Raw genomic sequence first — 144,179 nt, 5'->3', positions numbered from 1 at the left:
GACTGTGTTGATTTGGGTATGTCTGATGTTTTGTGTGTCTGTCTTGGAACCTTTTTGCTAAGAGATGGTTTCAGTAAAGTCAGGTCCTGATGTCAGTATAGCAAGAAATTTGTGAACTTGGCCATGCAAATAAAATTGTAATTTAAACCAGGAGAACTAGTCTACTTCAGATGTCTCACTATTTTTGCACTTGGATTCAGGAATTATTTTGATGAGTCTTACCATGACTTTCTCTCATCGTAAATTCAAAATCTACCACCCATTTGTTTTACATTACCAAATCAAGTAAACCTAAAACATTCTGCTCTTTCTGTTCTACCCACATTGCAGACAATCACCAATCACAGGCCCATCATCTGCTCCTTTATCTCCCTGTCTGTGGCTTCTCACAAATATCCATTCACCACCATCAGCATCAAGACTCATTTTAGAAACCTGGGCTATTTTGCTGACTGATTAGGGGCTTCTTCCCCATGATTGCACTTTAGCCTCAAATAGAGTCACAGAAAACTTTTAAATATGTGTTAAATTACTAAAATGTAGAAGTCATGAATATCTCACCTTACTGGAGTTTAAGAGTAGATGGGTAATGGGGTGGTATAGTGTAACTAGCTCTACTTATACTTTCTACACGTAAAGTAAAAGCGAATTTGCTGCTTTAAATAAAGTGCCATAGGATGACACTTTTTTCTAGGCCAGCCCAGAAGTTAGCATCTTCCTGGTTTCCTCATCATACATTTTACAATGGGATTTTTCCATTAACATTTGGATAATTATGAAAAATAAACTCAATGATAAACAGAAGGTTTGGAAATTTGTGGACTTTGTGTTAACTACAGACCTTATTTCAGGCATTGAATCAAAGACACATTCAAATAACAATAACTTTGGAAAGAGGGTAACAGAAGTACAAAAATGCTAACTGATTTCCAAATTCTGGACTCATTCCTTGGTACTCCACAGGCTGACATTCTATGTGGCTTTTTTCTTGTTGGGGTATTGTTTATGTTGGGACCCTAATGTTTCTATTTATGCTGCTTGTGTTTCCCTGGTCTGCCATGCATAGCTGCAAGTATGTGTTTCATTTTGTTGTATTTTAAAAAGCACTATACAGAATGAACTGAAGAAATAAAATAACCCTTTTACAAGTGCACCGATTTTCTTATCAAAGAATAGTGTTGAGACCCTTTTTGATTAAAATACTGAAAGTGAAATTTTTACAGACACAACCGTCAAAAATGATTCGTCATCAGCCTCCCTTCAAAGAAGTCCCGTGCTTTAAGTGCAGGGTTGCAGAACAAAGTGGCCTTTTCTCTGCCACTCGGTCTGTGGCCTCACTCACTCAATGAGAACTTTCAGAAACTAATTACAGAGAAACCATCTTCATCACATTGCCATTATGGGGGGGTGGGGGTGGGGAGGGGGGGACAGGCCTGCTGACTCCCTGAGCTCCTGCAGAGAGCAAGGCTCTGATACACTTAGCCGCAGCCCTGCTTTAATTGTGCAGAAAATGTGATTTGTGCCCCAGCTTCACTTTCTAGGGAAAGTGGTGTTCGCAGTCGGGGGTGTTCCAGTCGCATGAATAGCTTTGCTATTCAACCACCCAGGGACCATTGCATGTATGTGTGTGGGTGTGTGCTTGCTTCCCTGCTTCCAGTGTGTGTGTTTGTGTGTGCGCTTCAAGTCATTTGCACATCTTCTGTTTGGCCTTCATCAGTAAACAAGATTTCCATCATGTGATTACCCATTAAATGCTGAAACAGGTTGTGGGAAGATACACAAAATCTTTGCATTTAGTTTTTTTTCTTTTTGAATCATGTTACTAACACATTTTTTTAAACTGATATATGACCAAAAGCACAATAAAAGACACCAAAAGATTACCAGCATTTGATAAGTTTAGCTGCTACAGATGCTTATTGGATGCCACGAGAGGACAAAGAACAAATGAAGACTTCAAATATAAAAGGATCAGCTCACACATATGCACACACAGTCAGGAATGAGAGAGTTTGGGAGAAAGAAACTGAATAAAAGGGAGATGGAGAGACTGAAAGGAGTGATAGGGGCTTTGAAACATCTTGAGGGAGACAGAAAGAGAATTGTAAAGTGCACGAAGGAGATGGGGAGAACGAGGGAGAGACATATTGGCAGAAGATGAGAGAAGCAGAGCGGCGGGGCCGGGATGAGGAAGAAGAGTGTAAGAGTGAAAGAGACTGATAGGGGAAAGGAAGAAATCCTTAACATACACCCCTCACCTGGATATGGTGCTTGTGAGCTTCGCTAAAAAACTGCTGATGTGACACGAAGAGCGAGAGCTAGCTTTTCAGCGCAGAGAAAAGTGCTTACTGGCTCTTCTTGTAAGGGAAAAAGGCTTGAGGTACACGCCTCACATATCCTCTTTGTTTGGAGACTTTGCAGTGGCCAGCACTTTCTATCTCCCCCCTATCTGTTCTCCTTTTTTTCATTTTCTTATTCATTCCGTTTGTTCTTCTTCTCCTCAACACTTTCCTAGGACACAGCTGCACCGCCTGGCAGGCTACCTTTGCATCGATTGGTTCCAGAATAATCTCTGCCAGTATAGCTTTGGCTAAAGTTTACAGTTGCTTTTCGTATTAACGTTTCACTCTGGGAATGTGACTATAGATGGGAAACAGTAAAAAGTTGCTGTTTAATTTTTTTAGAGGACTGTGTTGCATGTTCCACTTACAGACCCTACCACCATCTGAGCTTCATATTCACAGTACATCCACATCCATTAAACCCTTTCTTACTTTGGTTCAGAAAAACTATTTAGTTTTTTGATCTGGATTAAATTAGTTTTTAGAGAAAAATTCATCCCTTCTATTAAAACTATACACAATCACCTGAAATTTCTCTGTGTTGTAAATTGGTATCATAACAGAGGATCAATTTTTAAACCTCTGATGGGGGTATGTGGTATTATGACAGGTCAGACTTTCAACTTCATTCATCCATTTAGATTCAGTTCAACACAATGCAGAAGATGGGCAGAAGATGAGAAATAAAACTAAGGATTCTAGGCTCTTTATGTGATGCTTTAATTGAAATGATAACTTATCCATAATTGCAGTAGCAAGGCTAAGATGTTAATATTTAACTGGTAATGGGGATCCCTTAGTTTGTATGGTATTTTGTTATAAACTAAAGCATTACAGGATGGATGGGTTAAAAAACAGGACACTTGGTTGGGACTAGTTACATGACATGAGTCCAGTACGTTGTGACAAAGCAATGAAATTAGTGAAAAAAAACCATTACATTTTAATTCTAACCATGTTTAATTGGTGTGAAACCCAAACCACTAACCAGTAACCACTATATTTGACCAGTTGTAATCCAGGGATTAGAGCAAAAAATAGTCTAACACCAGGCGCAATTATAGCGTTTAATGCAAGTGACGGCATCCGCCATGCACGTAGCATTCTGGCACAACAAGGGGGCCAATTTCAACATATGCCTGCCTCCCTACATTGGGGTGCTATATAAACTAATCATTCTGTGGGTTGTATGAGAGAATGGGGATAAATGGCTTGTGCAGGTGTTGGAGTTGAAGAATTTTTATGGAACAGTTTCATAATATGGTACAATACACTTTGCACTGAAATTCAATTTTGCATCATAAGATACTTCCAGCCAAGAAATAGACCTACAGCTTTAACAGACAATTATAAATATTTCTCAAACATGAGTTACACTTAATATTTCCACCACTTAGTTGTTGCATGGCTAAACATCATTACAACTGTGGCAGTTAGTAAGTAAGTAACATCTCTTAAAATTCTCCTCTTTGGTAACTTTCCCACATGTTTGTAATGACTATGAATACTGCAAATGCAAATAAGTGTTGGTACCCACCATGACCAAGTAATTTATGTGCTTCTTTCCTTCTTAATGTCGTTAAATCCAGAGAATCAAAACAATTCAAAAGGCTTGAGTGTTTGTTTTAGTATGAGTCACATTAATAGCCAGGGTGTAAGATAAAATACAAGGGATTTATTCCATCTCAAGGTCTGTCTTTCCATTCCTAAACCCCTGTGGTTTTGTAATCAGTCTTTCTAAACCATCTTAATCTCTTAATTCACTTGTATCACTCAAATGGCTAGCTCTTTCTTTCCACCAGCGGCGCTTTGTAGCTTCTAATCCTCTAAACTGCGGGAGCTTTTCTGACCGGCACCAACCCTAGCACACATTAAGAGACATAACCAAAATATATGTTCATGAGGAGAGGATAACAGCTCTCACTCGAGGGGACACTAACTGGCTTTGGGTCTTGTGGTCACCAAATCTCCTGCAGTGATTCAGAGAGTATGTAATCCCATTCTTGTTGAGCCCACCCGCAATGTCTCTGCGGAGATAATGGGAGATATTTTATTAGCACCAGTATAGCTTGGTTATGATTATAATAAAATACATATTCTTCCATTTTTCAACCTTGAAAAAGGTCAAAAAACTTGGAAAAGTGTGAGGAACAGTATGAGAAAAGCCATGTCCACTTTCTCATGGACATAATTTCAGGAGTATTAGAGAGTTTCTGACCTTTCTTAACAAGGTTACTCTGTAGCCTTAAGGAAAATCAATGAGCTTTTTGTGAACCAATGAATTGGTGACCTTAACTTAGCACCACCATGAGGCTTGAATTTGTGGTTTTGAGTAATTGTCTCAACAATTACTCAATGGGTTAGATTTAAAGTTGGCCCAAACATTTATGATCTTCCTATCTGTAATGCTTTCTGAACAGGGACAGAGACAAAGCAGCAGCGCCAGGCAAACTCTTAGTCAATGTCCAGCGCATAAATGGTTACCAGCTTAGCCAATAAGGCAAAAACAGGCAGGGAAAAACACAATGACCAGGTCCATGTAAGCAAACAAAGTCCATATATTAGATAATAAATAAATCCGAAATGGAGCCATCAAATGCAGAGTCCAGGGGCCAATATAGGTAAGCAACGAGGCAGGCAGGTAACAAAAAAGTCACTTCAAGGGGTGTAAGTAAACAATCTGGCAACATGTAAGTGCTGGCTGCTGGTGTTTATGCTGGCTGGTCGATTGCACAGATGGGAAACTGTAATGTGCAGGCAGGGGGGTCTGGAATAGCTAACCCATCTTCCTTCATGTGGTTTCACTTTGTGATGCTTTGTCTATCTCTTTGGAACCAAGACCACAGAGTTTTCAAGACTGTCCCCATGTAAAATATGACCAGGTAGGTTATTTGTACAGTCGGGCAATAACATATATATCACTGTAGCTTCTATAGCAAACATAACACTGTCAACTAATATTTAAGCACGGAAACTTTTGCCAGAGGTAGTTTTGTGTGGAGGCAGGTTAGGGTTGTGGAAGGCTGGAGCCTATTCCAGGTGTCATTTGGGTGAGAGGCAGGGTACACCTTTGACATGTCCCCAGTCACGCTCACATTCATACCTACAGGCAATTCAGAACCACCAACTACCCTAACATGCATGTCTTCGGATAGTGGGAGTAAACCAGAGTGACTGGAGGAAACCCATGCGTTGTCCCAATTCAATCAATGACATTCATAACTTAACACGTGTTTTTGTGGCCAACAGTAACCAAACAACTAAGTTTTCACAGTTTTAATTCACGGTTTGTGACTTTTTAAGACAAAAACTAGTGTGAAACTAGTTTCCATTCTGGCGCCGACCACATGTGCCATTTTGGCCCCTGGTGTGCAAAGGGGTGCATTTTCAACATCACCTGCCGTCCTAGGTGGGGGTGCTATTTCAACAAACAGTTGTGTGGGTCATAGGGCCAGGGACAAATCACCTATGCATTTAGAAAGGAGGACTTGCTGACATTTTCAGTTGAATTCAGAGTTAAGCTATTCCTCAGCTACATGTATGTGTCTATGTGACGTTCTCACTGGGCAGAGGAGGTCTGATGCTGATTTTCTGCTCAAACAAGATGTTCAGCCTTTTTTGCAAAAATCGTCTTTGCAATGTTTTTATGTATTTTTTATCATTTATTGATTTTTTGTCATGGCCATCATTTTTAATTGTTTCAGCTTAATTTCTGAGAAACTGTCCATCAGTTATTGGTAACGGATCGCAGTAAGCTTATTGCCAACACCATTGCTCTGAGGATCAAGACCATGTTTTCAGATTCAAAGGTAATATGGACCCCCTGCCTTTTTCTTCAATATGTAATTTAAGGACAGTACATTATAAATACAAATGTAGTAGTAATTTTAAACTATGCCCCATAGCTACACAAAAAATAAACCTGGGATTTATTTCAAAGCCCTCAGTATCTCCACCTAATGCTAAAGATCTCCGTTTTCAAAGATCTACCAACATAAAAACCCCGACAGTCTTGTCTGTAATTCAGTGAACCAATGTGTTTATTTTCTGGTTATCAGTTTAATTATTTCATCTTTGTTTATGTGAAATCTGCACGACTCAAAGCAGGAGGATTTGGTTCCTGCTTTGAGGTGTGCAATGAGAAAGACTGATTATGAATGAATGACATGACAGATGGTGCCAGAGAATACTGACTAATTGTGACACCCATGAGCCACGGACATATTTTGTGTTTAATGCTAATTAGCAAAAGTAACATGCTAAGACACTAAACTAAGATGGTAACCATGGTGAACATCAGCTTATTAACAATGTCACTGCATGTTAGCAGATGCCATTCAGACCTAAACACCCAAGTTTACCCCTGCTGTCGCTGGCCTGACAGCAGACAGCTAATGAACAGTCTAACTTGTTTGACTTACTATTATCCCATAATCACACTTGGCTTTTACTAAAAGGTATAAAAAGTGCAATACCACATGTTTTCCCAATATTATAAAGTACATGTACTCTACATAGGCAGCTTTCGTTCTAATCATCAGCTGAACAGTTTAGAAATTTAGCTGTGATACTGAGTCATTGCTTTATCTTCTACTTTTTTCTCCCCAACAAGAAAATGGCCAATGATGTCTCACCTCTGTGGGACCTGCTCTTTCTCCCAAATAGCATCCTCCTTTTATCTAATGGAGAGGGGGGGAAAAAGAGAAAATGTTTCAATGCCTCTGTCTGACGGGCAAAATAAATTGCACTTACAAGATCCAAATTACATTGTTTAACCTCAAAATGATTGGCCCGGGCCTCTCTCCCAGGGCCTGATCAGCTGGGTGATGTATGGCTTTCGTTTACTCCAACACTGCAAATCCCACAAAACTCTGCAGGCCCTGAGGGCAGAGCTGTGAGGGGCGGGATGTGCACACCGCTATGGAGTCAGAGGACGTTTAATGTTTTATAAGCCCTTTTTCTTGCACTCCAGTGTAATTTGGAAATATGAAGCTGCAAGTGTCGAAAGAGGGGATTATTAGCTGGTGCTAATCTCTCTTTCTCTCTCCACCCTTGTTTACTTCAGCCCTCCTCCACAGCCCTCATCCTCAATCCCAAACAGAATGAAAGACGAAAGAAAATGACAGTGAGGGGGCAGAAGAGGGAGAGTGAGAGAGAGAGAAAACTAAAATTGGTCTTCATGTTTGTTGTGCCGTGTTGTGTTGTGAGCATGTAATAAGGCTCAAAATGTCACTGGTTCAAACAGTCACCCTCAGGCAGTGTGGGATTGTGGGGATTTGTGTTGTGGCACGTGTGTGCGTTGATGAGATGTGCACATAATTTTAGAGAAGTATAAAAGACTAATTATTGAGTTTGGTAGCTGGATGTCTTCTGTTTCATTGTTGAATGTAATATATTTGAATAAATACCACTTTAGTAAGTTAGTCGTCACATGATAGCTATATTTTGGGGCAGCAGTGAGATTTAATAAATAGCTAAATAAAGTGATGTTTGTGATGTAAAAGGAAGTGCCCAGCAGCTGTCCGTCTTGAGGAAAAAAATAATTTTTCTTTTTTCTATTTCTTTTCATTGGTCCTTCTCACCATACCAAGACCCCTCCCTGTCTCCTGGCCCAGTGGTGGTATCTTTTTGCATTGTAGGAGGCACCATCTGGAAGAGGGAAATATTAATGACAAACCCAGATCCCAGCATGTCTTGCTGTTCTAATCAGCCAGCTTTCAGTTCCACATTGCTCTGTGTTTCTGGGGAGCGGGGGGGGAAATGGGTTGGTGGGGTGTTGTGTGTGTATGGGTGGGGGTTGGTGGGCAGTGTGTGTGCTAAAGCACGATTGATGCTTTGTGTAGAGACTGAATACAAATGAAGGATTTGTCAAACTGCAATATTTGGGTCCCAATAGATTACCATACAGCACCGGGGTAATTATGCACACAGTTGATTGAATGGCGTCAAAACAGGGGGAATGTGTAAACTTGTGGCTGCTGCCGTGTTTGATTTCCATAGAAATGGGGGAGGTAAGTGCACAGACACATACAAATACACAGACAAATACATATGCGCAAACCTTACACACACACACTGAGGCTTGCGGAAATTAACACCTCTCTATACTGTACAAACACACACGGACACACCAACACACAAGTACAGGTTGAGTAATGTCACAATGAGATGCTGGGGCCCACATTTACATACAAATGTGGACAACTTTTCAGCTGCGTCTATAAGAACACACACACAAAGAAGCCCACAGTTTCAAAAACACACAGGTGTGACACAAATTGTAGTTGTAATTAGAAAATTACAATAGCTATTGCCAGTCGCAATTATGATCGTACTCATACTTAGTTTAAGAACTTTTACCTGTTCACCTGCAGTACACAGATAAGGCTCATTGTTTTCAGTTTGCTCCCATTTTTTTTCCCAAAAATGCACAATCTTTTAAATGGATTTTCCTGTGGATTGGGATGTCCTGACACAGCCAAAAGTTGTGTTTCCTGCTGCAAAAAGGTGCTGACCACCCTCATTTGCAGTAAACACAAGGGTTTTGTTGCAAAAATAGTACCAGAACAAAGTGGGAAGAAAATGCAAAAAAGCCTGTGATTATTGCTATTTACACCCCTCAAAGTAAAAACAAAAAGAAAGCAAATTGATTTTTTTTTTTTCATTTTGCTAGCTGACATTGTCATAGATTTGTTTGTTTCCTCTGATTTTTCTTTTATTACAAAAATGTATAATAACAACAGACCATGGGTGTGTGCGGGCCTCTCACGCACATGTGCAGAAATAACTGTGAGGCTGTTCAGAGGAGAAGCTGGTGGGTGTACTGGAGGTCATGAGGTACTGTAGATTGGAGTGTGATTTATTCAGCCACCCCCCAGTTAGGGCTCAGTCATTCCCTGTGGGGAGAGCAATAGCCCATTCCATCGCTCTGTTTATTGTGTTCGCACACGTTTTGATTGTTTCCTTTTATCATTATTCCTGCAGAATTAAACACAGCATGAAATAAATGCTGCTGGCAGTTCTATTATGTACTATTGTCACATTGAGGCGCACACTCACTACTTCCACAATCATCATAAAGACTTGTGTTGTATTTTAATTCAGTCATTATGCTATTTCCTCCGTGTTTTTAAATTCATCAATATACTCCAATTTATAGTTTCATTCCAACTAAATATGTCTTATATGGAAATAAAAACAGAGAAGTTATAAAAGAAAATTGCAGAAAAAAATCTTCTGGCTCATTTTAAATTATGTAAATTTCACTGACATTTGTTCTTTTTCAAATGTTTATTCTTCCAAACCCCTCCCGTTACATCTTGGCCTTTTACAGCATGTGCAATAATTTCAGGCTTCAGTGAAGTACAATATAAGTATTGATCATGTAAAGGTATGCTGCATGTAGAGGGGTTTAGGTCATGTCACATTTCCTTTATTCAAAGTTTGAGATAATTCAGAAGTTGTATAATGCATTCAATTCTTATTCAAATGTCATGCCACAGGTGATATTTTCCTCCTGAATGGCATTCCTTTCTGCCCATTCTCATTTCTCCCTAACAGATTCCCATTATGCACTTTCGACAAACTCAATTTTCAGCCTTGGCCATTTAAATGTCTGAAATGTTGAAAATGGCCTTCTTACCCTTTACACGAGACAGCCTCAAGACTGTCTTGTTTGAGAGATGTGGGAAGAAAAAAATTGTTGCCTGCTGTATTAGTATAAGCTACATTTACTGCAATGATCTATTTAGTCAATGTGTTGTTGAATCTCACACATTGCATTGAAATGTCATTTGAATGAACACACAAACAAGTTAGAAGATCAAATAGAATGGGATATTACACATTAACCACACTTGAAAACCAAAAAGAAAAGGAGTCCTTTTTTAGGTAACAGCACCGTGCTCAGGTGCACTGGATCTCCCTTATTCACCTCAGCTATCTAGGAGAAGTTGATGTTGTCAGACAGTGTCTCCGTCTTTCTGTGTCCTTGCTCTACAAAGGTTATCCTGTAGAATCAGATAGGGTGGTGGCAGTAAAGAATCACTTCTGTGGTGGCTGCGGCACCCATGTATGGTCTATGCCACCCGAGCCCAGAGGACTTTGCGTATGTCTGTGTGCGTGTGTGTGTGTGTGTGTGTGTGTGTGTGTGTGTGTGTGTGTTTGTGCACCCTTCAGTGCCAATGTCTGTCTGTACAACGTGTGCGTGTGTTGGTGTGTAAACGTGTCTCTGCGCATGCATGCACTTCTTGGTAAATATCTCTGAGCACGCGCGTGTGTGTGTGTAAATGGAGCAGGTGGTGGTCCTTGGGTAGGAAACGTCTACACCAATCAACAGACACCCCCTCAACCTTGGGATGCAGGGTCCCACCCAAGCCTCAGTCACGTTGTTTACAAAGTGAAAGAGACACACAGACAGAAGCTGTTATCCAGCCTTATTTACTCCCCCACTCAGCAACAAACTCCCTCCTCAAACCTTAAAAAAATGAAAAGCATGAGGGCCAAAAGGCAAAACTCTGTTTAAATTTAACCCATAGATAATAATACATTTTATTTATTTCTTACCTAAACAAATACATGTTAACTAATATTACAGTAAGAAAATGGCAATAATGATTCTATAACTGTATTGATTATAACTCAAGCACAGAAAAAACCTTATACCAGTAATTCAGTTTGTTTAGTTTTGTCTGTCAGGGTACATACACATTGTCTTAAGCCTCTATCTGTTAGGGCTTCTTAGACCCACTGGCATCCTAAGACAGTACTCAGGGCGGGTAGAACCCAGGACAACCCAGGAATTTGGACAGCAGGGTCTGAGAAGTTAATTAAATAAAAACAAATAATGTGTGTGCCTGTATTACTCATGCCAATTTGTCCACATGGAAGGTTTTAATACCCAAAAAAGTACAGCCCATGTTTAATGTAGGATGCATATAGACATACGTGTATTGTATATCAAGATGAGGATTACGAAACAGAAGATTGGGGCTTCAGGGTTTTTAGTTAATGTTAAGGTGAGATTTAGAAACTAAACTGTCTGGTTTTGCTACAGAATTGAATTTGGTATCATAATAACCATAAACATTTATTTTAAAGGTTACATTCACACTTGTCATCTGTAGTGATGTTTTTCTGCAGCTTTCCCTTATCAAACTCAGTTATATTCTTAGTTACAGAGCTCTCCCTGATTTGTGGTTGTACAGTAATGTTTTTAACTTATTTGGCTTCTTTTTCTCCCATCTGTGTGATAGCTTTAGTGACTCAGATATATCCTGTTGTTCCTGTCAGCTTGTTGCAAGCCACAGAAACAATCAGCACCTTTGCAGCCAGGAAGTCAGTGATGCTATCAGACAGTGTTGGACCCAGACAGACCAGGACTCCTGCTACATATTTAATGTCGAAAGATATATCCCTGATTAAAGAAGAAACAAAGCTTTCGATTTGTTGTGTTCATTTTGTATTAATAATGGTTTCAATCATGAAATTCAAACAATTCAAATTCTCTTTAATCAATTAAATACTTGTCATATAATGTAAATAACTAATAAGTAACCTCAATATAGTAAAAAAAATTGCATTTGTGGCATAAACGAGGTACGATTTCATTAATTCACCATTAAAGCACATCTTTGATAAAAACTTTGACAAGAAGGTCTAGTTCATTTTCAGATAAAACAATGACTGTGATACACCCTTTTGCATCTGAATTTGTCTTTAATTTTGGTCGCTGTACATCAAAGTATACTTTGAACAAAAAGTCCCAGCAGCTTTATGTTATCTACTGATTTAGATATTCTACTTTGAAGTGCAGCAGTCTTTGAGACTGCTTTCTAGCCTTGCAAATAAGTATTTGTGTATTAAATTATTAGACTCGAGGAAGATTAAGTCAAAGGATGCAATAGTTGTCATTTAAATAAAAACAAATCCACACTTCTGTTTTAAATAACTACACACATGTGTACTGTGTTTATTTAAGCACAATTGTATAAGAACTGAAAAATGCGACAACATTCGATGGAAAGAGAATTCAAGATGAAAAGACGGCAGATGTTCTTTGTGGTGAGCGTGTGGAGCTGAACATTGTTAAGTGCTGAACTAGTTTTAGCACTAGTCTGCTTTAACTGCGTCTGCTATAAGGCTGGAAAAAATCAAGGCTTTGTGGGTGGGTGCCTGAGGAAAGTGTAGGGCTGTAGGCAGTTTGCCTCTGCCACAGGCCAGCCCTGATGTGCTGTGGTGCCTTGCAGCATTACTTTCTGATTTTGATAAATACAGAAGCATTTGTCATGGTTTATAAAAAAAATTCAATTTCAAGGATTTTGTCTGTTTACTTTTCGAGCTGATTTTCCTTGCAGCTGCATATTCTATTTGGCTCTCTTTGGCTCAGCTCCCATTTGAGATGTTTATCAGACGCTTGCAGATGAGCATCTGTCTTCTCCACTATGTGTCTTGTCAAATCACTCAGTTTGCTCAAAACACTCTAAGGGGAAAATGTACCTGTGTTATGTTGAGCTCCTTCTTGGGTCGTTGGTGAGCACCACATCAAAAAGTTAGAGAATAAAGAAGCTCTGCCACAGCCTCAAAGAGAAGCCCTCTGTGTGGGATTTCAATTATGATCTTTTTTTTCCTCCACCTTTGTGTCTTTAATAGAGGTCCTCGATTAATTTCAGAAAGGTTTTCTCGCTTTTTTTCTCTCCGTTTCCTCATTTTCATTAAATGTCCCTGTTGGAGCTCTACACACTGTGTATTGCATTAAGCAGCCAAGAGAGCGTAGATATGTTGGTGGAAGTTTTATTAGAACCCATGTCTTTGAGATGCAGTGTAAATCAGCAGGTCAGGGGGTCAGCAGAACACATTAATTCAATGCTTTGGATAAAAAGATGAGAGGATGTGTTTCATTGCCCTCCTCATCACATGAAATAATATCTAACACTCAACAAGGACCTTTAAAAATATAGTTAACATGAGATTATTCTCAGTTTTGTTCTATATTTTTCAATCAGAACAAAATATTAGTAACACTCTACAGCACTAGAATCACATAATAATCGAAGGGTTATAATATATTAGATATTAATTATAATAACAATAGTAATAATATTATTTCTGTTAGTTTTGAGGCAACTAATTTACTATAAAACATAACACAATTTATATTTGATGGATCAATTCTACTGAAGGAATGTTCCTAAAGTGTGAAAAACAAAATATGTAAACTACTAATTCCCCCATAAGGGACTGTCAGTCTGGCTTTATGCTGTGATGCAGTGCTACAGAATGTACAACTGAATAGAAAAACTAGTTCCTAGTTGTTATTTTTTTATATCTATAATAATTCTTAAGTATTTAAAGTAAATCTCATCTAATAAAACCAGAATACCCTTAAAACACAGAGGAGCACAGAGGATCTGTTTAACAATTCATTATCTGTCTTTAGGTAGTGAGGAGTCATAGAACCTTTAGCTTCATGTTCGAAGTAAAGGTGAGTAACAGTGAAGTGATTCGAGAAATATTATGGAAGAAATAAGGTTTGATGTGTCTTTTCAGCAAAGAAATGGATGCATTGTACTAAGCATGTATAAGGATATAAGGAGCTGCAACAAGGAGTAGATACAACAATGAATCTGAAATGTATATTTTGAGGTAATGTTATAGTACACAGAGAATTAAAGATTAGATTTGTAAACTACCATTTATTCCAAATTACTCAGATGAATTCAAGCATATCCCCATCATTTTTGGAAACTTCACACACACACACACACTTGCAGCTGCTCAATGTTTTGGGTGCATATTTAGTTACGTGTTCTGGCAAACAGTTTTTTTCTTTTTCATCTTTAATTCTGCTCTTCAGCAATATCCATCAAGTTTCCCTTTCTTATTTATTTTCTCATTCAAAATATCTTGTGCTAGAGAGGCATAGCCAGAGTGAGAGAACATGCATGCATATTATACTGCATATTTTCATATTCATAAGTACAACACAGTGTAACACACATGTGAGCATAAAGAATGTATACAGGCGTGTGTGCTTGATTTGCACATTAACAGAAAAGAACAGAAAAAGCTGAAAGAGTGCACTCTGTGACTGTATATTTGCTCAATCGCATGCAGGTGCTGTGCATGTATCGCATGTGTCTCTGTGCAACTGCAGCGTGTATGAGTTTGTGTGTTGGCCATGCAGCCTAATCACTTACTGCTACAGTAAGTCCAGAACCCTCACAGCAGATGCCCCCTTTGGGCCGCCTCCACCAGCACCAGCACCAGTTCTCCTCTGAGTGCAAATTTTAATTAATAATCAAGTTAATTGGATTGAGGTCCCCCATTGTGCAGCCAGTGTGTGTGTGTGTGTGTGTGCATACTGTATGCATAACGTGAGCACATTTGGCTGCATTAGACAACATTTGTAAGTATGCGGTTTTTGTGTGTTTAAAAGGGAGATGCCCCCACTGTTTAGGTTCTGTGCAAGTTAAAGATGACAGTAAAACTTGATGGTGCTCAAGAGGCGGCTCCCATTTTATAGAAATGTCTTCCTTATAGGTTGTTAAACATGTACCTTTCACTACCCTCCACACTCCAGAGGTACAATAAAGTGATGAAGTAGCACATTTATTGCATAAACACCCAAAGAAAAAACTGGGTTTCACTGGAAAAGTTGATGTGATTTTAAATGCTGGATATTACAACTATTTGACAAGGTTGATAAATCTGTGTGTAAGTTAAAGCAAATCTACAAAACCAATTTATTAACTTATATTATTTGCACATGTTAAATGTGACATATTAAGGGAATTTGGTTTCATTATTCTTTCTTTCTGGTGATGCATTGTGGTTTTGTGGTTGGGTGGTGGCAGTTAGTTGTGATCAAAATGCCAATGGTTATATCCTTTTCTTTTGGTCTATGAAGGCTTTTACTGTATGGTTTGTGATTACTTTATGCTTTACTACTAAGAGACGACTATTGAGAATTTCACCTCACTCATTCTCATTCTCTCCCTCTTACTTCACATCCCCCTACTCCCTGTCCACTAGCCTCGTCTCCTCTTCATTTCTCTCCCTTCCCCATTCGTTCTTGCCCCACCAGTTTATCCCTGCCTGACCCTCCTCATTCTCCCCATTCCACCATGTGCCCCCCACCCCCACCCCCACCCCCACCCCCACCCCCACCAACAACCCACCCCCATTCTCAGTGTGGACGTTTGGCAGGGAAGGCAGTTGGCGCTGCAGGCCAGTTCTCTATATTAGATGTCAGGCCTCAGATAGAGACTCAGGCCTGTGGGTAAACACTTTGACAGCTTCTACAGAGGATATTTTGTCTGTGAAATGGAGTCTGCATTACTCCAGGTAAAAAGAGACAGGAAAAGAGACAGAGAGGCAGAGGAGCGAAGAGCCACACTCTTTCACAATAGCTTCATTCCTACAATGTAAGGGATAATATTTGTTTGAGATTGGAGGACAAAAGGTAAAAATCCAACCACAAGCCGATTTGGTTTTTCAGGTATTTGTATCATAATTTGTTCTGACAGTGCAGTGCCTCCACTCATTACACAAAACCATGCTTCCTGTTTAGTAGGACTAGAATTCACCTAATTAGTGGATTTACATAAATGCTAAAAGTTATTCTGTTCAGCAATTCAAATGAATTGATTTAAATTAAACAAGCAGTAACCAGAAATCTGTGTATATTACAGAATGTCATCAAATTCTGCAACAACAAGGTAGAGATTATATAACAACACAAGACCAAAGAATTATGACTCTAAAACACAGGGATTTCATGCAACAGCTTCTTTGTTTATGATGGTATTACATTTTTAAGCAAAGGACTTATAAAGGTGTGTGTGTGTGTGTGTGTGTGTGTGTGTGTGTGTGTGTGTGTGTGTGTGCATATATGTGCGACACAAGTGGGAGAACAAACAACAAAATATCTCAGGTGCACGAGTTTCGGTATGGCAAATTAAATTTGAATGCAAATGCAGCTGTATTTCTTGACAGTCAGTGATAAAAACCCTATTATGTTTAATGATATGCTTTGTGAATGTGGATGAGCAGAGAGTGGTCTGCAACTTAGGGGGACATCTTCAAAAGTCTGTCTTCCCTCTCTGGTGACTTTGAACAATGCACGTATTGTATGTGTTTGCACATTTTTATACGTGATTGTTTTTGAATCAGCAAAGTTTGCAGCGTAGCAACTTTTCTTATAATGGAGCGACACTAGAAAGCTTTAGATTCCCTTAAAAAAGGCTGTTGCATTTAGCCAAGTTCCTCCAAATGTCTGAAGTCTTATATGATGAAAGCCTTAAAATACTTTTTGATAACTCAGCTGACACCGTGTCCTTCACATGTTCTCATGTTTTTTGTTTTGATTTGTTTTTTGAGGTTTTTATGCTGCTCTCTGAGCTTTCCTGGAGAATGATCATTCACATGTTTCATGCTTGCAAAAATGTGGCACTGGAAGGTTTCCTTGAATTCATTTATAGAGGTATTTGTCATACCTACAGACACGACGGGAAATGAACAGTGGGTGTTTTATTTGAGACTACCGACGTAGCTTGTGTGGTTTTTCTCTGCCTCCTTTTGTACTGTAGTGTGTTTGCAGTGTGGGTGCGTGCCCATGTGTGCATCTAAAATATGAGCTGGTTGTCTTAATGAGGGAGTGAGTGTTTAGTGACCTGTCCATTCACAGCCTATTGATTTGGCTTGATGTCTGTGTAAACGGCCAAGCGCTTTGCGGAGATGCATAGCAGGCAGGATCATAAAAACAGATGCATCAGTCATCGCACAAACATACTCGTTATGTCACCACATGGCTGCACACAGGCACCCAATCCATTTCTTAAAAACACTCCAATGATTTCTAAAGTCCAACCAGAAGTATAGTTAAAAGTAATGGCAATTTCCAAAAGATTTATGTTGCTGGATTACTTGAAACTGCCCTGGTTTGGTCTTTTTTATTTATTTTTTTATAACACTGCCTTGTTGTAAGGGCAAAGGCAGTGTATCTGAATCTTTATAACCATTCCATTTTTAGCCTACTATTGGAAGTATTTGATGTAGAATACAGTATCTACATGAATTGTCGAGCCACTAAACAGAGAGAAAGAGAAAGGAGATCGATTGTCTAACGGAACAGTATCTCTGTGATGCCGTGCAGCGTGGCAACAAGCTTACAATCACAGTACTTATATACAATTTTACAGGTAACACTACCCTATACACTATCTTAGATTTGCAAGCATACTAACATTTACTAATTAGCATTAGCAGCAGTGACTGATGGGAATGTAATTGGTTTTGCAGATACTTGATTATTAATCAAAGTATTGGGCTGTATTAGATGCTAGACAATCTGTAAAGCACCATAAGAGCTGTGCATTATGATGAAAATATGAATGTGTGTGGCTGTTTTTATCACAGTCCATCACATAGCTGTTGTGATAATTCACTCAAATTCAATCAAAACCAATCATATCAACTTGCTTGTGGCGCTACAAGAAAAGTTAGGTCATAACCAAAGTCAGTCCGCTTTGATCTATGGGGACCCAGAATCAGTCTGTCAGATGCTTTGATGCCTATTGATGGTGCTACTAGAAAAGACGCAGGGTTGTTTTGTTTGGTTTGTTTGCAGATGGATGTCTGTCCAAAATGTATTTAGAATCCACTCAGGAGTTGTGGAGATATTTCTGTCTGGAGCAAAGCAATCGATTGATCCACCCACCAACAGGCTGACTTTGTCCAGAGCCATACCACCGCCTTCCTAAATAAAACAGCAGAATATGGCATGACTGTTGCTGCACTAATGCAAAATACATGTTAGAAATAAAGGTCTGCTAAAGGTCTTCATATTAAATAGTGAACACCACAGCTGGAATGCCGCTAGTAAAAGTTATAGTATTGTATCTTTCAATATTATAGCATTAAAATTAAGAATGGTTTATAAAGATGCATGTTTTTCTTCTTGCATGACAGCAGCTTTGTCCTGTGGTGAGGCTCAGGGGTTGACCGCAGCCAGGTGGAATGAGAACAAACAAGCTGTCAGAAGAAATCACATCTCCCAGACTCTGGACACCTGAATGCTCCAACATATCTCTCCATCAGTGCCCCAGAGTCAGTAGCCAGTGTCTGGGGCCCCCTAGGGCCACATCCCAGACAGACAGAGAGTTTGGCCCTGATGAGGGCTATTGTCTTTATGCCCTACAAGAGAGGATTTTATCTTGGAATTAATAGGCCAGCACATACACTCTTATGAGATATTTTTCTTCAAGTGTAGGGAAATAAACAAAAAAGAGACATGTATAGTAACATGGCTTTACGCCGTCGGTGTAGTTAGATAGAGAATAAAGCTGCAAATAATAAGTGGACAAATAGGTCTTCAAGTGAAAGGTTCTTCAGTTTAATACATAATAAAAGGTGATAAACACTGCAGCACTTATAAATGAATCTCTCAAATGCTTGTCCTCAGCATCATTTCATTTACTTATCCTTTCAATTCATTATTTTATGCTGTTATTGCTAGTTAATTTACTTTCAAACAAGGCAAAAAGTTTAAGAGGACTACAGGGAGAGAAGAAAATAATCAGAATGGAATAAATCTGCTTTTCTGCTAAATCCATGTGAAAACGTCCCTCCCTCAAAACCTGTTTACTAGCAAAAAACATGAGCGCTCTTTCTAGTTTTAATCCTCTCCTTTTGAATGACAGGATTACTTTTTGTGGCAAGAAAAACATTTGAGATAAGTATCACTATCTCTTCTTCCATCACTCCAACTGCAGGTTATTGAATATCCCAGTGGAGGGGAAAAACTAATTACGAAACGTGTCTGGCTAAGAGAGTTATCTGCGAGATAGCCCGCAGTGCAGCCATGTTTTAGCCCTTTTGTTTTTTTGTTGTGCAAACTAATTAGTTTTTTTTTAAATGGGAGAAATGCTCAGCTGCTCCCCAAACTAGTAATGACCTTCCATTGGAATTATGACACCGGCAGATGTAAAGCCTTTGATTAAGCCCATTTACATGAAGCCCGCACTAGTTGAGACGTTCAGCTCTGATGCTCAGGATTATAAGTCCCATTCTGTTGTGCCGTAGGTGGAGTGCCTTTCCCAATTGCTTTCATGATGAATACTAAATCTCTCCCTAAACTTTGATAAAACCTTGAGATGATAGATTTACTTAGTTTTACATTTTTCAGAGCAGTTACTTACAAACTTTGTGAAGAAGCTATCACTTGCCTGTGTAAATTTGTTTGCCAGTTATAAACTACTTCAAACATAAGCTCTCTATTTAAAAACTGAAATTGACTTGGCTCAAATAGTGTGGATGTACTGTATTAGTTCAGTATTTTGGTCCTTAACTTTGGGATAAAACAATACAATTAGCCGCTCTAGTGGATGGCTGCCCAAATCCCTGAAATGTGTCCCGCTAATGGACTCTGTTATTAATACAAGTCAAAAAGTCATGCTGGTCATTTTGACACCAAGTGATTTCTCATTGCATGCTTAGGTAACTTAAACGACAGTAATTAAAAGAAAAGTTGCACTGTCTCTGGTAAACTTGTTAAAAAAAAGTTTAAAACAGAGATGAGAAAGAGAAATGAATGCTAACCCCTGACACACAAACAGTACATGTGATCCCGCACAATCCTCCAACTGTAACAAATCAGCTATAAGTTTGTGACAAATAAAGTATCCAGACCTGAATAAAGGTTAAGGTTAAGTACTGTACTATGATGCAAACAAAACAAAAACCTTAACCAAACTGGCTGATCAATGCCTGCAAGGAAGAGTAGAGAAGGAGATAATGCCACTTAAATATGGCCACTTAGGGTTCAGTCTACTCAGGTGGATGCCATTTCATGATGGCCTTTCCTTGTTCTGGCCATAGGCTTCTTAGCCAGAAAGCGTTACTAGTCCTACCAGCAGCAGATTGGAGGAGGGGTGATCAGAGTCAGTAAACTGCACAATGTGAGACATTAAGAAACCTGTAGCAGTTCAGCGTGGAAAAAACACTAATGGATGGCATTGCAATCCAGCAGTATCCAGCATTGGAATGAATGGCTATAAATAAAAATTCACTGTTCTCATTTTCTGCGGTAGCTTAAAACATCCTGCACAACAGGCCACTGAGAGAATAGGGGCAGAAAAGGAAAGGATGGGAGATGTCAGTGAAAATGCAGGAGGAGTAAAAAGAGCATTCTCTCTTTAAGTGCAACAGGACATCACCCAGGGGACTTATCTCCTGTGCCCGTGTTGCCGATCCGTTAATGGCTGGCATCATAACTCTCTGCGAAGAGGCTGTTTGGCGCGGCTTCTGTCACAGGTTCATCATTACGCTGATAGCTTAACACTCAGCAAGGAAACAAAGTAGCTTCCCACTGGTGTAGATCAATCTTCTGAAGCCAGGAGAAACTCAGAGACTACATCCACAGCACTGTTACGACCCAGTGAGAAGGTACATGTACTGTAGATAAAGCTACTCAGTGTGCTACACTGCACCACTTAGAAAGTTCTCATGAGTAATTGATAACACAGAATACAGTTTTCCAAAAAACAAAATGATCCAATTGAACATCTGATGTGATTTGACTAAATACTGATCTTTTATTAGGATATGAACAGATAATCCACTCTACAGCATCCAGTTTGTAGCAGCAGTATTATTTGTTTCCTTGCTTTTGCTCCATTTGTTGTCAGCTGTGTGAAAGATCCTATGGACAAACCTTCACATGTTCACTGAACATTGTCAAACATCAGTTTTCCCAACTTTTAAATGACTTCCCTTGGGCTGCAGTAACGAATCAGAAAGTGAAACTTGGCTTTAAACTCACGTTTTAATATTTGATGGTGAAAAACAAGTTTCGCACGTACACATTTTAAGAGCCACAGCTCTGATCCATAGTTGAGAGTCGTGGTTGAAGCTGTGCACAGTAGCTGGCTCATGCTGTATATATGATCACAGGTCTTACAGTAGGTCACTACTCGCCAAACCAGCACTGATGCTTCTCACTTGGGGAGAATATTTTATAGAGAAAATGCATTTTAGCATGTGATGATTTTGGATGTGAACTTCTTGTAATACATAGAGGAATGGGCGCACATGTCAACCATCTTTCAACGTGACTGTGAACAGCCCAAGGGTGTTGGGACTCCCCACTGCTAAATAACATAGATAAAGCCTCTTTGATGAGTGACTGCATGTCCCCAGGACTACTACTTCTAAGTTCCTTCCTTTACAGTACACATACCAATAAACATGCAGCTACAATACATGTCCACAGTACACACAGTCTCTGGAGACACACTGGAGACAATGTGCAGGAGTTAGTTGCCTGTGCTCTTTGGGATGAGGCTTTTCAGCTGCTATCACATTTGGCTTAAAAGGTACTGCTATTAGTGCCCTGTTTTCAGCAGGGTCAGTCGCCTTACAATGGTTTCCCTCTGCACTTATAAAGATTGCCACGTTTGTGTGATCTGTTGTGGGCGTATAGGGAGACCTGGCCCCTCTCAGAGGACAAGACCCGGTATGAGATGGAGGTAACAAAATGCAATTAAACATGTGCTCTACCATCTGTAGGTCTGGAATAGAGCTCATATATAGAAAGTAAAAAGAGACTAGGCACTTCTGTACTGTTCTGGTCTGTAAATCACTGCTTAGAGAGCCTAGAGACTATTCATGTTGTCAATGAAGCTTTCAGGAGTGAAAGGCAGCAGAGAGAGACTTTCTGTCACAAATCTCATCCTCCTCTGACACCTGTCATCATTCACTTTTTTTACTGAAGAAGAGCAGTTTCATGCTGTGGAGCCGGGAAGAAAATAGTATTGAATAACCCCCTTGGTCAAATATTTTTTGAGGAACTTCAGGTGGTGTGATAAATTAGGTGGCTCTATAGATCAATAGCGCCTTCGTTCTTCACAGCTGGGATTTGTCAAATTCAGGGCAAGAGACAAGTCCATTAAGTTCATCACAATGACTGGCTGTAATTTGGAGATAAGGAAAAACAATATGAAGACTGGAGTGGGTATGTGCATGTGTGGGCACGTGGGTAATGCTGGGTATTGTTTATATTCTATCAATTCTAATTCTGCCTCAGATTTAGCTCATCAAATGTAGTTCTTATTTAATCCTACTTCAGATAATTTATTTCCAGGCCTTTTGCTACTAAGTTTTCTTTGTGTAAAAATTCAATTGCTGGAGATTTCAAAAGAAAGACCCTTAGGCTAACAAGCAATAAAATCCTAGTAAGTTAAGAGTATGAGTATTAACTTGTTATATAATACTGACTTTGAATAATTGCTGTGATAAAACTCACTGAATTTATTTAATCATATGGGAGAAAAACAAATATTTTTTCAAAAATAAAAATCACGTTTATTTATTTATTTTGACACTTAGGGAGCGTGCTACAAGCTGGTGAACTTGTAGGGAAAAGTTGTTTTTGTACACATCCAGCAGACATGCAGCAACATTTGGAGTAATGTTTAGTTTTATATTTTGTGAGTCCAAGATTCTTCTTGATGACAATATTAAATGACAATATTAACTCCTCTCCTGCAACATTCCCATTTAAGACTAAATGTACGTGCTCAGCCTATTCTGAACCGTCATGATTTTTATTAGGAAGTAATATTAACCCAACATTGTTGACCATTCAGACAGAAAGCCTGTGAACATGGAATAAACACAAGATACAGTCTCCCGTGATACAAACCATAACGTTTTTCTCCCATGCTGTGTAAGTAAAAATACACTAAATAAATACAGTAATGATTTAATGGTTGCCGTTGTTTGGTTCAGTATTACTGCACATTGCATCTCTGTTTTTAAGAAATTGTGCAGTCTGCAGAAACGTATTCCTGAATTCTTCCTGAATCATTGTGTTTGTTTGTAACTTGAGGAAGGACAATGTGGCAATCTTCCTATGCACCGATGCCTGGTGCAAGCTCTTTAGAATAGTAATATTAAGGGGGATTTTAAAATAAGTAAATTTGTTTATGATACACTTTATTTGCATACAATTTGTAATTACTAACAATAATTTTACCAACTACGCTGTACAACAGCAGAAACCTGCATTGTGAAGCTGCAGCTTACTGATGTTTTAAACTGTGTGTTCTCATCAAGTATTCATGAACTCAGTTCAGTTTAATACTAGAAGATTGAGGGAGAAACACCATAACAGTGATGCACAATTAAGGAGAAGAATCATAGTAGTATTAAATCCTTATATAAATGCAAGTTTCTCAATTATGCAACATATGCAGAAACAGGCTTTAATCACACTGTATACATAGTGTTGTTGGGTACCATCTGAAGAAGACCTTCTCTTGCAAATCCTTCAGTTCTCATATTTCCCTCGTGTTGTCTCATAAGTTCTTACGTGACACACAAAAACACACGGTACAGTGGCATCCTGTCACTTGGTTTTACATGGGCTCCATTGTAACAGTCCAACTCCTGGCATGCTAATGGCTGGGAGTCTTAATTAAAATGTCAAGGTAGCGTGATGTCCCATTAAGGCTCTCCTCCCCTCCCCATGCCTTTTCTGCTTCTGATCCTCCCCAGGGACCTATTAAGCCCAGGCCAAAATGATTGAAGTTCAAAGAGGTGAAACCGTAGGTTGGATGCTCACCGCTTTGCGCTTCTCTGACGTCCCAGCATCCTCCAACCCTGACCTTTATCAAGACAGCCGTCCCCACTAATGTGCTCGCATATCTAATGAGAGAGGGCTTTAGACTCAGAGCTCCCTGTCAGTCGTGGAGGCGATAATGCCACCAACAGTTACCCACCCTCCTCCTAAAACCCGCCTTCATCCACCTTCACACTGACTAAACAAAAAAAGGCAAAGTAATTTGTTAAACCCTCCTGTCCCTTTTTGTTGGACAATCTTTTGGCACATTGCTTCATTTTGATTCACCTTTTCTGCTTCTTCTCTTCTACTTCTCATGCTGTCCTTCTCCTTTCTTTGCCTGTTTTGTCTCTCCCTATCTGCCTCCTTCCAAAGAAAGGTTATTGGAAAGGACAGGGCAGTGTCTGCTTTTCATAACAGGCTCCTGTGGCTGTCACAGACTGGCTGGGACATTCTAATGAGCCTCGCTCACATACGAATGGTATGGCGTTTTAACCACATAAATCAGGTGTAAAACAGGGTCAGTAATATTTACATTATAACACTGAACACACCAAAGTAGGTGTCATTAAGGAATTTGGTCCGAAATGTGAGGCACTCAGTTCACTGCTCAGGTATATGGCCATCCAGCACGAGTCCAAAAAGCCAGTTGTCGGCCGTTCTGCTCGTGAAGATGAGAATTTTATCAAAGACCAATCTGAGCTTTACTCAAGATCTCTACATGTCCTTTGTGTTACAAATTACATAAGGAAACCCCCAGGTTTAAGGCAGCATTGGGATGCAGCTACTGGACTTGTGTCTGTGTGTGAGAAACGTTTTTTTTGTTCACAAGAAAAGTTTTAAAGTGGGCTGAGATCTTAGACACGTACTTTAACAGCGTGTCCATCACATTGCTTCTTGTACCTCCAACCCAAATCTTCACCACAATGATTATACTCAAATACATCCTTCACTTCTCTTGTTACACGTCTGAAACCTTTGAGATCTCCCGCAACCTTCTCTCTTGACCTCCCCAGAGACAATTATACCCCACCCAGCAGCCCCCTCCACCCCCAATTCTTAATGGCTCTGGGTGGGATGGGGTCAAGGCAATCACTGGTCCATGAATATTTGTACCCACTCACTTCATCAGTGTTAGATTACCAACAGGGAATCAATGAGCAGTTCCCTAATGAAGGATCTACACTTGTGCCCAATGGGCCTGTTAGTTTTTATCTTGTCTCCTAATATGGTATCAAGGAGGTCCCCAGATATTTTGGCATATGTATCATACACTATATGGCACTGGTGCATAGATGTGCATAGTCATGTAGTAATTCTCAAACTGTGCCAAATGTGCCAACTTCCATCATGTTAAGCTTTTTTCAAGTTCTACATTAGACTACACATCAAGCAGCAGGGTTACTTTCATTAGCAGTCAAGCTGAACAAGTTTCCACAGGCTGAGTGGGCTATGTTACAATCACACTATAAAATAACTATGTAGCGTGTCAATAAAAATAATACTTTTCACAATATCACAAAATAATATCAGTGTTTTATTGTAGTGAGAGTTGCATTTGTTAAAATGATCTCCGTAGAAATAACCCAATAAACAATGACTCTTTGCCACTGAGCACAGGCTCTTGTAGCCACCAGAAGATATGTAGGTTTTGCTGTATTGTCCATGATTAATATCTCATAAACAAAGATTGTAGAGAAATACAGCTACAGAAACCCCAGGGCAGGATCTGAGTCAGAATTGTGATGTATATTTTCTGTTGGTTTTACATTTTCTAAATTTGGGCAGAGGACATACACGTAACGCACACATACTGTATATGATGCACATATAAGCACATAGACACTGTGTGCGTATTAAAAAAAAGAAAAACAGAAATACACATTGAAGCACAGGCTCTCTCAGGTGCACCACGCTTTCACACACACGCCTACACACACACACACACACACACACACACACACACATTCAGATACATACGCAAACACACAGAACTGCTCGGCCGTCGGTCTGCCGCGCTCCAGCGACCCTATCTTATTAAAGCCTGTCAGCATAGCTAGCACTATCATAAGCTTTTTATTATTGACTCGGAAAATATGATAATTTGGAAATCACAGGCCGCCTCCTAAAGACTCCACCGTCACTTTCAATTTTAGCTGCTCTCCCTTCTTTTAATGGGAATGATGAGATAGCAGGAACTTCACAAGCTCCACGAGTTACACACATTCTCCCTTCTCCCCAGTATATTAAATTATTTATTTATGTTTTTTTAATTAGTACATTATAATTGAGGTCTGTCACCTATTGCACCTTCAAAGAAAGCTAAAACAAATTTAATTAAAAGTGATATCTCCTTTCATAGGAGAAATTGAATTATGTTTTAAGTAGGAGAGATTGCCAACTGACAATGTGTTTTCTTTATTAAATCAGCTTCTTTACCTTCTACTTTTCTTTTCATAGAAACAGGTAAAATAATCACAACGTGCTCTTGTTTCTGACACCCAGTGCAGTGCTGATACTTTTTGAGATGTGACTTTGCCATGTTAAATAAGTGTACTGTGTGCTATATTCAGTTTGTGCAATGCAAATTAATTTGAGCATCAGTTATTTGACACAGAACACACACATTATATGGCATTGTGTAAATTTAAACAGAGTTTCCAAAGAGGTGGTTAGTTTACAGATGGTAAGTTTATAGTTGAAAGTACATCAACCAAGATTCCTAACTCCCATATATCCAAAGATTTTTTTTCACTTCTTCTCCTATCGCCTCTTGTCTCCCTCCTCCCTCTTAGGACCCTCAGCATTATAGGATTACCTCCCTATCTATTCTTTGCATTCCCAGAAGCATGCTGTGTGATCCATAATTCAACAGTGCCCCTATTTCTGGCCAAACTAGAGTTTGAACTGTCCCATAATCTCCATCTGGCACTTGGTAGCTTAATCGGAGTAAACACTGTTCCTTCAATATTTTATTGACTCTCTCTGTCTTGATAAGACATAATTGGCATTTCTAATCTGAAGTGAAGAAATCTGTGTGAAGTGAAGAAATGAGTGGTGCACCACACAGGTGTTCAGTCCGAGGAGGTGAAAAGGGGAGTGGGTAGGGAGAGATGAACCAGTATTCAGCAAAGTAATCCTTCTTACAGAGAAACAAATTCTTGTGTTAACAGAGGCCCCATTCCCTCCTGGAAGGTGCAACGGGAAGTTAGTCCTGAGCTGAGGTCTAAGACAGCACTCTTAATAATCCTGTCTATTTGAAGAAGCAAGGTCCTACAAGAATAATGCTGAAGGGCGAGAAAAAACTCTGATAGGCAATAAATGGTGTACATTCACAGTTTTTAGTATGCTAAATCTGATTACTCCACATAAAGAGTGACTTGCAGACTTGTAATGCGTAATATTTTCTGATTATTTGAAGCTTTAATAAAATAAAACTTGTCATCTTAAAATTTATGCTCTGTGTTTTCCTCTTAACTGAGAAGAAATAAACTTAAATCAATATAGAGTCGTTTGAATTCAACATATGATATTTTTGGTCACTGTAACTGCATCCCCGTCTATTTTTTTCGTATGTGCACAAAGATATTAGAAATAGCACCTTAAGTGCTGCCACGCTCACTCAGCCAGTGATGCGATTTCGAAGGTGACTCGCCAGCATTTCACCCCTTACCCCCTTTGATCTTGCCTGTTATTCTCTTTTCACAAAGTTTTGAGGGGGTGGATTCTTGGCCTCTTGCCCATCTCCCAGTTTTTTTAAGGCGGATTCATTGCAGTTGCGTCTCCGAAAAACTTCTGAATTATCTTAAACTTTTCTTTTCCACTCCAGTTAAAAAACAAGCGGGCTGGTATTGTGTTAACAATCCACACACCTGCATACAATTTCACAGTGACATAAACAACAGAATGGGTTGGTGGGAAAAGGGAAAGCATCCGACAGATATGTATCCATGCACATTTTGAATTAAAAACAGATTCCATTAGGGCAAAGGGGCAGATTTTGTGAAAGTGAGGAAGAGGGAAAATTGGCCAAGGCGAGCAGCTGAGAGCTAATGGATCAAAATTACCCCGTCACAAAGTTTGGACGAGAGCTGACAAAATTGTATTTTTTCACTAAACCCCTTTCTCTCCAATCCCTCTCTTCCCCTCCTCCCATAGCCCGCATCTCAATATGAAACCCAGACAGAGAAATCCATCTGTAACGCAGGCATTGTCAGCGAGTCGCAATTTACACCCATCCTTCTCTGCAGCTGTTCCTGTGCTTGATGGCGTGATAAATTAATCTTTTTCCGTGCCACTGCGTCAATTCTTTTAAAAGAATACATTAAGACACGTTAGAGACATTTCTTTTCCTGAAGTAAACATTTTTTTCTATCTCCTCTTTCAGTCACCATGACAAATCATATTCTCAGATGAAGAGAGAGAAAGCCGGGAGAAAAGAAAGGGGGAAGGAGAAATGAGAAGCAGGAGCGACAGGGATGGGGAGAAAAGAGAGATTTGGGGAGCTGAAGTGCAGAGCATGCAGACTCAGTCAAAGCCTGTGATTTAAGTATTCGTCAACATTTCCTGAGGACGAATAGAGTGGTCATAGCTGATCAAGCATAATTTCTGGAATGCATTCTCATTGCCAGAGATGACAGAATGAGCAGTGCTAAGGCTGATTCCCTCGGCAGTCCAGCCAACAAAAATCAACAGGCAACTGCCATTTGTCTCCGTTTGCCTGCGGAGCACCACAAATTGTCCATCAACTACAGCTCGCGTTGCACTGAAATTTACATTGCACCTCATATCCTTATGCATTTTTATTCTCCTAAAGATCTAAATCCCCAAGCTGTCTCTTAAAAAATACCACCAACCAGCAGACTGTTGTTATAGATTACATCCTCTAATGACTCTTAGCTGAAATGTACCAACTCCCAATGCATTAGATTTTTTTATGATATGATTAATGCTGTCGTTATGGTTATACTCCCAGTATTTGCTGCGTTCACAATAAATGATGCAGTATGCACACATCCATACTGTATGCAGTACTTTACAAGGTCTATTACATACATTCTACACCTGTGATTACCAACCAGTGGTAATTGTGCTACAGCTGATAATTCTAGTTGCTGGGAGGCTTTGTTGCAGGACTGTACAGAAACAAACAATAACACAAACTTGGTTTAGCAATTGGCAGAGGCAGTGTGTAATAACCACTACGATACCCCGACAGATAAGCCAATAGCTTATTTCCCACAAACCTGTAAGTTTTAACATTATGTATATTGCGACCGCAAAGTACTGCACAATAACTTAAAATAGATATGAGACTAAAAATATCTAAAGTGACTAATGCATGTTTGAAAATGGAAGAGGTGGAAGTAAAGATCTAAAATTTAAACACTTTTTTGTTTTTGTATTAGCAATGGCCGAACATATTGTATGAAGCAATTGATAAATGGTTTCCACATAATAATGTTTACTTTTATATCATTTGAATGACACTTCAGATACTTAAAGGTACAGTACGTAACTTTTTTGAGTATTTATAGCATAAATATGATGCTGTCTATTTAATATTTTCAATGATTTCGGCCTAGGTGGTACGGTTTGCAGCAGTATCATTTCTTGTAATTTCAAAATAACTAATACCTTAGGATACTAGTCATTATGAAATTGCAGAGCATTGCGAAGCATAGCAAAGGGCAAAAGAGCATAGCCGAGCAGGGAGAGGGAGTGCTGACTGGAGCCCAGTGGATTGCTTTTAAACTTCATGCTAACACTAGTTGCATATTGTGGCTTTAAACATAATTTAAAAAATACATATTTTAGATCAAAACATTTTGAATCTACCGAATGTCAGTTTAATTAGTTCACATTTTGACAGAATCTCAAGGGTTCACTTACTAGTTCAGTTAGGTAACCCTTGAATCACTTTCTTTCAACACTATCAAATCTTTAGGCTTCACATGCCAAAAGCGTGCCCCAGAGTTGGACTAACCAGGATCCACTTGGCTTTCAGCACAGCCAGAGAAGGCTTTGAGTGAGAGAGCACACAGATGCACCTGGAGATAGATGAGAAGGGGATCAAGGTCCTCCAATGAGACACTGAGACCTCCAACTCCCCACAGAGCAGCAGCCCCTGCTGGGCAAATGGATCACTCAGCCTCAGGTTCTCTCTAAGCACTTTAGACCACTTAAAAAAGAAAAGTGCCACATAAAACTATAGTAAATCTACTTGAAGGACGATTTATATTTACACAGAGAAACACTGTGAAAGTATACGTTTCACTTAAAGAGCGGAAAGAAAATGCTCACACCCACACACACAGCAACACAGTACTAGAGTATCCAAATGCACAATGTAAATGTTGTAAGTCGTGTCGCATCAGACTAATGTAGATTACAGTTAATTAGTAAACCAAATTGTGTTTCAGGGCGAGGTGGCAGAATAAACTGCTAACAAATTGCACTAAAATAGCTAAACCCATGGGAACGGTTTAGTGTTTTGTATTTTATATGTAACATAATGTTGTATATGTCACATATTCATCTAAAAGGCCCTGGAATTCAATAATATATCAGTACGATTTATATTGTATTTATTAAATCACCTGCTATGTTATTTTCCTTTCCAGTGAAATTTTATATCAAGTCCCTCTAAAGAGTTATTTTCTTAAAAGTGTTAAGACTGTTTCAAACTCTGAGGATAAATATATAATTCATTATTTTGAAGTTTAAAATGACACATGCACAGCACATGTTTTATTATAGCATCACTGAGACCCCAGAGATTGTCAGTGCCTCCTGTATCACCCAGCACTATTTTGAGCTTTTTATCCAAGATCTTAAGCCCCTCTCACCTTAGGTGCTCTGGTTATGAGAAACAATCTCCTGTGTGCTGGTTCCCATGGAGACTTGTTGAAGACCACGATGCAGGTGTGAGTCTAGCAATGAGAAGAGGAGAGCAAGGTAAAATCTGCAATACTCAGATGGTTTGGTGAAAACATACTATAACTCATCGTGAACGACATAAGAAATACAGCATGTTTCCTGTTTTTGTGTCATATGTGACATTGTTATCAAATACGTGTTTACTACAAAATATTTATAGTCATGTTCATGAACTTTGTGGGGTCAGACAACTCATCTGGGACATTAGGGGAGCACAGATTTTTCCTGCCATAATTTCTGCATGTGGAGTATAGTGGAAGGCCCCTGTTGTGACCAAATTAAAGGATCTTCTTTTGTTTGACAAACTCCACGGGGGAGATCAAGCGTAGGCAGAAATCCTTTTTGCTGTTCTTTCTAAGATTTCTCTCTTTTTTTCCCATGGAAGAAAGGATGTGAGGCACTGTCAAGACGAGCCCCCTGCAAAGAAGCAATTAAAAGTCGGCCTTGTGAAGGTCTCTCTGCAGTACAGCCAGAAAAACAGCCTCATGGTCGGGTGAAATGGAAAATGAAAAGCTTCCATCAGTTGTTTGATAACAGTAGTTTGTTACAAGTTTACCAAAACAGCAGGCGTTTGAAATAAAGGAGACTCACACATGCTTGTCAATGATAAAATGCATAAGACCAAGCTGAAATGCATTCCTTTGGAAAAAGACATGCAAAAAGCAGACTTCAAAAAAAGCATAAAAAATAGCTTTGATACTTTAAGTATCAGACTATTTTTGCTCTTTGCAAAAAGGAAGAATAAAACAACAATGACAAGCAACCCTGATTTTTAATCCTTTTACACCTTCTAGCAATAATTTCGGTCAAAATGTCCCAAAATGTGTTCTACGTTGTTCTACGCCATCCAATGTTGATTATGCTGTGCCAAATTCGGTTACGAGCCCTGTTGCAGTTGATTCCCTACCACTGATGCAATCCATGGTAAGGTTTGCTTGCATTACATTTTGGTTTGTCAGCTTCTTTCTTTGTGTAATTGTGGTGCCAGTCACAACGGGCTCTGTTTGAGAACGCGTCGAACATTTATGGTAACGATGCTAAATTGTTGTCGTGGTGAATTAGCATTATCGAGCAGTCTGTGCATAGGGTGACATAAGAGAAACTTGTCTTCGCTTGCCGCTGCCAGTTGGCATCAAGAAATGGGGTTTTGAGACACAGAGGAGGAGTGTGGGATGGAAAGAGGATGAGAGAGATTTTCAGAGGAGAGAGGGCATGATTATTGCAGCACTGTGACTTAAGGTGGATGAAGACTCATAAAGGCAGACACAAAAGAGAGAGAGAGAGAGAGAGACAAGGCTGCTGTATACGCATTATGAACGTGTCAAAGAAAAGGTTGAGAGAAAATTCCGAACAAGAACTTAAAAATACATCATGATATGAAATAATGGAAACATTAATGCGTGGACTATAGTGTTTATGTATGTGTGTGCGCATGTGTGTCTACAGCAGGGTTTCCACACTTCCATTATGGTAATCCACCTTAAAGTACACCACCTAAGACAACAGCGTTGTCATGGGCTGTTGACACGCTTGCATTTAACTATGCAATCGCATCCACTTTGTGGCTGCCTCACGTGTTCTTTTTGGTTGAGCACACACTGAGAAATTAATGCTGCGTGTCTTGAGAGCGGAAGGATCAGAAACAGAATGTATTTTCAGCTGCAGGTTGAAATCACCACAACAAATGGCAGAAAGTTTTAAAAAGACATTTTGTAATAGAGTTTTCCATCTTATGTACTACTTATGATGTTGCTGCCATTTTCTCTTCTATGATTCTGGCCATATTATAATTTTCTCAAGTGCCACTATGTTTTTTGGTCAGGGATTATTAGGCACTAATCTTCCCTGTAGTTGATCTACGCTTTAATCCTCACAAACAAAATACACATCAGTTATGTGAACAGTGGTGCTGGCTTTGCAGCCATTTTATATGCATTAGTAAAAAGCAAGACCACAGACCTCAACTTAGACCACGTGGCCACAACTACAACAGAGAGAAACAGTGTGTCTAGATTTGGGGATCACATTTCATAATGCATTGTCAAATGTGCACTTGTACAGAAAGGTAAACTGCAAACCTCCCGTCAAACAGACTCAATAAACAGCTGTAGCAGTAACCAACCAATCACAGAAGAGGAATGATTTCTGCTTCATTAGTAAGTGTTGTGGAGTGTAAACAGTGAAGCAAAGTTGTATCCTCCGGTCACATGTCGAAGAGTCCTTGCGCAAGACACTGAACCCCAACTTAGTTGCTCCCGGTGAGTGTTGGCCAGCTGCATCACAGCAACACATACAGGGCTTTATATTGGTGAATGATCTGCACTTATACAGCACTTTTCTAGCTTCTGGTACCTAAAGCAGTTTACAAAGTTGCTTCTCATTCACCCATTCACACACATAGATTTAGGTGAAGAACAAAGAGTTTGGTAAAACTTAAACTGCACAGAGCTAGTTGTGGGTGGGAGGGCTTTCTGTGGGCTCCTAATGTCATGAAGTTTTCTTTGGTTGGCTAATAGTCATATTTCTTTCACAGTGATATTAAAAGTGGAGCTGAGCCTTGAGGACACAGACCTGAGGCTGCGGTGGTTGTGTGGATTTATTTATGTGGTTCTTATTTTGAAATATGTGAACGCATGAGCCAGAGGAACATTCTTATACTTTATGTGCTCCCTTAATTGCCACTATTTGTCTTGTTTTCAGCCAAGTTGCAAATAATTAGATTTTATTAGTATTTGTTAGTACTGTGTTTTTTGTATTTAATTTTTTTTTCTATTTTTATGATTCTTTAATAACACTACTAACTCCTCTCTGTGTAGAGTTTCTCAGTGGCAGCCTGCAGTTGCACTGGGGGCAGTTTCCGCTTTGGAGGTGAGTGATATGTTTAAGTTAGTAGCTGCAATATATTAGATCTTACTCAGTGTATCAAACTATGTTTCTGTATTCTCCTCCACTATTTCTTAGCAATACCAGCAGATAAATCATTTTTATCAAATAATTACATAGTGTAACTGAATGAGCAGTATAAATGCTTCAGTTTGGTTGCTGTGGTCATTTAAACGACGCCTTTACTGATTTTGAACTTGCTTCTTTTTTACATAAATGCCATTAAACTTCTCTGACTTAGTTCTAGCTGACAAAAATGCCTCCAGATGACATCACTTGGAGGAACCGTCAGTTCAGATTATTGTCATCTTGTTCCTAACATTACAGAGTTTGTAATCATGGTCAACCATCCCCAGATGACATCATGCTTTGCTGTTGCTGTGCCTATTACGTATCTCCCCAAACCAGGACTTTATAACACAGATCAGCCACACCTTTCAACACACACGAACTTTGGTGACAAGATCAAGATGCAGAGCAGTTTCTCACCTGAACAAGTTACAGACAGCAATGCAAATTTTCCAGATCTGTTTTATTCTCTTCTGAAAATGTCTGCCTGCACATGGCATCTACAGCCACGTTATTATGACTGCACCTATACTTTACTTCAAAATTAATACCTGACAGTTACACTACACACCTCTGCTCTGTGGCAGCTAAGTTGGCTGTTTTGAGGTGGCAGAGAGGACTGTTGTCTTTTAAAGGATGACTTTTGAAGCCAGAACAAGTCACCTCTGACTTTTACAGTGGCCGTAGCCACACTGAGCTTATCTATTGTTTACTCAATGCAGTTTATGAAATGCCTTTCTCCAGTTTGAAGTGAGGTGTCAAACTTTTCGACAACAAGAACTTTCACAAACAGTACTGACCAAAGCTGAAGTGTCAAGTAGTCATGGGATTGTAACACCCTAGAGTTTCACTTCCACTTCATTCAGCTTACATTCTCCAACTGCACACTCAAAGGATCTGCTTCTGTCAAGTGTTTTATTGGAGGAGCCAGCTGCTTGCCCACAAGTTGTTTGGTTCATGACAACCAAGGGTGCAACTGTCCCTGCATTGAACCAGGACTGGCTGTCACATCTCCTTGGCTTTGTTTAAATCTGTAAGGAGATCTTTGCTGTGTGACCACCTCCCTACATTTAAAACAGTGGGAATCTACAAACCCCAGCTGAAGTGCCCTTTACAATTCTGGCACAATAAGACCTGGTATCCTTGATATCAAGCTTCACTCCTTAGCATCGGCTTTGTCCCTAACCATTTTTCAGACTGTACGTTTGATAGATGCACCCCTCTTACCCTCAATGAATTAATCTGTGTTTCGCAACTTAAACGACGCCTTCACTGCTACTTAACTTGCTTCTTTTAGTTCTAGAATAGGTAAACATATACGTAACTTTCCACATACCTGCTTTTCCAGATGACATCCTCTGAACTTCTAATAATGAAAAACTTTTCAGCTAGAAGTAAAGCAAGATTTCAATATAGGGAAGTTAAACATCATTAATGTACATTTACACCCTAAAGTAAAACCATTGTCCTTCAAGAGCTCAAAAGGTGTGAGAGTCACAGTGGTCTTCTTTACTTGCCTGTTTATGGTTGAGAATGGTTTGCATACCAGGAGTTGCATTTTTCCCACATTCATTTCTTAGGTATGAACACACTTCCTGGCAAGCCTGACTTCTCATGCATATTCTCACTTCTTCCAATGCAGGACCATATAAATCACACTGTTCCTTTCTCGTCTGCTCTGAACACTGGAAAACACATTTAGTCTCTTTAGGTGTCCCCTCCACATCTTTACAAGTTTTTCCACTAAATGCTTGGATTTGGTGTTCTCTGAAATTGTATGTAGGACTATGTGAGAACACTGCTCTTTTGGCCATTGTTTCACCATTTAACCTTGTAATCTCATCTCTTCTAAGCTGTTGTACCAGACCACATTTCTTTAGTAGGATCTTTACCTGTACCCATTGTCCTATCTGGGATCTGGTTTGACTGGTCTTTATGATTAGTACCACTGCCTTCATCACTAGATCCATTATACATGATTTTGTGAATGCTAAATTTAACAATACTATAGAAACATCCTTTATTTTGGTGCCCCCACAAATGTACAGACCACTGTTTACCAAAGGGACCTTAGTCATGGTGTCTAACTTAATAAACACTATTCCTAACCACACTAACTGAAAACACATTAAACTAATCCCAACCCAACATAAGTGTAATGAAATTCACCACACAACTAATTAAACAACAGTCCCATAACTCCTTGCCCTTGTAGCGCAAATCACAAGGTCTAAGCAAGGTATTCTCAACCCTGGTTTCAATCTATTTCCCAGCTTCTGATTCACAACCTGATTCAGTCAGTCAGAAGTGGGTAGGGTAGGGATAGTTAAAAACAAGCTGAGCGGGGGTCCATGAGAATTCTTGGTCTAAGTGACCCTTTCCGTTGAGTAGCAACAATATTTTGGTCACATTTTGAAGATGTTTTGGTTACACAGGAGAATAGTCGGAAGAAAAAATAGACGCTGCGGTATCTCATTGTGCTGATTCAGCATCAAGAGTTAGTTACAACTTTGTTAAAGTTTTCTTTTGTAATCGTTGCCATTAAGTCTAAGTGTATCATTTTGTTGTTTTTTTTTATTTGGGTCATTGCTTTTACTGGGCTTAAACTTGTAATAAGCAGCTACTGCACACCCACAGTATGCACAGATAAAGTAACATCATTACTAGATATTGCTTAATGTGTGACATGATTACTGATGGGAAAAGGTGTGGGGTGGGTCAGGGGGTTGGGGTGGAGGTGTTCAGATGGTTGAAATTTGCAACCTAATGACTAAATGCTACTAAATTTTACCTTCTGCAGCTTTAGGATTTATGCACAAAGAATATTAACACTGTAATGAACCCACTTTGTTAAACTGCCTTTGAAGAAGAAAATCAAAAATATAAAAACAAAGGAAAATCCATTTACTGCCACAAATAATCTCCTAATGTGGATCAATGATTAGTCGTTTAGGCAACCATACAACTCATTCATACATCTTTCAGGCTGCTGATTGGTCGGATGACAGTGCTGCTGCCCCCCTCCACACACACACACTGAACACAATCGTTGCAAGAGGCAATGCTGCATGAAAGTAAGTTACTGAATAACCTTAAGTGTGCATGTGTATGAACTCTGTCAGAGAGAATAGAAAATTAAAAACAACAGTTAGTACTGGTCTATCGATGTTTCAGAAAATGCACTTATTGGAACAATGAAACCATGAAATTTCTACCCACGTTCCCTCTCAGGAGTGGTTAGCGCTGCCACCTCACAGTTAATAGGTTGTGGGTTTGCATCCTGGCTCAGATGGCTGCAGCCTTTCTGTGTGAAATTTGTCTGTTCTCTTTGTATGTGCTTGTGTGGACGTCCTCTGGGTGCTCGAGTGTTCTCCCACAGTCTAAAGACACGGTTAGGTTAATTGTTGACTGTAAACTATCTGTAAGTGTGAATGTAAGTGTGAATGGTTGTCTGTCTCTTTTTGCCCCTGAGATAGAATGGCAACCTGTCCAGGGTGTACCCCACCCCCCACCCCCCTCGCCTAATGACAGCTGGGATATGCTCCAGGATAACAGAATAAGTGTTTACAGATAAAGGATGGATGGACTGCCCTCTTGTGAAAGTCAGGTGAGACTCTGGCAGCTCACACAAATTATACTTTAATTCTTACATTGCAAAGCAATATGTTTATAGAAAACAATAGAAGAAAGAACAGATTCAATACCATATTAACACTGAAAACGTTTAAAATACTGAATTTTGCACCTGGCTAAGAGTACATGCAGACAGTTTTAAATGGGACAACTTAAATAAACTCAAGCATACAGCCTCCTATTTCGTAGCGTATTGCAGCATGCAGCCTATGCCTTTTTACTCAAACTACTTTCATCCCATTTTTCTCTGTTCTACACCATAATTTCCTATCAAATTCAGCTCAGTCCAAAATACTATATCATATGCCTCAAAGCAAATGCTACAGAAATGGGAACAAAATTCATTACTTTTTGCGTTCCACATGTCAAGTCATTAATGGATAGTGAGTAGAAGTGAAAAGCAAGAGTATTTTCATCTCTCCTTTTTCTGTCTTTTTTTTACACTCTGCAAGGAAGCACATGTAAATTTGCTAGGAAAGGAAAGGTAGAAAACAATTATGGGAGCGACGTGCCTGAGAGAAATGAGTCTATTGCTTGACCTGTAATGAAGTGGAAAGTTGACAAGCTGGCTTTGTGTGACTCACAGATTTGAATGCAAGGAAATGACTCTTCTGTACTGTCAACCAACAGGAAAAGATTGCCAATTATAAGTGCTGGCCTTCTACTGGTGCCTAGCAGGCATACTGATGGGTGAACGATGGACATGAATATTCAGTGGACATGAATATTAATGCTACCATTGTATAATAATGTTGCAAACAAGACCTTAACAAACTATTAGTTAATGATTAATTAATCATGAAAAAAGGCAATAATCATACTATAAATATATGAAAATGATTGTGTGTATTTTTAATGTGATGTGTTAAAATTTGTGCTTTAAACAAAAAACAGCAGTTTTCACTTGCAAATGTATCTATAAGCATGTGAATACATTTGATACAGACATGTAATCAATATACTCATGTAACAAATAAACCCTTTATTAAAATCATAGAACAATAATAAAATTAAACAGCATCACATGCACTGCCTCCAACTGACCATATTGTTGAATCAGCACGTAAAGCATAATCTTGCTTACCTTCATAAAAAAGATTATCTTTAAGGATTTATTGCAGAACTGTTGAACTGCACAATTATGTATTACTATGTTTAGCTAAATCTTTTAAAAAAAATAACAATTGAGTGTGTATGCCCAATAAAATCATAATAAAGCTATAAACAATTAAAGTCAGAGCTTTTATTAATTACCCAAGGAACAATCAGTGATGCAGTGTCTATTTCCACTAACAAACTGATTGCTCTATTAATTGAACATATTACTTGGCAAGCAGAAGATGACCATTCCTCCAGTGGTCACTAACGCTGATAATGGTCTAATGAAGTGATCCAGGTGGTTCAAATTTCTAGTTCGAGTACACTTCCGTGCCATATCTATCCTTGTTACCTGAGCTGCTGAATATCTTTGAGTCACGCACAGCTGGTGCTACTGGAGCTCTTGGGATGTAGAGCTTGCCAGATTCAACATGAGGTCCCTTTTATTTGCCAAAAAAATCTCCCCCTGGAACCCAGATTAAATATCAATTAATAAAACCCTGGTAGGTTCTTAAAGATTGTGTTTACATGTATTGATATATCATATATCATCATGTGAATTTTTTAGGGTGTGGGCAGCCTTAAAATTTCAGTTTATCTGGTTCTGTGTATCTTGATGGGATGTAGGTGTGACTGTATTTGTGTCTGTGTGAGTGTGTAGGTGTGTGTGTGTGTGTGTGTTGGAGGTGGGGAGCCTTTGTGCTGCGCTGCTGTGTGTATCCAATTCCAGTGTATTTAACGAGATATCTCACTTCTTCCTTTTTTATCTTGATTCCATTTCTTGCCAGAACTCAGGGGAGCAGAATTCATTCACACTCATTTTTTCCTTTTTCCCTTTTCTCTTTACTCTGCTGTGCACAATTTGTTACTCAGCCATTTCTGTACAGCGGGAACGTTCCGCAGCAAGTGATTGTCATTCAGTTTCAAATTAGTTTGGGCTGATCTACCATGCAAAAAAAAAAAATCTCAACATGCTGGACAGAATGACACGCTATTCAGCATGATTGTAATAGCCTGAAGTTGAACAGGGTGTGTTGTCATTGTCTTGCCATTTTGTACAGCACATCATGTGTCATCAGAAAAGTTACGGCAAGCTGCCTTACAAGCTGTCAGACGAGTTGTTTTTTCACCATAACATTTTAACATTTTCGCAAATATTTCTAATGAATATAAGTCTCTGCTTGGATACAAACACTTGCCCTTGTGTATATAGAGTATATACAATATGTGCCTGAGTGTTTCTGTATGGCTGTGCATGTGTCACAGACTGTGTTTACAGGCACTTAAGTAACCGAGTTACTCAGAGAAATCAGCTTTCCTGAGAAAGCCGACTATAACCCGGTTACTTAAGTCCATGTAAACGCGGTCACGGTCTGTCTCTCTGAGTGACTGACTGACAAAAGGCCCCTGGAGGATGGAGGCATGACAATCTCTCATACTTCCAGTGTCATTAAGCATAGTAAAGAAGCCATTAACTTTTAAAGCTAGGTCTCTTTAACAGCAGGCCCCCTGCCATTTAGCCTCCCCTCTGCAACACTTCAAATGCTTGTGATGGACAGGAGTCAGACCACAGTGTCTCGGCAAGGTTGTGAGGTGGAGCACTCTGCCACTGTCCCACAGTGTTGGCACTGTTGGCAGTGTTGGCACCTGGCTCTCACTGAGTGTGTATGCACATTTATGTGTGTGTGTGTGTGTGTAGTCTTTTGGACACTGAGGTTGAGAGAATGCATCTTGATTGACAAGTCTCATCAGGGATCACTTAATGGCACCACCACCTACCAATTAGAAGTCATCAAGGTCCCCAATTGAAAGTGGTTAATAAATAATGTATAGCCACAGTAATACCACATAATCTGGATATCAGAAAGTCAAAGGTGGATGCATTATTAATGGGGCCAAATTGGACTTTAATAACTGTTCCACTGAATCCCACACCGCAGCAGAATTCACTTATGTTAATATGCCTTTATTATTAATGGGCATCCATTTTGTAAAATGTTAACTGACTGGGGTGCTCCAGAGGCAGTTGCTAAGATTGACGAGCTTCGCGTCAGGGGACAAAGAGGTGGGGGTAGCGGGGGCTTGCTTATTTATTTATTCACCTACCTGTAGCACGTCAGCCCACATCATTTTGTCAATAATTCCCTGGTAAAGCCATTAGGCACGATCACAAAGGCCCAATTAACTATGCAATGTGTGAGATGACAATCGTACATCATTAGCCCTATAATGGCATGCAGTGCTACAGCCTCTTTAAAAACAAACATCAAGGCTATTACTGGGAATATATGCCATCGTCAGCGTTGGTGCTCCAACCATTCTGACTTGTGCTCAAATGCTCCATTGGAGATGTGCACGTCAAGTGTTATGGGACATTACACCAAATGTGTTTCAGTGAACTACTCTGGCTTTTTCAGATTGAATGCATCTTCATCAAGGCATGTATGCAGTTATCATGTATGTGGTATTTGCTTGTGACTGCTGCATGAAAAAAATTAGGAGATGCACATTGTTCTGAATAGGGCACCTACACATTTGGAAAGTTGGAAGAGCAACACAAAATGTCAGAAAGGCTGCGCTGTGACCCTGATTTAAATTCACCCATTCCTCGCCTCAGTGGGAGCTCACTGCGACTTCTGAGACAATTTGGTGGAGGCATCTCTGAGGGGAACCGATAGACTAGCTAATATGTTCTCTTATGGTATTTGCATAATGTCTATGGTGCATCGCCAGAGAGCTGTTCTGCTCCAGTTCCCCGTTGTAATATATCTGGCAGCACTTCCAAAATGCAGTTGTCGCTGGCACTGGCTTACAAATCAGACGGTGAAGCCCCATCCAGTATATCAAAGGAAACACGGTTTCAAAATATTTGTTTACCATCTGTTTTTGGAACATGTCCTGCACAAATCACCTTGATGAGACTGACTCTTGTTTTTTGTGGTATACAAGTCCAGGATATTTTCTATTCTGTCCTGTCAAAGGTATTAAAATTTGAAGAAAGACACCGCTGTAGTTGACAGGAGAGCATGCAACCCTTTACTTTTGTTGGCACGGCAAATCAGCATACTTGTAAAGGCTCTCCTGCCCTATAGTTATAGAAATGTCAGTCGTCTAAATTTGTGGCAGAGGTGGGATCCATCTGTGTCACTTCTGCATGAACAATGTTGTGAATGCTTGTCAGTCTGGAGTTTGTTGTAGTTAGCCTTTTTTAAGTTCCTCTGCACAGGTGCTATTGTGATAATTGATCTAGACCCTTTTGTGCACTTAATGTGTTACAGTTCCCCCATTGTGCTTCTACATACATTTCAATAAAGAGGCAGTATGTTTCTGTCCTAAGTTTGGCTCATCCTCTCAAGCTATTTTTTTTTATCCATATGTAAAGAGAAAGCTTTTATGCATGAATTGTATTCTCATGCTTGAGTGAGGGTGAAAATTCACCCCGAACTTTCTAATCTATACTCAGTTCAAATGGGCCAAAATATTCAGTATGAGTTTAAAAGAAAAACAGTTGAGGTCTCTCCTCATTAGTACCTGAGTATTTGGGGCTTTCAGTGGTAAAAATTTTCTTCTTTTTTGCTGTTTGTTTGTTTTGTTTCAGTTGCAGTTTTCTGTTCCAAAGTCAAAATGCTATCATCAAAAAAAGACTGTATTTCTCTTGGGGACAGAACAACACTGTGATCTATATATAGATATACTGTAATAGGATGGTTTAGAAATAGACATACTCTCTTAAAAGCCTCAAAATATTTTATATACAGATTGTGACATTAATTTTGCTTGAAGAAGAAGGGTCACAAAGGAGAGCAAAAAGAGTCTGATTAGGGGCACTGCTCTCCTATCACAGCCAATTTGTTGTTTTTCTAAATTCTGCCCGGTCGCACTTGTAAAATCTAAAAATGTGTCTAGTAACAACAAATGTTTGTTCGGGCTGATGAACTGCCACTATCGATGAAATAATTGACGTAATGCTCAGTCTCCTCCTCTGTCACTCCCTCCTCATTAGTCATCTTGCCTCGGTGCTCAGTCGACTTTGCTCTTCCTGTCAGTGGAGGCATCTAATCGACTAAAGCGGGTGTTTTCTGCCTCAGTAAATTTGCAAGGGTATGTAGAGAGTGGGGGAAGCGGCAAAATTAAATGTACTGTACAGGGATTGCATGAAATGCTGGGTTTTGTAAGAAAATCCTGTTTTCCAACTTTCTGACATTCAGTCAATATATTGACAGCATTTGTCACTACAGCACAGCATTTGGCGGCAGCAGTGAGATGCCATCCAACCCAGGCTGACCTGTCATGCTTCGATTCGCTGTCGCGCTGGTTCTTTGCAGGTGAAAATGGATGGATGCTTGCGGATGAATAATGTGCAAAGGTGTCACTATGTGACATTTATAAGAGAGATGAGGACATAATAACTGCTTTTTAGTCCAATTAAAGGTAAAGTTTATTCATATTCATCAGGGATTTCTTTAACCTGCACAACAGCGACCACAAAAATTAGAGTGATTTGCGACAAATGTATATTGATGCGATAATATCAGCTAGAAAAACAATAATAGGCTAAGACAGACATGTTTTTATTGAGAATTGTTGAAATACTGTGTTCAAGTAATCTTTGTAGGGTTTTTATCACTAGCTATTTTTATTTACTTTTTATACTTATTCAGTACATGTACAAGTTTGATGTCTTATTTACCCTTTCTAAATAAAAATGAAAAATAGAAAACAGTTTTCAGCTAACTAGAATGTTTTACCAAGAGTAAACAACCATCATCATCATGCATCATTGCAATATGAAGTTGCAATGTTACATAAAAAGTGCCATTAACCACCAGTATAGTTCTGCAAAGTGTGACATTAGTACGTTTTAATATTGGATTTGGATTTATTCTACTATAACATGAGTGATGTGCGAAAACACATGAACAATAATATACAGTGGTGTACAAAGGGTTGCACTGCTTAAAATGTGATTTCAGTGTAAGGGGAGGTCAAGGAGTGTATAAAAAAAATCATAGTAAAATAATGACAATTTTGTCACTGCATAAGTTTGCATCCTCATTGACGCATTAAATAAAATTTGCTTTAATACATTTCTGATAAAATCTTGACCCCTTTGACCCCAATTTATTAGATCAAAAAGTCAGTGTGACTTTCATCCAACCCATGGTAATTAAGTTAATCTTAATTAGCCTCAACTGATAAAAAAACTGCGAGTGACAGTTGTCATTGCAGCTGGCAAAACTGACAGGGATCAAAGGAGAATCCATAGCCTTTGTATATTTGTGTCTATAAAAACAGCTGATAAACACAAACATTTACATGATGATGAAAGTGGTTTAAGATTAGTACTTCCTTACGTGTACATTTTTTTTATAGTTTTCATGTAATGAATTTTCTCATCTGTGCATTCAGCAGTCACAACAGCTGCTAAACATTTGAACTCAGAACCTCATTTTGAAATTAAAGTGCCACTCAGGATAATGCATATCTGACACAGGAACAACATAGTTTGTAACATACAATCCTTACTGTACTTGCTGATTTTATAACTGCAGAGAAATAATGGGGCTGTTAAGATTTCAAATGTAGGTGGTGGATAATGAGCCACTAAATAACTCCATCTACATCATCAACTATCATAATGTAAAACACTGGTAATTAAATCACAGGGTAGAATAGAAATACAAAGAATCTGCACTAAAACAACTTGCAAGGTTACATTTTTACGATGACTTTATGATGACTTTCACGTCTCACCACGCAAAATTACCTCTTTTCATGTTTGTGCATCTGCACGGTACCCACTGATATCACAAGTAAAGCCCCTAAGCATGAACACACTGGTAGGTTGGAAATGTCAAATGTTCCTCCTTTCTTACCTCCCTTGGTATTCCATTGCTTTTTCACAACTTCATTTTTTCTTGCCTCTTTTGTGTCTGTCCTCACTCCTTTTCACTGGAGATGGAGAGGGAGAGGGAGTGGTGCCAGCAATGTCAAAGCTGGACAAAGCTTATCCTGGGTAGAGGGGTCTGTGTATAGAGTCAATCAGAGCTGTACAAACCCTTGATTGCCATTGACATTTACCGGGGGCCCATTTCCAATTAATCTTCAAGGGCCTCCACCTCTTGAAGCCTGATTACGATTTCCCCCCGACAAACTGGCTAATTTGTAATTGGCCATGTGTCTGGCAGAGGAGGCTTTCCTTTATCATTGCTAGATTGAGACATGAGGAAAAGGGAGATGGATGGGGAAAGGATCTATATCCTGTTTTTAAATTACTTTCACATAAATGCTTCATTAAACATAAATAAACTATTTTAATTGTATAATTAAAATATGCAGACATGGCAGCACAAAATGCATTTCCCCAATAGAATTTTCTGATCACAAACACAATACAATAGAAACACACACGTGGGGGAACTGTGGCTCAGAATGTAGATTAATCCTCCATCAATCGCAGGGTTGTTGCTTTGATTTCCGGTTCCTCCTGTCACATGTCGAAATCTGCTTGAGCAAGACACTGAACCCCAAGTTAGCCTCTCCTGGGGAGGTGCAGCTCCCCCGTCTGTGAGTGTGAATGGGTTAATGAGAAGCAGTATAAAGTGCTTTGGGTACCACTAAGGTAGAAAGGTGCAGACCATTTACCACTGACAAGGCCAATGCAAGGTATGAAACCAACATCCCCCATAATATCAGAAACCAACAAATATTTGTGCATGTGTGTGTATGTCACATCTGTCACCTCACAGCACTGAGTCACATTCTTTGCATACTTGGCTATTAAAACAGATTCCGATACTGATGTGATCCTTTATATATATATAATACTTTTTTAACTTACTTTTTTTTTTAAATACTCTTGGTTTTTATTGCAGTATTTTTAAAATAAATTCTCTATGTGACATTCATACTGTACAAGTTGTTGCTTCAACTTTATACATTGTGTTGTCGGGCAAATACAGTTTCAGAAAATGTGTCCTGGCTGGGCTGTGCTGTTTTGCAGCTGTGTGGCACTGCTAGTGAGGCGGCATGCTGAATGTTATTTAGACTCTCACATATAGTGAGTAGATCATGTCCTGCTGTGAACCCAGACTCAGACAAACACGTGCACCACCTGCATGCTGAGAGATTCCTATTCAGACTGGAAACAGACATGATTGTTCACAGTTGCACACAAACAGGACAACTGAAGGTGATAGAGAGCATAACATATATGGGTATATGTGTTTGGTTTCATCTGCCTCGAGCCTCATGGATATTATTTTGTAAACATACCCTCACGCGGAGCACCATCATTATCAAAGATGCAGTGCATTCACACCCTGCACTTCTTTGTGTGTAGTTGCTTACTTCCTCTCTTTTCCTGTGTCTGCTTTTCTCTTCTCTCTTTCTCTCTCTGCTTGTTAGACACACTCAGAAAAGCATCTATTTTGAAAAAAATGTGATAAAGAACCATTGTGTCCCTCAGTCATCTGTAGACAGTATCACTCAGAGATACTGAACTCACACAAAACACGTTTTTAGTTCAGGGCTTTTTTTCTTCTCCTTTTGATTTTGTTCTGCTCTCTCTCTGTCTCATTGCTGTTGTTGGATCACAGAGGGAGAAGGAGGACAGTGGTGGAAGTGGGATTCCCAGACTGCCCATTCACCCAGCCCAGCCTCTGCACGGGCTTGATAACGCTGTCCCTGTCTCCCCCTTTCCCACATTGCCACCTCCCCCTACTCCTCCCTTTGCCCCAGGCAGCTGTGCTCTGCAGACCAGTGCCCATGGCAAAGCCACCCAGGAATCTTATCTCCTGCCCAGGCTCATTCCTGGTCCTGTCTGTCTGCCTGCTGCCATGCATGCCCTCTGTATAAGTGTGTGTGTGTGTGTGTGTTTGTGTGTGTGCACGTGTGTGTGTGTGTATGTGTGCACTCCACTTCCCTATTTGCAGCAATGTCTTTTTTTTCTTTCTGCTCGTTTGTCGGCAAGTCTCACCATCTCGTAGTCTACAGTCTGTCCAGTATTCTGTCCATCTGCCTCATCACACACCACTGGGGTCCTGACCTGGTCATGTACAGCAGTCTCGGTGTGTCTTAATGTGTGCCTGTCAGACAGCCAGTTTTTCAGCATGCCTGCCTGGACGCCATGACTGTCTGTCTGTCTGTCTTTCTGTTTATCTGTCTGTCTTTATGCTTGTCTAACTGCATGTGTGTCCTTTTTTATCACTGTCTATCTGCCCCATGTGCCTTTGTACATGTTTTTCTGCCTGTCATCTTACTGTACATGCTCGGCCGTCTCTCTGTCTGTCAGTCTGTTTGCCTGTCCATATCTAGTAGCTTGTGTATCAACCATTCTACCAGTCACATCGCTGTCCGTCTGTCTGTCTGTTTTCTTTACTGTCTGCCTGAAATGTCTGTTTTACTTTCTCTGCCTGTCAGCTTATGTTCTTGTCTTTCTTTCTATATGCCTGTGTGCATTTTTAATATTTCTGTCTATGTCTGCCTTATTAGGCTTATATTAAGAAGCTGTGGTGTCAGATGACATGAGTTAAACAGATACAAAGAGACACAGAAAGTATATAAAATTCTAAATAAATGCAAAATTCAAAGTTGCTATAGTACCTATAGTTCCTTTAATATTCACAGTGGTTTAAATGACTACTGTAATTTCAATAATGGTTCTGCAGTTCCACTCAACCCTATAGAGCTTTAGAGCAACATTTTCTATTATTGTGTTTTCTGTTCAACAACTATTAACTTTATTTTCAGATCTCTTCTCCTACAATGGTGATGTGAAATGAGGAGATAACTTACAGCTGTACACTAATGCCTAGCAACAAACAGCAGACTAATGAACATACTGCTGCATTGCATTTATCAGCTGAAGAGTCCGCATTTTTGCTCAGAAGTTGGTAGAGACCAAAAAAGAGCAAAAAGAAGGATATCACAAAATGTAAGTTGATGTTGCTCCATGACAGTGGGAACAACACTTTATACTAAAAATTACATTTGAATGATTATGTTGTCAGTGTCTCAAATACTCACACATAACCACACTTTTTTGCTGAATTTGGGTGTCTAGTATGATCAAATCGAGTTTTCCACTTGCCTCAGTCCATTTTAATTTATAATAATAATAATAATAATAATAATAATAATAATAATAAATGTTATTTACTCTATAGAAACACTTAAAGACACTTTCAGAAATTAATGATCAATAAAGCTTTCACATAGCTCAGTTGGTAAAGGCAGTCATCCACAGATCACAGGTTCAGTGGTTTGATCCCCACATCTAGTGTACAAACTGTGCCAAATCAACATGTGGACAATGATCTGCTGTGGTGACCCTAAACTCACGGGATAAAAAAAAAAGCTTTCACATAACAAAAATCTACATTTAGTTACACGCAATTTTCAGATGAGAATACGAGGTAAAAGATGACTCCAAAGATGACTACAGGGTCAGTTGTGGATAGCAGTTATCAGCATAGCAGTGAAAGGTGAGGTCATGTCATTGGACACTATCTAGAGGAAGTAGGTAGAGGATGAGGAGCAGGGGACCGGGAACTAAACCTTGGGCAAAATCTTGTTTAAGAGAAGCAGTCAATGATTTACAGCCATTGACGCGTATGTATTCGTGTCTGTCTGAGAGATATTATTTGAACCAGGAGAGGGCAATGTTTCCAGACGTAATCTAAGGATGGAGTAATTAATGATATCAAATGCGGAGCTGAGGTCAAGAAGCATGAGGATGCTGAGGTGTCGGCACAGAGCAGGAGGTCTTTAGTAACTTCGAGGAGTGCAGTTACACTAATGTGTTGAGTGCAAAAACCACAGGGAACCTTTTCAAAGAAATTATTTGAGTTGATGTGAATTTTAAGCAAGAATACAACAACACGTTTTAGGATTATTATGTCTGAACTTTGGCTTAGTAGGATCAGTAGTTGGTTTTGCTCCTTCCACTGATTGTGTTGGCAAGAAATGCAGTGAATATCACCAGTCTTATCTAGAAAGTGGTTAAGTTGTTTCCTGGGACAAATTAGATTTGTTGTGTTTCTGCTTGCCGGTATGTGTACGAGGAAGTCAACCAGCAGTGATGTGGGATGATTTCTTTGTGTGACTTTCACTGCACGACGTGTGTACATCAACCATTATTCAATTACATCAGACAACAGAACGGAAGGCGTTTATTACCTTGAAACTCCTGGATATGACAAGAAAAACAGCTAGAGAAAGAGATAGATGCCCCAGAGCAGTCATCGTCTCAACAATTGACATGAGTAATAATCAACGTCTCCACCGACACGCCATTCAAATCTCCTCCCATTGACATCTTTGATATTGCTCAAGGCATTGTTCATTTGTTGTTCCACACGTCCGTCATGGTACAACTAGCCCCCCACACCTTATATCCACCCATCCCTACAAAGTCACAATTTCACACAATCTCTCTCTCTCACACACACACACATGCACACAGACACACACACTTCTCATTCTTCCCTGTCTGTGGCTGAAATGACTATTGACGTTTAGGTTTGGATTTGAAATGTGTTGAAACAGAGAAAAGTGGCAGGGGTGGTGGAGGTGGTGGAGATTAGTCTGGACATAAAAAAGCTCTACCCTAGGAGGGCAGTCAGAGGGCTATTTCACAGAGGGTAGTCTTGGATATTATTCTCATTGCATTTCGGTGTAATTTTATTAATGGGGTGAGCATTAATCCTCACTCAGCCTGAGACCAGACTGTCTGTAGTGGAGCAATTTTTTGGTGGTGGGTTACAAGGATTTGTTGTGCACAGAGTAGGTTTTAGATTTTTTTTTTTTTCTGCATACTGACGTCACTTTCTTTGTCTTGCTCGTCTGTATTCCTGCTGGAGGATTGTGATGCTGTGAGACCCCCCCCCACACACAAAAAAAGCAAGAAAAACAAGAAATGGGGGAAAGCATAGACATTGCTGCTTGTCTGTTTTTATCTCTGTAGGTCTGTTTATCTCCCTGGTGATGGAGGTCAGTCTTATTATTTTTCAGGCAAAATAGTGACCCACAATACCCGTGCTTTCTTGGTTTCACTTCATTTAACAAGGATAATAGAGATTGATGTAAATATTCCATATGACATATCATCAGTGAGCTAATGATGTTTTGTTGATTACCACATTAGCGTGCCTAATTCAACCTTCATATAAAGAATTACAGCAAACACGATGGTAAAATTGAATGTCTAATGAAAATGTGTAGCTTCTTTGCTTTGGTCATGCTCATTGGGTCATTCTTGTTACAGCGAAAATGAGGCTGCTCATTCTAAAGTCAAATGAAATTTAACATCAATAAATCATTACCATGTTAATTTTGATCACCATAAATCACCATAAACAAGAAGGTCCATCACTGAGAAAACTGTCAGCTTTGTCGTTAAAACAGAGTTTGATGGAAGAAAACTTTCAATATTTTTAGCAATGTCAGGAAACTGCGTGTTTGTGTTCTACTCGTGTCTGCATATTTTAGTATTAGTGTGCTGTACTATAACTTTTAGGTGCTGGCATATTTACTGGAATTTTGTCATATTTATTTCATACATTCAGTTTCCATTTCTAAGTCCAATACATTTGAGAAGGAAGAATTTTCTACATATAAGCACAACTAGCTTAATGTGACCTTAATGCAACTTTAGGCTGCATGAGTCTCAAAACCTTTTCACTCTGCTTAAAGCTGCCCTCCCTGCTCTGCTGTTCCCTGCTACACTCATCCACACATCTTTAAAAATAAAGCATATTATTTTATTACACAATATATGCTCCAAAACGTAACTTAATGTGGGGAGGGGCTGCCAAAGCCTCCTGTAATGATCAAACTCACTGAACAGAGATATTTGCCTCTAAAGGCTTTCGATTGAGGCTCGTCATTCTAACCAATGACAGAATTCCAGTTATTTCTGCCTGGGCAGTAACTTTTGAAGCATTCTCATTTACTGTCACTTGAGGCACTTGGCAGTGTGTGGTGGAGAATACAATAACACAGCAGAGCAGGGAGTAAGTGGGGTTGACGGAGCTGAGTGCATTGATTTCAAGTCTCATGCCAATGCTATAAGTTGTGTATTGTAGCTTAAGGTTAAGGCAGTTTATACAATGCATTTAAACTACTAACCACTATCAAAAGAAGCTATAATGAAATGCTGCTTAAGAACTGACACATCAACAATCTATTGTAATAATATAAGGTAATACATATGTATGTCTCATTCACAGGGGACATTTCTTTAAGAGTTTGAGCAACTTTGAACTGGATTTTTTACATTAGTCCTTTTTTACTCAAGAGTAAAGGTCCGCCTGTGGGGTTTTGCATGTTCTTTACACAGCACACACAAGTGCAGGATAAGTGCCCCTCCAAGGTAACCTCACAAGGTTATTAAGTGTTATGCATATGCAGTAGTTTATCATATGTGGCAACATATCAGATGCATAGAAAATAGCATATTAAAATATATAACTGATGTTTTCAGTAAACGTTGTTCTGCTTTTAAGCACCAAATGTAACTCTTTGCACTTATTATCTGTGCTCAATGACAATAAAGGTAGTTCTTACTTAAAGTCAGTGATTTAGCCAAATTAAGTTGTTTTTTTTCACAATATGGACATGTCACCGTAACACAGTTCCACTAGTTGTAACTCTTTCAATGCCCAATGAAAAAGCATTAGGTGCATTTACATAATTTCAAATTTGAAGAGAGTGAAACATTGAACATAATTTTCTTTGATATGTCATTTCTTATACAATAAGCCTTTCTTTTGGACAAAGAAAAAGCTCAGGAGAAACTATTCCACATCCATATCCATTTGGATCAAGCTTCTTTTCCTTGGATATAAATGAATGGTAGTGAAAGCATCAATTCAACAACATGCCTCAGAGACATCTGGTTCCCTGCAGGCTTTTTGTCAGAGCCGCACTTCCAGGCAGGTGCATTCCCTTTGTGTTGGAGACAGGGGAGCAGAGTGATGCGGTGTAGAGGAGATCGATCCACCCTGGGAAGTGTTGTCTCTGCCTGTGCATGACATGAGGTTCTAACATAAAGGGAGAGGTCACCGAGCTAGAGGTAGCCCAACACATCTGTGTCCATTAGGCATGTGTGTATGCACATATACAATAAATGCACATTTCTACATATGACAACACTCAAGAACAGACATGATATTTTTCATATTTTATTTGTGAATCTTGGCTTATTAAAACTGTTTTTAAAAATAGGTTATTTTTTCAGATTTTCTAACAATAAAGTGAAGATCACACCTTTCAGACTGTGTATGTGCATTTGTGTAGGCGGACGTTGCCTTGGAAACATCTCCTAGCAGCATCACCCCAGTTCACTTGCCTATCTCCTAATGATTCAACACGTCAGTAATGAGGTCTAGGTGGGTAATTAAAAACAGCACCACATAGTATTTTTCTTTGTTTAAGCACTAGGGCATATAACAAGAACAAAATAGCATTTCTCACCTAGCACTTTGCTTTATTAAAACAAAGGGGCATGTTATGTTATGTATTATGTTCTTGGAATATTGTTTCAGTTTTTTACCCTATAAGCAGCTCCCACAGAGGTGATCAAACTTTTTCTCTTGGTGGACAATTCTAAAGTTCGTTTTACGGGTGTGGAGTTATTGTTGTCAATATTAAAGTGTTACAGTTTAAAACACAAAATCTTAATACTTCACACAAAATCTTAATACTTCTTTCTTGTCACCTACATGAGTGTGCTGGAAAGGAAGATTGTGTGAAGGCAACACAGAACCTCCTGTGATGTGTCTTTCCCTGTGGGCTTACTATATCCAGATTAAGGGAGAGTTCACAAATAGGCGACAGGCTCCAGAACCCATATCCAATCAGACGGTTCCCTCAGGGGAACCATGTGGTGCACACATATGTGGCCACAGCCTCACAGCATGGCATCGTGGTGTCCTCCAGGAGTCCTCCACAAAGATCATGGGAAGCTGTGAGCAAGAGTGCAGCTCTTTGAGGGGAACACTGATTGATACATTTCAAGATTAAGCAACAAATTTATGAACACTGCCAAAATATGTCATGGTTTATATTATGTTTTTGCAGCAGCAAGTGTATGGAGACAGGGGGAGGAGAGACGAAGTGTACTCATGTGCTGCCGTCTGCCTTTCCGAGGCAACCACTCTTCAAGGCTCTACCTCCTTCTGCTCAAAAGCCTTTCTGAAAGTCTATTTGTAACACTGCTTACTTCTTTCCCACTCCCTTTATCCAACAACACAATGTGGGTGCAGTATCCATGTCTGCATGCATTGTAATGAATTTGTGCATGTGCGTGTGTCTATGGGAAAATCCTTTATGTCGTCCACATGTGTGTAGCACCGCCAGCTGAAGAATGAGTCATATTTTCTCTATCAAAAGGATACACACACTGTATAATGTACATCCACCTTCTGACTAAGATATTTAGGAACAACCATCTCCTTTTCTCTTTTTTCTTTTCTCAACTCCATTATGAAATTTATCCAATGCTGCCCCATATATATATATATATATATATATATATATATATATATATATATATATATATATATATATATATATATATATATATATATATATATATATATATATACCTTTCCATGGTTTTAGGACTTCATTACATTTTATGAACAACCTCATACAATGACATTGGGCCCTAGAAAACCAAATAACCCAGCACTACTCCCAGATCCATCACACTTGATCCGTATATGAATGAATCACACTATGCTACCATTTTCTTCTCATCTCCCTTCCTGCCCCCTACAGAACAGGAGCAAAGCCATAGCTTATATTTTCTTTGACAAAAGAGGTGACAGTGAAAGGAAAGTGAAAAGGCTATAATAAATGCTAAGGGAGAGGTACAAGGAAGGGAGTGCAGCATTTGAAAATGGCAACCTTTTTCAGATGCTGATTTAGTATTCATTATTAATGACCTTTCCCTACCTGAGCAAAGCTGTTGCCAGGAAGCCCCTTTGTGTTTGTGTCTGCCAGAACCTGGGGGCAGACACTACGGCCTTGTTCAGACTTGTAGGCTGATGGATTTCTAGACTTTGTGCACGTGTCTTTTGCACAAATACTGTTTAATTTGTCACATCAAGTCCACATACTCAGCACAAAATAGTGGGAATCGTGGGCAAGATGTGAAACCTCAGAGAGACATGCTAGACACAAATTATGGGTCAGACAGGGAAGACTGGTGTTGTGGTATAATATATATATATATATATATAGTCTGTCTCTACCATGTAGGAGAAAAGACAGGCTGAGCAGGATGCAGGAAGAAGGTATTATGGGCAGTCTTTTCTCCTCCCCTCTCAGTCATCTTGCCTTTACAACTTTATTTCTCATCAAAAAGCATTTTCACGCTAATTGAACTTAAAGAGAAACCATGCATACAGCACAGTGTGAGTTTAGCTCTGTGGACGTGCATGCCCGTGTGTGTGTGTGAGCGTGAACATTCACCTCAAATGTGTTCATTCAGGCTCGATATTCTATTCACTGTGCCTACACACTGACAATCATCCCTACACGGTGAAAGACATAGTCCTAAGCACATTCAAACTTCACTGCCTGGCAGTACAGTAAAACTGATCTATCTATCTATCGCTTCACCTGTCTGTTTATCTAGAAATCCCTTCCATCATTCTGTCATCCTTTTGTCTGTCTGCCTCGATTCATCTGTCATTATCACACAAAAATTGTAACACATACTTCCTCTCCCTAGCCGATAAGACTTTACACATCACTCAGGAGCAAACCACAGGGGCCCCTGAAAAGACACACATGCACCGCACTCCATAAGAACTCACCTCAATTACACCATTATTTCTTTTGTTATCATTTTTTTCTGTCTGAGACTTGAAACATATTTCTATGCTGCCTCTTTTGTCTAGCCAAATGCCAAATTATTATATTGCAATCACAAGCTCTTCTCTCTGCCAGGGATTTAACTGCACCGTCAATATTCGCTATCACTTCCCCTTAGCAGCTATAATTAGACTGCTTACTGGGACAGTATTGTGAAAAGCCTCAGCCAAACCAAAGTCTCACAGCCTTCTGTGAGGGAAGAGGGCTTTGAGAAAAACTATTAAAAGACCGGGTTTTGCCGTCGTCAAGTAATGCATGGGGCCATGGGCTTGCTAGACCTCGTGGATACATTTATATTGAGGGATTTGTTTTCAGGTTGGCTGTATCTTAAAAATTCTGCTTAAAGAGCTCTACAGAGGGATATTCCTGATCAGGTTCTAGAACAACTGGTTCATAATATTCACAAAGGTACAGTAATAATACTTCTGATTTCAGTTCTGTTGGATTTTAGTCTGTTGCCACTGTTCGTAAGTTTAATTTTAGCCTGATTGGAATTTTATGCATCATTAGAAAACAGTTGCTGTTTAATAATGTGGGATCATTGTTATTTTTAAAATTTTTAATTCCTTTTAAAAAAAATAATGCAACGCTGATATTTTCCTCACATTCTAAAGTTTGTGAATACTTCTTACTTTGAACACGCCTATTTCTCAATGTCGCCAGATATGAATAAAACTAAATAATATATGCCGTATATTAACAAACGATATCAGCTTTTAGTTTGCGAAGCTGCAGCACCTTCCTGTCCACACAGGTCATGACTCTAGATTTAGCTATATTTTTGTTATGTATTGGATTAGCAGCTCATATAGACATTACCAAAAACCTTTGCTAGCTGAGACATAGTTCAGGCTGCAATAGTGCTACCTGATTCAGGAATTTACGTATGACACCAGCTACTGCAGCAAAGACTTGTTCTGTGTGTAGAAATGAACCTATGCATAGCCGTTGCCTTCAGGAGCAACTCGTGTGTCTGTTTACATTCAAACCAAATTCATTTTAACATACTCCCCCTATTGAGTGTTTACAAGAAGTATTCAAGGGTTTAATCCATAGCTTTGAATACATTAGTTGCAAAGACACATAAAGACATTTTAGGTCTTTATTAATGTAAAGCAATTGGCAGCACTAATAGCTTCTTTTGATATGTGTAAACACATTACCACTTACATCTTACAGTGCTTTTATTAACTATGATAGCCATTGAAGCCATTTATTAAATGTTTGTATACTCAAATAATAAATAGGGGATTTCATTTAAAGTCTTGCCAAGGACAGATTGGCAGTGGCAGATTATTATTGTCCTTTGTCCTAAATTTTGTACACGTAGCTCAGCAGAGCAACTGTAAACCAGTCATGGCATTGCTTTAGCTCTCGGTTTGAAACCACCACTGTGGGGAACCTTCACTATCCTCACAACTTCAAAGGGCTGTTTGAGGGTTAAGACCTTTAGGGCTAAGGGGAGAATTAGGTTTAGCTAGAGTTAAAATAGGGGAGGAGTTGGAGAAGGCCATTTGCTTGTGATGGTTATATTGTGTCATTGGTTAGATTGTGTCAATGAGTGTCCTCGCAACTACAGACAAGACTTTGTGTGACTGTGTAAAGGCATTAAATAAAATATCATCTTGACAAGTCCAATGAAATTTCTTGGTAAGCTCACATTTGCTTTTCTTCATTTTGTCCAGCAACCATCACAAGTGAATTCCAGTGATCTAAAAATATAATACACATGTGTGCATGAATAGGCACATGCTCACAATGTTCAGACACACATTTACACGCTTTCACACACATGCAATGACACATGGACTACCCCTCATCCTCATGCTAGACATTTTTTGCCCAGGGACATACCAGAGAACCAGGTGTTATCACACTCCCTTGTGAATCCTACTTTCCTCCCCTGAGCAATTAATGACACACTGGAGTCAAAAACTCTGGTCCCAAAATGGCTGCCTATCTAGAATGGAGGTGTCACATCACCCTGACAACCAGGTCATGTCTTCACAGTCTCCCTAATGTGCACGAACAAAGCCAGGGGTCAGAGTTCACCTCACTTGGTGACTCCTCTGCGAAATTGATCTGTTGTAGTGGGAAAAAGAGTTTCGTGCTTCATGATTCAGACAGCGGCCGCACATTAATGACATTTTCTGTCTTCAATGATTGACTAGATGACTCACAACACTGGCCACAACAGTTCAGGTTATGGTCACAAAGGAACAGCGACAGCATTAGGGTAATTTTCTGTCATGTTGCTGATTGTGAATGCAGTGTGGGTGCATCTTTGTGCCAAAAGCTGTATTTAAACAGTATGTGCACAGTGCATGCCTGTATGTGTAATTTTGTCAAGAAGCTGGTGTTTGTCAAAAGGCTTGTGTTTTCAGGATAGCGAGTCAGTCAAGGAGAAGAGCTGTCAGCACGGCTGATCTGTGCAGCCGACATTTGGCACACAGAGAGACGCCCACCCATGTCAAATGTCACAGCACTAATCTCTTTCCAATGCAGCCCAGGTATAACCGCAGGGGCGAGAGACAGACACACCTCATTGCTCCACAGAATGAGTTTACCAGGAGACTCTGCACTTTACAAATCTACAGGCTTTATTTTGATGAAATCCATATAAGTTGTTATTACTGTTTTGTGTTTAGCTGTGTGTTCATTTGAGGAATTGGGGCAGTGTACGTGTAATGCAGCTATTTTCATTTTCATTTGTTCAAAGAACAGAAGATTTTATGCCTTGTAATATCTTGCACTGCAACCCCAATTGAATCAGGTAAAACTTAGTTGCTCCAGCTAAAATGAAATTGTTTAGATTTCCTCTGGTTACTGGTGTGTGATGATTATATATATTTACATTATGTGGCAATTGTGTGTAGCAATATTTCATGGATGTATACAGTACATGTGTGCTAATTTTACCAAGCCAATGGTTTCTTACAGTGGAAGCACTGTGTGTATTAAACTAAACAAAGGCTGCAAGACATGTTTAGTCCACACTCTGCTGGAAGGATATTATTTTAATAGTTCTAATACATTACTGAATAAATTGTGGCTTTGTTTGTTTTTGCCCTAGGGGAGATAATACGCCATCTCTCATCCTAGTGTCAACAAACCTCCACTGTAAGACTATTAATTCCACATATGACCCAATAAAATGAGTTCTCCGCAAGAAATTAAAAAATATCCCATCTCCCAGCTACCAACTATGGGTTTTCTGCCTACATGCTAATGCCATTGTGACCAAATAGTTTTATATGTTAACCAGAATGGGATAAATATGATTACACAGGATATTGAGATTCAAAAAATGCCACATACAGAGTACATTTTATGAAACAGCTTAATGGTATATCCCTTCCAATATCCAACAAATTGGTGCTAATCAAGTTAGAGGGGACCTTCCTGCCCTCCTCATCCCTCTAAACTTTCTCAGCATTTAGTCATGCACCTTCCATTCCCTCATTCATTTGTGCTCTTCCTACTAAATTACTGGGAGGTGATATACAGCCTGGGTGTCCCAAGGCTACAAGAGATTTAGAACTTTGTCCCATATGAAGGAGAGGTGAGAAAAGACATTACTATGCAGAATAGGTAATATTGAAAACGCCAGAGCTCTTTATGGTGCCCCATGCAGATTATCAATCTATTTGTGTAACTTGGCTACCTAGAATTTCATTTCCCTTTTCATTGCCTTGCCTTGCTGCAACCGTGTACAGAGCTGAAACTGAAAATTGAAGCCATGACGAGCAAGGCAGCAATGTTCCAAGGGCAAAATAAACTGCTTCTTCCGCTGTTCATTTGGGGTTGGAGGAATGAAGTGACCTCTTTTTTTTTCATGAGCTCAGTGCAATATTTTGAGAAAAGCGGTAAGTTGACATATGGTCATCTACACCTTGGCAATACAGCTTTCTTATTGGCCTCAGGTTTTTTAAGTGTTCTTGAGGATTTGCGATTCTTCCCTTATAAAAGAGCAACACTTGTCAGTGTGGCCCCGTGTTAAATTCAGTACCTTGGACAGAGACACATCTCTGTCAGTGTATGCTGCTTCATAAAAAGCGCTTTACTGGTGCTGTTTTACACAGTCTACACACTAATAAGGCTGTGAATATGAATAAAGCCCGCGTTGAAATAAAATCATTTGATTGCATATAGCAGATTTGGGGGGAATGTATGAAGTTCTGAGAAACAGAATAAATATGAACATTGTTTGACAGAGCGAGTGCTTTGAGTATTGCTCTCAGCGCGCCCGTGCAGTGGGCATAAATGATTTACAAGAGCTACGTAGTCATGTTTGAGTGTACCCAAACGGACTGAAATAAGTACCAATTGGGGAGCGAAGAGACACCGAGTTACACGTCTTGCTCGTTAATTGCGTGTTATTATTATCAGTCCGATGGGCTCAGTCGCCGAAGCCATTTCACTCCTGGCGACAATGAAAGACGCTCTTTGTGGCTCACAGGTAGACTGTGTGACGAGACGTACGTGGGGGAACCATCGTGGCGCCATACCTTACATAATCATTACGGCAGGACCCGCTGAACACAATTACAATGATTTGTGCCCTCCCGTTTCACCCTTGTATTAAAATATTGCTGGAGGTAACTCAGGCGTGAGCCCAGGGAAGGCTGCCGTGCTGAATGGAGTGTGGCCCCGGGGGAAAGCTTGGAGAGCAGAGCACGGTGGCATGCCAAAGAGAGCCAAGCCCCCCTCCCACCCCCGCTGGGGCCTGGTCATGCCGTGAGAACGGGATGACATTACCGGGCCATTTAGCTGGCGGAGAGCAGAAAGAAGTGAAAGAGACACCGAGTGTGTCGCTTTTGTTATTTAATGGGTGGCTAATGTCTAGGCGGAGGGGGGTTTGCCTCACAGCCAGAAATGAAAACAAATAGGTCACAACTGCGAGCTTAAGGCTGAATGGTTTAACAGAAGATACTGAATTTAAATAAAAGTTCGTTTTGTTTATGAATGGGTCAGGTTCCTTGAGGCCCCATAACAGGACACTTTGGCCTTTGGTCTGATATGACTATATCATAAGATCAAATCTAAGTAATACGTATTGCTGCCTTCACGATGAGTGTAAAATAAAATGTTGTGGATTTATTTAATATATTGTGATTCTGTGAGACAAAGGAGCCACAAGAGACAGAACAGTACAGTACCATCATTTCATTTTTTTACGTGATTTAAATCGGCTCCCCAGCTTGACACAACTGTCTTAACATGCTGACTGTCTGAATGACATTAATCCGGCTGGATTTCCATAGGAATATCAGCTCTCCTATCATTTACACACTCCTCTGACCTTGGTATGGCAGTGGTCCTTTGGGAACAGAGATAACATACACTGATTCCCCAAGGAGTACTTGGGAACAGCTGATGACCTTAAATGAGAACGAAAGCTCAGGTTTTTTATGAACTTATCTAATATATCAAAAATACATTTTTGTCATTATGGGTTATACCCAATTTTACAAGGAATATCTCAATTTTCTCCTTCTTGTGCATCTTCACAGCACAAAAAGACTCTTCCTTGGCTGTGGGAGGAACATGCTTATTGTACTATAAAGCTCAGTCTGACCTGAGGCGGGTTACTAAAATGTAATACGCTGAATCTTAAAAAATAGACATTTCTTTCATTTTTCTACCAATTTAATAAGGGCACGTTGTTTCTTTATCTGTCACAATGTGCACACCGACCACTAGTGCTTTTAATATATGTGTGGGCTAAGTGTTCAGATCTTCCACTCTGAGTGGTATTTAATATAAAATCCTAACTCACTCAAACCAAGATTTTCATAAATCAAGGACTGCTAAAGTAATCAGACTGGCCACTCTCCTTTTGATTTAAAACTGATTGATGACTATAGCCTTATAGCTCAAAATTAATTTGATGTGGAATGAATATTAGATGGCCCCTCCGCATGAAATAGAAATAGCTTTTTGGATGTTTCAGGTGCACTGCATTTACAGTTCAAATTGTGACGTCCGTGACTTTTTTAATCCTCACATTCCTTATATGTCCTTGATTCCATTTTTTCTTTTGTCTTTTTGACAGATCTTCAACACCTAGAGAAAACCAAAGTGATTCCTATTTATGTGCATCTTTTCAATTTGTCCCATTCTTATTTGATTTTTTTCCCTTTCCATGCGCCCCCTTTCTACGCCACTCGGCGGTGCTCACAGACTTCCCCTTTTTGGAAATCAAATAATCTAATCCACATAACTTTGGAAATCGCAACGGAAGCTAATAATACATCGTCTCGCCGCTGTAAACCCTGTGCTCGGTCTTAACAATAAAATCATTTGGAACCGTCAGAGAAATCCTCCACCGGTGTATTTATAAGTTTCGCCAGTGGAGATGCATTTCAGCACCACGGAGCTGTCCACCGTCCAGGAGCGGAGAGGAAGCAGCGGCTCTGCTGCTGCCGCTGCCGCTGCTGCTGCCATTGCAATGAGGAAAGCTCTGAAATTATATTAACGTGATTTAAGTACAAAACCAAACCTCCTTAAAACGAAAGCCACGTTTCCATCATACCCTCTCTACATTGCTTGCTGTTTTGTTTTTGTTTTTTTGTTTGTTTTTTCAGATCAATTGAGACATGTGAGGAGTGAATTGCCATTAAGACAGAGTTACTGCTTGTTATAATTAATAGGAACAGAGTGCGTGTCAGTCACGAAGCAATAGAATGTTCGTGAGTTTCGTAAATATGTAGTGATTTGCTCGGAGTCGGAGCACAAAGGACCGTATTCTCTATATTTCTCTATTTATAGACCCTCTCCCCTTGCTGGAATGTACCACTCGACCTTCGCGTAAGAAAAGGGGGGGCGCGGAAAACGCTGGATTTGACATATGCCTAGTTTATAGTGGTCCCACTTCATTCAAACCTACCCACTGTCCTAGCAGAGATTGAGCCGGCCCTGTCCGTTTAAACCGAGAAGACACCCATACCGACTCCTCAATGCAAAAAAATAAAAGGGTGCCAAGACGCTGGGACGAGGGAACGTGGGTGTAAATAGACAGTGAACACTCTTGGTCTCTCTCTCTCCCTCTCACTCTCTTCTCTCTCCCTCCCCCTTCTCTTTTTCTCTCTTTCTCTCTGTCTCTCTTTTATGAAATCAATGAACGAGTTATTGGTTAGGACATAAATATAAGGAATCAAAGCCTACACCGGGACCAACGGCATTGCGCGCTTTTGATATGCGTCTTCGCCAAATGCTACATGTGTTTTCACATCAATGTAAATATTGGCTTTGATAGGACGAGAGCAGTTCTGGCACAGCTTGGTCTCGGAACCAAATTTTGACCAAGACTTTCACCAGCTGTTTTTTTTTTTTCAACCTAAAACGACTCTCCACCATCACCGCCTGCTGCTGTTGCACCCATCCCAACTCACTGGCCGGTCCGAAGATGGCAACTTTAACCAACGGGCAGGTGGACGGCACGGTGCACGGTGTCAGTGTGGTCTCCGCCAGCACGAACGGGCTCGTGAACGGATTAAGCCACAGCCACAGCCCGGCGGGCTGCCCGGCCACCATCCCGATGAAGGACCACGATGCCATCAAACTCTTCATCGGCCAGATCCCCCGCAACCTGGACGAGAAAGACCTCCGGCCCCTCTTCGAGGAGTTCGGCAAGATCTACGAGCTCACTGTGCTCAAGGACCGCTTCACGGGCATGCACAAAGGTGGGTTATGCCCAGATTCCCTGAGACAACTATGGCTGTACTTGTTTTGTCAGTGTGATTTCTGTCACACATCGGTGAAAGTGAGGATCCTGAATCATGCAGGATGTGATGTGTAGAACTGCACAGTTGTTGGCAAATTGTACGATTTTCTGTAATTACACAGTGTACGCTGTTCTTGGTATTTGTGGCATCAGAGAGGATATTTTTAATAGACTCCTCATTCCCGCTGTGCTCAAGCACGAGTGTCACGAATCGGGAGTCACGACGGCATGAATTTATGTAAAGTGAGATTAGGAGGAGCAATGTTCCTATTTGGGCAGTGAGCACGGGAGTATTCACACATCCAGTCCTGCGATTGTAATCGTGCTTTCATTCACCACAGTGCTAAAATCCAGGCCATTAACCTCACGTTTTCGCGTTGCAATAGCAGAGAGGTTGTGTTTGATTGCCCGCAGCAATGTGCACGTTCTGTTCCCCGTAACTCTGTGTGTGTTTGTGTGGGGGTGTGTGTGTAAGGGAGGGCTAGGGGCGGGGGCGGGGGGCAGGGAGACGTAGGCTGTGACTACATTGTACTTTTGAAAGGCTTTTTTTTTTAAATTGTCGAATATTGGTGATCAGAGCTTACACACAATAAAAAAAACAAGCTACAAAATAAAAACACTAAATTTACATCAGCTTTATCGATATTTCAGTTTTCTAAGCCTTTTACACGTCTTTCTGAAACTTTTCTAGTGTATTTCTGGGTTAAATATTATCGCCTTTTGGCTTTTGCTGTAATATGAGCGTGCAGACTGGTACTTTTGGTGCAACAGGAATGATGGTGTTTTAACCCTGGATTTTATTTTCTGTTCTCGAGGGAAGGGGTCATTCTCTGCCCCCTGATCCCGTGTACCTGCAGGAAAACTCCCAGACCCCAACCCCCGCTTCCCCTTCAGAGCCTCCTCTTCTCCATGTAAATGATATGTGACATGCACCATGTGTCAGGAAATGATTATGATATACAAATAATTCCAGAGGGCGGAGACTGTCTGCAGGCTTGTGGGGGGGGGGCGCCAATGAAGTGAAGAAGTGTGGAGGATGGGGGTGGGGGTGTCTTTTATTAATAGCCCAGCTGTAGTAGTGACTCCCTGTTGGATGCTTAATCACCAGTGGCCCCAGAACTATAGGCACGACTCACCAGCTGATTCTAAGAACTGTCTCCTCACTGCGATATACGGCCCTGCTTCCTGGGCTGGGCTCCCGCTTTCATTAGCAAGCCCCCGCTGTGCTCATATTTTAACTAGCTGGAGGCACTAGCTACTCCCTGGCTCACCAGCTCACTGGCTCACTGCAAGCTGTTTGAAGGCCGTGTTCCCTCCACAGACTACTAACACCTTCCTGAGGTTTCCATAGAAGATTCCCAAATTAGCAGTAAAAGACAGCACGTCCCACAAATAACAGGCAAAGTGACTGACTGTGCACACTGCCGTCACACTGGTTTTATTGAGGACGACACAGCCCAACATGAATCAGGTAGATTAAGCTATCACAGCAAGGGTTTGAGAAAAGAGTAAACACACTTACAAAGAAATATACAAATATTTGGAAGCTAAATAATTAAAGCTCCATCAGTTTTTCTGTGCCTTGTACAATTAAATATAATTTAAATCCATACTAACTGTTAATGATGATTTTTATGTTATTCACACTGGTTGTTGTTGCCTGCATTATTCTTATTCTTGGATTTTCACAATCAGACTTGGCTTATTGTTGCCCAAAACAACTGGAAAAGCTTAAATCAACTGTTTCTTTTTGGTGGTTAAAAAATGTGGGGAGTGTTTCAGCACTCTTCCATCTCCTGTGTTCTTCAGCTCCTTCACGTCGTTCTGTGCCGTATTTTACAGAATCCTGCTTTAGACTAGAGAGAGTCAAAGCGAGGCCACGATGACCCTTTAAGGTGTGAAATGCTCCAGTGGAGTGAAGTCTATAGAGCTGCCCACCAGAAAACTCCTCTTCTATTCTTCTCTTCCATCTTTCCTCCTCTTCAGTACCCCGGCCCATTCCTCTTCATTTTTAGCTTGTCCTGTTTCTTCTTTTATCTTCACTTTATGTACTTGCACTGACATGTTGTCTGTTCAGTGACAGTGCATCATGCTCTGTAATGGCCGCGGTGGTACACCGCCTCAGCTTGAACCAGAGATTGCAGATGATCAAATGCCACTTTTTTTACAATTTTGTTTTACCTCTGTTTCAGAAACTGTCATCGCTAACGATGTAATGGCTCATCTGGGGACACTGTTGCATTCATTTAACTTTATCCAAAGAGACACGGCACTTTTACAAAAGAAATAAGCATGGTTTTTAGCAGATAATGCAGAGCCTATTCTGCAGCCGCAGGTAATAAAAGGCCCCCATCCTGTTCTGTTGTACATCAACAAACCTGAAAAAACAGCCTTTACTGTGGTAACGCTACATCTCAAGAAAGAAACCCCTTTCATACCCATTGTCACCGTGCCTGTGATACTATTGCTATAACCCTCCCCATAATGACTCCATGTATCACTAGTAATCTAGTCTTTAGGATTCTGTCCCTTTGGAATGGAGGGGTGGAGGGAGCAGGGAGGAGGGGAGCATGGGACGGGGGTCTGCAGAGGCTGGGAGCAGGTGCCGGGACACCAGCGCAGGCCTACATTCTCCCAATGATTTTATTTCTCTCCCCTCTGCGACCGAGCCATGCTAATAGAGGCCATTTATAACGGTCACCGGCTGCTGCTGCTCCTGCTTCCAAGCACAACGGAGCTGAGAGGCATGGCTAGCACAAAGAGCCGGCCCTTTTTCTTTCTCTTCTCTGGCAATACAGCATGGGAGGTGAAGATCTTTTCAAGAGAAGGTGTAGAAATGATTGCTAGCACTATTCATCAGCCCGATTTAATGTAATAATCACAGGAGCACTTGGGGCTGTGACGATATAGGGAAGACATTTAATAACTGAAGCTGTTATCTGTTGTTTATAACCGTCACATCATCAGACAGTATTGTGATCGTAGCCTATCCTTTATTCTCTATCTCTTCCTTCAGGAAAATGCTAGGTGGCACCAAGTTTGTTTTACTGCTGCTGTTTCATTTGGTGGTACTTTAATGTGAGTAATGTATTTGTCCTTGGCCAAACTAAGTACATTAGCAACAGTTCTCGCCATAGGCTCAGACAGTATAAGGAGTTCCAAAGCCAGAGATGGCCTCAAAGACAGGAACTGAAAGATGACTTATATTTGGGTCAAAAAGTCCATTTTGATCTGGCAAATGATGTCAACAAAATGTTCAAATTAGTTCTTTAGTTCAAATCACATCCTTTCACTAGGTCTCCTTTAATTAAAGAAGACGCCATCAGATCACTTTGTTAAAATAACTGTAGCGATTAATGATAATGCATGGGCCGTTAAACTGTTTTTATAATTTCATATCAATACTTGAAATAAGGATTATATGATCATATAAGGTTTAATATGTTTGAAATCAAACAAGTGGAGATACAGTGTAATGACCAATAGTAATCTTGTTTAAATTTACCCATACTGCAGATGGGCTTATGCTACAGATGGGGGCTATAATCTGTGCAGGTCATAAAGGGAGTTATGGTTCCCTCTGAATGCCTATGGTTTTGGTACTTCAGCCCTTTTATCTGAGTATGTCAGAGAAGCAGGTTCAGAACAGATCATTGAGCTTATCATGTTTGGTGAAGCCAGGAAGTCATGATGCCAAAAACATGAAAGACTCATGCTGATTTTTATTGCTGGCAATTAGGTGTTACAGGTTGCCATTAGAGAAGTGACGTCTGCAAAGGAAGGCAAGGATAAAACCAAATTTGGTTTTGAACAAAGAGAGAAAGGAGTGCGGGTGTGTCTTTTTTTTTTTTTTTTTTTGTCCTGCAGGTCTGCGTTAATGCAGCATGCGTTCCGGCCGAAAAAATTTCACTCCCCTTGCATCATCCTCTCTGTGGGATCCTTCTCTCTCCTCCTATTGCACTCAGTTTGGGATGAGTCTGTGTGTGTGTGTATGTGTGTATGTGTGTGTGTGCATCTTCAAGTGAGTGTGTGTTTATGTGCTCCTCCTCTCCTCCCTGGCCCAGAATCCTCCACTCAGCTCAGTTCAGAATGCACGCTCAGGCCCTACATTGTGCCCTGTTTCTGTGAAGACGCATCGCAATCGATTTTGTCCACGAGAGTGTTTTGTCCATGAGAAATGCAACATGTGTCACAGAGGACGTTGCTTCTAAGGAACACTCGATAACTAGCACCACGACGCACCCGCCACCTCTGTCCTGGCAGAGCCCAGAACTGCCAAGCAACAAGAGGGATACAAGAGGCGGAGCCAGAACAGGGAGTACAGTGAGCCTAATTTGTCAGGAGGACCGTTGTCAAGGCAGAACTGCCTCTGTTGTCCATTAGTATTGGAGGGGACTGTCAGATGGGAGGCCGGCTGATGGGCGAGCAGGGAGCCAGTTACTCATAGTGAGAGATGGCCAAGCCAAAGGAGGGAGTGCTTGTGGAGCTCCTGCAAGGATTAGCATGCTAACAGTAGGTTTCGAGTCATGAAGCCTGTCAGGGTGGTGGAGTCATCTGACTCCTCTGACCTCAGCTGTCCTCTCATTAAAACCACTGACCTCAGAGAGAGATAATGTAAAGGGGTGGCTTTACTTGCCTGTTCATCTCATCTCACATCCTGTTGGCTGACTGAACATAGCTGACACTCATTTAGAAAAGCTGCAGAAATTATGAGTTTGGTGCACACATATACAAGAGTAACTGTGCTCTCTGTACACTGCGTGCATTTGAAATTACTATTGACTGAAATTAAAATTTTTGCACCTTATTTGCGATTGCTTCACAGAAAATGTCTTATGTTAATAGTTGAGCAGCACATGTGCACCTAGTATCATACGGTAAAATGGCGTAGTCAGCAAATATCAGTGTGTCAGAGTGTACCTAATGGCTCCACATGAAGTCATGGCTCCCTGTGGATGGCAGCACTGACTTGGGGTGAAGATTTGTGGTTATCGTTACAGGTCAGAGAGGCTGTTGATCTGCTGTCTATAAGAATATTTTCAATTTATTTGACCTTGTCGGGACCATATATTACTTCCTAAAGCATCATTTTGTTTACATTACAGTAAAGAAGAAAGTGATCCATAACATTTTTTAATAATTAGGTGGAAAAACGTACAGTGAAGAAGCTTTCCTTTGTTGTAACTCAGGTAAACTCCTTGATACCCTGGAGCTGGGTAAACATAAAAACTGCCTTAAAGGTTTCATCAACTTTTGGCCTTTTGTTTTCCATAAAGAAAGACTAAACAACTTCCAGTGCCCCCACCCTCGCCCCCCATACCTCCTTTTTTTCCAAGTCTTGCTTTTCTGTTGCTGTGTTCATTGCCCCAGTGTACCATTCTTTTAGAAGATGAAAAAAAAAAATCTTTTTTGACAAATGCTCCTTGGAGAGGTAAATATTTTCTGTTTTCAAGGCTCTTACATCAGCTAAGCATTATTGTGCTTTGTGTTAAATTTTTAAAAAGTTGACGCTTTGGGCCTCTTCAATCTTTTAGCTACCCTTAATACCACTTCCACACCGCACTGCTTCAAATACCAGTAGCTGGTTCTGGAGATAGTGAGTGCAATAGTTTTGAAATGTTGGAAAGTCTTACATGTTGTGGTTGAGTTTTACTCTTGTTCCACTGATAGTTGCAGTTATGCAAGTCTGAATTCCTAATAAAAGGGCTTCCTGTAGGGAATAGACTTTTTTATATTTTTATGTAAGTATTTTTATATTTATTTATGTAATTATTGGCTAGTAGGAATATTTTATATACGCTTGGAGCATAATTAGTATAAACATATAGTTTCACACATGCTGCTCCCATAACAAGATCTCGTTCAGTAAACCTCATGTTATTTGTGCCTTTTTGTTTAACTCCAAATACTTTACTTTTTTTTGTGGTTGTTCCATTTAAAAGGCTTAAAAAACATTTCTTTTGTTCAGTAGTCAGAAGGTTTGAGAAGGTCTGCGTGTGAACTTGGAAACTGGTGTTTTGCTTTTTGGATTAGAGTTGCCGGCTCCTTTTATCAAGCTTTGCACAGTCAGGAGGCATTATGATAGGGAATACTATAATTTTCATGCTCAGTATGTGTGTGTCCATAATATGTGTGTTTGTGTATGTTTATTTGGTTCTGTGGGCATTTTCTTTTCTGTATTTTTGTGTTTATCAATATTTTGCATGTGTGTTGGACATTTGTGTGTATGTGTGTGTGTAACTGTGCTGCAGGGTACTGCATGTGCCAATGTTAGCTCTAAAGCAACACTTTAATTTCAAACATTTAATGTTTATTATAAATACTTATATTTTACATCTAAACACTAAACGTACTAAAAGTGACTTGAACCATCAGGATGTACATGAAAACAGGTCCGGCTGCAGCCCCCTGCTGCAGTGGCTTTCAGTGAGGAAATAGAAGCATGACACAGCAGCAATTTGAAAAATATGGTCACAGTGACAGTAGCCCATCAATGCATTAATTCTTGTTAGATGTTCTTCTCGAAAGGTTTTTAAGTAAGTCCAGTCATACAGTATTTGTTTTTCTTTTCTGTCTTCTTCTTTTATTGTTTTCTGTGTTAAGGTTTGAAATAGCAAATAATTGTTATTACATTACAAAACAATCCTATCAGTTAACTTTTAATCTTTTTTGATCCCTCACAATTGCTAGTGCTAATAGGCACTAAAAAATATTCTGTTTTAGAGATTTTGGTTCATTCAAAGTAGTTCAAATTGATGTTTAATCTCAACCAAACTGCTAAACACAACTTGAAGAGACATTTTTGAGTCTTCCTGCTGGGATTCTTTAAAGCAGGATTACATGAGCCGTGTACCTGTTTTCCACACAAAAAGCATGTCAAAAACTGTTGAGCATGTTTGACTTGTAAAGCCAGATAATATTTTCAGGCCAGATTTAACTTTCTCTGTTTGCCTTGTGTCTTGTGTTGGTGCCATGACTGCCAGGTTTGAGTGTCCCCGATTTAGTTCACTTTCTTCCCATCTGCCTTCATGCCTATTTCATGTCCCCTATTTAAAAATGCACCACGTTGACTTGTAAAAGAAAGGTGGGAATGGAGGTTAGGGCTTTTCAAAGATCCCTCTCAATTATTCAAGGCCAAGTTTGGTTCAGAAAATGGAGGAGGATTAATAAGCCATGCAGAAGTTTTCAAGAGAATGAATAGCAAATCCAATGCAAGATGTTCTGATAAAAGTGGCAGAAGCATCAGGCAAAATGAAATGTTTGTTGTACATTAGACTTGAGAAATCTTAATTTAGGTCAGAGTCTTACTTTAAAACTATTACTTCCAAGAAGAATTAAGAAGTTAGCCAACCAGTTGGGAGGATATTTGTAATTCTTTCATTTTACATTTCTGAAATAGTTTGTTGGTACAGCTCTGAATGACATAGGGAAACTGATAGTCTTTGAGTTTGTTTTTTTCAAATTTTGTATTGCCACTGTGCCCATATCATTCCAATATCATCCTCCCAAAACTGTGCAGATGAGTGCATTTTGCTATCAGATGTTGCCATTCAAATCATACTGGCATCACATTGAGAGAAAGTACATCAAGGCTTTATCCTATCCTGCTGGTTGGAGAGCAGATAGACCAAAACATATTGCTGCAGAGGGAGATGGTGCAAGAGTGCGTAAAACGACAAAGAGCTCAAGACAGAGAGAGAGCAGGAGGGAGAGAGGGAAGGAGAGATGTTGAAACACAGATGATGTAAGAGAATGCGTGAAAAGAGGCGAGGGAGATCCATGGAAGAGAGTTCGGGTGGGGGGGTTGCACACAAAGACAGAGAGAGAATATCAAGAGGCAGAGCGAAATAAAAGAAAGAGAGCAGAGATTGTAAAGAGAGCGAGAGGTGCAGACTAAAAATGGAGGCACTGAGAGACTGTTCAATGACAGGCACAGAGCGAGCTTAAGAAACAGGGAAGGGGCTGAAAAGAAAACATTGAAAAGCAGAAAAGGAAAACGATAGACATAGAGAGAAGTAAAAAGAGTGAGGGAGTCCCAGAGACAGATGTCGCCCTCACTGGCCCCGACAGATTGATAGCTTCTGGCCCAGTTCCATGCCAGGCTCTGACCCCTCTGTCCTCTGCTGTAATTTATAGGCTGCGTTTTGCCAGATTTAAGCACTAGTGTGTGGCCATCACGGCTCGAGAAGGAACAATGACCTTCCTTAGACCGGAGCAGCATTAGACCCCTGTAGCTCCCAGCCGCCCCAGGGGTAAATCAGCAAGTGGCCTCAATTTTAGTCAGGCTCTCTGAAAACAAGCTAATGGGAAAGGTGTTACTGTATATTTATCAATTTGGTGTGTTTCTGTATGTTTTTCATGTTAACGCTTCCAGTTTGTTCAAATTTAGAAATGGTACTGTGTATAGTTGTTTAGATTAAGTTTCAGGTGTCAATGCTCAAGAATAACTAGGCCACACATTTTTTGATGCACTATAGGCTTTAATGTATGTTAGGACAGTAGGAATTCATGAGATGACCATCCAGAGAACCATTAATTGTTTTGACAGTAGTATGACCTGACTGCAGATGTTCGTTGCTTCACACTGTCTGTGTGTGTTCACTGACGTCACTGAGCCATGACGTTTGTGCCTCCTGTCCATCGTTGCCCAGAAGTGCAGTTTGTCTGCTATGCAGTGTACTATATGCATGTGTAGCCCCCTTTTCTTTGCTTATACCATCTATAAATCTTAGAAAGAAAAGTAATAATCCATAACATTAAGTATTCATAGATAATTCATAAATTGTCTTAATGAATTTAATGTGTCTTAAATTTTAGGCATAATTTCTATCAAAACTTTATTTTAGGTTATTTTACTATTTTGTTTGTTTTTTAAATATTATATTGCAGCTTTTTGTGCTTTCTGAGCCGTCCTTTGTTCAGACAATTTGCCTAATTGTTTAGTGCACAATTTACTACTGCTTTTGTGAATCAGACTTTAATTTTGCACAAATTGTGGATCCAAATAGAATGAAAAGGGAACAACACAAGTCTGTATGATGGTTTCTTGTTAAGTAAATGTAGCTCTTTGTGGATCTGAAGTGTGCCCTCTAGTTGACTAACTTGGCTGGCTTGCCGGTGGGCTCAGCTGGTTTGTGCTTGGCCATTCAGAACACTACTCCGATGCACAAATCAGCCCTGGGAATGATCTGGACAGAAAGCCTTCAACAAATTATTACAGATTTGCAATTTAATGGCTTCTGGGGTCTCTCCCAGCCCCACACAGGTTCCCAGCGAGACAGAGCCTATTAGTTTGGTCCTTTAATCACAGAACAGGAGATGGGAATCCTGGCCAAACCTATACATACCCCGCTTGACTTGGTGTGGAATGACTTCATGGGGCTTATAAATAGAGACAGAGAAGTATATGTGTGAGCACCGGCGTGTGTGTGTGAGCACTGGTTAGTTGATAAGCTTTGCTTTCCCCGGAGCAACAGAAGTATGTGTGTGTACGTGTGTAGGACAGAGAGAGCGAGTGAGAAAGAGAGAGAGAAAACGATGTGTCCCTCTATGGATTGTTCATCAATACCACGAACACGCACCCAGCAGAAGCAATTTATTTGATATAGGCTCTAGCAAATCTAACAAAAGTCCATTTTGCCAACAACATAAATAGAAAACTAGTTTCAGATGTTCCAATATTATAATTAAAGCTGTCTTTAATTGAGTTAACATTAAAATTGCTAAAGTTTGCAATGTTGTCATCTTTAATATTGTCTTTAGAAATTAATAAAAGTTAACTACTAAAGAAGGAACATAACATAAGTAATGCATTTACTGTCTATTTAGTGTCCGTTTACCTAGAAAAATAAAGTTTTTATTTAAAAGCTTCCTGAGGCGCTACAGTGGACTGACCTGTTATGGACATTGAGTTGTAAACAAACTCCCTTACTTAAGCCTGTAAATAATTTTTTGACATTTATTATTCTGCAAATTAATTGTCTGTTGTGCTCCAGAGCTAAGCGCTTTGGTCCATTATGGATTTGTAGTACAAGACTCTTTTACACAGGCAGAAAGAATGCATTTTTGATAATGACATAACTTGTGTGATACTATTTGCTACAGACAAATGACCAGCTTTTCACGGGGTGTTTAAGCAAATCTTTTCCCATAGCTATAGTTGCCCTGATTAATGTGCCATCGATGCAAAATGTAAAAACTATCACTCCAATCTGCCTTTCAATGTCCCAATTTGTCCAAGAGGAAGCCAAGCTTTCTAAATGAGCTGGATAAAAGTGACTGCCAAAGGGGATGAATATATATAATTATCTGTGGCTGGAACGCCAATAAAGGGACTTTGAAAATCAACTTTCCGTGCCAAAGGCTTCATTAGTCTGACAACAACAGAATGTCCCCTCAACTTGCATTTGGAAAGACACAGGTATCTGCAAAGCTATTAAAAACGTGCATCCTTACATATCCCAACCACTATCTCTTTGGGATTAGAAGCTACTTAATGCCCTAATGTTAATATGCTAATGTGTTAATGTTATGTTAGTGAATTATTAGGTGAATTAAGAAATGGCTGGCTGCTGCTTTGTTGGTCTTACGCACTGACACGTTAGAAAGGACGGATAACTATGTTTACTTTTTATATGGAAATCCCTGGCTGTCTTTCATCTGTCCTTCCTATAGCGACCAGTGGTCCATGTTAGCTTTGCAAACATCTTAATTGTGTTAAATGGAGGAAAAAAAGGGGGGCGGTAGATTAAAAGCCATTAATGTGTGTTGTGTGAGGGTATGCTATTCCCGGGACAGTGCTTTTGTTCACTTTGGCAAAGCAGACGAGAGAGTTTCACCTTGAAACTCAATGCACACCAGAAACGTTGTCATTGTGTCTAACTAAAACACTGCTGTCTCTCGCTCTCATCATTTTATACACTGTCAGACTTGCTTTGCTCGTCTGTGCATTTCTTTTTGTGATCGCCTCTCTCCATCCTTCTCACTCTCTTTGTACTTCCCTATCTCTCTCTTGCTTTTCTCTTTGTAGCACTGTTTCTCTCCATCGCTCTCTCTCTCTGTCTGTCTGTCTAAGCGTCAGATAAGCTCACTGGGGGAGACTTTAGAGGACTCTCCATCTGTGTATAAATAGCTCTGGATGAATTATTGAGGGACCTGGGGTTGCTAATAATCCCGCAGGACCCATCTGACAATGACACAGAAGATGGAGGGAAAACAATTACGCAGGCTTTCTCCTTCAGAAGAGTGGGAATGGGGGTGGGGGGGAACTCAGCGGCCTCTGGGAGCCTCCTCGCGAGGTCCAACATCTTGGCTAATAAACCCAATTAAGTCTCCGGAATCAATCGGAGCCCTGGGGGCATCCTCTCTCTTCCTTCCCCGGACGAGGTGCGACAACAGGAAGTGTAATGATTCATGTTCTCCCTTCTGCGTTTGGATTGTCCTCTCATCTCCATCTTGTAGGTTGGCAAGGCATACGGGACAGGACAGAATGTCCGCCGAGGCAGGATAATAGGACAGGGAGAGGAAAGAAGACGAGTGTCTAGTAGAAGGGGAGAGGAGAGGTGCTCGGGGGAATATTAATGGGAATTTTTTTATTTCCACGGGGATGAGACATGGGACCACTCCCATGTCAGAATGCAAGCACTTTGTCTTCTTAGAGATCCATGAGTCATCTGTTGATGTATTTTGGATTATTAATTACGTTGTTCCATTTCTGTCCACTACTGCTATGAGGGATTAGACGTCTTGAGATAAGCAGCTAGAAATGACGATGCTTTATTAATTGTACTACTCTATCTTCAAATAGTAGAAAACAATTAAAAAAACAATATACCAATGGCATTTATGTTTGTTTAAGCTTAAAGTTTAAGGAAGGTTACAGTCTCCTCATTGGTCCTCAACAGGCTACTGTTTTTCAACTCTCCACTGGAGAGGAAATTTCACAGAATATTTAAGTCAAATAGTCATTCTATACATCCATTTTTGCTTTTATCCACCACCAACCCATATCACCATAAAAACTTATTTGTTTTTTAAGTAGTGCCATTTTTTTATGTGCATCTTGAAATGGAAATGGTTGATGAAAATGTGCCTACTTACTATGTTTTTTTTTTTGTTTTAATGCTCAATGCCAAGGTCAAGGTCAATTAAAGTTGTAGTTTTCTGCAAAATCTGTTCTTGGCAACTAGAGTAAGGAGTAGCTCAAACATGGTTTGGCATCAAACGTGCCACATATTCACTTACAGCGACAACCTCTTCACCTTCACTTTGCACAATGACATTGGACATAAATCATGAAATCCATAAACAATTTCTAGGGAAACTAGACTGGTATACTCTGTTTTTAAAATCTTAATGTACATCAGAGCAACTCAAATCACTGAAAAGTTGAATCACGACTTAAGAAGGCTGTGTAGTCTGGTTTTCAGAATTTCAGAGTTTTCGAGTTTGTCCCATGATGCTCTAAACAATGTTTCAGAGGTTTTCGTAGTCTGCCAAGTATAAAATTCCCAAATGAAACACTAAACAGATGTAATTTGGGAATGTAAATGCTCTTAAAATGCCATCTGTTATCTCCCATACATTGTTATATTATTCAGCCCAATACATTTCCCAGAATGACTGACCTCGTACATACCTGTGCAGACTTTTGGTTCAATGAAGGAGTCATTCCATGTTTAATAATTCATATGGTGAAAGCTAAATTTGGGTCTCCAAAACATTTCCTGACAAAATAGCTGAAGTAGGATGAAAGTGAGGTGATTCATCTCCCTGTATATTGGGGACAGCTCCAGTGTGTGTGTGTGTGTGTGTGTGTTTGTGTGTGTTTTACATTAGTGAAGCTTTTGAGAAGCGTGTGTGTGAGTGTGTTTCAATTATTAATGTCACACGTGAGACACTGTGAGTTCAGAAAGGTATGAGGTTGCGGCACAAAAGTTCAACAGTCACATGTAGAGTACTAAAGTATTGTACGGGAAGCTCGGGAGGGCGCGGAAGGGTGATATTTTGGGGGTCCCACTGTCCTAATGATGCATTTTCTACTCCATTTCTTCAGTGCTTCTACTCTCCCGTAAATCCTTCACATGCAACTCATTAAAGGTGGCCCTTTTTCCTCCTTTGCCAATCGATTAGCACGGCTTAGAGACTCTGGGAAGCAGGGCAAGAGATGGGGTGTTATTTTTAGGGACACACACTCACAGATGTAGTACAAATAGTAATCATTAAAATTTCTCTTTTTGTACAATTTGAATGATTTCATTCAAACTTTTCTGTAACTGTTTTGTCATAAAAAAACATTTTTCTTTAATAATTTGTAATTCTAATGTGAGAGTGAGAATCAACACTTTTTGTGTATATGCATTTGCCTGTGATTTCTGGGTTATTGCATGCATTTGAATATTAGGGTTTCCCCAAATAACATTTTTTTTACTTTACTTTACTTTTTACTTTATTTAATGTTTGTTAAAGGCCTAAAGTTTCCAAGTCAGCAGATTGATGAATTTTATATCTCTTATATAGACGTAGTAATCAGTCATTTTTAAAGCTTTTATTACCGTAAAAATAAATAATGTAGTTTTTTAAAGCAACCTGGTGGCTCAGTGGTAGAGCATTCGGTTGAGATGCAGAAAGCCACGGGTTTGAATACCTCACCAGGTGTGGCGGCCTAGTCACCAAAGACCAATCTGGTGCTGGTCCCGAGCCCGGATAAAAAATGGGAGCGTTGCGGCAGGAAGGGCATCCTGCATAAAAACTCAATGTGCGAAGCACGTTTCGTTGCGGTGACCCCTGAATGGACAAGTAAAATCTTTATACACACATGACTTATCCAATCAGTTTTTATGAACTTAGAATATATTTATTCGTGTGATATTTCAATATGTTGCTGAAAAGTGCATTCAGTGCATTAATTTGGCAAAATGATTGCATTTTTGCAGGAAATTCTAAGGTATTAAAATGTATTTGACACCCCCAAGTCCATCAAAACCAGAGAGCGATTCAATATAATAACTTTTATTTCACAGTCTTCATATCCTCATCTCAGAGAGTAATTTAGTTACAATTGCAGCCCCTATTGTTCTAAATTACTATGGCCTGCACTTTTAAGAATGTGGTTAAAATAAAAAAAAAAAGCAGCACGTGTAGAGTTGTGCTGTACCTTTAAGTTTCATCCGTCACCTGGTTATTAACTTGCCGTATTTTCTTGCCCTGCGGTTCCCTCAGTGGTTTTTATAGAGCTTTTTTCTATATTACAGATTCTTCTTGTTCCCTTGAAGAGAGGACTAAAAGATATGCATATAGTTGACTATAAGAGAGTTGGGACTGCTATTACACTCCATTATAAATGAATTCACCTGCTCTTTCATAATACCACCCCTTAGTTCTGCCTCACTCCACTGAAATAATATTATACTCAAGACCGGCATTCATTAGTCCCTGAAACAGCTGCTGAATTTTTAAGGCCTGTTTTATACAATGAAAAAAAACTTGATGTGGTCTCTGAACAGTAATAGACATTTTCTGTTTTTTCCCTGTTTACAAAGAGTACAGTAGCTCATACTGTGGGCTTCAGAGTGCTTTTTTATTAACTCGGGTTTTCAAAAGATCAACAGCTTTCGGCTTGTCCATTCAGGAATCACCACAGCGGAATGTTTTCCCCACGTTCATTTGCCATGGGTTTTTTTCCAGTTTTTAATGTGGGCTCGGGACTGGCACCAGGGTATCTCTTGGTGGATGGGCGGGGACCAAGGCTGGTGGGGTGGGGTTTGAGCCTGCGGCCTTCTGCATCCTAGCCCAATGCTCTACCACTGAGTCACCAGCCCCCCCTATTTACTCAGGTTTTACAGCTGTGAATTAAAGATTTTAAGTTGGTGCTGAGAGAAAGTTGGAATGTTCCTGGAGACCTTGACCAGGTCCCCTAAAATAGCTTCTATCCTTTGTCTCTTTTTTCCATGGTGAGTAATGATCCGAAAGGTCAGCAAAGGTGAAGGGGATATGAGCGACTGCTGCTCACTTTATTGAATTACTATTCCTCACAGAACCAAAACTGTGGAGCCTTGTCTGTGTTCTTCACTTTGACACCAGTGTCAGTAGGAATCGTTTAACTCAGAGCAGTATGCACTGTCTATTTATCCAAATAAATATGAAGCTTAGCACTATGCCAACACTTTCCACATACTTTGAACACTGGAGTTAGGCAGCCTTTGGCCATGATTGCAATGCACCTATGATCATTTTATTTTTACCAGTAGACTTTTCTGCACCACAACACCACAATCAAATTTTCTCTTTGCCTTTGATTTCAATCACAGATGAACTGAAAAGTAAAAATCACATGGCTCATCTTGAGTGTCCCAGTTATTACAAGGGCAACTGTATCATTCTTGCATCAGAAACCCTCTTAATATAACACCTATTAGTATTCCTGTTTCACACTGTGTGTTACTCATTTTCACCATATGACTAAAATACCAAAGCTTTGTACCCTATTTCCCTCAACACAATAAGTCAAGAATTTTCATCTTCACTTTGACCCATTTTAAGTATTATCTAAGCCTTAGCACTCGCAAAAATCCAGTCAGAACGTTCTTGTCTTAGGGTCAACTTTCTAAAAAAGAGGAAAAAACATTCTTCTGTTTATTGAGCAAAAGCTGTCCTTGGTCAACCCTTTCAGCCGGAGATAAGTGCTAACACAACTGAGGTAGGGGAGACGCGGAGATTTCTATTGACTGACTGAAATTGGACGGCCTCAAACAAAGTTTCCTGCCAAAGTTTTTCGAGGCAGAGTTCCAGAGCTATGCAGCGTGGAGTTTCAGCGGTGCCACGGATAAAGCTTTTTAATGCTATTGACTCTTTTTAGGCTCTTACCAAGATGTTCTGAAATATTTAAATGATCACTGGGAGTTTCTCCCCGTCTGTGGCTGGGAATAAAAGACTAGAGTGAGAGGAGGGAACTTTTTATGTCAGCCTTTTACAATCCCTGAATTAATAGGCACAAGATAATTAGAGAATTCTGTGCAATAGCATTGTCCCCAAGTTTTCTAGTCTTGCTGTGGTGTCAGGCAATGCATGCTGGTAAAAAGTAATTCATGTGTCCAGTAACTGATTCGGGGATGCATTTTAGTCTTCGTAGAATCATAATTAGCTTCAGAGGACAATTTGTAAATTGGAGCGCACCCATCCAGGGCCGTAGCTAGCACTGAGGCCACTGTATCCTTTCTAGAAATGAGGGAGTTTTTATTCTATTATGAGTTTTTTATTCTGTTACCACAAATAAGACATTATGGGATAAAATACTGATAAATATACATAAAAATAATTTAAATTACCAATAGAAATAAAGGTGAATAAGGTGGCCCAAAAACAAATCCAAATATATTTTAACGTTGCGCCGTATCTGCAGATGTGTAGACTGTTTACTAACTTGTTTGCTACCTAAATGTTTCAACATGTCACTGCTGCTTCCAAATGTCAGAAAATCTGTTGCAAAAGGACAAAAAAAACGTAAAAAATAAACGACAACTGATGACTACTCCTCCTAATCAAAATAAAATTACTACTCAGAATTTTGCAGTTACAAGTGATCAATGACATCTTTTCACACAAAAAACCTGCTTTAAGTCATAGCAGTAGTATCAATGGGGGGGAAAAAAGATGAGAGACAGGGTTTTCTAGCATGTCAACTTGTTGCAAAGACAGCTCATCAAGTCAAGGTTTCCAACAGTTAACAAGGTCAAAGCTTTATGTGGTCCAACACAGCTGTCGTTTAAGTGAGGCCTGGTGACAGTTGGTGGATTTCACTGCTGAAGCTTGTGTCTTTTCTCCTTTCTCTAAGTATTCATGGTCTCCACCATTCCCTTGCTGCCTACTTTCATCTTCTCCCTCTTTCGTCCCCATATTCTGCTCTCTCTCTTTCTCTCTGTCTCTCGCTCTGTTTCTCCCTCTCACTCGGTGGGTGTGTGTCCCTTTAGGGTGTCTGCAGCAGTTGAGATAAGAAGCGAGTGTAGGACACAGGGGGATGGTGTTCACAGAAGCCAGGTGATCTTATCTACTCTCTCTCCCTCTCTCCCCGAGCATCCCTCGCTCTTCTGCTTTTCCCCACTGCTGTTCTCCTCCCTCTGTTTCTTTTTGCTCCCTTGCCCTTCCTTCTCTCTCTCTTGTCCCTCTCCTCCCCTCTCTCTCTCACACACACATACACATACACTTTCTCTCAGATCCCCTCTGCGCTGCTGTTGATTTGAATTTGAAGTGATGGGAAACCAAATTGGCAGCATTGACAGCAGAAACAAACAGCTTATCTCTCTCTCCTGGGCCAATATGGGTCTTAGTCAGATACTCGAGCCACTGCCAGCATCTGACTTGTGACAATGATGATAAATTGAACGTGTGTTGACTGTCACTTGTCATGTGTGTATTTGAGTGTGTGTGTGTGTGTGTGTGTGTGTGTGTGTGTGTGTGTGTGTGTGTGTGTGTGTGTGTGTGTGTGTGTGTGTTTATGTATGTGAGACTACTGTTTGCTACCTCCATATTTATATGAACACAATTAGTGGTAAAATGTACAGTAACTAAATAGAAATTATTCATTCTAAAGTACTGCTTCAGTGTCCATATTGGGTTTCTCTACACATAGGGGCGACTGTGGTGCAGGAAGGTAGAGCGGTTGTCCACCAATCTCACAGTTGTTGGTTCAATCCCCAGCTCCTCTGATCACATCTCAAAGTGTCCTTGAGCAAGACACTAAACCCTAACTTAGTTGCTCCTGGTGAGCGTTGGCCAGTTGCATAGCAGCTCCCCCATCAGTGAGTGATTGTGAGTATAAATAAGAAGCAGTGTAAAGCACTTTGAGTGCCAATAGGTAGAAAAGCGCTATATAAGTGCAGATCATTTACGTCTATACAGATTGTACTATTTGCTGCACTAAATTTATTTGACATCAACAGTTACTTTTCCAATAAAGATTTAGACAAATAAACTACATAGTAAATGTACTAAACATTATACATTGTGTGGCATTTGTCAAAGTTGTTGTTTAAGAAAAAAAATCACATGTTGTGTTTTGATAAATATTTAATAGGGTTAGGACCTCAATTGAGGCTGAGTCATTGCAAGAAAAAAAGGGTTCTATATAATTAAAAGTGATCACATTCTCCTTATTCTACCTGTTAAATCTTCTAGAATCACTGTAATTTTCTAGCAATTAGCTTGTTTTTGCCTTGGTTTTTGAACTCTATACAAGTCATAGGGAATCGCTCAGGGTAGAAAGTACTGCAGCTGATACTCAAATGTGGGCCCTTACCAAACACATCTGAGCTATGCTTTGTATGGTCCCTTAAAACCTCACACACACACACATTTCAAGGGAATGAAGCCTTTGCTGCTCATGTTCACCCTTAACAATGCTCATGTTCATGCTCTTCAGTTCAGTTAATAAAAATTAGCTTTCAATGAATGGCAGTATTTATGCACAACCCTGATTTTGAGTTTGAAGTCTCTAGGATTTCATTTCTAATATTAAGCATCTATACAGAGCTATACATTTTAATAATACTTGCTATGAATCATATAGTTGATAATTTAGAAAAGCATATGAAATGTTCCCTCATCAATTTGTAGAAAATGTAATTCAGGTGGCATTGTGGTACGTTCAAAATGTATTTGTTCCTGCAAATAAATGCATGGAAGACTGAGCTGTGGATATTAAATTACTGATAAGCTCTGGAAAATGCCACTCAACAGGAAATAGTTATAACAATCTCCATATTGACTATCTACACATTACTCACAGTGACACTCACAAAATCTTTACTTTTGAAGTATTTCTCAATTTTGGTATTGAATATTTAGTACTTGGTATTGGCACTTGACTACTTCCCTCAATCCCTGAACATACTGGATGCAGTGGGTGACTATACTCCAAACATGTGAGTGAGTGTCAGAAGTGTAAATCACTGGTGTGTTTCCTGTGGGACGGCGCTGACACGTAGCATTAACACGACAGGCCCAGAGAGGACGAGAAGGTAGCCAAGCTGTCAACAGCCAGCTCCCTCTTCGCCTAATGAGAGAGAAGCCCGTTAATTAAAATCACCAACATCGGGACGACCCGGGGTTAAAGACATAAAGCCAAGAGGATGGGAGGCGTGCAGCTTCTGCATATTATTGCATGATACTATATCCTCAACAATAAACAGCTCCCAGTATAAGAAAAGCAAGAACAAAGCAAAACGTAATTGAGAAGAGCTACTGGAGAGGAGGGGGTAGTTGGTTTAAACTGGGCTGTTTGTGTTTTTTTGGGGGGAGGGGCATACGCTAATAATCTAATGCTCAGACCTTGATGTTCTCAGAACAAACGGTGTTTGTGTTGTATCTTTGTGCTTGTGTTAGTTTCATGGCAGCAGGGAAGAATTTGTCAATATGTGTATGTAGACTTCGGCACAAAACAAAGCATCAGCCAGTAAATTAAGAATTTTTCTTACGCTGCAGTGGAGTTTATGTCTATCTCACTGTTCTCTAAGAGAACTTCTTCAAACACTTCAAATGTCTGCTAATATTGTTGTCATTATGCAAGCCCAGAGACTAATTGTCCCGTGTGCATGTTTTTCCTTTCACTGAATTTAATTGAATTCAGTTTAAATAAATACGCTGTTTGGTTCATTTTTTTCTAGTGTCTGCACCAGAGCAAACAAACAAAACACCTGCATATACAGTTGGAGGAAAATGTGCCTGAAATTGAATTGTGTCACAGCAGCCTATTGTGGAATTGTCTTTGTAAGTGTTTTATTAAACTGTCAAACACATGAATCATTAGCCTTGATCTGCAGATTGACAGTTTGTCAGCTCTCTGACAGTGGCATGCACCTCACTGTCAACAGGCAGTGACGAGGGAACTGCTTACACGTTCCCCGCGGCTTCTTCTTCTTCTTCCTTTCCTCCTGCATCTCTAACTTCCTTCCACCCCCACATGTCAGCTAGCAAAACCCAGGATTGTGGGTAGTCTTGGAACATATGGAGCAGAGAGACGGAGAAATGAAGAGTGGAGGGAGGGGAGGGGGGAGTGAGAGAGACAGAGAGAGAAGCTGTCAGGGAAATGTCTATCCCTGTCACAGCACCCAGAAGAGTGCGATGGACGAATGGATAACTGCTATTTCAGACTGCCAGGCAGAAAGCTCAGTCATATTTGATGTGTTTTGCGGGTAGAGTGGCTCTCACGTGACAGAATGCACAAATCATCACATGTACAAAGCCTCAATTTTTGCTCCTAGTTTCATGTCTTGCCCTGCATGCGTGTGGATTGCGTTTGTGTACAAAGTAATGTTCCGTTTGTTCAGTCACTGAATTGCCGCTCGCTGTGCACATGCAGGGCACAAACATACACAAACATAAGCAAACTCCCAGTGCGGCCATGTACTAGACAGAGTGTCAAAGCGATGGCTGCAGGGTTACTGTGTGTGTGTGTGTTTGTGTGTGTGTGTGCAGTGTGTGGTGCAGTCTCCCCTTCTCTGTCCCCAATTCACGTAACATAATTTTCTTTCCCTCTCTTGCTGTATTTTCAGGCTGTGCCTTCCTCACCTACTGTGCCAGAGAGTCGGCCCTGAAAGCCCAGAATGCATTGCACGAGCAGAAGACCCTGCCAGGGGTAAGTCATACACGAGGAACGCCATGTCAACCCAGAAGCAACATCTTACATAAACACATTTTGGATTCACTCTGGCACACATGCAAACACAGATGCTCATTTTTAACATATAATGCCTTATATTTATTTGAAATCAAAGGAGACCCACCATCTTTGCCATGCTTGTCATGTACTGTTTATCACTGGCTGTATACCAGACACAAGCACAGCCCTTCTTTCTCTTGAAAATCCCTCCTCTTCCTCTGCCACTCTACCTTACCCTAGCCCCCCTCATCACTGCCTCCCTCTCTCTTCAGTTTGACAGTCACAAACACAAACCCATAGGGAGAAACCACACAGAGCATCGCATCATAGGCATACTATTTATAGTCCTTCCTCCAGTTTGTGTAAATGAGTGTGTATGTATGTGTGTGTGTGCGCGTGTGTGGGCAAGTGTGCGTGTTTTTGTGTGTCTGAGCAACTGTGTGTGAAATAGACAAAGAGGAATGAAAAGCGGGTGGGTGGGTGGATTGGTGGATGTAGGCTATTTGTACATTTATGTGCACGCTCCGCATTATGCCCCGGACAGGCAACAACATGACTGTACATCATGAATGTACTTCACGATGAAGGCACCTCTTCACAGCAGATGGATGTCACCACTCACATGTACGATGCAGCTGGAAGCAACGCGTGTCTCGTTTGAATGCTCAGCACCTACTCATGCATGCTAAAATGATGGAGTGTAGACACATCATACTGAAGAGAGAGTTATTCAATTGTTAGCGTATGTTTATATGTTTGTGTCTAAGAGGGATGATATGAGTTGTGAGCAGTTTCTTTAGTCTATCCATAATTTAATGATTGCATGCTGTGTGTGTGTGTGTGTGTGTGTGTGTGTGTGTGTGTGTGTGTGTGTGTGTGTGTGTGTGAGTGTGTGTGTGTGTGTGTGTGTTTGTGTGTGTGTGTGTGTTCGTGTGTGCAAGTGTGACTTTGTAATAGATTCCAGGTAATATGTGTTTTAGTGCATGTACCTGAACAAGCACACCTCCACAAGTCCATGTGAGCGTGCACACACGCGCAGGCATGAATGCCCGCCTGTGCGTGTGTGCGTATGTGCACATTAGGAAGTTTTGATGCGTCTCTGTCAGGCCTGGCTCAGTTTGCTCTGTTCGTTTTTAATGACGCCTCCAGGGAAGCTGACAGTCGCTGTGTTGAGCGCACAGCCTTTGATGTGAGTGATTATGACATCACAGACGTGCAGCCGAGAAGAGCGGAGGAGTGGGGATCCGTGCTCTCAGTTTTTTTTTTCACTTCCCAGTGCCATATTATTCAGAAAGAAAGGGGGAGGGAGAGATAGAGGCAGAGAGAGAGGAGGAGAGATTAAATATTTGGCCAAAACCAGAATGCGATTTTGTGTTCACACAAACTGTGCTGCCGATTGATGTTTTTTGCCTTTGTTGCAATTGTTTGACACAATCCAGAATATACAGGCACAAAACAAACTTTTTTAAAGCATTCAAATGCAGATAAATTGAATCAGTCACTTGCAATCAACATTGTTCTAGAAGGAAATGCTAATTAGCAATTCCCTGCCAGTGGAGGACAGTCTCGGGTTTACATTTGATCGATGGTGAGCGTTAGGTAAACAAAGGTAATGCCATAGGACAGACCTAGATGCTCAACAAGCCCTGAAGCTGGGCATTCAGAGAGGCAGACCAAGAGACTGGCTTTTGTTGCTGGTGGAAGAAAAGCCAGCAAAACAGAATAAATGAGTTCATTAAAAAAAGACTGAGGACTTGGCCCTGGGAAAGACAGCAGGACGTTTTATGGCGCACGACTACACTCCTTTTACTCCGTTTCGCCATTTTTTCCACCTACCTTCCTCTCTGTCCTTCCATCCTCTATCAATCCCCCAATCACAGGCCAGCACAACCAAAAGCCTGCAAATGAAATCCCTTTTTCCCCACCGTAAAGCCTCTTTCCCCTTCACTTCGCATCCTGATGCGCTTTTTATTGTCAAAGTTGCTCCACAACCCTTACATTTAAAAAGTTTTCTTTCGCTGCCAGGTGAGACGAGAGAGGAGGGGATTTGCCTTCCTAGTGGAAATGCCCTGTAAGCATGGCTGTAGGCTGTTGGTGTAGCTCAGACAAAGTACTAAAGGCTGCCTTGTGTGTATGTGTGCGTTTATGTGTGTGCAACTGAACGAGTGCAGCGTCAGGAGAGACTAAACAAGTGACAAGCAAAAAATACTGATGTTAAAGTGACACTGACATTGAACTACTTGTGATGGATAACAAATTGTTTTCACACCCCTCATTCCATTATAGTGTTAGAAGCTCCAGGTACACAGGATTATGATGATGGAGAGTAAGTTGCTGCTAACATAATTAAATCAACTGAACTGACACAGAAAACAGTGTTAGTATATTGTTGAATAAAATACCAATACAACGCAAAGAAAGATCACCATGGATGGATGACTGAACAGGTCTTCTTAACACAAGTCCCGGGGCCTGAGGGGGGGATTGAGGACTGTTAAGTAAAAGTGGCTGGTAGGAAAGACGGGTGTTGACATTGTTTGTTGAAAAGAGAGACTAAAAAATAATGAATGTCCCAGTCGTGTGTTTTTTCCAATATAACACAGCTTCATAGTGTATATTCTGCAAGCATAGTAAACGTTCATTAACATGTGTACAGCAATTGTGCAGCAGACCTTTGTGGTCTGAAATTCAATATAAAGTCCACAATGAGCTTTCTTTGATGGTTTCCTATAATGTTAGTTTTAATAATGTCCTGTAGTATAATGTTTTATTTACTTTTTTTGCATGAATAAAATGCTAATATTGAGGTTCATTGTTAAACCTAGTACAGCAGAGCTGCGGTAACTTCACAGAGACATGTAAAACTATCATAAATTATGTTGTTCTGCCTATTTCATAGTCAATCCATAAAGACAAATGTGAAAAACAGAGTTAATGTAATGCAGAAAACCACTAGTGAAAGACTTTTGCGTCCAAGTAGCCCTACATTTATCAGCTCAATAACTGTGTTATTGAGCTGATAAATGGAGGGGCGTGTTTTGGAGAAAGGGATGAGATTCAGGTCTAAAATAGGAAACATCCCAAACTTCAGGCCCTGGCTGCCATTTTTGTGATTCTGCGTTCTAGTTTCAGACTCGTACTACAGCAAGGGGCATTAAAAAGCTTGTATTGATTCTGGCAAAGGTCCTCACAAGTGGGAGGATGTGCTTTTGTGTGCACACATGTGCGTGGTTGTGTGCACGTGTGGATCACTGGGTGGAGTTGCAGAGCTCGAGCTGGTACAAATAGTTACAAACACCAACTGGCAAATCCCCCCCACTCACATATATACTAGCATGCACTCCTGAAGTCTTAGCACTGTGCTCCAAGTTAGAAAAAAATGCATATAAATATATACAAGCTTGGGTACAACACATACCGGTGATACTTACAACACATACACTCACACTTTCAACCAACCCTTCTCTTGTAACAGCAATACAACACTCCTCGTAAACACTTCCATTCAACAACATGATACTCTGATACTCACAGAAAGAGAGAGAGGGAGAGAGTAAAAGAGAGAGGGAGTGAGAGAGAGAGAAATACAGCGTCGATTGACTCGCACTGTAATAGTGAGCCAGATGAGAAAATATAGAACACTGTGAATCAATGCGTCATTTCAGAGCACTTTCTCTCTCTCACACACACACACACACACACACACACACACACACACACACACACACACACACACACACACACACACACACACTTAATGGAGCATATACACACAGACTTTTCAGCCCAGGGGCAAACAAACAACAGAAAAGACAAGAAAGCAAATGAATAGCAGGAGGGAGAAAAGAAGAAGGTGTTGATGAAGGAAGGTTGTTGAGAGTGGGTGGATGGCTGCAGTGGGAGGAGAGGTAAAGTTGAGGTGCCTCCATACTGACTGATGTGTCTGTTCCCCCCCCCTTCTCTCAGTTGAGATAATGCCAGGGCAAGAAATCCATGGCATTGATTGGCTCTTGCGACCCAGTTTCATGGCAGCTTTTTCTCAATAACTTGCCCTCATTGGTCAATAACTGCCAGGCTCCCCAGGTGAAGTGGGTGAAGGGGTGTTTGAAGAGAGAGTTTTGGTGATGCTCAGTTATGATTTGTTTCCCCTTAGCGTGCACAAGTACACTAGTTCACTCCTTCTTGTAGATTTAGATTAGTGGTGCAGTGTGCAGAAGGCATAGCTGCACATTCACATGAGTAATGCCGCAGGCCCTCGAGCTAAAACAGCCCCTCCCTGTCTCAAAGCCATCACCTCATCAACTATCCTAATCACCCTTATCCAAAAGAAAACGGTTTGCCACATAACACGCTCCAATTAATCCACTGTCACTGACAGAACACTGGAGTGATGCAAAAGCATGTTTTACCGACACAGCATCAATACGCATGTACACTTCACCAAAACACGCTGATTTTTGTAAACTCACAGACCTAATGAGCAGCTTATTTCAGGCTCAAAGGCTTAACAATAGAAAGAAAGACTAGCAGGCACTGTCAGTAGTCGGCGCAACAAAAGAACAAACAGTATCCAGTGTCCAAACCAGAGCAAAGCTTTTAAGCGAGGCAGTATGAAGCTGAATCTGGTGGGTCATAAGGCTGCAATAAAAATTTAAATGAGCCTCCACAATAGACAGTAGCAAGGCTGAAAGTCTCTGTCTGTGGTGTTTGTAATAGATTCAGAGGTAAACATAGATTCCACGGTTTGGTGATAAACTTGTTATGCTTATTAATTTTCTCAACTTTACTTTAGGCAGCTTTGTAAACAATGCCCATTGGATTAAATACATATGGTATATATGACCCTGTACACACCTGCTTGTGTACTTGTAGATTTTAGCTTTTTTATAGGTGGCGTTAGGCCTCTTATTATTATTATGTTCAAGGACATTTTAAAGCAGCTACATACAACCACATTTTAGATGAAAGCATGCGCACAGCTGGATGTGAAGACCTTGAACGATCTGCACAGGAGCCATCCAATATGTTTGGGATGAACTGTAACGACGCCTGTCAGCCAGACGCTATCACCCAACATCAGTGGACTTCCTCACTAATACTCTTGGGGCTCAATGGAACAAAATCCCTGCAGCTAGGCTTCAAAATCTTGTAGTAAGTCCTTTCAGAAGTGTGGCGGATGTTATAGCAGCAGATGAACATCCATGGTTTTGATTTAATTGATTGATTTATGTCTTGCCTCACATGTTCACCAGCCAATATGAGCTTATGTTGTCAGTACAATCCATTCAAAGAGCTTGTTGGGTGGTTGGACACAATCTAAGACCTTTCCCCCTACACTGTTTTGATGTTGGAAATAGTGGTAGGGGTGTTCAGTCAGTAATTTAACGTGATAATGTCATGTAGTTTGTGAAAAGGTGTGAGAAGGTTCATTCTCCTTATTCATTTCTTACACGGCTTCTTCCATTGCATTTTATCACAACCAGACAATATGTTCAACAATTACATTTGTGTTCAGATATCCACATACTTTTGGCTAGATAGTGCGATTTTTTTTCAGGGGGTTTACGATCCTTTAAGGAGTAAAGCATGAATAGTGCCATAACTGTAACAAAAATCATTACAAGTCTACACGCCATCTTTTGTCATATAAACTCTGAATGCGCCCATTATCATTGTGCTCTAGGCCTGATGTTACAACCTCCCATTGCCAAGTGGAGTTTGAGCAGATTGTACAAATGAGAACGATTCATCTGTCTGCAGGCTGCAGCTCACTTTAGCCTAGTAATCCAACTAATTTCACAAATGGTGCATGCTACCCGCTGGGCCAATAGATTGATGATCCATATGTGAAATTTTACACCTTTGTATTACAGGGCCATATTGCAGAGCATGCAATATCATAGCAGTAACCCAGTTTTTAAAGTTAATCTCATCTAAAAAGGAGAGCTTGGAGTTTTGGACAGGACTCCCCGATGTAATTATTAAAAAAAAAAAAAGAATTTAGTGAAATGCCCCAATATCACTCTCCACTGGGACACGTGTTGAGCCAAGTCATGATGTATTAATGCTTATTATAATTGCAAATAGCACAATAACATTGTTGCTGACAGAGAGATGAAGTTCTCAGCCAGTATTTCTGAAAAAAGCACTACATGCTCTCTAAATCAGTGGAATAAATTGTCTGACCATTACAGCGCCCCCTGGGTAAGTGCCAAAATTGGTTGATGTTTTCATGTTGACTCGAAAAGCATGTTCAAAAACTTCAGAGATGCTTTAGCTCTTTTCAGTGTGTCAGTCTATTGCAAGTTCAAGCTGCTGTCAGCCTGAAATCAACCTGTCTTTTCCTTGAGTTTGTATTGATCCACAAAAGCATAGCCTTAGAGCGCAAAACCATGTCTTCATCCTTGGCAGCTTGCTCCACTGAGCATTTACAAGTGCTAATGTCACAACTGGCACTTAAGGACTCTTGTATGTACTCACCAGCATTGAAAGTGGCAAAAAAAAAACTATATTCAGACACAGTTTATTCACTTTTAGGTAAAAAAAAGAAATTTGACGGAAACGTCTCTCTTATGCTCACTTTATTGTTTATGTGCGGAGAAATCACCCATCCAGCTCCTTCATGATTGGGGTTGTTTCATAAACCCCCAAAGCCTTGCACTTCCCTATTGATCTGAACCTGGCAATGGCTACAAGTGATTCTGGAAAGAGCACAGAAGCATGGACTGCTGCAGGTAGAGCTATATCTTAAAAACAAAAAAAAGCTTTAATAGCATCCAAAACAGTGTGCGCCTGGTTTATGCCCTGGTCGTGCATATAGTTCACAGATTTAAGTATCTCCATAAGCTGTTTGTGATAGTTGTTCTGTCATTCTGCCATTGTCATAGTTTTACCTCATGCTGCTGCTGCTGCTGTTGCTGCTGCTGTTGCTGCTGTACTCAATGTGCCTCACTTCAGCTGCTTTGAAATATCCTGCCAGCTCAGGGTTTTTTTTTTCTTTCTGAATAGTTGTATAGTGCTATGTCTCCTTGTCTTTTTTCCTGCTCTTAAACCCCCACACACATACAGCAAGTGCAGTGTTGTCTGGCCTTTTTATTGTAGCCTGTACAGTTAATTTACCATGCGCATTAAATGTACAGTGAACAGATAACTAAACAATAAAAAGCAATAAATCAGTCACACCTATAATATAATTTATCTAGTACCATGGTGTTTTATTGATCGTTGGAGGATATTATGGTCCTTACTGTATACCTTTTCTTTCTGTCATGCATTAGTGCAGCTTGACTACTCTGCTCTTCTACTGTATCTCTTCCTCAGTAGTCTGTGCTGGACAGAAGAGAGACTTTGAGAACATTTTAATTCAGTGATTTCATGGGTTTTCAGGCTTCTTGCAGATTTTACTGTTTGGCATGAATCCTACCATATTTCATATTTGCGCTTTATATTCTGATCTAATGTCAGTCTATTCATGCCCATTCGTTTTTCTCATTAATTTGAGGTTTTCAGGTTTTCAAAGGAGAGAGACTCTCTTGGAAAGAATAGTTGACTGTAAGACACATCAGGAGCATAAATGATGTGAGGAAGACACTTTAAAATGCTTTAACACATTACGATATTTAAGCAATGAAGGTGTCACTTGTTTTCCAAAATGGTTACATCAATGCTTCAATATGTGACAGTGACAGTTGCTTTGTACAAAAAATGTTGCTCCATTGGTAGAGATATTTTAAAGCGGTACTTTGGCGTTAAGCTAGATAACAAATACATTATTTTTACAATGACTGCAGAGAAAAAAAAATCACAAGCCCAGTCTGAACAAGAGCTTTTATAATGAGAACAACTAAAAGGAAAATTGTTGTGTCAGTTCAAAGCAAAGGGCAATTATCATGCAATGCTTGCATTGCTATTTTCTCAGTCTTCTTTCATCATAACCATGATGGCAGAAACTACTCAATGAATGTATACGTGGTTACAGAAGAGCTAACAGCGTAGCAAATTGCATATACATAGAGAGAATGATTAGAAGACAGGGCGATGAAGCAGGTTATAGGTAGTCATTGATTTGGTTGCTGGCATTGGCTATGGCACTGAAGGTTTTTAAAACTAGAACCTTGTGAGCCACACTGCAATATTAATGCTGTTTTTCTACTTCTAAAAGTTTCTATACAGCAGAAAGTAAGCTAACAGCTTTCACAAAGGGGTTTTACACTTCTGTAAATACCATTCTCATGTTCAAAGTTATGTTCGAAGAAAACCCAAAACCCATTTTCTTCTGTGACCTTCACAACCTCACCTTGACTAGAGCCGTTGGAATATATAATACAGCAATTTAAATTTCTTTGTGTGGCCCCGTATTATGTGATATGTTTGACAGAGTGGGAAGTGGCACTTTTTCCAGACCCCACTGTAGCAGCTGGTGAGCTGGTGGCCAGCAGATGTGATAATGACACAATGCACCAGTTGAGGCGGGATAGTGGGCCACGACTAAGGCAGCTTTTAATAATTGATGGCAGCCAAGGCCCCGGATTGGCCAGTAATTGCATTACAGGTCACTTCTCAATAGCAATTTGTGAAAGTTGTGGTGATGTGTGCTGGGTGGCGATCAATAGCCAGTGTCCTGAAATGCAGTCTCTCTCTCTCTCTCTCTCTCTCTCTCATGCTCTTTATATGTCTGTTTGTAAGATGGTGGAAATACTGGCGTTAACATTTCATGTGGTAACAGTGTTGTGCTAATTAAGTCCTTCAAGATCAGATCCGACTGAAGTAATGGCTTTATTGTGTAGTTATTATGAGTACCCATTACTCACATTCTGTAAGTCACCTAACAGCTTCCTGCAATTGTAGCCATTGTTATTATGATTTCATTCTGTCTCTGGCATAAGAAGATAACATCGGCTTTCTTACTACTCATCAGTAAGTTCAATGCCTAAGGAACTGATTTGTAAGTTATAATCCAAGCTAGAGCTGGAGGACATTTGCAAAACAAAAAAATATAAAACAAAATTCCTTATTTTAAAATAAAATGATTTTATTAGAGGGATCTCATCTTAAGCATCTTAAACTTTTTCTCATACTCGCTTCTTCAAATGTTACTGTCTTGAAGCCTTTGTGATACATGGATGTATGTATTGCAAGAATACCGAGCTACAAGGTGCCACAAAGTCTTAAGTAGTTCTTGCCGTCTGCGATGGGGCTTGAAAGTTACATAGTAAAGTAAATGCAAATTCAGGCCCAATGTGGCCAGAACTGAAATGCCATTCACCTTATTATAAGTCGGTGTACCATTAAAGTGATTTTGAAGCGGTTATTGAAATACGTATTGGGGCTTTAAAAACTTGTATACTGTAGTTTCAAAGACTTTGCTGTGGGGATGGTGGGTGGGGGGTTATTAAAGGAAATAAAGTAAATCAGTTCTTATGTTTCTTCCCTCAACTTATGACTCATGACTGTGCACCTTTCAAATTATTTATTATTTCATTCATTATCTGTAACCGTTTGTCCTCTTTAGGGTTGCGGGGGGCTGGAACCTATCCCAGCTCTCACTGGGTGAGAGGTGGGGTACACCCTAGACAGGTCTCCAGTCTATCCAGTCTAGCCAACACAGAATGGCATACAGAGACAACCACTCACATTCACACGTATGGGCAACTTAGAGTCACTAGTTTACCTAACATGCATGTCTTTGGAAAGGGAGAGGAAAGACACACACACACACACACACACACAGAAAGAACATACAAACTCCACCCAAAAATGCTGCAGCAGGCTTGGGACACAAACCCACAAGCTTTTAGCTGTAAGGCTGCAGCACTAACCACTCCACCACCATGCTGCCCATATTAGCCCATAAAGTATATTAAATTACTATATGAATATGTCGCTGAAACACAAGTAAGTGAAAGAGCCTCGGGTTCACAAGGTTAAAATAACATATAAGCTCAAAACCAGCATCATCACAATGCACAGAGTGCTTTACATTCCACTATAGCGCAGCCTGTGAGCCCTGGGCCCTCTCTGGCTCCCAGGTCGCACTCATTCTCATGGAAGTTATTTACTGTTTCAGCCACAGACTTTCTCCCCAGACATAGACACACTTTCCTTCTCTTTTTCTTTTCTTGCTGCTGTTGTTGATATCTCACCCATTTTGACATGTAAACTATAAATGTGCCATCTCGCTGTATCTGGTGTTTTTCACTCTCCTTCTTTCTCTGTCTGTCTCTGTCTTTCTTTCTGCCTCCTTTATTTTTCTCCTCTTGCTCTGCCTGTTATGCCATGGAGAGGAGTAGAGAAGAGTGGAGGAGACAGTAAATTTTGCATGCTCCAAATACAGCCTCTACGTGTGCGGGCCGCTGTCATCAAAGGAGAGAAGGGACACGGGACGGTTCAGTTCTTGTGACCGAGGGTGCATTAATTCTTGCAAACATCAAAGATGCTCCCTCATCCATCTCTCTGTCTTTACTCTTCTGCTCTTTCTCCCCCCGCCACTCTCTTTAATCCTCTTTTTAGCATCATTTTGTCTGCATTGCTTTTTTTGTTTTTGTCATTATGCTCTGCCTTTGCTTGCCTTTTCCATTTTGATGTGTCTCACCTCTCTTGCATGTGCTTGGTGGGGTGTGACAGCATTGAGAAGTCACCAAAGAGGTAAATGATGATAGGCCATCCATCATGCTTTATGGACTCTGTATGGTGCTGCCATGGAGAGTGGCTGCACTGTGCAGTAACTCAGAACACTCTATCGCTCCATATAACCTGGCAGGGGCTCTGCCGCTCACCTTGCCTCTGCTGGGTGAGTGTTTATGTGTACGAAACACAGGAAGAGAGTTGATCTGACTCATCCCACTTGAGTGTGAGTTTGTGATTCAATGTGTGCGTGTGGATGAGCGGATGAGGGGGGAAAACAGAAAGAATGTTTGTCCACACTGCCAGACTGTGTGCAACCAGCCTTCATTATGACCCGATATGCCACAGCTGGGAGCATCAACTCTGACCAACAGATGTAACTTGTGTTGTGTGTCAGTCAGAGATTGACTCCAAAAATTTTCTAATCTTTAAATATGTCTTTCTATTTTTCTTTTTATTAAGCATAACTTCAGTCATTTTCTAAATTGTCCTCAACCACCATACAGATACTTACTGCAGGACAACATTGAATCTTCTTTTCTCACATTTGGTTAGTTGTTAGTCAGCACTGATGACCTTTCTATTTTTCAGAAATTACATCACATTCTCAGATTCGACACTTCTTTGTATTTTGTCAGTCAAACTGCACATGTGCAGCATATAAGGCGGAATAACAGAGGCTCAGAAGAGTTTGCAATATTTATAAGGGTCTTGCTTTTCAGAATGAAGAAATATGTCATCCACTGGAGTAGTGCGTCTGGCTGATGTGTTTTTAATAGTTTTTGGACAACAACAGAGGTCTATGGCACCAACAAACACAGGAATTTAGGCTGCAGGTCGTCAGCTAACCAAATGTCAGTAAAGAAGATTCAGTGTTGGCTTAAGTGTCTGTATGGTGATTTTGGAAAATACGATTAGATTTAGAAATCCATTATCTTTAATCACATATCCTGTTCAGGGTCACACTGGGGTAGAGCCTATCTCAGCTATCATTTGGCAAGAGGTAGGGTACACCCTGGACAGGTCACCAGTCTATCTCAGGGCCAACACAGAGAGACATATACAGACAGACAATCATTCACAGTTACAGGCACCAATTAACCTCACATGCATGTCTTTGGACTATGGGAGGAAAACCCACACAAGCACGGGGAGAACAAGCAAACTCCATACAGAAAGGCTGCAGCTGACCAGGAATTCAAGCCAGGTCCTTCATAAAAGAAAAGTTTAAATCTTTTTAAGTGTGTTAAAATATGTTCGGTGACTGTAATTCTCCTTCTAAGTATAGGTCCTGAGGTGACCTCTCAAATGATGAATTTGCATAGATTGGAATCAGTTGAGGCAAAATGACAAAGGCTTCAACTTTTTCCAATCTAAGTGAAAAATGCATCTGCTTTATCTGCTTCACAAATATACAAAGAAAAATAACAAAAGAAATAGAGTTTCTAGGAGGTTGAGCTGTTAACAGAAACACACACACAATGCCTTTCTCTTAACATATGTCGTTAGTCGGCCCAGCAACCTTAAAAGTACATTTCTACAACTAAACTCCAAACACAGTGGTCAGCGCTGTCGCCTCACAGCTAGAAAGTTGTATGGTTTGCATCCAGGCTGACCGTGGACTTTCTGTGTAGAGTTTGGATGTTGTCCCAATGCTTGTGAATGGTTGTTCGTCTGTGTATGTCTCCCTGTGTTGGCCCTGTGATAGACTGCTGACCTGTCCAGGGTGTACCCTGCCTCTCGCCCGATGACAGCTGGGATAGGCTCCAGCCGTGCCTGCAACCCAAATAGGATAAGCAGTGACAGATAATGGATGGCAGGAACTTCCAAACACAAATATGTTTGTGTGGAAGGTAATTGAAACCAGATTCTATTACCTTAATCAGAATGTGTTGACAATAAGGTAAACAGCAAGTTGCAAATACATTACCTAAAATTTCAATCAAATATTACCATACAAAGTATTTATTTTCCACCAAAATATCGGATATGTTTACAGCATTATTAGTACTTTATATAGATTATGTTTAAGCACGTACATCACTTGGTGAAAGTTAGCAAAAGATTGTGGTCTGGCTCATTTCACAGACAACGTGTTAGGAATGTAACTTTTAGGAAACAGCTACAGTATATTGGCTGTTCAGGGCAAGTGAGCATAGACACCAGCAAAAACAACACCACTAATCAAATTTGCACAATAAACAAAAAGTGAAAAGTTGCGTTTGAAATAAGGGAAACCCACAGGGTTTGTGGATTTTTAAAGTTCATTTGAAGCTAATATGCAGCGTTAGCAGGCTGAGTTAGCCAAATCAAGTGATCCACACAGTCTTTGAAGTGCAGTGTTGCATGTTTTTGTTTTTCCTCGGAACTACTTTTCTTTACTGAGGGATACAGTGTGGTCACATGTAGGACTCTAGTTATGTTAAGTCACACAAGTAAAGTTTCATGTTAACTACAAAGAAACAAGGATGTTGGATTGTTCCCTCTTTTCCAAAAGTGTACAGTAGTTGCATCAGGGACCAAGACCTCCCTGAGCTCAGACGTCGTGGTAGTACTGTTGTAAGTCAGATCTGACCCTACGCTTTAATAAAATGCATTACCATTATTTATACAACCACAGTAGTGCCAGCTGGCTTATAACCATCTTTTGCTAAAACCTTTATATCCTTCTCACTCTCTTACAGCCTCTCTTGCAACATTTCCCCTTTCTATCCGTCCCTCCTTTCTCTCCATCCTCCCTCTGCTGAACCCTTTCACACTTTTCTTTTGTCACCTTTCCACATGGATGAACAATTGCTCTGACAGGGTTCACTCCCTCTCTCTGCCCTCCTCTCCCACACTTCCTCTCCTCTGTACCACTCTCTTAGATCCAGAGGGAATCACGCTGTCTGAATCAAATGTGCCACAAACTTGTCAGATGATGTTCATGTTCCACCCCCTTTCAGGACTTTATTTTCAGTATGTGTGTGTGTGTGTGTGTGTGTGTTTGTGTGCATGTATGTGTGTGTTTCAACTCGGCCTACATATTTGGCTAAGTGCTATAACATGCACCGCACTCGCACGTCAACAGAATGAAATTTTGCAGTGTCATTATTGAAATAGGAGCCTGCAGAGAGGGGAAAGAAGTGGCGGCCAATCTGAGTCACAAGGTGTGTGTGTGTGTGTTTGTGTGTGTGTGTGTGTGATAGTAAGGTCTGTATGTTCAGACAGCTTCTTAGCATATTTGTGAAGACTATAAGTAAACAAACTTTCACTGAGGCTCCCTAGAAACTTTGAATAAAAGATATTTTGCTGAAAACCAAAAGTGTTTAAGGGACTGAACAGCTGTGCCACGAAAAACTGTAACAGAACTCCACAGAGTCCACAACTCTCTACCCGAGAAAATAAACTACAGACTCTAGCTTCATTTCACTGAGGACATTATTTGCCTGCTGATTAACTAATACTTATTAGAGGCTGACTTAAAGACTGATTCCATATGTTGCTTAGCTAAATAAAGTGTTGCTTGTTACTGTGGATTTGATGGATGTCAGAAGGGTTTGCGCCACAACTAGTACTTATTAGGGGGACGGGAATCGGATACTTTAGACTCTCAATCAAGCTATTTAGCACAGTCTGGTTCAAATTCTTAATTCAGTAACACATTTGCTTTGATCAACTAACACAGTGTACAGTACATAAAGCGAAATCCTGGAGGAATACGGAGACTGTGGGGCTCAGCCCAGTCAAAAGTTTCTACTCGTTTCAGTAATTTCAGGTAACTGATTGTTGGTGTGCAGGAAAAAAAGGATGGACAGAAGAAAAGCTGGGTAACACAAACAACCAAGAAGGACAATTAGAAGGTTAAGCCTGTTGAGAACCATTGTACCCCAGCTCTGGCAATCCCATACTGTAAGTACACCTCTAAAACTCATCCTAAACTTTGGCAAGACGCGGCACCTGCACCAGCATCCTTTGTGAATGTCACACCCTGCGAGAGGAAAATGATTACGTTGCAAAGAAGACAGGGGGGCAGAGCAGAAGGGGTGGAAGAAAGAAAGAAGAAAAATCACTTTGATGGATTATGCCCCTCGTGGGACAACCTTGTAACGTTTTTGGACAGGATTCTAACCCGCCCAGATTCTCTGTTACATCAATGATTCTCTTTTTTGCTTCCGTCTCCTTTTCTCAAACGGGCGCTGGATGTGACAACTGTGCCAGTGCTGATACCTAACAATATGGCATCGGTGATTAAGAGAGAAGACGTGGCTTTGGTAGGGGGAGGTTTTTAACTGCCTTTGCCAAATAAATGATGGCCAAATATGCATGGAGCCAGGCTTCTTAATGGAGTCTTAGTGTTTGGTGGCAAATAGCAAAGGGCCATTGGCACTCCCTGTGCACAGATGGTGCAGCCTGTTCATGACCAGTGACTGTTGTTGATCGGTGCATTAAGGGCACCTGTGAAATTAAACAGACAAATGGATTCTGCACCGTTTGCACAACAGAATATTAGCATTTCATGAAAAATGGCTAAACTGGGAGATGCATTAACTGGTTTTTAATGCTAAAGGGCAACACATTTGGAGGTAGTTTGTCAGCGGTTTGGGCCTGTAAAGTTGCTCAAGAAAGCAAAGGTAAAGTTGTATTTGTGGTGTATTCTCAGCTGGGTGTTGGAGATGTGGTGCTTGTGCAGTTTTGTTAGCCCTTGAGCACATCTAGACCTAATTAACAATCATGTTCCACAGCAAGGTTGTCTTTGGCAAGGATCCAGTCCAACCAATAATTCATTTATGGAACAGTAACACATCTTCCCGGGCAGTAAAGGACTTAAAGTTCGACTCTTGAAGGAGCACTTTAGTCGTGAACTACCTAGTGTGTTTTCTCCTTTAATGAGTGCTGTGAAAACAATTGCTCACTTTGCATGCTAATAATGTCTGTTTATTTACCTTTTTTAACTTGTAATTAATTGTAATTATATTTCAGTTTATCTTTTTATTGACTTTGGAAATATATTTGATGATTACAAGACTTTGCTTTTGTGTCCTTCAACCACATTTCCTAGTGAATAAAACTGTGTCACCAGTACCCTGGACTGGACTGACAGCAGCTCCCTTAATCCCTAAGAAGCTAACATAAAATGAACTACTGACACTAGTGAGACACACACAAAGACAGAATTTAAGAGATGGTGTTTAAGAGCAACCATGTCTACAGAGGCACAAAAATACCTACACTCCATCAACACAACATGATGTTGACAATAGCCTCAAATATATATCCAATAATATTAATACCACATCAGCTAAAGATGCCTGCTGCTTAGTAAGTCTGCCAGTGGAACTACTGTACATTAGTTCTTAGCCGTACATCTAAATAATTGCACTGCAATTCAGGCATAGGTCCAAAATAATACTATAAGTCAATGTAGACTGCAGCTAATAAATGACAGTTCAGTCGGTTCAAGTGGATAATATCTGCATCAGTCAGTCATGGTCATAGTTTTTCTTTTCTCATCTGGAAAAGCAATGTCTCTTCCTTAAGCTCGAAGACAGCTGCATTTGCTTCTAAGCGTGTTTGCCTCCCTCAGCACGACTAATGTTTTTCTATACTGTAAGTGTAGGTTTCTGCAGATGGCACTCTATTCTTTATCCACTCAGGCTTGGTAAACGCCTCTGTTCATACTAATCACATGTTTGTACATTGATTCGCGCCATCACGGAGGATTTCTACCAGGAAACAGCTTGAGTCTGACAAAATTGCACAATCCTGTAAATATTGTCTGTTAGTTAGGTTAGGATGGATGGCATCATACTGTAGATGTTTTCTTCATGGCCATTTCGGTGTTAATGTGCTAAGTTAAGTAACAGTGTGTAAAAGAGAACTGATGATGATGAGGGCCCAAATGATTTATTAATTGAATGTCCTCATTTTATTCCCTATGTGCAGGCAGTGATGCTGGTAAATCAATAGCAATTTAGCATAGAGTTATAGCTGGAGATATGCATATACTGGTCAGTGTGAGCACAGTATGATTCTAGTGTGTTTGCTCTCCGAGTGCTGAGTCAACAGTAATGACACAGCATTTTTTTTTCTTGTTCTCCTCTCCACTTGCTGTCTCTCTCTCTCCTTCTTTGGGATCTCTGTTTTTTGTTATTTTTTCTTCTCTTGATCTCATTACAGCATTACTTAGGGGCTGTATTCTTTAAAGTTTAAAAGTACAAGGCACTCCAAAGTTGCTCGCAGTGAATAACACAGGCCCTGTCGGTCTGTCTCAGGCTGCTCACGCCGTCTCCTTGTCTTCACTCATTGACGTCTTTTTTTGTTGTTGTTGTTTTCCTGTGCTATGCCCACATCTTGGCAGTTCTAAATTCTTTCATTTGCTGTGCTTTTCTTGCACCAATGAGGCGCACCATGACAAAATCTGCAGATGCTTGTAGAAGTGTGCGAGCTGCAGCGTTTTCAACAGAGCCCAGATGTTGAGACTGGAAGTGACTCCAGACAACAATGCTCCTGTTCTTTAATTAAACTTTGAGAAAGTTGTTTTTATTTCCCTCTGCGGGAGCTGTACTGACAATGGCTTTTTCTATGTGGGAGTAAATGTTTTGGCTCTTTGATTGTTGTTTTCCTTTTTTATACCGTGGGTCTGAGCAAAGAATCATTTTACCCCTCAAATGGCAGAGCTTGACTCATCAAACGTGGTTGTGTTTTAGAAGATCTTACATAACTTGGCCCAGGGAGCAAAACCATGGTAAATAAATCTTTTAATGGAGGCTGACATAGTATCCTGCTCTGTGCTGTGTCACAATTTGAAAACTAGCTGAGTTAAAAAATTTTGTGAATCTTTCTTTATCTCTTCTGCAGTAAAATTTAGATCAATTTGTCATATTCTTTAAAACTTATAATAATACGCCTGCTAATTATTGGAATTCTTATGTGACCTTTATGCATCTTTCTAAAATAATTTTCTGAATCCACAAAAGTATCCATTTCGTCTCTCTGCTTTTCTTTTCTACACACTTGTCATAGGGATATTTTTGAAAGTATTTACAACAGTCTGGCAACTGATACTTACCTAATTAAATCCAGAGAGTATTTGACCTGTGTTGTGTGTTGTGTGTGTGTGCGTGTGCATGTGTCTGTGGGGGGGGGCGGCAGTGGGGAAGGGGGGCTCTCCTCAGATTCTTTCAATCCTTCTCAAAACGGCAAGAACTGTTCTGTCCAATTATGTGGCATCAACTGTCAGGGTTTGTAGAACAGATAGATGCTCGTGTATCTAGGTATTAATCATTGGACGTCAACTATGGGCAACACAAAATGCGTGTGGTGATGAATTATTGATATGATCCCGGAGATAACAGTTGTGCTCTAATTACATGCCATCATTACCAGGTTGAAACCAGTCTCCATGTCCTCTTAATGTGATTACACATTCATAATTGTGCTGTTATTAGCCTGGTATATTATTCACAACAGCAAAGCCTACTAATTAATATGAGCCCTCTGCAGGTCGCCTTTATGAAAGCGTTTTAGCTTCTGATTTTTATACACACGACTGTGACTTAGCTGAAGGGGTTACTTAAATATGCTCTGTAAAACGTTGTGAATATAACAAGCCCAATTATTTGGCAGTTTTGCGCTAAATACTGTAAACTTATGGTAAACCCTATAGATTTTGGGGGCTACTTAAGTTGTAGGATGCTACAACCGATTGTAGCATCATTGCTGCCAATGTCAATAGTAAATATTAAACATATTTTTGAGAACATACTCTTAAGACCAATAACTAATATTTTTAGACAGCACACAATGATTTTCACTGCCGACTGTCAGCACCATCTAAGCCAGACTGGCACCAATCAGGACCAACTACGTCCGACGAGTCATCACAACCAAATCACCTTCATCATCGGCTCTGCAGCCATTAAGTGTGTTACCTCCTTTAATTAATGTGAGACCAATATTACATTGCTGCTTAATAGAGATAAACCCTGATATTAATGGCCCCACCTCTACTACCACGTCATTGTGAATGAACCACTTTTATCCCTGTCCCTGAGGAACAGAACAATGATCTGCATTCAGACATCCTCACCTTTTGTTATATGTAAGTGCTGTAAAGCCACAAACTGGTAACATTTTGCTCACTGATCTGTGTAAATAATTGATGATACACTTCAACTCTCCAGAGCAGAAACAGTTATACCATACTTGGTCCCTGAGTTGGTACATTGTGATTACCACACCCTGACTACTTCTTCTTTCTGTATGATGCTTCATGCTCCCAAGAATGACTCTCTAGCAGGAACTCTCCCCCAATAATATATGGTGATGCTCAAATGACAAAGCTTTGCGCACATATTTTGATAGGCCAATAAAACATTTAACATGGGAGATTGCTCTCCATATCTCATATCCAAAAAAGTACGAACACAGTTGTTAACTGTTTATTTTCTCACACCCTAAACCCTATGCTTACAAAAGTATCTCAATTACTCCAAGAATTATCTATGAGGATTTGAAGGACTCTTTGGTCATGTCTGGTGTGTGATCTATAGCGGTGCAACCATGATGTATTCTGCTCTAGTTCTCACAATGCTTTAAATTGCAGTCTTGTTTTCTTCTCAATTTCTGCCATGAAATGAGGATGCAGATACATTTCTAGGCGCCATTTTCACTACTTTGGTTTCTCTGGAGCGGGTACTTCACAGTCTCAACGGAGACTCCTTGCTATTATTTTCATATATTACAGTAATCCCATTCCCCCCACTCTTCCCCACTCTTTAATTCCTTTTTGTCTCCATCAAACCTTCTTTTTCCTCCTTCTGAAGATGTCCTCATCTTCAGCCCTCTTACCTCACTCCAGCCCCCTCCAGCTCCTCTGTCTATCTCTATCTCTCTCTCTGGCTCACTAACCACCCACTCTCCTGCCCTCCTCACTATATCTCCCCACCTTTCTCTTACCCTCCATACCCCTCCAACACACACACATATGCACACTCACACACACTCCATCACCAGCTTCTTATCTGCCTCTCTTTCTGCATTTGCATCACTCTCACTTTTCCCTCTCCCTTCCTCTAACTCTTTGCCAACACGAACTCACTTTCTCCACTCTCTTTCTCTGTCTCTCTCTGTCTTTGTGTGAGTGGGTCTGTCTCTGAATCCCTCTGAGGTATGTTTAATTAAGCGTAGGGCTATGTGTCAGAGAGTGAGGGAGAGAAGGGGAGAGAACTAATGCTATCTGGAGCACCAGGCTAGACTAGGCAGGGTCTCCTCCTCCTCCTCTTCTCCTCTCCTATTTTGTCTTTTCCGCCTCCCCTTCTCCCTTTGGCCTGGGCCAGCCGTAATTACCCTGCTCATTAGCAGAGGGAAGAGGTAGGGGAAAGAGAGGGAGCCAACAGGGGAGTGAAGGAAGACAAGAGACGAGAAACAAAGGAGCAGGGGAGGACAGCTGAGAAGATAGGAGGCACACCTAAGATTGTCCTTTAGGGGCTGGGAAATGCTGTTCGTTAAAGACTGAAAATGAACGACATCTGATTTTTTGGTTTTGTGGAGTTTGTTTTATATCATGCCTATCTAGACGCTTGAGGTCATACATATAATGTACAGGTGAATATGTCCTTACACTTAGTTCCAAGATTTGATTTTTAGTCATTTATATTATTACAAATATAATTTACAAACGTCATTTTGAATGAAATGTTCTTGCTTGGAACAGGACCCAGAGATTTTGGTTTTACATTGCTTCTTAATAAGAATCCCCTGTGTCAAATGATCTGGTGTGGGTCAGGGATGATTTGACTTAAAACTGCTCTGTCATGGATAAACATACTAATCTGGCTCATGCGTGAGGAAATTGTGCTCATGTCACAGCTGCTTGTTGAGATGCTGTTAAATGCTTATTATGCTACATTTTGACATGTATTATTAAAAAACTTTACGGAGCAGATTCCCAGCTCGTGTCAAGTGTATGGAAGCAAGGTTCTCAAAAGCGCACTGTGCTTGTCCTGGCAACACGTTCACTCGGCCCACATGTTTGAGGCTCTTTGGCTGCTTATTCCCATGTGTTCTAATTGTCTCAGATTACTTAGTATTTTTGGGTTAATTGTTTAAAAATTAGGAAGGGCTTCAGAATTTTATTAATCAGTTATGTTGCATATATGTCTTCAGTGCAAAGATCTAAAAACTGTTAATGTCAAGTCTTTTGAGTTCACATGTTTCTTTAATTTATTTTCATGTGCCACTGAGGGGCCAGAAAAATGTCAAGATAAAATATGATATGTTAAAATGCGTTCAAAGTAAACTGGGTAAACTCAGCTGAGTCTTGTAATGTGCCTCTCTTTTATCCAGGGGACAGATGTCCGCTGCCCTTTCTTATGTCTTTTCCCATATCCTTTAATTGCCATGCATGTATCATCTCATGTCAGCCTCAGCTTTCTGTGCACTTTTCTCTCCCCTGCATACAGTACTTCTCTTCTATTCCCCTTTCTGTCACTTTACCCTGTGCACTTTTCGTAGTCTTTATTAAAATTCCCTCATTCAAATTAATCTTATAGTAATGGCGGCTAAAATAACATTCAGCTCTTGTCAGTTCACAATCCTCTGAAGAGACAGAGTTCATTTCATTCCTCCAATTGTGCGCAGCCTTTTTTATTCCCAAGATACACTTTAGTTGACCTATTTGATGCAGTGGAATAGGTTTTGAGCAGCAAATATTTGCTCTCCAAGACATTTAATCCATACAGTATTTAAAGATAATAACTTTCCTCTCTCATTAACTGCAGTTAATAAATTACTCCTCATTACTTGTGCGTGTTGTCCTGTAGCAAAACCACAAGAATTTCTCTAAACTTAAAACTAAAAATGTACTTTACCAAAAATAGAAAATAGTTGAAGAATACATTTAAAAAATATATACATTTGTTTAAAAATAGTCTTCTAAAGAAAATAAATACCTACACACCACATACTGCACAACTGCTGTTTGTATCTCAGCAGACATGATTTTTCTAAATCCTTCTCCTGACTCAAAAGTACAGTAACTATAGCCTAATATCTTATATATCTCATCAAAAATCTATTCTTGTATTATCAGCTCTGTGCAGGTCCCCTATTTGTAATATAGCAATAACAATACCCCACCATTAACATATCCATCTAAATACAAGTCCAAATATCTCTGAGGGTACAACCATAATAACTAATTGGCATTTAATAGAGAGGCTATGTGTCATAATCTACTCATAAGAACTGTGCTTTTTAGATTAAATTGGTGGAAGTTAGAGAAACTTATCTAACATCTGCAGGGTTAAATTCTCAAACCACGGCTCGTCAAAGTGTCCTTGAGCAAGACATTAAACCATAAGTTTTTCCTGTGTGTACTGTGTCTCCCACGTGTAATTAATTAACTTGCTCAACTTAGAAGCAGCATCAGACTCAAAATCTATCCAAATACTGACACAAAGCCAGTGTCAGCATCTCTCCATATTAAGTTTTTGGGCATATTTCTACTAAAATAAAATCCCCAAAAAGTTACACAGTGTAGCTGTATGCTTTAAGTTTTAAGACTTTTTGTGATTTTCCTCAATGATTATTTGCCGTGGTCTTAATTTAGTAAGGTTGACCACCCCTGGGAAGGTTTGCTATTGTTCCATGTCTTCTCCATTTTGGGATCTGAGTCATAGAGCATTTGAAATGATTTATAACTCTTTCCAGACAGATGTATTTCAGTTTGATAGCTTTTTGAAAGTAGTCACTAGGCAGGCAAATAGTTTTTTGATAGATTTTGTTAGTAGATCTGAAACAGCTTAGTGAGATACACACAAAAAGAGAAGAAATTGGAAGGGATTAAATATTTACTATGGCGATCCACGTAATGGTATCATTAGATTAAGATAGAATTAAGATCATGAACTATAGCCAAATCCCTTTCTATATGAAAGCTATCCACAAGACTCCAATGCTAAAAACATCTATCGAAGGTCAGTGCTCGAGAGCTGGTGCAGATTTAGAATTTTTCTAGTGGATTGGCCAGTATGGGGCACACACTCAAAATAGGGTGGCGGATTTGGAAAAAGGTTCAAAAGGTTTTAAGCTCAAATTTTGGAATATTAATTATAAAATAATTACTGTATATTTTTAGGGTGGATCTCTCTCTCTCTGCTTAAAACATATTAGTAGCGAGGGTCCGTGGTAATCTTACTTCTTTATAGGCAGGCAGCAATGCTAATTATCTTTAACGTCATTCATATATTCTGCAACAGAGAGAATCCAGGGAGTGAAAACCTGCAGAATGAGGTCGTAAACTTTAGTATGGTCAGAGCCATGGACGGATGAACTTGATGAAGGCTGGAAAGTTGCTGTGAGAATGTAATCTGAAATCTTAGTAGGGGAACTGAGGGGGTATAGACATAAGAGTGCGAGAGCAGATAAAACTGATTACTGGTGATTAGTGAAGTGGTGTGAACGTGAAGGGAACAAACAGGAAGTGATTGGAAAATAAAAACCTGAAGGGGGAAGTGAAGTTAGCGATCCTGACAAGTTCTCCTAGGGCTGACTGTTCCACAGCAAAATTAGAAAAATATCTGTAAACTACTATAATATATAGAATATATAGTAATACAGTATGTGTTACTATATATTCTTGAAAAAAGATGTCAGTGGACTTTTGAGGAGCTCTAACTCAAGGGGGCAAAATAGAACCTGACTTATGATGAGCATAAATTGTTAGAAGCAGATTCAAAATCTGTTATGCAGCAGGTTTTACTTCGATTGCTGCTGTTACAGTTTGTTTGGCCCAAAGATTTCTGAGCTATGTCCCTACATATATGTCCATGTGTCAGCAATTCTACATTTGTTGTTGTAGTTCCTCCCATACCATATCATGACAGAAAAAATATACCAATTATTTAATCATATTTTATTTTTTAATTCCTCCCTGAATGTAAATGGACACATTAGAGAGGTCCAATTTACTGACTACATGTGAGGTGAGCTTCACGTAAAAAGCAAACTGCTCTGCAAGGGCAGTGAGCTTGTTAGATAGATAACAATGAAGTCTCCAGTTGCAAACTACATCGGAAACAAAGTGGAAAAGAGTGCTGAATAGTGATTAATGACTGACATCTTTCTAACTTAACACAAAAGTTGGCTATTATTTAAAGTTAGGTTGTCTAATTCAAGCTGAAATACGAGTTTATGAGTTTTTCTGGTCAATCTGGGTAGTTCATTATAATCAGTCTAGACATTTTTAATTCATTTAGCTTCTTTCACAATGCTTAGCCCAATATGTATATCTGTATACTAATATTATATACTTATAAAACAACTAGAACTGGTGTAATATCAAAGGGGAATAACCAAAATTCCCTTTTGGTTATAATATCAGTCATAATATTAATGTTTATCACCAAACTGAAGCTACTGTACATACATAATGCATAAATGAGACCTACTGTAATCCCCAACTTATGATTTATTTTTATCATAATGAATTCTTGTTCTGTCAGCTGAGATGAACATGCACTGTAGCTTGGGTGAGAAATTGCAGAAAAGTTGTCTTTTGATGCAGTATTCCCAACTCTCTGATTTTATTGAGCAATGGGAAGAACATAAATCTCCTTTACCACTTACTTAAAGCTGTGAAAATGTTATCTACAGTTTCTGAGGTGTAACACAAAGGTAATAAAAAAGAAAAGTAATACATGTCTGCCAAATATGTATATATCAGTGTCTCTGTCATTATTATAAGATTACACCCATACTTGAATAAGAGCGGTCTGTGCTGTTAACCTTTTCTCCTCAGGTTTCTTTAATAAGGTCAAAGTGGGCGTCCCTCAGCAAAGACAAGCAAGTGTTGCAGTGTTTTCAGCCATTGTAATTTTAATTAGAGTAATTTGGCCGCAGTTGACTTCAGATCAGATCCTCTCATTTGTAATCTGAGTGAGTTGGCTGGAGTTGAAGCGCTGACATCCAAGACTCAATCGGACTCTTTAACCCCTGTGAGTAGACGTATTTTGTGCAACTCACCATTGAGAGAAAACACGATCCTGCAGGAACCTTGTTGCTCTAGGTGAATAAAGGTAAATAATGGTAAAAAAGAAAAGAAAGAAACCCTGAGTAGACTCTGTGATGTACATAGAGTAGAGTGTACAGGCATAAAATGTGCAAATCCGAGAAATAAAGTGTTAGCCTTCGCAGACTCTGTTAGAAAGTTTAGTTCCAATCAATGGACAGATCACTGTTCCTGTTACAGGTTTGAAATGCACTCTAAAACATTTATACACACATATCAAGTCTCTTCCAGGACTTCACATGGGGGGGGGGGGGGGGGTGCAAAAGGGAGGTTGTGACACTCAGTGCGTGTGCGTGCCATGCCATCTCAAGCGGGTGGCAGGCTTTCACCATGTGGACATCCTCTGCCTTTATTAGATTAAACTCAGGCCCTCATCGGGTTTGTAATTGCATTTGCCTGATGCTGTCTATTTAAGAATAGAAAGGCCTCGGTCCCTGTGGCCCTCCCCTCCTTGATTTCCCAGCTGCCTCCATGGGGAGCAGACCAGCACCGGCCCCGGGATAAGAAGTTGTCATGACAACAAGGAGGCAACTGGTGAGGGGAAAACGGAAAGACGCAGAGTATTCTTCCTGTCTCTCTCTGTGACGTTGCCCTTTCCCTCCCGATGGATCTCTTTTTTGTTATTCACTGTTTCTTAACGTGTGCAAGGCGATTCCTTTTGCTTCTTTGTTCTTTTCATCCCTCGTTCTTTGATGGACAAAAAAGCAGCAACTGTTTTTTTGTGCTTGGTCTCCCTGGGAGGGGGAAATGAAGGGCTGTCAAATGGGGACTCATATTTCATCCTGTCCATAATTTATGGAGAGACCAGGTTTAGGAAGGGACATTAGGTTAACATAGCGGGATGCTTGTCAGAAGCATCCCCTCCTGAGTCAAAAGCAACTGGAGGGTGTACAAATCGATGATGACACGTTTTTGTTAGCTACACAGTGCACTTCATGCCATTTTCCCATCTTAAGGATTTGCAGATAAGATCTCATTCAGTGGCATTATGTGTCAGTGATACTTTGTGGCAATGTTTAGCTGTTTCATCCAAATCAAAACATGCCAACATGCCTAACTTTATTCACCAAACCTTCAGTGAAAGGTAGTATATCATAGTCGTTTCTGATTTATTTATTTTTTTGTCCTTTCGGCTTATCCCGTGAGTTCAGAGTCGCCACAGCAGATCGTTGTCTGCATGATGATTTGGCACAGTTTTTACGCCAGATGCCCTTCCTGACACAACCCTCCCCAATTTCTACCGGGCTTGGACCAGCACTGCACAGCTGGGGAGGGGAATGGGCTGTTAGGGGTTCAGTGTCTTGCCCAGAGACACATCAACATATAGCCGGGACCAGTGATCAAACCACTGACACTGTGGTCCATGGACAACTGATTTACCAACTGAGCTAAGGCCACCTACAATTGGATTATTTTACAAACATTGGCAGGGTACATCATGCTGATATATATAATAACCCCATTTTGGTCACACTGATAACTTGGGATACTAAAAATTTATTTACTAAAGAACATGCAAACATGTACATTGACATGATATTTTTCATATTTTTGATTTTGGTCTCATATTTATTTATTTTATATAATGGAATATAAAGGATATTTTACATTAAATATTGATCTAAATAAAACAAGGGTTGTTCTGCTGAACAAGTGTGATAATTACTCTACGGGCTGATCACATGATGATGAGAAACATTTGGTGAATAGAGTTTAGTATACTAGAGAACAGTAGTACAACATGTTTATTTTTAAGGGACTTGTTTAGAGACCCCCACTATTCTCCCCCTCACTGTGTGGGCATTCTTTAAAGAAACAACATGTTTAGCAGTTTGTAAAAGTCTGTGTGCGGTTGTTAGGGTTTCCTGCCCCACTCTGTTTTCTGCAGTGAGGGGTACTTGATGTGACTTAGCGGATCTTGAAAAAGCTTAACTACGCATGGCCAGAACTTGATGCCCTCCCCTCTGCTTTGCTACAGTGAGACAGCAAGCTTTACTGGCGTGGTAAAGTGACATTCTTTTGAACTGGGAGTTGTACCAGTCAGAGGTAGTATATCATAATGCACAACCTGTCTGCTAATCACAAATTGCAGCCAGGCTCTCCACCAATGAGCTCCTGATCCAGCTCTCTCTGCTGGGAATCCAGGGCCAAGGGGAAGAAAACTAGCTCCTGCCAAGCCCCACCACTCCCCTCTACAATGTGCTTATAAATTGACATCCTCGCAGATAGGTCAAGGTTTTGATTTGGTCATGACCTTACTTCATAAATCTAAATGATGTAGGGGCCTTGGTTAAAAGGCTGCTGGATCAACTCTCAGATGGGACATCCCTCCCTTGCTTACAGTCTCTCCATTGCAAACTCTGTCTCTCCTCTTCCATCTCTCCCAACCTCCCATCCCTTTTTCAGTCCCTGCTGCAGTCTCAAGTCCCCGAAGCCTTTACAACAGGCAGAGAAAAAGAGAGAGACAGAGAGAGAGAGAGAGAGATGGCGAGAGGGTGAAACAGGCAATCAATAAATCAATATGTTTTGCGCCACTAAGCTTGGGTAAGCTCACTCTCTCAAAGCTGCGCGTGCATGTACGTATACACACACACACACACACACACACACACACACACACACACTCACTTCCCATCCCAACAAATTTCTTTCAACACACACAGACACACACAAACAAATGAAGGCCCAGGACAGAATGTCCCTTGCCAAAAGACATTTTGTTGTTTTAGGGACTTTCTTTTTTTCTCATTCTATTTCCTGTTTTGGATCATTAAGTCATTGATTTTTGTTTCAACGGGTAAGTGGTGGTGGGGACCCCCTGGGAACCAGCTGAAAACCTCAACAGAGTGGCCCCAGCAGGAGTTTCTCTAGTGGTGACAAGCTGCTCCCAAGGGCCAGTGGGCCCTCTTAACTCTGCAGGGGAGAAACTATTGCTGAAATCAGTCATTCTACCTTACCTCTCCATGAGGGTATTCACTTGGATATCTATAGATTTCTTCTTGCTAAATGTCTTTGCAACCACTGCAAGTACAAACTTGTGCATTTAGTTATAGATTTGGATTCTGCTCCTCACAGAAATTCTTGGAAGTGTACAAATGGTCAGTTCTCTTCATGGATTTTAAAGGATGTAAAAAGTTGGCTCGAGCATCTGCTTTCTTATCACTATGTCCAATATTTTTAGGTCCGTGGGGGCAGTGAGGGTAGAGGAGGGAGCTGGAGAGATACAGTGAGATACAGTAGCAAGCGTGGCAGACCAAGATTCAGCTGGCCAACAGCCAGCCAGATATTACAGTCAGATATATAGTAACACAGATGGATGTACTCAGCCTAAAGAGGCTGACATATTGGCCAGTGCTGTCATAAGAATGACATAATACCTATTCTGACAGGTAATGAAAATAAAGGCTGCTCCACCACAGAGTTGCATAAGTGCTTTAACTTTAGCTCATACAACATAAAACATTAGCCCTGACATATGGGATGTCCCAAGGGAAGTGGCAGGATGTTAAAGGTGGAGGTCTGACAATTGGAAGTGGTACCCTAACATGTTGTAGATGTAACTCTTTATTTCAGCACTCACAACCAAAGCATCTAATGGTCTCTACTGTGCGGCTGCTTGATATAGATATATTATTCTGCATTTCATTAAAATGCATCTTAGTGATCTGCACTGAATCGATCTCCTCTCTCCCTCAGAAAATGCAGTAATACGTATCCAGCCTGACAACTTTCTTTCTAAAAAATTGTCTTACATCTCATATACTAAGCAATTACTGGTCATACAATTGGTTTAAGCTCCTGACAGCCGAGATTTTTTTAAACACAGAGCAAATCACAAATACAAGAGACTAAAAATTCCAAACATGTCACTGTGTATTAGATTTCTGTACACACTAAGAAGTTGTATCTTAATTTAAAACCCTATTGGATCTGCACTGTAGCATCATTTCGGCCAAATGCTCCCCTAAGGTGGTTTAATCACCTGCTCCTGTGCATCATGGGTGCATTTGCACGTGCACTTTTATGTGGTTAAGCTGAGTCTGGACAAAATCCAACTTCGTTTGAAATATTAGGTGCCAGACGTAAAGGGGGACTGTTTCACAAGACGAAATAATTGTGGAACGACTGCAGTGTTTTGGCACCACCCCTGCAAAGTCCATCAGGGCGTGAGACTGAAATTAATACCAAGGGAGCCTGACATGTGAGCAGGAGCTCCTCTGCTCAAAAACACACATCTGTGATGCCATGCAGTGGGGGAACTGTTAAATATGGACATTTAAAAGTGAGACCGTGTCATTTTGAAAGAAGAAATAGCGTCCTTGCCAATTTCAGCACACAGAAGTTTTGCTGCTACACCCTGCTTGCTGTACTATGATAAAAGCTTAGAAACATGTATTAAATTACATATTAAAACACACCTGCAAAAGAAAGAAAGCTAAAAAATGCAAGTTAACACATGAATTCCACATCAGCACTATCAGTATTAAGTGTGCCGATGTGCTGATTGGACTGTAATGCTAATGAGTTCAACTCATTAGAACATTTCAAGAAAAATTTCTCCTCTTAAAAGTTAGTTACAGAGTCTTGTCGTTTGCAGTGCAGGCTTCAAAAAGCAAGAACACTAGGATCCAATGATTTCACTGCACGTATAAAACAAATACTGTGAAAATAAACCAGACTTTGGCAAAAACGAATGTAAATCTTGCTGTCAGTGGTGTCCTGCCATGTTCCTCCCCAACTCATTGCCATTTCTTCATTCACATCCTCTCCTCTCTTCTTCCTGTCTCAGTCTCTCTTTGATCGAAAGGAGGCAACTCGAGATACTTTACAGGTGCAATTTAAAGGAACTTTTCCTCCATTAATAATGAAATTGTATTTCCCTCTCCTCCCCCTTCTCTCTCACTTTTCCCCTGGAATGAACCTACTGCTGCACTGTTGCTGCGACTTAAAACTCTCTCGCACTTAGTTTCTCAACTCTGTTCCTCTTATCCTTAGGTAAACCTTCGCTTTTTCAGGAGGAGAGAAACAGAGGGGGCTGGTGAAACACATGAAAGTAGAGAAAGACAAATATAGATAGAAAGACCTACATTGTAAAATACAGCCAAATGAAAACATTTAGAGGAACTGTGTTTCATATTGTAACCAAAGTTCAATTTCTTTTTCAATTCTACATCATTTTTATGGTCACTAATCAATCTGTCTTCCTTTTCACTTTCTCGTATGTGGCATTGTAGTGGAAGCTGGCTTTAGACAATATTACAGGGCACTGAATAGCTGAGGTCATCAGTGTGAACACAGGAAAGAATGAGAGTAATAAAAGATAAACGTGAGAGACAGGTTGACATTTTGGCTGTTGCGTCCTTGATGCTCAACAAAGGCAAAAGATTCGTCCTTTCCTCGCTGAGTTTGTCTTAACGCTGACATTGTGTGTGTGCCTTTCTTCTGTGCATGTATGTAGGCAGGCTGGTACAGTGCATTGAAACATCTGCGCTTGCATGTAGATATCTGTATTCAATCACGTGCATGTGCATATTTTTTATTCTCAAGTGTGTGGGAGTGAGAGAACATTCACATCGCCCACCTGGGCTCTAGCTGGGAGCCAGTAGAGCTGTCTTACTGAAAAACTCCCTGTTGCTTCTTTGGCGGGAGCCGAACAAGCTGATTTTACTGTATCACTTCCTTCTTACTCCTCCTCCTCCACTCTTAGCTCCTCTTCCCCTCTCCCTCGATCTGCTCTGTTCCTCTGTTCCCGACACTCATCGCTTTCTCTCTTCGTTCACTCTTCCTGCCTTTTCTATATTTAATCAGCCTGGGAGTGTGGAATTAGTGATTATTTGATGGAAATATGCAGGCAAGAAAAAAAAGCGTGTATGTATGTGTGTGCGAAAGAGGAGTTGATCTGTCATCTGTCTGTCTAGATCTGTCTTTTAGAGGAAGAGTAGAGTTTGTAAAGAGCAGAGAAGCAGAGTAGGATGCCTTGCAGAGTTTTAGTTCAACACTACAGACATGTACATCCCTGCCTCTTATTCTCTATGTTTGCATCACTCCCACTCTTCCTTTATGTGCTTTTCTCTCTTCACACTAAAGCCATTGACAGACCAGCATTAGCACTGCAATTACCCTTATTTATTTCAGTATGAGCACCACATTGTGTCACCTGCAGTGTTTTCAGTGCACAAGGCTTCAGAAAAAACATTCCAGGGTCATCTGGCTAACAAAGTGGCAACTTTTGCCACAACACAATGTGACGCATTCTGCAACAACCTGTGAGAATAACTGAATATGTGAAGGAGTGCATTCCAGGTAAATTACTTTGTAACATGCAGTGGGAATCCTAGTGTTTCTACTGTTTAAATTGAACAGTGAAGATTGAGAGAGAGCAACATACTTGTTACCACAATGCCTTCCTAAAGTTTTAAGCGCTTACTTAAGGCATAAGCCTTAAGGCAAACCAACACAGCCTTTATTTCATATAGTGCTGTCCTCAGTCTGAATGTGTGGTAAACTGGAATAAAAAATAAAAAAAGACATCCATACAAATGTCTTCAGGCTGTAAAAATCTCCACCCACGCCAAAGTCCCTGAACAATTTTAAAATTTGGTTTGCAATCAAAACAACCAACATCAAACATCTGGTAAAAACATGGGAATGGCCACTGGTTGCGCTACATTTTGGCAAATAGTCTCATTTGGTCTCTTGCCAAGAGCTGAATTGGAAGACCAATGCCATTCTCTAATTTGCCTGGTAAACATACATCTGCCAGCAGCAGATGGTTAGGTTAGCTTAGCATAAAGAATAGAGAAAGAGCTAATCTGTCGGTCTAAAGGTAAGGAAATCTGGGAAGCGGCACCTTTACAGCTCACCACTTAGCGTGTTATATGTTGTTTATGTAGTCAGTATGAAGTGAGGCTCATAGAGAAGATCAAAGTCAAACAAAGGGTTCCTTTCACATATCTGTGACAGACCAAAGCCTTCGACCCGTAATCGTCATCTGATGACCTACATGGATTGAGTTCGAGGCCCATGCTACAGCCAGTGTGATTCCCAAAAAAATTGCATATTGTAGCTTTAACTTTTCTCTTTCTTGAAGCGAGAGCATGCAACTTGACTCTTTAGTTGTCCTCTGTGATATAGCTTTGCATTATCCTTCACACTTCACCACACTGTGCACAGCCACTTCAGGTAGGCATCGTCAAGAAATTACAAAAAATAAAATTGCCAAAAAAATACCAATCAAGCAGGAATTGTTGCTCATCTCCAACCGGTGATAAGAAAATATTTGCACTGCTGCCAGTGACTTTCAACGGGTCTTCGTCATGGGAGGTGATGACAGCACCTTTCCCCATTAAGATAAGTTATGGAGCATATTTAAAACATGTTTGAAAAATGCTGCATTCTGTAGCTCTAATTGACTTAAACCTGGGGCAGGTGTTTTCAGCTTTATCCTCTCCGGAGGCAATTTTCAAGAGCCAAACAAATGCAAAAAGATGCAAGTTCACATATTGTGAAGATACTTGGTATTTGGTTTAACTGCAGTGTAGTTTTGTAGCTTCTCATCTTTACTGTAGTTTTTTTATAGCGATCTGTCTCAAAATCTTTCTAAAACAAGGGCAGGCTGATGTGAATGACAGCTCATTACAACGCAATCTCCTCACCCCTTAACCTCAGGAGAGAGACAAGAGTGTGTGCATGTGCACATTTGAGTGCAAGTATGAACCATAAAAGTTGTAGCATTTCCTCACCAAGTGCATTCACAGTATGTTTGCCCCATGGCCATATTTTTTTATATTTATATTTACATGCGCTCTAAAAATGTATGTTTCAAGACTTTTAAGTCAACTCTCGCTCTCTACTTCTTATACATTCACACACACAGACACACCCACACACAACTCGACCAGTGATATTCCACTCGCGAATACACCCACAGCAATTATAAGAAACCCACTCATTGTCTCTGTATCTCAGTGATGGCTGGAGAAGGGGACAAAAGTTGCAGGTGGATGGAAATGAAAGCAGTCTGCCAGGTTCAGAATTTGACAGCTTTTGAAACTTGTTTTTCTTTTTTTTATTCATTAGATAAGTGAAAAGCTAAAATCCAGGGATGGCATGCCAGTACCAGCCATGATTTATGTTCACCTCTGGAAATAGGAAAGTAGAATTTATGGCTTTCTCGTCTGGCCTAATCTTCACTATATGCTGCAAAGCCCAGGCAATGCAGTAAGCTTAGAGGGAGAGAGAGGCTGAAAATTGTCCTCTACACTTTTTCTAGTTAGTTTTTTTTCTCTTCCTCTCACTTACTAACCAACTCTATCACATTTTGTCCTTGTCGTGTTTTGTTTTCTCTCTCTCTCTCTCTCTTCCTGCAAGCTTACATACACAGGAGCACCCATACAAACACGCGAGCTTAGGTGCACACACAAGGTTTGAACACTTCTAATCACACACATGCAGGTGCGCTACACATACACAGACGCTCACACATAAACTGAGAGCTGCTCAGCCCCTCAGCTACACCTTCCCTTCTCTCACACCAATTTTCTCACACTTTTTCATTCTCCGTGTCTTCTCCTGTTACTTTCTCTCGCTGCTTCGCTCCGCACCTCCGCCCTCAACCGCCTCCACATATAGATCCTTTCTTTTTATAGTCAAAGCTATAGTTCCCATGGCAACATCAGAGTTGTTGATTGCCAAGGTGCTGTACGTCTAATTATGTAACTATCACAGGGGGTTGTGTTGTTTGTGTGTGTGCTTGTGCTCTGCAGCCTATTTGTTTCTCACCCCGCCAGTGCCTCTTTTTGTGATGAATCAAGCTGTGGTGTGATAATCGATCTTTGTTCAGGGCTTAGAAAAGATTTTCAGAGTCAGACGTGATGTTTTGTGTCAAGCAACAAAATAAAAATGCTTGTACACTTTAAAAATTGAATTTTTTATGTAGGGATCAATGAATTCACTGGGATTCTGCATGCATCTGTGTGTGGGCCTCATTTGCACATGAAGTGTGTGAGGGTGCTGTTCATGTACAAGTGCTTATAACAGGATATGGTGTGAAGATATAACAGTTTTTGACAAAGCAAAATCATTTAGGGTTGCAGCTGATGTGCTTTTTTCTGTTGAGTTATGGTGTGGCAACAGACTATTCAGGAAGTCTAAATCCTGTCTACTCTCATTCCATGTCAATTCTTCAGGTAGGACATTGAAAAGATAGACCCCGGACTCGGGGAAAAAACACAATTTTATCCATTAACTTACTGTGGAAAAAATAGTTTTCACACTCACACTCATTTACTCCCTTCTACAGCAAATCCGTGGAGGAGAGCACGAGGCAAAAGAACGAGGGAAAATAATAAAATGTGGAAGAATAAGAATAGAAACAAAAACAGAACACTACATTTGCATTTTAACCTCTCATTCAAAACTGCTCGAAAGCCGTCCCACTACTGCAAGGATTCAGGCTGTTTGCCAGTGAAAGAAGGAGAAAACAGGAGGAGATAAAAAAAAGAGGTGGGCTGGTGTGAAATGGATCAAACAATGGATGTGAGAAAAGCGTTGCTGTTCTCAACCAACTGCAGGCAAAAGAGAAAGGAGTGGAGGAGGAGTGGGGGTGTGTGATAACTTGCAGCTTTTGAAATGTCTGTGTTTTGTAACTAGTTTTTTGACAACAGGTCTTCAGAAAGTTGGACAAAGTACTTTTAGAGCTTGTTAGCGTGCAAAAGAAAATCAATCAGAAAGGAATGGGATACATTTGGAGGTGAAAGTTCAGAAACAAAACAGTAAGTTGATTTTTTTGTTAGCAAGGTCACAAGGCTGAATCCCATTTGGGATGTGTATATGAGTGTGTGTCCTATCCATGCCTGTCTGTCATTCTCTGTTTCCATGTTCGTGAAAAGTGTGTAAAAGCCATGTTGATGAATGAATCAGTGATGATCAGAGGGGTCAGACAGGGGGGGTTGCATCCTTTTGTGATCTCTTTATGTTTCCTTTTCATCTGCCTTTGTGAATACATAGCGATCTCCATCTGGGACAACAGCACCACAGAGCGAGCAGCAGCATATAGAAACAGGTAGAGAAAGATGATGACTGTGTTATGCATTCACGAGGTTGCTCTGAGAGAGATTTTAGGGACATGATATATAAAACGCTTTAGGGTGCATGCAGTGGGGGTTCACATCCTGCAATTTCTGCTGTTCATTAGTCCACCAACCAATCCATCGCAATGTTAAATGAGTGTGTAACAAGTCCTTAAAAACATACTCATCCATGTTATTGTTCCGAGTAGGCTTTGGTGCAGTGTTTCATCATCTTGCAATTTTCTGAACATAAGGAAATACTGACAAATGAGCGCCTGTGTTCTCATTTGCCATAAAGCACGCTGCAGCCACGTTGTTGTTCTACGAGGAACCTCAGTGCTACGGTGCACTGAAAGAAAGCACAGTGTGTGCCAATTCATAATTCATCTGGTTGGGGGGGGTTCATAGTATTTACAGTACTTTACCCCCCATCCACGCTGCCTGACTGCAGCATGCCACTCAATCCCAAACAAGTGCAGGTCATCCTGTTGTCAGACAAAAATACATCCTTGATCTGATGTGAAACAGACTGCCCATTTCGGTTGTCTGTAAACCTGAGGAGGGGTACAGGAAAAAAGAAAGCAGCAAAAGGAAAGACTGTTGTTGAGCTGTTTGGTTTTATAGTCCTCTTTACCCTGACATACACAGACATTGATTTCTCCACAGTATGTTTGACTTTAACATCAAAAGAGAGGCTTGGTGTGCTGCCACATGTCAGGATGAAGAACTACAGGGAAAGGACAGAATACGAATATCCACTGAGGCATGTAGACATTACTGATACTAAAGCGGATGGGAATCCAAGTAAGATCTAAGCATTCATTAATTTTTAAGCCTTTATCAGCACTGCTACAGACTAACGTAAAGATTGTCAAACAGGGTTTTGGACACCGCCCTGTTCTCAGAGAACTTTAGACGCAACGGCAGCTGCTGTTTGCTTGCACGTCATGCAAATGATAAATGGCTGTTTGCTTGGTAGCTAAAATGTTAGCTTAAACATTTCATTAGCTTTTTGCATTTGCCAGTGAACACAAGCTTCTGTGGCTCAGTCATAGGGCACAGCACGTCGACAGCATTAGATTAAATATATTTCCAACCTAATAAAGAAAAAAACCTTCTCCGCTATCTTAATTTAGTTGTCACTGAAATAGAAACATATTTTTAACTGCACCTCATGTCTTATTCAGTGGTGCTGAATAGGACATGAGCTAGCATGTCGCTGGCAAATTAGAAACTCCCAATCTAATGTGCAAAAACAACCTCTCCTTTCACTCAGTGCAGAGTGGCCCGTTGGTTGGGGAAATATTTGTTACCACGATTAGCAAGACGATCGCTGTATATGAGGTGGGATGATGCTCTATGACTGACTGACCTGAATTTCACTCCCAGTGAACACATCGTGCGCCATGGGAAAAATAACTTCCATTAGTCACATTACAGCAGTGGTGATGGTGGTGGAAGACTGTGAGCTGCCCTTTTGCAGGAGATGTTGTAAAAATACTAGTTCTGTGACTCTGGAGGTTGCAAATGTCAATAAAATACAGATTGTACATGTTCTAAGCAGCTCTGATAGAAATGTGGGGGTTTTCTACAGGAGTTTAGTGTTTCTTTGAATTAATGTGAAATCAATAGTTTTAATACAGGATGTCCTCTTTGTGACCAGTGGTGAAATCTACTCTGAGTCTGTAAAATGTTTCTGGTTTGTTAGGCTTTTTTATTCTTTTTATTCAAGCTACTCTTGTCACTGTTTTTTCCTCTCCTTACAAGGGCCTAGTTTCCCAAATGCGTTTCAGGGTTATAACCATATTTGTTCAGCTAATGTTGCCACTGGCATGTTTCCATCCCAGGATGAGTGTTGTGCATGCTGAGATGCTTTGGAAGGCAGATCCAGGTCAAGTGCCAGTGGTTCATTTGACAGTATGAATACAAGCATGTGGTTACACTTGTACCCAGTGGTACTGCTCCTGCAGAGAATCTCAACATCTGGAACAGCTTCCTTTCAGAGACTAGATAGGAATCAGTAAATAGTGTATGAACAGAGAACAGGGACGAAAGAAAAAAAAACATCTCAACATACAAACGGGTGGAAGACAGAATGAAAGCAATTGCAATGTAAAAGGAAAAAGGGGCCATCAGCAGCAGAATGTAAAACAGAGCAGGTTTTGACAATAGTAGAGGAGGAATATTATGAAGGCAGCCTTCCTTGCTTCCCTGGGAGAGTTTCATGGAGTGCTTTCTCACTGTGATAATGAAATGACCTGGCCTGCACTGCTCCACACTCCCTCTCTCTTTCTCTCCCTGAAAAACACATCTGCCAGACGAGGGTGAAAATGAGAAAATCCTACCTCCTCTCCCGAGTTTCGTAAAGCATACTTTCAATATTCTTTTTCACAGACAATGATGGGAGTGTGGGTGACTGGGTTCTCTCGTGTCCTTGTGAGTGTTGTGTATTACTGTAGCTGTGTGCGTGTCTGTGTGTGAATGTTTGTGAGTTTTTTTGGATGCTACCTCTTGCACCGTCTTGAGCAACTTGTAATAAACTGTATTTGAAGCACATTTGACATAACAAGGTACTACACAGAAATTCAGTGGACAGAAATCCCATAGAGTTGTCATCATAACATTGTTTTTGTGACTTCATTTTTGTGAAATCAATACGGTAAGCTGCAAAACTCAGATCAAGGACTTCAATTTTGTCCCATTTCAAGGTAGAATCCAATAACGCAAACTATAGTTCCACACTGTTTTGAGCTTGTGGGCATCACTAGACATTCAGGCCGTACTAGACTGATTCAGAAGAATGACTCACCAGTTTGGTACAGCACAGACTGCATACAGACCATATATTCCCTCAGCTTCTAGTTAGCAGGGAATCTATGGCAGCACTGAGGCAAAGCGCTGTCATTGAGTTACATAATCAACAGAGGAGTGTAGCAAGACTGTGTGTGTGTGTGTGTCTGTGTCTGTGTGAGCCCTTGTGCATTTGTGTAGCTGCAGTTCTTTTTGAGCTGTCGATCATGTGGTACACCAAGGCCACTCTAACACAGGGCTGCTGAGGTGGACTTTCAGCAACAATGGGGGGGTTAGCCTGTGTGAGCGTGTGTGAGTCTATTTGTTCAGTCGCTAGTGTTTTAAAAGACATATGCACGCATGAAAAGATGACCACATTAACAAGGCTGAGAAGAAAAAGCACAGGTATTAGTTGTGCCTGCTTAGATACAATTTACTGCACATGTTGATTCAAAAGAATTCATTTGCATATCGTGTGTGTGTTTGTGTGTTTGTGTGTGTGTGTGTGCTTATTTGTATCCCATTTTCATGCATGCTTGGATGCATAGACTTATTTGCATACTTGGTTGTGTAAGATTACCTACTTGGGCCTTGTCTGTGTGTGCACGTGTGTTTGCATATGTATGTATGTCTGCATCGCAGTGTTGTTTGTGTAAATGTGAATGGCATTTTATTTTCATACTGTCATTAGGCTACAGTGAGCTTGTTGTATTTTCTGTCTATTGTATTGCGTCTGCTGCTCAATGCTGCCATCTGGCTTTGGCTAGCAACACCGCAGACATCCTATGGGGAGCCATCCTGCTAGTCAGCGCCTGGTTTTAACAACTGTTTTGGGATCGGTTGTCCAGTGGGCTGGTGCTAACTCACCCTATTATGAGCAGGATGATAAAACTGACCTTGAAGCAGTTTATGGGTTTGGGATAATGGAACCACTGATAGAGAGCCAATGAAACTGTACGGAGCTCTCAGTGACAAAGAAAATAATGGTTCAACTGCTTAATATTATTTTGAACTGTATCTAAAAATTTATGAGCTGACATTTTGCATACTGCTGGTCAACTAGTAATGATGAATTAAGGGATTCACTGATTAATCTGTGATGTTAGTTCATTAGATTTAACATTTTAAGAATGGATATTAAACCAAGAATTGCAGTTGCAATTTTAAAGGCAATTGGTATTAGAATTCTCATTTTTTAAATTGGGGAGCTCTACATTTTTGGATGGAGTGCAGGGAAAAGTCTTCTATTTAATTTATTATTTTAGCCCTCCCCTCTAAGATTTGGTAAAAAAGAAGTTCCGTTAAAAACATGAGACGTTTCATGTGCACTAGTTTGTATATACATACAACTTCATACACTGTAATATTGACTTGACTTTGCACAAAGTCCAAACACAAATGTTTTCTATACAATCCCTTACAACTCAGTGCAGAGTAAAATTAAACTTAACCTCAGAGGGTCAAGTGTTACCTCATAGCATGCCAGTTAAGTCGGGTGCGGGCATATGAAACCAGTGAAGCTGGAACACAATTAGGTCAGATTGAGGCCAGACCATTTGTATAGGTCATGGTAAAAGCACTTATATGTATGCAGGCTTATAGGACCCCTGGGAGCTTTGAGCTGACCGTGTCCTATACTCTAATCTATGTCCTCTTTTTCTCATGCCTCCCCTGTCTCTCCCCTTTTTGCTCGTCTTTAAACTCACCCACATTTTTATTTTGTAGTTTTTATGTAGTACATCCTTCTTTGTCGCCCTTCTTGCTTTCATCCATCCTATGATCACTCTGTTCTACACATCCCTTTTTAATTCACATCATGTCTCTTTTTCACTTTTTAAATTTTTTTTTAAATTCCCCATTTTCTTTTTCCCCTCTCGTCCTCTTTCCATATCAACAGCCAGTCTGATAAATAATGCATCACAGCACATTAAAAACATTAGTAGGGTTCTCTTGCCTGTCAAAGAGGGAGGAGACGACAGCGAGAGAGGAAGGAATGGGTAACTCCATTTTAAATAAGTGTTATGAAGAGAGATGTGATTTAATATTAGCAGCAGAAAAGCGCCAGAAAGGGGTGAAGGTCCAAGCGTTAATTGTGTTTGCATCATGACACCATGCCCTCATGCTCTAATGTTTTTGCCTTTGGTGAATCATCTGAAAGCTCACAGATTCATTAAGATGATGACTGTATCAGCAAACTCAAAAGAAAAAAAATATTAATGATATTGAGCAAAACACTGATGCTGCATCACACGGAACCTTGACCTTTCCCTCCTCCCCTTTCATCCTCAGCTTTCTCCTCTACTCTACCCCAGCCCCCCATCCTTTCCTTCCATTCCTCCTGGCTGCGTGGCGATTGGCATTATTAAAAATTGATTGGCGGCGAGCGTTTAGCAGGGTGGTGAGGCGGAGAGGGAAGGTTTGACAGGCAGGACTGTAATGAAAGCAGGGCCTCGGTGGACACACTGTGGGAAGGTCTCACTGGGGGACAGACTGAGAGTGTATGTGTGTGTGTCTGTGTCTGTGTCTGTGTGTGTGTGTCGTGCATGCATGCAATGTACAATCCTTTGTGAAAAGCGAAGTGAACATTTTGAGGCTTAGGAGTTTGAAAACTGAGTGCATGTGTTGATTCTGCTGTGTGTATGCGTGTACATCCACAACAATATATTTGAACACACAAAGTCCACACAAGCCACATTTGGCCATCACCAAGAAGCAGCCACAGAAATGATACAGTCAGAGTAGCTCTGCTGACCCAGAGTTACCTCCCTGACATCCTCCCTCCATTCCTATCGCTCCCCTTCATCCTTCTGCTTATCCTCCTTTCCAACTCTTCTCTGTTCTTTCATCTCAGATCAAATAATAACTCCAACCTATATTCCCAACCAGCTATTCCCCCAATGCCTGTAAGCGCTTCAGCTTTGCAGATTTTCAATGCACTTTACCCGCAATTTGGCTGAGTGACTCCAAAAAAAGTTATGTTTGAGGAGGAGGAGAGAAAAAACATGTCATTACTTCAGTACATAACACTAACTGGTTTCTTTGTATCTTCTTTTCTTCTTTTTCTATTATGTTTCCTCTCTTTGCCTCTCTTTATCTCTCCGTCACAGATGAACAGACCGATCCAGGTGAAGCCAGCAGACAGTGAGAGCCGAGGAGGTACTATATTCCCTTCCTTCCTTTTATCTTCTCCCTACTTTTTCTACCGTCCTCCCTTTGTTCCCAACCCACAAACATGCTGCCTGCACATATCAGCCTCACCATTATCTGTCCCATTAGACGATGCCCTCTAACTCCACAAAGGCTGACAGCATGGCCTGGCCGGACCCTACAGAATTCAGAACACATTATGTAAACAGTACTCTTGAAGGCCTGCCTGGCCTCTAGTTCTTCTCTTGGAGTTTCTTCAAATTCACTGCATGTGCTCACACACAAACACACACAAAAACATATGTCTTGACATGCCAGACGGAAAAGCAGCTCGCTTTATTTGTCACACGCCTTTAATAACAGTATCTGCAACAAAGCAAATCATATTTGACCAATGTAATAAGTTCACATCAACCAAATTTATTCAAATGACAGATACTTGTGAGTGGAAGTAGATGTCGAGTCTGATATTTTGTGTGTAAAGTGCTGTATTGACAGCTAAGACAGCTTTAAGCACATTTTCTATGTCTAGACATGTAGTGACCTGCTCCTGACATCAATCAATGAACTCCACAAGGGAAGATTGATGCAGTTTGACCATTTTTGGCTGGAGTCTTTCAAACTTTGCTGTTGTTAATATAATTTGCACAAGAGAGTTTCTTCAGCCAAGAGAAAGAGTGGAAGACAATAAAAAGAGAGGGGAAAGAAAAAGAGCATTCAAATGGTTGAAGGTTGATAAGCAGGAAAAGCAGAAGGGCTGAGAGCGAGAGAGGTGTTAGTCTGTAAAGAAAAAAAAGCTTTAAGGAAAGGAAGGTAGATTGTGCCACATTCTCTTCTATTTAGTTTGTTGGTGCTCTGAGTATGATTGATGGAGCAGGATGGAACAGAGGCGAGCACTGAGCATGAGGAAGCAAAGTGAGGGCAATGCAGGACATCCGTACCTCTCTCTGTCATCCCTGCATTGTCCTGAGCTTGCTGCTATCGCTCTCATGTAGTCTTCAGGTTTTATCCGTGTACGTCTTCAGTGCTGCAGGTCGTTGCATTTCTTATTGCAGGGTCGAGGGAAGAACTCAGACCTTTTACTCTAGTGATCAGTACAATAATTATGTAATAAAAGTATGCAATTATAGCTTATAATTCTGCATTCCAAATCCTAGTGAACACAAAATATTATTAGCAAAATATGTTTGATTATAAGGATAAAACTTTTTTCCTTCAAAGAAAAGCAGGGTGAGGGTCAGAAAGATGATGATTAATACGGTAAGAAAAAGAAAAAAAATGAGGTTTTGGTTTTGTTTTGTTTTTTAATCAATGTTTTTATTGTGTGTGAAATAATTTTTACTGCGTGTATTTAGGCCTCGAAAAATTATTTAAATAAAACCGCCAGAGAAGTTTAATGATAAAATATACCAATATATCTGTCTAAACTTTGCACTGGACCATATTGTATTTCTCTCTGCTATGTATTGAGTATAAGTATAAAGCAGAATAAAATGTGAACACTCAAGGAAACCACCAGTACTCCAATATTGTACTTGTATTTTACTATGTATTTGTATTTTACTAAAATGGCAAATGACAATGTCACATTGAAGGTGTATAACAGTTTCAAATGCAGCCAAAGATATGAGACAGTAATTTAAAAATAGAAAGAAATATAATATATGTATAGTATTCCAGTTAAGGGGAAAGCAGGGAGAGTCATTATGATGTGTGTGTATGTGTGTGTGTGAGGGAGAGAGATCTTTACATCATTGTTGAGAATCTGCTATATATTGATTTGCTCTCTAGCTGAATATGAGTGTGTGTTAACAGTCCTTTCCCAAAGGAAGATGTAGTGTTTATTGGTGTCCTCCCTGGGGAACTGTAGGCTCAGGCCACCAATGAGGTGTGTACCATGAATGTGTATGTGTGAAGATGAGGGGCCAAACATTTCGACATTTGTGTGTGTCCTCCACCCCTGATGTGCACGCCACTCTTGTAAACATCCCCCCCCCTCCCGTGCAAGGCCAGAGCGCAGATTAGTCTTGTTGACTCGGCAAGGACACCCTGTCAGGCATAGGCAGTGGAGTACGGATCCAAAGCATGCACGCATGCATGCACACATACGCACACACATTTACCAACACGTACACACGTTAATTTGCAGAGCACATTCCAAGGCAATTGCACTGAGGCTCATTAATTTCCAAACATATACATCCATTTCCACCAAGCTCAGATTCTGTGTAACGTAAAAACAGACGGTGCTGCACACCAACACATCTGCTGCTGACGGGCACTAACACACTTTCACCGTCTGCCTCACAATTCCTCTCAAACGGCGACTGAATCATGCAGTCGTGTGCTGGCACTAATGAACTAATGCTGGACCTCGCTCTGCATCTACTTTAGTACGGTCCATACATGTAGAATTTGTTTCTCCTTATATTATTCTCCAATTCTTTTTGACAGGCTATCAGAAAAATTGAAAACATTACATTTGATTCAGGTTTATATGGGCTTTAAGCTAAAAGTTACAGAATATTTTGAAATGCCAGTTTATCATTAAGATGGAAGCAGCTGCTTATATATAACAAATAGAACAATACATATAATAGTATTAATTAGTGCATAACCATTATAAAATGTTAGTGTAAAGAGAGTGGATGTCTTATTTCGGATTGTATTTGGCCACTTGTATTTTCCTGCAGCCATACTGAGAAAATGTGTCACGCTCTCCTCAAACCACATTCATGAATCAACATAATCTCTGACCTACATTTACACTACTTATTTCTTCTTCTTATGTTCCTTTTTACCTTATTTGTTAATTTCACAGTTAAACCTGCTGCCTCACTACTGTGCACCTGGCACTAGCATCCTAACACAGTAAGACACAGGTAATAGTTCAGATTAATTTTTCTTTTGCAAGACCTACAGATGTCCTGAGGTAATTGATTAACCACAACAACTGTCACATGGAGTATAAGATCAGAGGTGGAGGTGCCCAGCATCAATAGGCTAAAATAGGCTGGTAGTTCATTTTGATCGATTGAATTATCCATATTTCTGTCACAAATGCATTAGGCACTTATAAACACACATGTACTGGACTAGTGGACATGATGCAAAGAATAACTGCACTGTTGCCATCGGGCAGACAAAATGCATCACAAGCATCTGTGCTCAGACATCATGCTGAGGGCATAGTGCCAACTGTGTTCTCTAGGGACAGGGACTGCACAAAAGATGATTTTGGTTGTCTTAATCACAAACTAATCTATTGTTGCTGAACTGTAATCCAAACACGGAAACACAGGTGGATACCAAAAGATTCTGTGTAACATTTGATTAAATACATACCAGCAAATACATCCTCACTCGAGTACATTTTAAATTCTGTAACACAGATGTTGTTCAGGCAGGTACATCTTAATATGACATTAAACACTTAATGCTTAAGTTAATAAACTGTAAACTCCAAATGCTGAGGCTGTGTAAGAGAAATATCATCCATCCATTATCTGTATCCACTTATCAGGGTCATGGGAGCTGGAGCCTATTCCAGCTGTCAATGGGGAAGAGGCTGTATACAGGAACCAATTTATCAACACAGAGATACATACACAGACCAACAACCATTCACACCTCCGGGTGATTCAGAGTGACCGATAAACCGAACGTGAATGTCTTTGGACTGTGGGAAGAGAACCCAGAGAGAATCCACGCAATCACTGGGAGAACATGCAAACTACACAGAGAAAGGCGGCAACTGGCCGGGGATTTGAAGCCGGGGACTTCTAGCTATGAGGCAGCACCGCTAAACACTCCCCCACCCTGCTCCCTGAAAAATATCACTACATATTAATTGGTGTATTGTAGATGTTTCCTTTTGAAATGGAGCTGACTGATTATGGCTGTAAATGTTTTACGCTAAACAGCAGGTGGACATCAAGATTTGTTTGTACCATGACTAGATTGATGACTAAATAATCATATTTCATAATCACCACTACAAATAATAATGTAAATTATCTGTAGCATCACAAAACTTCTCCCTGGAAGTTTTTCACATCTCACTAAGGCCGAGCAAAACACTAATTTCAATGAACATTCACAGAATATCAAACGGCACCTTTGATCCTCTGATCATGACCTATTCCTTTTCCTTTTAGAAGACAGAAAGCTCTTTGTGGGGATGCTCAACAAGCAACAGTCAGAAGATGATGTGCGGCGCCTTTTCGAGTCCTTCGGCAGCATCGAGGAATGCACCATTCTCAGAGGTCCCGATGGAAACAGCAAAGGTGAGTTTATAGCTGTTTGACTTTGAGCCAGCAGACTTTTTCACAGGCTACTGCACAGAAATGATTTGGCCTTTGAAAGTTTGTGACTTTGCAAAGTTCTCTTTAAACACTCCATGTGTGAGTGGTGTCAAACTGGGCTATTTTACAATCACCAGGAGGGGTGCTTGCATAATAATACTGTAAATTCTATATATTTCAACACTAAATGCCATCGGAAAGCTTTGCCCACTGGGATGACAGATATAAACCACCAACTCTTTACAGATGAACCCCATTAACCTTAAGAGTCAACCTACAAGGGTCTGATAAAGAGGGAAAAAAATAAGTCAACCTTATTAACCATCGGGCTTCATGTCATGCCAGAAAAATGTCCTTCGAAAACGTTGTCAGAGTGCTACACAAGTTCACTGCATAAAGTTCATCAGCGGGCTTAGCAGCCAATCAATGAGGCCCGATGATAACTAAGCTTGATGATTACAGTGGGCTTGATCAAGCTGATTCCTCCGTGAAGCTCCATTAACAAGGCCTCATCAGCCAGCTTACTCGGCTAAGTGGGCTTTAGCTCAATAATTACTGGGAACTTGATCATTCAAATTCATCAACGGGGCTTGTCAATAGTAAACGACACCAGAACGCTGTGGCATTTTAAGCCCCATCAGAGGATCCCAAAGTTGTAAATGGTGTCAGAGTGGCATGTTCAGCCTGCTTATTGAACGGCAATGAACACTGATGCAACACTCAGCAAAGAGGCTTTTGTTTACTAAATGTTTGTTGCTGTAATGCTGTAGGAAACTCATTCTCGCTTGAAAAAAAGAGGGATTTTATTTCTTTTCAGCAAACTTTCGCACTCATTGTCTACTTTTCTTTTCACTTTTTTCTCTGCCATCTCTCTTTCCAGGCTGTGCATTTGTAAAATACTCCTCTCATGCTGAAGCTCAGGCAGCCATCAGTGCACTACATGGCAGCCAGACAATGCCTGTGAGTACACCACTGTTTTCAGAGCATGTAGATTTATGTGAGAGAGGTGAGTCAGACAGAAAAATGAGTCGCATAGCACCTAATTACCTTCTTAAAGTTAAGTTATACTTTATTAATACCAGAGAGGAAATTCCTTTGCGTGTGGCATATCTTAACTTATTTCAAATCAATGGGTGCAGCTCTAAGGGAAAGTATAGGAGAGGACACGTCTCTGTGTGTAATGACAGGAAAAAGCTCATGTCATATGTCAGTACTCGCTAACATGTTCTGCCTGGTGCATGTTTCTATGTATATGTGTGTGTGGGCGGATGGGTGGGTGCACAGGGTGCCTCGTCCAGTCTGGTGGTAAAGTTCGCCGACACAGATAAGGAGCGCACCATCCGCCGCATGCAGCAGATGGCTGGTCAGATGGGCATCTTCAACCCTATGGCCCTGCAGTTTGGAGCCTACGGCGCCTACGCTCAGGCAAGACGCCCTGCAAAACGCCTTTTTTATCCACAGTTATTTATTCAGTGAACCTCAAAAATTAAATGGTGTTCAGGCTAGGCTCACACATGAATTTGAAATATCAATGATAATAATTATGATAATAATAATACCTCCCCTCAAGGGATTACAATTTTCTTCTCCCTATGATATGATCAATACCTGATTTCTGTATAATGGTCTGTTTTCTCCCTCTATGCCTTACCCCCACTTTTCCGTTATTTATTCCACCTTTCCTTTTTTCTGTCTTTCTCACCTCAGTAACCACTAAGTCTTTCTTGTCTTTCTACAATCTGCTTTCCTTTACTGTGCAGGTGCAGCAGCAGGCAGCACTGATGGCATCTGTAGGTCAGGGAGGCTACCTCAGTCCAATGGCAGCCTTTGCTGCTGCCCAGATGCAGCACATGGCGACCATCAATGGCCTCCCTGGAGCACCGCTAACCCCCACGTCAGGTAATGCTGGTTAAAGACTAAAGCTTAAGGAAACATACTGGATTGTTATGCATATGTGGGACTGCTGCACCAATACGCTACATTGTCCACCTTTTTCTGAAGCATAACATACATTTGTAAAATACATTTTCCTTCTTCCCCTGCAGCCCGGTAGTTTACAAGCCATTTGGTATCGTGCAAAAATGTGATCTTTTTAAACCAACGCTCTAACTTGTGTTCCAATAGCATTGCAATTTCATGCCATTTTTCATTTAAAAAATTATAAAAGAACATGGATGTCATAAAAAATAAATGATTTTAAAAGTTAGGGTAGTTAACCTGGTGATTTTTCTAAGGGTTGTCACATTTTGAACTTTCTGAACAAGGGTTTAAATTTCAAATCAACCATGACACTCCCAAGTGGCAAAGATTCTTATTAATCTAGTATCTGAGGTAGCAAACCTTACACCGCAATTTTACAAATGTTAACATAGCCCCAGATGTTTCTTTACTCAGAACATTAAAGCTAGAATATGCAGGTTTTGGGAAGCAAGCTTTTCAGTACAGGCTCAAAATCAATCCACTCTGCTGTGTCCAGCCCTCTCTCTCACTGCTCTGCTACATTTTGCCCTTCAGTTATTAGATTTGTGAAATTAAATCATAAGAACATGAAAAAATTTACCAGTCAAGCAAAAATTATTGACCTTCTCGAAGTGGTTAAAAAAGTTAGCCTTGCTCAAAACCTTTACAAAGGAATGTGTTGAGTCTGGGTCACAGAGGCCTTTGATTGCACCTGTCTACATTTTGGAGCTTGTTTTGTACTAAAATAGTTAAATGCTGTGGCTTCTAAGGATTTGTGAATTTTAAATATGTAACCAAATAAAGGGAGAAAATATTTAATCCAGTATGAGGAGCTTTTGAAAATAACGATAGAAGCAGTGTAATACAGTAATTATTTAATAAAAACTTAAAAAGAATTAGACAAATACATCTTAAACAAATACATAGCTATCACTCATTTGATATAATTACCAAATTATCCACTGTTAATAATACAATATATTTAAGATTGATATCTAATGACTGTTGAGTCACGAGCAAAGGCCATACTGGGACAAGAAACCAGCCCTGACATTTAGTGTCTTCACTTGCCCACTGGACCAGCCCCACTGACATTTCCAAGAGGAACTAGGTGGCCAGTCTCCATAATGTCTTGGGATATTGCTTGCTTACTGTTTTTCTCTGTGGTTGCCTATGTGCCCCTTCGGATGCAGGTGGCAGTACTCCTCCCGGCATCAGTGCCCCCACAGTGACCAGCATTCCCTCCCCCATTAGCGTAAATGGTTTTACTGGAATGCCACCTCCCCAGGCCAATGGCCAACCCCCTGCAGAAGCCGTCTTCACCAATGGGATACACCATTACCCTGGTAAGTCTGATAAATTCAGAGGACTTTATATAATCACAAAAGAATTCTCAGAAATACTGCAAATTACAAAAAAAAAAAAAAAGCTGTATAAATAAGTTCTGCTCGCTGCTTGAACCCATATAAACACACATTCATTGTAACAGGAAAGTGTGCCAGCTTCTGGCTTAGACATAAATAGTGTTGAAGTATGTTCAGGAGGCCGAGGCCAGATGAACATAGCCCACAGGCGGTGAACATGTCAAAGAGATGAGTGTTTGGAAAAAAGGTGCTTATGGGATCCGGAGCCTGTATGCACTTGTGTCATGAGCTGTGGCTAGTACCTCATTGGTTCTGTTTGTGAAAAGGCACCATTTTATTTTTTCCATTCCTGTCTCCCCAGTGTTGCAGGAGGTGGTTTTTAGGGAGGACTCGGAGAAAAACGGCTTGGGTGTGGCTCCACGAAGTTGTTTTGGGGTTCAAGGTGGCTGCTTCCTCTCCTCTCTCTCTGAAGGTAATGCCCCAACTTCACTCCCACACCCTCACCCCAACCCCACCCAACCTTCACCCCTATCTTATTCACTTCCTCATTAAAAATGCACTATCTGTGGGCTTAAATGAGGGTCAAAACGATTTTGAGCTTGTTAAATAATATTGAAGAATTATTGTGTTTTTGTTAAATTTGTGAATACACATAAAACTGCCAGACTTTACTTAACATCACTTAAGGGTGACATGGAATTGGAAAATGCACACATATTTAAGTTACAGGTGTAAATATTATTTCAGATTTTATGGGTTTCTGCAGATGCTCACAGGGGCATTTTATTTTTCTCACAATCTGTGTACAATCAATTTAAAATTTATCAGCAAATTTGATTTCTTCAAAATACAATCAATTCTACAACTAGACATCTTTTCCACACACGAGGGTGTATGTTTCCACCTGGGGATGGGGATGCCTTTCTTCCTTTTATAGTTTAAGGTAGATTTTCAAACCAAAACACATCTGAACATTGTTCTTCTGATGTCTCCACATCTAAGCTGATAAAAAGGAGTCACCTTCAGTTATTACTGTGTACTGTGTACATACCACTGTAGATCAGTATGGTTAAGGCACAGCAGCCAATTTTCAGGCATTTTGTTCCACCCTGGGTTTATCTTCTGAGATGTAAGGCTCCCCTATTAGTGAACGATGTCAGGGCCATAAAAAACCTGAAAGAATATCTGCAGACACTGTTCAAGGCTGTAAGAGACATTGGCTACTTAATTATTCAGGTAGTATTTTTATCCACAACAAAAATGCTCCTAAAAAGATGCTACTCTTCAGTAGACGGCAAGACAGTAAAGCACAGTGCTCCCTATAAACCTGCAAATTCAACATTTTCTAACAATGTACTTCATCATTATAGGAAATTAAAAAGCAGGTGAAATAAATTGCATTATCAATATTTTTTCTGCTTTAAGGAAAGCACACACCAAATATTTGTCCTTATTGACACATTGACCAACTCTCAATGTCTCATGCAAAACTTTTTCACAAGTTTAAGAAGACGACAACCAAACTACTGGTTCACACTTTACAAAGACTTCATTTGATTGTGAACAGCTTTTTAGTGTTGCCGCTGATCAACAGTGTGATCTGTATTTTTGTGGTTTCTGTTGACACTGTGGTTATTGGTGTGTATATGTGATTATCAGTAGTGTGTGTGTGTGTGTGTGTGTGTGTGTGTAGTGATGTGCTTAATGTGCATGTACTCTGTGTACAGATGGTTAGTTATAAAGTTTGGTGCAGCATCTGTGATAATTATCAGTGTGTTCAGGTAAGGAGAGTTTTTTTTACATTTAATTTCAAATTCCTAACTAAAAGATTTACATTTTTTTCTTTTCTGCATTAAAAAGTAAGCTACTTTTGAAATACTTTGGGAGGTAAAAATAAAATAAAAAGACCTGCTAAAGAGAAATAAATTTCCCACACACTGAAAGCAGAGCAGCTCTCTAACCTCTCTGCCGTTTCTTTTCTCCTGTCTCCTCTTTTCTCCATCACCTGTCCCTCAATCGCTTTTCTCTCACACTCTTGCTTCTCTCCATTCCCTCTCCTCTATCTCCTCTACCTCATGTCTCTACACCACGCGCACACACACACCCCCCTCGATCTACCCATGAACCACCACCTTCTTCTTCTCCTCTTTGCTTCTCTGTTGGAGCAGCTCAAAGTCCCACTGCAGCTGATCCTCTCCAGCAGGCTTACACAGGAGTCCAGCAGTATGCAGGTCTGTCTGTCACTCTCACAGCAGCACTGATGTGTCTGCATGTGCGTACGTGTGAGTGTGTGCGACACAGAGAAATAAAGATAAAAGATTTTCCCTTATTTGAATTTGAATTTTGATCATGTAACAAGTGTTTCAGCCTCACTACATCGATTTATTTTCTCTGCTGTGTTCAGTGTGTGAGCAGCATGTACTCTATTGTCTGTTATCTGATCGATTGCCTGTTGTGCCCCTGCATATATCACATTGTTTGTATGTATCCTAGTGTGTGTGTGTGTGTGTGTGTGTAGTCATGACTGTTATCTGATCTGCACTGTGTGTTTGTGTCTCAGCAGCCTACCCCGCTGCATACGGCCAGATCAGCCAAGCCTTCCCCCATCCTCCACCCATTATTCCACAGCAGCAACGAGAAGGTAACGCACAAACACACGCGCACACAGCACACCATTTACACGAAATATTTATTCATGCTGCAAACATTTGCTCATATTTACATCTTCTCTATTCATCTTTTATCTACTGCAAAAATAAACAAAAACCTTTAAAATAATATCCACAGAATTTACAGTCCCCACTACAGGCATGATTTCACCTCTTGCCAGTAAATCTGTCAGAACCCAAATACTCTATCGGTCTGACATTATTAGATTATTATAGGGAATACTGAAAAACTTAACTCTTTTTATTTTCTTTTTAAAAATAAAAACAGCAAAGAAAAAAATATTTAGACAATCCCATCTATATTCTTATTTTATTATAATTGGCTGTAGGCTATACCATACTTTATATACTTTACACTGAATGAGTATTTCAGACAGAGCTGTATACCTGCTCATGAACTCAGTGACCTGCATGCTTGGGACAGTCATGATTAAGACCTTAGTGCCCTCTTGTGGAAAAGAAACAAAATCACTTAAGAGCCACAGCATCAAAGAAATGTAAGCTTTTAGCAGCCCTTTGATCAGAGATACCTAAGAGCTGGAGTTAATACTGAACCTGGGAGTTTTCCATTAAAGGTCAAGCTATCAAAAGCTAATGACTGCTTGCTGAGATAAACTGCCTTGCCCATTTCTGTTTTTGCAGCTCTGATACCAAATGTTTTATTTGTGTCAAATTGATGTATTTCATAATGCCCCTGAAAACCCATTTTCAAGTTCAGTTTAAGTCTTTCGAACATTAGGTAAAATATATTATTCTTCTGGACTCAAAATCTCATAAAAGAAAATTGATTTGTGTCAATTCTTTCTTTGGGTAAATGATATCAAAATTATGTTGCGCACATGGAAGATAAAATTGTTCTTACAAGCTTATACAAGGTTTATATTCATTGCAATGCAAGAGTGCTGTTTGCCGTCATGAGTGAACCTTCAGACAACCTCAGAAAATTAACAGGAGTGGAAATGTTGTAAATTAGAGCTGAGGTTCTCAATCCTGGACCTCAAAGACCCCTGTTCTCCTTGTTTTCCAACCATCCCTGCATTTACTTTGATCAGACCTGTTTAGGTGTGTTCAATCAATCGGAAGCTGGTACTGGTAAGATACCATTTTATATATGGGTGGAATTGAGTCAATTAGTATCTTCAAGCTTTGAACCGTTCTTTGAACAGGCTGCTAATTAGCTTTTGCTTTATAACCTTATAAACACAACATCATTTGCTTAGTTGTTACAATGTTTAGCTCTATTGTCCCTGAACAAATTAAGAAATAAAATAAAATGACGATACCTGATATAGGTCATCTGCAGTGGGTAGAACAGGGATAGTTGGAAACCAAGTAGGATCAGGATTACAGGGCTGAGAATTAGAATTAGAATCAATACATTATGCAAATTTGATGACAGATCCACTGCATGTTGCTTAAAAGTTTAAATGCTGCTGAATCTAGATTCAAGTATGTGGCACCATGTACTTTTTTACCTTCTAAAATTACAGAGTATTATTCACACTGAAAAAAAATCCTTTTTTTTTAAACAATGCCTTAAATATGTTCTTATATTCCATTATGGGGTCTTTTTTCACTCCCCTCTCTCCTTGCCTCTCACTCTCTGACCTTTGCCTTTCACCTCTTTTTCTCTTTTTTTGTCTCTCTCTCTCTCTTTCTCTCTCTCTGTTTCCATGTGCAGGGCCAGAGGGATGTAACCTGTTCATCTACCACCTCCCTCAGGAGTTTGGGGATGGAGAGCTGATGCAGATGTTCCTGCCATTCGGTAATGTCATCTCCTCCAAAGTGTTTGTGGATCGGGCGACAAACCAAAGTAAATGCTTTGGTGGGTAAAAATGAACAAAACCAAAAGATTATTGGTTATTTATTCTGATTATTCTTTTTACTAATCACCTTTTTTACCACAGTCGACACCCCCTTCCTAACCTCTCAACACCCCTCTTAAGAAAAAGAAAGGAAAAAAAAATACAAAACAATGAAGGATTTCTCTACAGTTGGGCAAAAGCTGGTTGTTACAAATAAGAAAGTGTGAATGAGTCTGCCTGGATTTCCTATTAATCATTAAAGCTGTTTTGCTTCTTAATTCCTATTTTAAATATTTAAGTGATGTTCATGAAATCAACCTATTTTAGTCGTGTATTTCCACAGTGTTAATGTCATTGTGCTCTTTGTGACATAATATTACAAATTCTGATTCTGATTCAGTCTCTACTTCTGTCTCTTTAAAGAAAAGCAGTGCATAACATTTGTTTAAGCATGAAAAGATACAGAACTGCTGCCTCACTTCATGCCAATGACAGCACAATTAATCTGGATGTAGAATTATGTTACAAATTATAAATGGATGTGGAGTATCCATCAGGTGCAACCCATTTGGAAAGTAGCTTTTGCTTATTAATACAACACAACATTAATGTTGTATTATTCATGCTGCAATTTTGAGATGAAGGTTTTAATTTGTAATTTCATGCTTTTTCACTTCCAAGCTGATGTTAAAATCGAAACTCAAAAGAAGCACAAATATATTGCTGTCTTAAATCCCTTCACCAAGTTCATGTTGTGATTTTTGCTGCATGCTTCACGTTTTATTGTTACCCTATTGGTGTTGTCATACATGAATACATTTTAAGTTTAACAGTTACAGTAATGCTTTAAAGATGCTGTATTAAGAGACTGTCTTCTTATTGAAGCTCATCTTCATTGTCAATTCTTCTAAACCCCTGGATTGTCCTCGACTCTTCATCTAACCTTTTCTGTTTTACACTCTCTCTTGGCCTCCCCACCAGGGTTTGTGAGCTTCGACAACCCAGGTAGTGCCCAAGCTGCCATCCAGTCAATGAATGGTTTCCAGATCGGCATGAAAAGACTCAAGGTGCAGCTGAAGAGGCCAAAGGATGCCAACCGCCCCTACTAGCCCCCGCCCCAGCCAGATGCCACCATCATGGTGGCAGGGGCAGCTGTCGCACACAGGGAAAGACAGGTCAGACATTGAGCTTGACTTGTCTTGAATTATTTGTCGTCCCTTTGGTTTGATAGGTCATTAGCTGAGCCTATGAATGCACAACCAGTGCAATATTATATTGACAAATGCTCAAATGGCAAGCCCATTTATGGCACTGGCTGATGCTGTTTCCGTAACCTTTTATAAATGTCATAAAACATTTGCAGATGCCTAATAACTAGCTGATCATCTCCAAAGTGCTTATAAAGAATAGTGATGAAGTGCAACTCTGTAACATCTGTAAATGTTAAGTTTACCCATGTCACTAGGGCTCATTACTTTATTAAGATTTACTTGAGTGTCTTGCTAACTGGAATGAGTTACCTCAAATGCACCAACGCCTTTGTGAGTATAACACTTGCTTTCTAGCATACACAATGTATGCGAGACCAAAGAACAGATCACTCTAACATGTGTCAAAAGTTTATTTTCATTATTCTCTTATATTAAGTTTGCTGTCAATTTTAACCAAACAAAGCTGTATCGCTGTTACTTACACGTAGCCTCCCTTTATTTGTAGTGCAGCTTTACAGAAAGTGACCCTGTGTGTTACCCTGTAGGTAAAAGATAATTGGTAAATGGTTCAGTGTGTTGCACAGGGAAGGAATTGCTTCCAAGGGAGAAGCATTTATTACCCCTCAGGCGGGTAATTGTGCCGTTCCTCTTTGTCTCCTCCCTTCATCTGTATGATGGAGAGTTTGGGCTGTGTCGTTCATTCACCACTGATGACTTCATTCAAGGGCAACTTATCACCCACTCACAAACTAACTGAACCATACAAGACAGTGGCCCGAGGCAAATCACTGCAGGAAGAATAGTGCAATCTCATATAAATGTGTCACAAAATATGTAACATTATTCCTTTTGATGTATCCAAACATTTTCAACAGAACGTTAAAAAAAGACAAAATATATTTTTCTTTCCCCTTGTCTGAGACTGACAGGTAGTGTTTGAAATTGCATCTTATAAACGATATTGCTGTGTTCTTCCTTGGAATTGCCAGTTAATAAAATTGCTTTTATTTATATATATATATATATATATATATATATATATATATATATATATATATATATATAGACACACACACACACACACACACACACACACATATATATATAAAAATGTGTGTGTGTGTATAAAGATACTCCGTAACAAATCTATATTCAGCCAACCGGCTGTTTAACTCCTATGTAAAATTTATTCATCATTTCTAAACCAAGAATAATAAGTTTATTTTTTTAAATAAAAATAAAATTTTAAAACTACAGTTTAAAACGATGGGGGCTAAATTTATATACTGCAGGCTGAGCACGAGTTTGTTTTAAAAATTTACTCAGCAAAATGATCTTTGTATATCCTCACCAGGAGGAGTTTCAGAGATGACTCAAATGCTTCGGAGAGGCACTGCTGCCGCTGCGTGTACTGTACATACAGGCAGCAACAGCAAAGACAGAAACAAAAGGAATATTTTGGCAACTTTTCACAACAAATGTCAAATATTTTTTCCTTAGTCTTTTATGTATTAAATATTGTCTTACCCCTAGAAGGAGAGTGTCCTTAAATTCTCTCATAGAAAACCAAGAACAGTAAATATACAAAAATGTAAGAATATAATTGGATTGTTGGATACTTCCTGCTCTGTGATGCTGTACATAATAGTGATTTGTGCTATGAAAGCATCCTTATAATGTGTATAATGTGTACCTTGTTCACACTAACTTTAGTGTTAGCATGCTAACATTTGGGAATTAGCACTAAACACAAAGTACAGATGTGGCTCGTGGGACAGTCATTTGTTGCAGGCATCTGTTCCCAACACAGACCTGGGAGAGATGATGTTGCAACATGAAGCTTATTACAATTAATGCTGAGGGGGAATAAATGGTAATTGATCGACTAGTTTTTAAGACATTTCACTTAATTACAGTGAGTAATGGGGCTAAACACTGGTTCTCCGGAAATAATCAGTGGATCAGAGTCTGATGGATTTATTCTCATTTATAATTTGGAAACCATAAATTCCTGTACAAACTTTTCTAAGTAAAGAGTCCGCAGATTAAGTGGGTCGTTATCCTTTATTAAACAGATATTTCACAAAAACTTAAAGTATTATCCCCACTGTGGCACTTCTAATAGAAACACAAACATTTCCTTGTCATTACTCGACTCAAACTGTTTCTATTTCTCTTGTACCTTCCAGGTTTTGTTGAGCTGAATCATATGTTGAATCTTTGCTACCCGCCACTGAGTGCAAACTCAACATCTGGACCACTGAGGCTGCTTCAGAAACACAGTACAGAGAGACAGAGAGAGAGAGAGAGAGAGACAGAGAGAGAGCGATGACCGAGTCAAGGACACCTCCTTTTGGATGTACTAAAACTTTGGATCTCAGAGAGCATTTGTACCAGCCGGGTTAGCTCCAGGACCTTTTTCTTCTGCACACATATACACCCCTCTTTCCCCACCAAACCCTGCTTGAATGACAGCTACCTTTTCTGGACCACAAAAACTTTTACTTGAACAATGAGGGAAGAAAGTAAAAGAAACTATATCGAATCTACTTACAATGACCAACCCCACAGAACTTTAGACGGGAATATGGATGTCAAAAGTCCAACAAGAACAAAACAAACTTTTTAAAAACTGGATTGCCGTAGGAGATCTTTCTGTAAGATGATTTGAGTTTTGGGCAATTGACTTTTGAAGACCAATTCATAAGATTTGAAACAAAAAGAGACAAACGTTCGAGAGAGAGAGAACTTAAGTAGGGAATGTGATATTTTCAGGACGCAAATTGGCTTCGATTTGGGATGGCCATCTTTAGCTCGGAGTGCCTGTCCGTTTCCAGGGGATACCGTTGCCAAGGAGAGCCATAGCAACGGTCTCCAGGGAGTCTTACCTGTCATTCCTTAGTTGTTTTAGGGACCAAAAGACCAAACATTTTTATTGCTGAGGACTTGTAGCTCTAATATACTCAGACCACTGCATCTCTTTCAGTCAGTGTTAACTGGTTGAAGAGTTGCACTTAAAAGAAGTGTACATTTCGAATATATACAACACATGTATATATACATATATATTGCTGATATGCTTTTTGAATACAGGCAAAACTATTTCAGATGACCAAATGGGGTCTCTCACTTCGCTAGTTTACAATTACTCAAAATGTTTATTTTTTTCTCTTCTCATTTTGTCTTGGGAGGGATGGCGAGTGCATGGGAGGGGCTGCTCCGTATCACAGCCTTATCTTTTTTAACTTGACATCCTAACCTCATAGATAGAATAACATCAGAAACGTTTGAGATATATGAACTTGTTTATATTTGCAGTACATATATATGTATAACAAGCATTCAAGCAAATGTATTCATATATACAGTATATATGGATAAATAGATATTAATCACAAACAAATATATGTATTTATATGCACATATTTTATATATGTGTGTCTGTATATAGAACGGCTACTGACTATGTTGAGCTGTAATTTTTTGTAGAATTTAGCTAGAATTTGAAATATTGCTCTGCTTGGGAAGAATCGCAAATGTGGCAGCTCCCAAAAGTGCAGGCATTCCTATCTCTGATTACCTATATGCTGACACACAATATAATGCTAAAAGATCGATGTGTGAGAATACACATATGGTGTAAATATAATCTGAAAATGCAAAAAGCCACATCTCAGTAGCAGGCTTTAAGAAAATCAGGCTAAATGATTTTAGAAGAAAAGGACAATTATCTTCGACTCTATTCCAAACATATCGTTTGAGCGTACACACACACACACACACACACACACACACACACGATGACACACAAACTTCTCTTTGAAACTTGAACCAAAATGCATACGTCTCACAACCCTTGCTCTCTTTTGCATTCAGTAAAGTGCATGTAGCGTATGGGCTGTCACCATGTCAAGGTGTGCCTTGTCACCTGCAGAACCTGCCATCAAGCACTGTGCTCTCAGAAAACAAAGAAGAAAAAAAATCTAAACACACACTACTGCAAGCAGCCAACGCGCTATTATGATGTCAAAACTACAGTCACATCCATATCATTTCTCGGACACATAGAGAGCTTCAGTGCATGTCCAATATAACAAACTTACCAACCACTGTTGGACTATCATTGTCTTTAGAAAAAGAATGCATTTATTGCATATACAGAGTCATGCGATTACACTTCAGATAAAAGTGGGCATTAGGCAACCTGTTAGGACAGGTACTGACTATCAAAGCTGTGTGCAGGGCACCCCTGACCACGTTCCACTGGTTGGAGTCAAAAATAGGATCTGGCCGTTTAGGGTTGTGACTGGTTGTGATTGACATGGCTTGAAGAAAAGAGAAGAAGTGGCCGAGCCTATTGGACCTGGCATTAGGTTTTAACGGTTATATGGGTGATGTAATAATAATCAATGTGGTACATTTGAAGACCTGGCAACTTGTTGAGAGTCTTTTATACACTATCCCATTCAGCAGCTAATGTGTGGATTGCTGCTGCTAATACTTGACATGAAGCATATCCTTTAGAAGATGTTATATTGCCTTATGTTTTATGTCATCATACACTTAAATAAAAACATAATGAAACTGTAAAATGAAGCAATAAGTGTGACAAGCCATTTCTCCATTACAACTGCTGTATCACAGAGGCTGGTTTCATATTGCTTTAGCGTACAGTTTCTCATAATAGTCCTCAAAAATGGTATGAACACCTACTATACATACGTGTAAAAGGTCAACATTCTTTGACCTATTGGACCCTGCATTCAACACATATTCAGCTGGTGGAGATCACCCAATGAATATTTATATATATGAATATTTATAAGGCTATATGACACTTTGGAAGACAGTGCTTCCTGTTGGGTGCTGTTACTAGTTTTCCTATAAACTGCTCATTATGCCATTTCCCTAGTGTCTGTCTAACCTTTTTAGCAGATTGAATAATTTAACATTTACCTTCCAAATCCAGTGAGTCTAAAAGACGCCACTATACCACCATGATACCACTGTTTGTGTGTGCCACATAACAATGACCTAAGTACGGCACCCAGCGCAAACCAGATGACCATCGTGATCATTTCTTGCCCTAACTCTATCCATGGTGGGGTAGTACAAAATGTCTCATACAGAATATCCACCTAAGGTGTCATTGAGCTAACAGTAACGACTAAAGCTAAATGTCATGTGTCTGGTATCCTTGATGGCCGCACCGTGTGCCCTATGACTGCCCGCCACTGCTCTGAGGGAATTGAAAAAGGTATTGACACAGTCTGAGCTTTTCTAATAATTTGTTTGAGCATTCACTCCTGTTTTTCGCTGAGCCCATGTTTCTGTGTTGAGTGAAATAAGAAAGGGGAAACAGCAACTACCACGGGAAGTAGAATGCCAAGCACCTCATCCTCATTTGCTCCAACTTAAAGCTGCAAGTTTACATGAGAAAAGTAAAAGAAAATATCGTGGTTCAAAAACAAGGAAAAGAGCAGAAGTTTGAATATAAATAAATATATATATATATAAATATATACATAAATTATGAATATACTGTAAATTGTCTCCTTTTTTGCTGTTTTCCTCTGTACATAGGTTTGCATATTTTATAGGACTTTTACTTCTATCTACAAGGACTGGATAAAGTACTTTAAATACTTAAAAAAAATATATGAATGGAAACATAATAATGCTCATTAAAACCAGGTACAAAAAAAAAAAAAAAAAATTGATGCTAGAATACGATACAAACTGTAGGACCTGACCAAGGCATTTATCCAGAATACAGTCAGGGAGAGCATTGACCTACGTTAGAGCTTAGACACACATTGACCTATTTTATAAAATATTACTTTGATGGGTTGTATTCATTTGTTTAGATATTTATTTATACGTCATGTCTGAGATGATATGCATGCTTTCATGGCATTATTTTTCTATGAGTTGGTACGTGACCAAATAGTTTTTATATGACATGCACGGGCCACTCTTGTGGTCCACAGATGATCATTGTTCCTGTCTGCAGGACCATGCCTTCAGCACTTCTTTGATGACAGAGGAAAATGCTCCTATTGACCAAGTGATGTCAAAGACAGATCTCAATTATTTATTTATGTTTATTTATTTATGTATGTATTTATTAATTTATTTATTTGTGCAGTTTGACTCAAGATCTGAGCTCTATTATTGCCACTGATCTGTTTGCTAGTAAGTGCTATTTTGTATCACATCACATATTACTTTATGTATTGGCAAAGGCTGAATCCAACAGTTTAAAACACTGATTTAGCATTTTCCTGTTGCTCATAAACTATTCAAAACAATGCAGTACAATACTAAAGCCTTATGTATATTTGTAATTATTAAGTCATACCTTTCAATGATTAACTTTGTTTAAAGATAGTAGTGAGAATGGGAAGCTTTCCCATTGGGTTTTGTACCATTTGCCTCCATTCTGAAAACTTTTAACAAACTGAAAATAATTAGTTCAACACTCTTTCCTGAAGCAACTTTTCATTCAGAGTTGTATTCACAGCAGGAGATACTTTGGGGTCACTATAAGTTGCTAATTTTTAATGTGCTAATGTCTAGTTTGGTAATCTCTAATTAACTGCATGTATAAAAGGCCTTTTTTTTATGTTATTCCCCTGCTTCTATTTTTTGCTCCTCTGGCTTTGTGTTGTTTGACAGAGCTCTGATCTTGTTCAACTGATGCATCCTACCAAGAGAGAAATTCAATGAAAACTGCACTCTCTCATCAAAAAAGTTACAATAGTGTTTTTTTCCTCTGTGCTTTTATTTCAAAAGATCAGTAGTTTGGCCAGAATCACATTTTACTTCATATGGTTTTCAAAGTATTCTGGAAATCTATTTCCCAATTTCAGCACATATGGAGGGTGGAGAAATGAATGTTGCATATTAAGCTTTGCCAGGTTCCAGATGAGCTAGGCTTCTAATTGGGCAGTGCGCTTTAAGCTCCCACCCCCATCTCTCCAGACTGCACCATTCTCTGGACTATTTTTTTTGGTTGTTTTTTTTTTTTTTTTTTTTTGTAATTTTAAATGAATGATGCGTCTCAGCTTAGCCCAATAATAAAGCACAGTCTAGAATAAAGTGTCCTGTGTCGTGTTATATTTACAGATAATTTATCAAAATGAGATCATGTACTTTTTACTCTGAGACAGATAAAATTGTTCGCAATCTGTAATCTCTCTAAAACATAAAAACAGACCTCCTCAAATTTCAGAACAGTCTACATACTATTCACAATTGTTTATCAGGAAGTTCAGGTAGCATTTATGCTGTCAACATTTTCAGAAACAATTCTAGCTTAGTTGTAAACCTTTAAT

At 40.0% G+C, this 144,179-nt stretch overlaps 2 protein-coding genes across 10 annotated transcripts in view; one reads left to right on the top strand and one right to left on the bottom strand.

Moving 5' to 3' along the window:
* Nucleotides 1-61,422: 61,422 nt before the first annotated feature.
* celf4 (CUGBP, Elav-like family member 4) lies at nucleotides 61,423-139,168 on the top strand. 7 transcript variants are annotated; one of them, XM_067503400.1, is made up of 14 exons: nucleotides 61,423-62,153; nucleotides 82,741-82,823; nucleotides 123,491-123,539; nucleotides 127,691-127,816; nucleotides 128,715-128,794; nucleotides 129,119-129,259; nucleotides 129,595-129,733; nucleotides 130,987-131,139; nucleotides 131,519-131,629; nucleotides 133,326-133,388; nucleotides 133,718-133,798; nucleotides 135,508-135,591; nucleotides 136,613-136,806; nucleotides 139,032-139,168. In XM_067503400.1, the coding sequence occupies exons 1-13, from the start codon at nucleotides 61,877-61,879 to the stop codon at nucleotides 136,738-136,740; spliced, it is 1,515 nt and encodes a 504-aa protein (XP_067359501.1). In that variant the 5' UTR covers nucleotides 61,423-61,876; the 3' UTR covers nucleotides 136,741-136,806; nucleotides 139,032-139,168. The 7 variants fall into 7 exon arrangements, with proteins under 7 accessions (XP_067359501.1, XP_067359498.1, XP_067359497.1 ...); XM_067503397.1 differs by having other exon boundaries at nucleotides 61,424-62,153; nucleotides 127,688-127,816; XM_067503396.1 differs by having other exon boundaries at nucleotides 61,424-62,153; nucleotides 127,688-127,816; nucleotides 135,508-135,639.
* Nucleotides 139,169-144,170: 5,002 nt separating this feature from the next.
* kiaa1328 (KIAA1328 ortholog) overlaps nucleotides 144,171-144,179 on the bottom strand; it is a 17,580-nt gene continuing 17,571 nt past the window's right edge. For all 3 annotated transcript variants that reach the window (XM_067503392.1, XM_067503390.1, XM_067503391.1), the window contains exon 12: nucleotides 144,171-144,179. This exon is cut by the window's right edge and continues 454 nt beyond it. The gene's annotated coding sequence lies outside the window, so the exon portion shown is untranslated.

This window comes from Channa argus, chromosome 5 (assembly GCF_033026475.1).
Source record: "Channa argus isolate prfri chromosome 5, Channa argus male v1.0, whole genome shotgun sequence".
Lineage (NCBI taxonomy): Eukaryota > Metazoa > Chordata > Actinopteri > Anabantiformes > Channidae > Channa > Channa argus.
Note: the sequence above shows the minus strand (reverse complement) of the source record. Positions and strands in the feature narration are given on the sequence as shown.

Coding starts and splice junctions, on each gene's coding strand:
- celf4 (XM_067503393.1), top strand. CDS start 61,877: ATGGCAACTTTAACCAACGGGCAGGTGGACGGCACGGTGCACGGTGTC. Junction 82,824..123,490: donor AGCAGAAGACCCTGCCAGGG/GTAAGTCATACA, acceptor TCTCCGTCACAG/ATGAACAGACCGATCCAGGT. Junction 129,260..129,594: donor CCTACGGCGCCTACGCTCAG/GCAAGACGCCCT, acceptor TTTACTGTGCAG/GTGCAGCAGCAGGCAGCACT.